Below are 144,179 nucleotides of genomic sequence, written 5' to 3' on the forward strand. Positions count from 1 at the left end.
TGGAATCTGTGGGGGGCGGCCTTCCCGTAATGCAGAGCTTTCTGGATAACAGGTTTCCAGGTAACAGATCCCATACCTGTACTGTGCACAAACTCCAGTCTGCCCTTTGAGGCATCAGGATTCAACAGGACCAGCCTGAATTTGGGATTCTGGCAAATCTTGCAGTGCTCTGGGAATAAATCACTCCAGTGTGGGAAATATATAGTTAAAAATAAAAAGTTTCACAAATTAGCCCCATAGTAAGAAGGAAAATAGGTTTTTCTTTTATTTGGCTAATAACACAGATACAACCATTAGCTGAGTTAGTTTAACTAGAGCTAGTGAGTTCTGTATAAACAATCCCCTGCCTTCTGCCTGTGTTGTGATTGTTTTGGCTAAGACCATTATGCAGGGGGGATTATTGGAGCCCTGGGATTCTAATTACCTGCCTCAAAAGGAACAAACATGGATTGCCTTCAATTTCCCTGTTTAGCTAAAAATATTAAAAAAAAACCACTGAATAAAATACAAGGCAAACTGTATATTCAGCCCTAAGCATTGAAGGGATATGGGACAATGGGGTGTACTGTTTCTTTAAAATGCACCGATGATTCGGGGGGACCACCTAGGCATGCAATTAATATTCCTGCATTAGAATTCCCACAGTTGGGTTTCCGGCAGAAAATCCCTGATTCTGAGAGTGGTATGGGGCTGAGGATTCTACTGCGATTAAAATAATCTGGTGCATCTCAGAAGCATTTCAGCTTTACAGAAATCTCTATGGGATTTTGGACACTTTGGCACTGAAAAACTTTGAGCCAAGCAACCAAAATTGTTGCCATAGGCCAACATTTAAACTGTTTCCAGAGGTTTAAAGTGGAACTCCACAACAAAATTTTTTTTTTGCAAAATGAAAGAAAATATCAATTATCAAAATTAGGGCTCTTACAGACAAGCGTTTTTACCTGCGCTCCCCTGCGTTCCGTTTTCCTGCGTTCAGCCGCAGGGGAGCGCAGGGATAGTCGCATTACATTTTTTCCAATGGGGCTGTACTCACACAGGCGTGTGTAGGCGCCGAACGCAGGAAAAATGTTGCGTCTCAAACTGCGTTCGGCGCCTACACGCGCCTGTGTGAGTACAGCCCCATTGGAAAAAATGTAATGCGACTATCCCTGCACTCCCCTGCGGCTGAACGCAGGAAAACGGAACGCAGGGGAGTGCAGGTAAAAACGCTAGTCTGTAAGAACCCTAAGTGTCTTCTTGTTTATATTCTCTGCACTGCTGGTGCCGACTGCTAAAAAAATGTAGCAGAAGCGGATTACCAGATCATGGATGACAGCCTGGCTTCTGCTACATGGATGTACGAGTCAGAACCAGGAGAACAGAAAGGTATTAACAAAAACCGCGTTCAATAGCAATTACATTATATATAAACTTTAGGGGGCAAATTTATCAAAGGTCGAAGTGAAAATTCAAATGGAAGAATTTCGAGATAATTTTTGTGTACTTCAACAAAGGAATAGTCCAAATTTGATTTGAATTTGAAAAAAATTCAAAAATTTGAATTTGAAAGAAATTCGAAAATTCGAATTTTGAAATGTATCATGTATTGTCTCTTTAAAAATTCGACTTTGACCGTTTGCCATCTAAAACCTGCCGAATTGCTGTTTTAACTTATGGGGGACCTCCTAGAGCCAATTTGGAGTCAATTGGTGGACTTTGAAAAATCAAAGGTTTTTTTGGGAAAAACTTAGAATCGTACGATTCAAATGCGCTTTTACTTTGATTCATACCATACAAATTTGATTGAAACCTATTCAGCCCCAAAAAAAATTTTGATTTCATTTCGGTTGGTCTTTTTGAATTCATATTTCGAAGTTTTTCAAATTCGACCCTTGATAAATCTGCCCCTAAATGTGAATGATCACATTTAATGTATTTTAAAGTAAAATACAAAGAAAACAGTTATTGGGTGGAGTTTCTCTTTAATACAGCCAGGTTTTGGGAGCCCTAACTGGAACGGCAGTACATACTGGGCAGGGGGATTGAAAGGGTTAATTCGGGGCACAAATCTGCAGCATTCCATTCCATAGGAAGGAGCCGGACTTGTGACCCACCGCTGGGCTCTCATGAAATCAAAGGCTCCAGTCTTTTCCAGACCCCTGAGCTCTGCACTTGTTACATACTTTGCCTGCAACTAATCTCATTAAATGGGAATAAAAGCACAGGCATGGGCTGTACCACAACACCGTGCCAAGGGGTGACTAAGACTCGGCCAAAAGTGAATTCCACTGCACAATAAATATTTTCCATCCCCCAAATCCAATAAATAGAACTACATTTATAGAATATTTTAAAAGTTCATTATATCGACCAATTATAGAATACAGATATAACGCACACCCTATATGGCTCTTCTTACTTGGTGCAACTGGGGTGCTCCTACGAATGAACATTCAAACAACAAATATTTAAAAACCTCATGTGACCTATCACCTGCATCCTGGGTAAAATTACTCCGAGTTAACCATTCAGTGTCTATATTAAAGTGCATCGTGAAGCAAAGGATTTGCAGTTTATCGAATATTGTAAACTGCATAGTGATAACGTGACCAACAATTTTATCATGAGGTCCTTAAAGGGATCCTGTCATCGGAAAACATGTTTTTTTTTAAACATTTTTTTTCAAAACGCATCAGTTAATAGTGCTACTCCAGCAGAATTCTGCACTGAATCCATTTCTCAAAAGAGCAAACAGATTTTTTTTTGTATTCAATTTTGAAATCTGACATGGGGCTAGACATTTTGTCAATTTCCCAGCTGCCCCTGGTCATGTGACTTGTGCCTGCACTTTAGGAGAGAAATGCTTTCTGGCAGGCTGCTGTTTTTCCTTCTCAATGTAACTGAATGTGTCTCAGTGGGACATGGGTTTTTACTATTGAGTGTTGTTCTTAGATCTACCAGGCAGCTGTTATCTTGTGTTAGGGAGCTGTTATCTGGTTACCTTCCCATTGTTCTTTTGTTTGGCTGCTGGGGGGGAAGGGAGGGGGTGATATCACTCTAACTTGCAGTACAGCAGTAAAGAGTGATTGAAGTTTATCAGAGAACAAGTCACATGACTTGGGGCAGCTGAGAAATTGACAATATGTCTAGCCCCATGTCAGATTTCAAAATTGAATATAAAAAAATCTGTTTGCTCTTTTGAGAAATAGATTTCAGTGCAGAATTCTGCTGGAGCAGCACTATTACCTGATTCATTTTGAAATTTTTTTTCCCATGACAGTATCCCTTTAAAATTTGGCATCAGGTCTAACATTTTTACATATTATATTCATATTTAAAACCTGATAGTGAAGACAAGAAAATTCATTGTTAACCACCAATATAGAATAAATAGTCCATAAAATCCAGTCTCTGGGAAAAGGTGCTAATAACCGAATAAAAATCCATATAAATTCATATACATTCAATTAAAATCCAGGTAACTGCTTGAATCGCCTAACCTGTAATAAAAATAAGGAAACTGCAATGAAGCCTATCCAGTCACTTGCTTCTTGTAACTGTTGTAGAATTGATAACATTAAGTTAGTATTTGTTCTCTTTTAGGCAATAATGTTGCAATAGTTTTATATATTGAAAGCAAGCAGCTAACACTAAATATTTATTCTCTTGTTAAGTTGGACTCACCCATACATGATTCTTGCAGGAGATCCAGGACAATTAGGGATGCACCGAATGCAGGATTCAGTTCGGGATTCGGCCTTTTTCAGCAGGATTCGGCCAAATCCTTCTGCCTGGCCCAACCGAATTCTAATATGCATTTGCAAATTAGGGGCGGGATGGAAATCGCGTGACTTTTTGTCACAAAACAAGAAAGTAAAAAATGTTTTCCCCTTCCCATCCCTAATTTGCCTATGCAAATTAGGGTACGGATTTGGTTCGGTATTCGGCCGAATCTTTCACGGGGTTCGGCCGAATCCAAATAGTGGATTCAGTGCATCCCTAATGACAATACTGCTAGCTCACTAGTTATATATCCTAGGGACGAAAACACAAGATATTACTTCTCAACATACGTTATAGGAAACATGATAAGTTATACTGTTCATTTAGCCCTTTTGGATCGGTACTGTCTAACCGCCTAATCCATCTGGCTTCTCTCTGTAACAATATGGTATGATGATCCCCTCCTCTGGTTGGTTTAGGTACTGTCTCTAACACTTTCCACCTAAACTGCCCAGACCACACTGAGCATGTGCACAGTCTTAGTCTTGCAAAGATGTATAACAAAGTTACAAGATGGTGACCCCTGTGACCAACTTTGAAAGCATTAATTATTTGTTTGATTAGGCTTGTGGTGCAGTAAGTTCATGTTTATATTTAGTGTACAAAATACAGCATTTCTAGCCTTATTCTATTTTAGACTTTACATGCCCTTTAATCCTAACATTCACAGGTCTAATCGTTTTGCCCACATACAACATCCCACATGGGCATTTTAGGACATATATTACACAACATGTTTTACATGTGCTCAACTTAATTTCCTGCCCTGATATTGGGTGATTTATTTTAGGCCCTTTTATAATTGAACTGCAGCAGTTGCAACCCATGCAGGGAAAGGTACCAATTTTCGAGCTGCCTTTAAAAGGTGTTCATTTATTCTCTGATCCTGAAATAGAACATAATGTGTCTCGTATTGATCTACCTCTCTTATATGCAAAGCGGGGGAGATAAGAAAATATTACCGAAGGTGGCATTGGTTTGAAGTACTGGCCAATATTGTTTTACAATTTTTTCCACCGCCTTACTTCTTTTGTCATATTTCCTGACAAAGGAATAATTAAAAAATATATAAATAATGAAGACCAATTGAAATGTTCTTTGAACTGGTCATTCTATAACAAACTAAAAATGTAACTAAAGGGGTGGTTCCACCTTTAAGTTAACTTTCAGTATGTAATAGAATGGCTTATTCTAAGCCACTTTTTAATTGGTCTTCATTATTTATTTGTTATAGTTTTTTAATTATTTGCCATCTTCTTCTGACTCTTTCCAGCTTTTAAATGGGGGGCCACTGACCTCTATCTAAACAACTAATGTTGTGTAAAACTACAAATGTATTGTTACTGCTACTCTTTTATTACTTTTTCTATTCAGCCCCTCCTATTCATATTCCAGTCTCTTATTCAAAGCAATGCATGGTTGCTAGGGTCATTTGCCCCCTAGCAACCAGATTGCTGAAATTACAAACTGGAGCTCTACTGAATAAAAAGCTAAACTCAAAAACCTTCAATAATAAAAAAATGAAAACCAATTGCAAATGGTCTCAGAATTTCACTCTCTACATCATACTATCAGTTAATTTAAAGGTGAACAACCACGTTAATGGCAAAGAAGGGGAGGCTGCTGGGTCCACCTACAAAGTCAAAATTCAACCCAGATGTGCAGGTTTCAAAGCAAGTCCATGCACCGGCTTCAGACTTGAGTTTTTATTGACGCGTCGCCCCTTTTGTGATGTCATCGGTGGGCCGGGTCTATAAAAGAGACCCAGAAGTCTGGCTTGGGTGTGGGTCGGGAAAAGCCCAACCCCCACATCACTAATAGCCACCCTCTTCACATTCTAAAAATAATAAAGAAAAAGGACAGAATCGTTGTTACGAGAACTGTTCAAGTAGATTTTAATAGAGTGCACCGAAGAGTGAATATCTTGCATCAAAATGTCATTAAGTACATGAAATAAAGTGGCGGTGGGGGGGGCTAAACTCTCTTATCACCCTTTTTTTTTTTCTAAGGCAACAATATATGTCTGTTTTAGAAAGAAAAAACATTATGAAAATCAAACAAAAGTAAAGCTACGCCACGTGGTACAGTACATTTATGTACGGATTTTGTCTCTTTCGAAGTCAAATCTCGGGAAGCCTTCGTAATAAAAACGAAGAAAAGTCATGGCAACAATAACATTTAAATAATAAGAAACAGATCAGGATGGGAGATAAAACAAGTGGATCACAGCTTTTAGTGGAGAATTTCGGAACCAATTAACCCCTCGTGGACAGGAGCTTCTCAAGGAGCAGGGGGCCCGGCCACAAACAATGCTTTGTACAATCATTACAACATTAAATAACATTGCACCATCAAACCTGTAAAAGGTTCATTTCAGAAAAAAAAAAAGAAAGTAGTAAAATGTACCAGCACTAGTGGTTTTCTCTCTGGCTCTTTTTTTTTTTTTTAAGTTTTTACACTAATTAAAAAAAATTATATATTTATATATATATTTTGTGTGTGTTTGAGGCAGTCGCCTTATTACAAAGCTGCACAGTACAAAGCATAATGAACTGGAATAAATACACGGGAAGTGGGGGATCTGGTAAAAATATTAAAGCACCGGCAACACAAGAACAAAATGATACAACCACGTCAGCAGAGGTCACTGTAATACGTTACCAAATCCTGAAGCAGCGGGGAAGGGCAGGCGGCAGTTAAGAGCAGGCGGCAGTTAGAGAAGGCTCCCAGGCCCTGCCTGGGGGGCAATAGATGAAGCAGAAGCAATGGACTGTAACGGGTTGCGAGCGTGCAAATAAATAGTGATTTTATTATCAGTTATAGGAGATCAAGGTCTATGGAGGAACCAGAACCATCTCTTTTAGGTTCTCTTTAGAAGAAACTCTTATTTATGCCTGAAAACCTTGAATTGCTGAAGGCAATGTTGGTTGAAAACTATAAAAAAAGGTCACTTTCTGCTTGCATAGAGATGTTTGTCGTCTGCTTGAATTCACAGTCTACTTCCTGCCGCCTCTTAAAGGAATTTTTTAGTTTAAAAATAAAACTGGGTAAAAAGATAGGCTGTGCAAAATAAAAAATGTTTCTAATATAGTTAGTAAGCCAAAAATGTAATGTATAAAGGCTGGAGTTACTGGATGTCTAACATAATAGCCAGAACACTATTTCCTGCTTAGCAGCTCTCTTGGTTTCCACTTACAGGCAGTAACCAATCAGTGACTTGAGGGCAAACATGGGTCATAACTGTTGCTTTTGAATCTGAGCTGAATGCTGAGGATCAATTACAAGCTCACTGAACAGTTATAACTAACGACTAACGCAGAGTTAGAGAGCTGAAAAGCAGGAAGTAGTGTTCTGCCTATTATGTTACACATCCAGTCACTCCAGCCTTTATACATTACATTTTTGACTAACCATATTAGAAACATTTTTTATTTTGCACATAAAGGGGCAAATTCATCAAGGGTTGAATATCGAGGGTTAATTAACCCTCGATATTCAACTGGGAATGAAAATCCTTCGACTTCGAATATCGAAGTCGAAGGATTTTGCGCAAACACTGCGATCGAACCATCGAAGGAATAATCGTTCGATCGAACGTTTAAATCCTTCTAATCGAACGATTCGAAGGATTTCTATCCAACGATCAAAGGACCTTCCCCATAGGCTAACATTGGGTTCGGTAGCTTTTAGGTGGCGAACTAGGGGGTCGAAGTTTTTTCTTAAAGAGACAGTACTTGGACTATTGAATGGTCGAACGAATTTTACTTCGAATCATTCGATTCGAAGTCGTAGTCGAAGTAGCCCATTCGATGGTCGAAGTAGCCAAAAAAACTTCGAAATTTTAAGTTTTTTTACTTCAAATCCTTCAATCGAAGTTAATGAATTGGCCCCCAAATCTATTTACCCCGTTTTTATTTGTACACTGAACTGTTCCTTCAGAAACAGAAGTTTGTAGCAGTTTCCTAGTGGGCATTAAAAAATTGGCATTCTGGTAGCAAATGGCACATAATTTAGTGGACGCTAACGGAGTGATCATTTTACCCTTTTTGGAACAAGAGCGCCTCAACTGCCATTCTACCACCATCATTAATTAAAATCTATCTGTCTGAGTCAGAAAGACTTGAAAATACATAATATCTCCATATATGTTAGTGGGCACACATGCTGATCAGTCTGAGGATAAACTACACAATTGCCCTCGCTGATCCAAAAAATGATCCAAAGCCTGGAACGATCACCCAAATTTGCAAATGGACCAAATTGAGCAATTTGATCATTAGCCAAACTGTATTGGTCATCCGGCCATTTACATATGTGGCCAATTATTGGACAAATATTTTTTATAATTGGCCCTATGATATACTGTATCACAGCCTGTAACTGTCACTGTAACTACACCCTGGGCTTAACTATGTACCTCTGTATTCACACGCACGTAAAATGTGTTTTGATGCGGGTAAATTAATTTTGGAAGAAATTTTGCTAACTGCATTATTTTTGATTGATATAAGCTCTGGGTAAGCACAAGTGAAATATAGGATGCCGGGATGAGGATGAATAAACTCTTCTGGTACATCAGGGAAATTACATTCGTACATGCAATGGCTATTGCTAAATGAGTGCCCTTTGGCTCATCTTGAACTGGATAACCCCATCCTTGTATACCATTCAGTGGCTGAACTAACGGGGGAGCAGGAGGTGTGAGCGGGACAGGGCCCGCACCCCCTCAGGGCCCCCCGCACACCATTGAAATGCGGGCAGTACGGAGGGGGGCGGGGGCCCAGCTGCACGTCACGCACCATAGTTAAGGTACTGATACCATTGGTTATCAGATTGGATTTGCAGTGAAGCAAATAGACCCCCAAAATCACCCTAAATAACCCAGATAATAGCCCAGAGCCAGTGTTCTATGTCCTCCAACCAGATAGTCTGGCAAGCACTGGTAAATGTTGCTCAAGATATTCCAGTTACAATAATAATTAGGAAAATATATATTTGCTCCATTGTAACTGTTTTAATTTATGGGGGTTCTTACCAAAGGTTGGACCTAGAATGTAAGCTGGAAGTGAAAAAGTCCACCACAGGCATAGAATAGAATAATGAAGATTTAGGGACAGTGAACCTTCCCAAAAAGAGATCAACCACAATATATTCATATATAAGTAGAAGTTATGCAGTAAAAAGCCTTTCGCTTGTAGCCTCCACAAACAAAAGTGTCACCTTCCTCTACTGCCGACTACTGCTGTATATACTGAACCATGTAAAGCCTTTACGCTCTGAACCCTCAAGAGATAAAATATCTGATCAGAGGATATCTGTGAATATCCTTCACTGGTGGACAAGAATAGTCATCAGTTCTCCCAGAACTTAAAGGAGAACATGCAGATAATAAAGCAGAGGGAACCTGTATGTAAAATGTAAGACTGTTGTACTACTTTGTTGTATTTTAGACCATTCCCCCCTTCATGGCGGGGATTCCTTGTGTTCATTTCCAGCGCCCCTCTATTAATAGTAGTAGTCCCTGCCATAAGTGTTACTAGCCGACTGGCTGACTCCTTCAACCCATGGTGTCCTGGCTGGCAATGGAGATATCTTGCAAACATACCTCCCAACATTTTGGAAATAAAAAGATTTGCCAAGTGCAGCTTGGGGAAGTTTTTTTGACCACGCCTGTTTTTGTGGCCACACCCTTAATTACCATGTCCATATTACAACATTAGACAGGTAATGAAAGTTTTAACACATTTCTGTGGTTTTTATGCGTTATTAGAGTTTTGCTAATGAAAGTAAAATTGCTCTTTATAGTTTCCCTAAGAGACCTGCTTATCTTAAATTGTTTCTTTTCTTATCTTAAATTGTTACAAAAGTAGCCAAGTGCACCTGCCATTTATTCCGGGCTCTCTGCCAGAAGCCAATTAAGTTTTAGAAACTTTGTATCTTTTTCTGGCTGTTCAGGGCAGGAGATCAAAGAGAAAGTCGGGACATTTCAGTAACAGTCTGGGACTGTGGGATGAGCTGTCAAAATCGGGACTGTCCCGCGAAAAACGGCACAGTTGGAAGGTATGTGTAAGTGCTGCCATACTTGTTTGACTAGTGTTCAACGTTCTCCTTCTCATTATGAAAGCAGAAAGGTGACTATATTTAAGCATGTTTTTTATGCTGCTTTTAGGTTTTCCAAGGTTTTCAGGAACAAATAAAAGCTTTTGTTTAGAAGTGTACCTGTAAGGAGACCGCTCTTTTAGGAGTATAGGGCGACTGGTAAAAAATAATAGTAACAGTAAAGGCTTTTCTGACCATCTCACACAGTTGAGCCCATGCAATGTTAGACATTATACCATAAACAATGAAGGCCCTGTAGCATTAACACCGCATGACCTTTCCCTTAACACTGAATAAATGCTTACGTTAGCCTTCTCTGATGATGTATCGGAGCTTGGGATCTGCATATTGAAGATGCTACAGTTGGCAGCTGTGCCCTTTCTTCACATTTTTGTTTTCTTTTTAAAATAATGTATACAATAGGTTATGAAGCCATGCCAAGAGCTAGAGGTCTCCTATTAATTGCTCTGTGGTGCTCAGTTAGGACAAGCCACTCCTTTCAGTAATGTAAACCAGGTGCAGGTATGGGATCGGTTATCTGGAAACACGTTATCCCGAAAGCCCGTCTCTCATAAACTCCGTTTTATCCAAATTTTTAAAAATGATTTGCCTTTTCTCTGTAATAATAAAACATTTTCGTATATTTATCAAAAAGGGACGTTAGAGATCGCCACAGTCCCCTAGAGTGAAATTCCGCCATTCTCCATTCATTTCTATGGGATTTTGAAAGGCGTATTTATCAAAGGATGAACTTTCACTCATTGATAAATACTCTTTTATAAATCCCATAGAAATGGAGAGTGGCGGAATTTCACTCCAGAGGACTGTGGCGATCACTTTTTGATAAATAAACCCCAAGACCTTGTACTTGATCCAAACTAAGATATAATTCATCCTTATTGGAAACAAAACCAGCCTATTGGGTTTCTTCAATGTTTACATGATTTTCGAGTAGACCAAGGTATGAAGATCAAAATTACTAAAAGATCCTTTATCTGGAAAATCCCAGGTCCCGAGCATTTTGGATAACAGGTCCCACACCTGTTACCAACCTACAGTGATAGTGCAGGGAAACTCCCAGCCACTTATCTGGAGAAGAATTCAGAGAGATGTCCCAGACAACTACCAGAGGTTAGCTAATTGGCATCCTAAGCCATTCCTAAGCACTGTGTGGAACAAGTAGCACAACAAGCAAAAGATTATCTTCATTAAAGGCTCATCACACGTTCCACAGGTTCTCTGTGCTCTGGTACAGTGGATAGATCTCCAAAATCTAAAACAGTCGTGGTTTGGTTATACAAACCCTTAGGTGGGTTTTTTTTGGATAGCTGTGGATTTTTTGTTAAATAACGGCCATATTGAAACGTTACAAAACTGAAAAAAAAAAAGTAAAAATAAATCATCATTATCTCGTTAAACGATAAGGAAGAACGCCATCATCCAGAATGAAAACACTGAACATAGATCTCTGTACAGTAAAACTAAAGCCAGCTATACAAGATCTGCTTTGTCTGAGCAATTCATCGTCTATTATACAATTCTATGCACATCGACTGAGGAGAGAATGCTCTAGATCAGTGATCCCCAACCAGTAGCTCGTGAGCAACATGTTGCTCCCCAACCCCTTGGATGTTGCTCTCAGTGGCCTCAGAGCAGGTGCTTATTTTTGAATTCCAGGCTTGGAGGCAAATTTTGGTTGCATAAAAACCAAGTGTCCTACCAAATAGATGCTCCTGTAGGCTGCCAGTCCACATAGGGGCTACCAATAGTCAATCACAACCCTTATTTGGCACTAACTAGGAAAAATTTTCATGCTTGTGTTGCTCCCCAACTCTTTTTACATCTGAATGTTGCTCACGGGTGGAAAAAGGTTGGGGATCCCTGCTCTAGATCATCAGACGGTTGACTAATGCAGAAGTGGTACTTGATTTCAAGATTGTACAATTCATCATAGCTATGTATAAGCTTATTGCAGTAAGGACATTTGTGTGTGCCCGGAGTAATAATGCCCTTTACTGGTTCACACGCCCAAAATGTGCCACATTGACGGCCTACAGGGCTCAGCAGATCACTCAGACAGTGGACTTCACTCTGACCATTACCCGTTGAGGGAACAAATTCACAGTTTCAGCTCATTCGCAATCTTGGATGCAATGTTCTTGAAGGCGATAGATGTCCCCGATATCCTCTTAAAACGCACCCCATTAAGGGACAGGCGAGGCAGCTTGCACACCTCCATTTCCCACTGTACAAGGCTGTCTTGTCGGGCGTCCCCATGGACACAAAAGAGAAGGAAGCGTTCCTTCTGCTCGTAGTCACAATTGTTGGCATCCAGCACTTTGCGGATCTCCCTCATCATATCGTTGGGGTCCATGGAGCTGGTGGTCTTCATGCTCCAGGTGAAGCGTAAAGATCGTGGCTTTGAGTCCTTTGCATCTTCCCTTTCCCGCTCCTTTGGCTCACCGGAGGTGCTCCTGGAAAGGAAAGCCAAAAGAATTACAAAAATATAACCTCCTTTTTATGAACACTTTGCTAATTACGTTAATGAGATACTGCCACCAAGCTGAGAAGAAGGCATGCGACACTGATTTCAGCTCCCGCTACTGCAAAGCAGGCCTCAAGTTAATCATTGGTCTTGCCTAAACTGAAAGACAACGGTATTTGGTTTTTTTCTACGATCCACGGTGCCCTGACAAATGCTGAATAGGAAAGTGGGATGAGTGACAAATGGAAAGTGTGATGAAGAGAATGATAAGCATCACAGAGAAGAACTGTTGTCTCTTTATATAACTGATGAAGGAATTTCAATGCAAGTGGTCACAATGAGATGGACTTGGGGAAAAGTTGTGGAAAGGTGTATACCAGTGTTAATTGCTCATAATAGAAAACCATTTTGGTCAATGACCGCTATTTGCAAATGCATGGGTTTGCCGGCCAACTCCAAAAAGGTTGGGGACACGTCCGTGTATATGGCCAGATTATACAATATCTTCACATCACCTGACGAAGGGGCCAGCCCCCGAAACGTTGTGCTGTTTGACACAATAAATTCATAGGGGTCTTTCCCCTTTTGCATTCATTTCTGTGTGCCGTTTCCTCAATTGCTTGTTTCCAGTTTATACAATACCCCACCATCGCCCATTGTGTTGCCACCCTAAGATCATGGTATAAAAGTCTGCTCCGAATCCAAAGCCCCAAACTAAAGTCCTGCATTGGGTTGGGCACCCGCGGAATACCCGCAAAGTGGTCGGGCGGTCCACGGGTAACCCAGATGGGTACCCATCAAAGGTGCTGCCTTAATCCCACCCACCCTTGCGGCTCTATCAGTTTTACATTTATTTTGGGAAGATTCGGAACCGGAGTGACATCATTTTCGGGCAAATGCAACAGTTTCACATGTCCCCCGGGTCGTAAGGTTAGATGACTTATTGCGGGTCGGGGAAACATGCGGGTTTGGGTTGTGGATATAGGTTTCAAAAACTGGACCTGCGCAGGACTCTACCCAAAAGCCTACCCGACAAGTCGTTAGTTTTGTCGACACATCAAGATTCATGCAAATCGCGAGCTAATATGTACACAGCGCGATTTGAGATCGCCTGTAGCTTCAAAACGCGCAGAGACCCTTTTTGGAGTGATAGCTGAGAAATAGCATGTACATAGAGAAGCACAGAAATGTCCCACAAACAAACACACACAAAGAATAGTAGCCGCAATAATATGGAAATTTTTGCGCTGACATCAAGACGCTACGTTATAACGCTACGGGAGGCCGCACCAGTACAGACAAACAGCGTATGGACGTAGCGCACAGCACTATGGGATGATAATCGCTTCCTGGTAAAAGTCGCTCTAAACTTTCCTTCTGCACAAATGCGATCGCCTTGTCGCCCGCAACTTTCTTTTAAAAAAACGCGGGTGACTTATCGCCCAGTGTGACCTTTGCCTTAGCTGACAATCTTCAGAAAAAACCTCAGCTGACTTTTTTTTTTTTATATAGTTGTTGCGTTATTTGCCTTCTTCTTCTGACTATTTCCGGCTTTCAAATGGGGGTCATTGATCCTATCTAACAACAACTGCTCTGCAAGGGTACACGTGTATTTATTGCTACTTTTTAATACTCTTCTTTCTGTTTAGTTCTCTCCTATTTATATTCCTGTCTCTTGCGGAAATTAATGCATGGTTGCCAGGCTAATTTGGACTCTAGCAACCAGATTGCTGAAATGGCAAATGGGAGAGCTGATGAATAAAAAGCTAAGCAACTCAAAAACCCACAAATAATAAAAAATGAAAAACAATTGCAAATTGTAGCAGAATATCCCTTTCTACATCATACTAAAAGTTAATTCAAAGGCCAAAAACCCCTTTTATCTTTGTAGTGGGAGTTAAATAGTTCCATAGTGAATGGACATAAGCGTTAGGGAACTGCAGGTGATAAGATCAAGTAGAAGCAGCTACAGAATAGTTGGTGCAAAACAGCACCAAAAAGCAGGCGGCTAGCGGAACATGTGACATTTCTTAAAACCCCTGTACCTCTCCATGGGAAAGTTATCAGTTATCATCCTAAATGGAACATAAAGACTTCTGAAAACAGAAGGTATTTAAATATAGCACAGTCTTCATAACTCTCACATGAGGCATTATGGGGAGACATGCAAATCACTCTGGCTAACAATGCATCCAGAACCGCTGGTTTTATAGCACAGATACGGCCTATTAGTATAGAGCCTGGCATGACTCCTTTTAGCCCGTCTCACCCTAACCAGACTAGGTTCTCTGCATCCTAAATGGAGGGAATGGACCACAGCTTTGTGTTCTATACTGTTAGACTTTGGAGATTTGGATATTATCTTTATCAATAAGAATTTTGTACCTTACCAACTAGTGATGTGCGGTTTGGGATTTCCCCCGACCCACACCCCCTCCACCCGAGCCCGACTTCTGGGTTCCTTTTATAGACCCGCGCTGCCCCGCTGATGACGTCACAAAAAGGGCAGGACGAGCAGGCACAGCAACTATAAAAGAAGAACCCGGAAGTCGGAAGCCGCACCCGCGAAAAAGTGTGCAAGGTCAGCCCAAGCCCGCAATAACCAGAGCGTATCAGGCCGGCCCGCAAATCACTATTACCAACCATGGGGCTACACTCCTCCTCTAACACACCATTCCAGGGCAGTACCATAATTAACCAGCATTAGAAAACATGCCAAAGGCAGGCACCTACACAGAGGGCTCAAAGCATGCATGCATCATCAGAAGCGGGTGTACCCACTGATGAAAGCAATGAAAATGGTCTTGTGATAACCCCAGCCCCCATAGAACAAACACTCAATAAGTCATTATATATATATATATATATATACATACACACACACACACACACAGATATACAGTATAAGCAGATCACAGTATAGAAAGCATAGGAAGCACATTAGGCATGACATTGCAGAGAGGAAATGGAAGAGAAGTGTGATGTTGATATGGTGCCAATAGCTTTTGCTAACAGCATCCAAACTGGAAATGTATCCTCGTCCTGACTCCATTAAATAATGCAGGATGGAAATCTGCCCAATAGCCGCTCTTAGTTTTTATAGAGTTTTTATTATTCACGTGGTAGTTCAGCCAATAAAACAGTTTGTCTCAGTGCATTATCTAACAGGGAGAATAAAAGCAAACAGAATATCTGCCTCTCGCTTTGCATGACCCGATGCAATTATGACGCTGGGCAATGTTCCACTAACAAGACTGTGATGGATCAACTCGGGGAGCAAGCAACACAAACATTAGTTATTAAAGGGGAAAGCTGCTAGCTACATGCCACCACATACACCCTGGTATTTTCCCTAGTACCTCATCAGGTTGGCATTACTATTGCCATCTTGTCCTACTTTATCTCCTCTACCCGGCTCCTCCTATACCTACCCAACCTGGGTTCAGGCCACGAGGTTAGGGATTTGCTTAACTGGGCGATGACCAACATATTGGCACCCCAACTGTTTTAACCTTTAGTTCGCCTTTAATATAAATGCTGTGCAATATCCAGTCTGTCCTCTGTTCTTAAAGGGATCCTGTCATGATTTTTACGATTTATTTTTAATTTCTAAGTTACACAATTACAAGTGTATTTTTATTTAGTTGTAATATTGGTGTGTAGGTGCATCTCAGGTCATTTTGCCTGGTCATGTGCTTTCAGAAAGAGCCATCACTTTAGGATGGAACTGCTTTCTTGCAGGCTGTTGTTTCTCCTTCTCAATGTAACTGAATGTGTCTCAGTGGGACCTGGATTTTACTACTGAGTGCTCTTCTTAGATCTACCAGGCAGCTGTTATTTTGTGTTAGGGAGCTGCTTTTTGGTTACCTTCCCTTCGCCCAAAGTTGCCTCACGATGAAACTTCAGGCGACTTCAGAAAACGAATCACTCCAAGTGCCATCCCGCAGGCGATTTTCATTCTAGCCAGCGGGAAGGCAGTTTGAGGAGATCGGTCGCCCGGAAGAAGACAAGATTTTTTTGCTGGGCAACTAATCTCCTCAAATGGCAGCGTGTGTCTCTGCGCTTAAGGGGGTGGCACGCGGGTAGATCAGTCGCCCAGAGACAAATCTTTTCTAATGCGGGTGACTAATCTACCCATACTGCCTTACTAAAAGCAAGAATACGGATCTCCGGTGGGATGGCAATCGCTTTGGATTTCTGAAGTTGCCGCACAAGGAAACTTCGGGCAACTTCGGAAATCCTAAGATATTCATATGCCGTCCCGCATTCTTGCCGGCGGGAACGAATTTCAGGGAGCCGCAAGCAGTAGAGAAGATTTGTCGCTGAGTGACTAATTTCCCCTGTGAGGATGTATGCAGAAAATTTTTCTAGAATTTTTTACAGTTGGGTGTGGAAATAAAAGCATCAAACAAGAAGAAAAGCCAAAGCAAAGCTGACGCGTAAAAGAAGCGATTGCACAGAGTCGTAAATCAGATACAACAGCGCCTCACCTGGATGGGTCCGTTCTCCCACTTGCTTCCCCTTCGCTTGGGTCCCTCAAAACAAAGTTTAGGTTCAGATTCAATGACAAGTGACAAATACCAGTATTTTATGTACACAGTTTCAGAGAAAGAAAGAAAAATAAAAAAAGTAATGTATGGCAAGTGCTTGAATGGCTGCCCCCATGGCTACACAGCAGCTTGTTTATATAAACTATAGTAGTACTTATCTGTTATCTACTGTGTATCCTGTGCTTGAATGGCTGCCCCCATGGCTACACAGCAGCTTGTTTATATAAACTATAGTAGTACTTATCTGTTATCTACTGTGTAGCCTGTGCTTGAATGGCTGCCCCCATGGCTACACAGCAGCTTGTTTATATAAACTATAGTAGTACTTATCTGTTATCTATTGTGTATCCTGTGCTTGAATGGCTGCCCCCATGGCTACACAGAAGATTGTTTATATAAACTATAGTAGTACTTATCTGTTATCTACTGTGTATCCTGTGCTTGACTGGCTGCCCCCATACACAGCAGCTTCTTTATACAAACTATAGTAGTACTTATCTGTTATCTACTGTGTATCTTGTGCTTGAATGGCTGCCCCCATGGCTACACAGAAGATTGTTTAAATAAACTATAGTAGTCTTCCTGAAGCAAACACATCAGTTTTACCAGTGTAGGGCAAGACCAGATTATACTGTCATTCCATTAAAACACATTAATTTTTTGGCGTTACTGTTCCTTTAAAGGACGTGTAAACCTCCTCCACAAAAATGTCATCAGTGAACAGCCTCTTTGAAATCTTTAGATATCTGCCACTCTGGTTGTTAAAAGGTTAACAGTAAGGCTGCAGCATCTTCTTAATCACTTAGAAATCCTTCTCCTCCTCTAACCCACTCTGCCCCCTCCCTCAGGAATTTGCTTTGGCTGTTGGCTCATGAGCATGCTCAGTTCTTCTCAGCTCAGATTACTAAACACACCCTCCAGTCGAACAGCCAATGAAGAGATAGCATTGCTGGTTCCATAGAAACTCTAACTGTCTAATCCTATTTTTTATTTTTTTCTCCTAGCCACCTCTCCTGGGCTCATCTTAACTATTACAGTGCTCAGTCCCAGCAAAACTTTTTATCAAAGTATATTGTGCCTTTGTAAACCTGCATTCTGTATTGCATGAACATTACAGCATACATGTCCTGTTTGCAGATGTCAGTGATGACGTGTCAGAGGGAAAATGACCACCGGGTGAAAGCTGCTAATGTCTTGACGCTGGCAAATGGAGGGGGTATATAGTGAGTGGTATTACATGTATGAGTGAGTGGGATTATACATATAACTGAGATTATACATATGAGAGTGGGATTACATGTATGAGTAACTGGATTGGCATTATGCACGCATGAGTGGGATTATACATGTAGGGGTGAGTGGGATTACATGTATGAGTGGGATTATATATATTATAATATACATGCATGAGTGAGTGGGATTACATGTATGAGTGAGTGGATTGGGATTAAACACATATGAGTGGGATTATACATATGAGTGAGATTATACATATGATAGTGGGATTGCATGTATGAGTAAATGGATTGGGATTATGCACATATGAGTGGGATTATACATGTAGGGGTGAGTGGGATTACATGTATGAGTGGGATTATATGTATGGGTGGGATTATATATAATATACAAGTATGAGTGAGTGGGACTACACATGTATTAGTGGGATTACATATATGAGTGGGTGGGATTATACATGTAGGAATGAGTAGGATTACACATATTTGCTAATAAAGTTACATTACAAAAAACACTTCTGAGCTCATCAGGTGTGTCTGGATATGCAAATATAAATGATGATGAAGCCGATAGAAAATGGCCGTCTGGATAAAGCAGATCTTGCATTTAGGAAAACACTACGGGTGCAGGCTGAGGGGAAAAATACACAGATAATGATGAATTTAGTGTGAGAAATATGTGCCTAACCAAAAGACATGGTAAGAGTTTATAGGGTTTACATGTCTACAAGTAGGGATGCACAGAATCCAGGATTCGGTTTGGGATTCGGCCTTTTTCTGCAGAATTTGGCCGATTCCTTCTGCCTGGCAAATCCAAATCCTAATTTGCATATGCAAATTAGGGGCAGGGAGGGAAATATCTTGACTTTTTGTCACAAAACAAGGAAGTAAACATGTTTTCCCCTTCCCACCCCTAATTTGCATATGCAAATTAGGATTTCATTCGGTACTCGGTCAAATCTTTCATTTAGGATTCGGGGGTTCAACCAAATACAAAATAGTGGATTCGGTGCAGGTAGAGACTGGGCACCCCTGAATGAGAGCCACAAGGTTATTTATGAATGAAAATATGGATGTAATGTATCGATTCCTCAATAGGATGAGTATTTATGAAATGGCAGCAGGAGGGAGCAAAGATGCGTGATTGTACAAATACAGAAAAGGACAGAATACAATGGAGACAAGGAAAGGGCCAATAAAAAATAAGTCAACTATGCTCAAGTCACTTCTTGTACATTTATCTATCTATTTCTAGCTATCTAATGTATGGGATCCCTTATTCAGAAATCTCCGAATTACAGAATGTCCATCTCCCATAGACTCCATTTTATCCAAATAATCAAATTTGTTTTAAAATTATTTCCTTTTTCTCTGTGATAATAAAACAGTAACTTGTACTTGATACAAACTAAGATATCATTAATCCTTATTGGAAGCAAAACCAGTCTATTAGGTTTGTTTAATGTTTACATGATTTTCTAGTAAGATATGAAGATTCAAATTATGGAAAGATCTTTTATCTGGAAAACCCCAGGTCCCGAGCATTCTGGATAACAGGTCCCCTACCCATACACACACAATAAAGTTATATACGTAGGTCTGTATCCCAAGCTGCATCTAAAGGTTCTTTAGAATTAAAGAACATCAGAGCAGCCTCTTTCTTTCTCCTGACAATTTCCTTGACTACTTGGTGGTCAGACTGGTCGGAGAATGATCAGCAGGTGGCGATGTTGTAACAAAACTAATTTATATTAACAGTACATGTATCCCTTAATATCTTGGAATGAAAAAAGAATAAATAATGAAAGTACATTGCAAAAGTACTTGGAATAGCTCATCATTTTTACATTCATTTATTTTATAGGTTTACTTATCCTTTAATAATAATAAAGTTTAACAAACCTGTTTTTACAGTATATCCTGCCGTTAAACAGCATGTACAGGTATAGGATCCGTTATCTGAAAACTCATTATCCACGGGAAGGCCGTCTCTCATTGACTCCATTTTAATCGAATTATTAAAATTTTTAAAAATGATTTCCTTTTTCGCTTCATTTATAAAACAGTATCTTGTACTTTATCCCACCTATGATATAATGAATCCTTATTGGAGGCAAAACAATCCTACTAGGTTTTAATAATATTTGTATGATATTTCAGTTGACATAAGGTAAGGAGATCCAAATTACGATAAGACTCCTTATAGAGAAAACCCCAGGTACCAAGAATTCTGAATAACAGGTCCCATACCTGTACTAGTTCCTTTTAGCCCTTCTTTACACAATGCCATACTTGTTGCTGACTTGACGTTTTCACTTACCTGCGTACAAACTTGGAGGTGATCTTGCTGATAATTCCGGTGGAGGTTCCTCTCCGACTGTGAGAGAACTGGGAGGTCTCGTGGGCCGGCGATGCCGGGGGGCCATTGTAAGTGGCTGTGCGTCGATCCCTGAGCTGCTCTCCATGGAAAGTGCTCCGGCTGGTACTTCCACGAGGGAAGCGCGTCCGATCCGGTGTAGTGGCGCTAATACTGTGAGCGGATGGGGACGTGGCTGGCACCCTCTGAGTTCCAGTACTGTTTTAATCAAACACATACAAAGGTAAACTCCAGTATTCTTCCATCATTTCATTTTTTCAATTTTACTACATTTGTTGTTTGAACAAAGGGACAGCAATTTCTGATACTTGTGATTTCGTTTATCTAATCATTAGGGATGCACCGAATCCAAGATTTGGCCTTTTTCAGCAGGATTCGGAATGGCCCGTATCCTTCTGACAGGCCAAACAAAATCCAAATCCTAATTTGAACATGTAAATTAGGGGCGGGGAAGGAAATCAAGTGACTTTTTGTTACAAAACAAGGAAGAAAAAATGTTTTCCCCTTCCCACCCCTAATTTGCATATGCAAATTAAGATTCGGTATTCAGCCGAATCTTCCGCAAAGGATTTGGTCGAATCCAAAAATAGTGGGTTCGGTGCATCCCTACTAATCGCTGCATTTTAGCAATTGCTAGGGAAACTTGTATTTATCAGCCCCTAAGAAGTCTACATCTAGTCCAGATCTACTTTAATATTGCCCCCCACCTGTGCTATAAAACTCCCAGTATCCCCAGCCAGCCAATATCATATCACAAATGCCAGCAGCCATATAGTTTAAAGGGATACTGTCAAGAGAAAACATGTTTTTTCCCCCCAAAACGCATAAGATAATAGTGCTGCTCCAACAGACTTCTGAACTGAAATCCATTTTTTAAAAGAGCAAACAATTTTTTATATTTAGATTTGAAATCTGACATGGGGCTAGACCAGGGGTCCCCAACCTTTTTTTTTTTTTTAACCGTGAGCCACATTCAAACATAAAAAGAGTTGGGGAGCAACACGAGCATGAAAAAGTCCCATGCAGTGCCAAATATGGGCTGTGATTGGCCATTTGGTAGCCCCTATGTGGACTGGCAGCCTACAGGAGACTCTACTTGGCACTATACTTAGTTTTTATGCAATTAAAATTCCAAGCCCGGAATTCAAAAATAAGCACCTCTTTTGAGGCCACTGGGAGCAACATCCAAGGGGTTGGTGAGTAACATGTTGCTCACAAGCTACTGGTTGGGGATCACTGGGCTAGACATGTCAGTTTCCCAGGAGCCCCCAGTAATGTGACTTGTGAACTGATGAACTTCAATCACTCTTTACTGCTGTACTGCAAATTTGAGTGATATCACCCCATCCCTTTCCCGCCCCAGCAGCCTAACAACAGAACAATGGGAAGATAACCAGATAGCAGCTCCCTAAAGCTGGCCATAGATGTAAAGATCTTTAAAAGATCTTTTCGTTATCGTGAGACCACGATTATCTCGAATCGATAGTTTAAATGTACGATTTGTCCATCAACTAAAAAGACAATTTCAAGCGATATTGCCCGGAAAACGGAGGGTAGCTGCCTGCTTGGCCCTGCAAACATAGATAGATTGCACTGGGGCCAATACATTTTTTTTTAACCTGGCTGATAAATTTTCTGACAGATGTCGGACGAAAAATCGTAAGATGTACGACCGCTCGATTCCCACTAACCTCGCAGTTCCATCCTAACGTGCTGGTGAAACCACATGACCAGCCAAAATGACCTGAGATGGAGCCTACGCACCAATATTACAACTAAAATAATACACTTATTGGTCCAGGAATTACATTTATATGGTAGAGTTATTTGCAGTGTAAACAGTGTAATAAAAACGACAACACCAAAATCGTGACAGAATCCCTTTAACATTAATTGGATTTGGATCAGAAGTAAAGTGGACAACAAAAAAGGATTTGGACAATATTGCCTGCTGCATGAGCAGGTCTCCATCTAGTGGTCAAAATGTGCTTTCTTACATATAGTTCTGTCCCACTGATAATTTTAAAACGATCTTAAAACGATCTTTACAAAAAGCTCTGGCTTCCAGAGTTATTTACTCGGTACCTTGGCTGGAAACCTTCAGTACCGTCTTTGATTGTAGGCAAAGTGACTTTAATGGGGTGGCCTGAGGCAGACATGGACTTTTGGTGGCGAGGTCGGGCTGAGGGTACCGCAGACGCTGTAGAAGTCGTGCTCCCCGCAGACATTTCAGTTAGACTGGAAAACAGCAATATGACAATGTTGTTCAATGTGCCATTTATGTTTGAAAAAAAGGCAAATTACAGTTTCTGATATCAGTCAGAACTGCTAATGTGGCTCAAGATCACATAACAGGCCTAAACACAGACAGCCAGTGGAAAGTTTGTCTCCATTAGATTCGCTTACTGCCAAAATTCTATCCTTATGAAACCATCTGTGCTAAGTGCAGTTGATTCCATCACCAGATATTCAAGGAAGCAGCTGTGCTTTATGCAGAAAGTTCCATTGCCAGATAGCCAGGTGTAGTAATCCCTCCACCAGATTGTCAGCTTTGCTAGCTGCAGAATGTTCTATCGCCATATACTGTAAATATGGAACCAGATGTTCTTACTGCAGCAAGTCCTATCCTAGATAAGTTAATGGAACCAACTACGCTAAGGGGCCTGTGTGAAAAAAACGAACAAAATTTGACACAAATTGAGGCTTAGTGGGTGATCACTAGTGATGTGCAGGTCGGGTAAAATCCGAACCGCAACCGACCCCAACTCTCAGCCCGCGCCCAACTTCCAGGTTCCTTTTATAGACCCACGCCTGCCCATGATGTCACAAAAGGGGCAGAGCAAGCAGGTGCGCGTCTATAAAAAAACGAAGACGGAAATCGGAAGCCGGCAGTGCAAGATGGCGGTGGGGAGAGCTCAACCCGGAACCACCCGCAAATGGGGGTGTGAGGTCATCCTGAACATCCCTGAACCCGCACATCACTAGTGATCACCCGCTGGCGTTTACATTTTCCCCATTTATTTTAAAGTTAAAATTGACGAGGGTGTTGTTCTAAGCACTTTTGGAATGTACATTCATTATTTTTTTAATTAAAAGACCAGTAACATAATCGAACACATCGAGAAAAAAAACCCACTGAGAATAAACTTTCAAATTCTTTATTAAGAAACAACCGCTTGCGCTCCTCTTCAGAATAGGCGATGATTCCTCACGCGGCGCTCAATTTCTCCTCCCTGGCTATCTCCTATAAGGAAGGCAGGGAGGAGAAATCGAGAGCTGCACGATGGATCACTCAATTGCTTTCTGAAGAGGAGAGCAAGCAGAGTTTCGGTAAGTTATTTCTTAATAAAGACTTTGCGATTTGAAAGTTTCATTTGTCTTAGTGTTTTTTCCCCCCGATGTATTCTAGTGAATTTAACATGTACTGTTAACATGAATTAATTTTTGCACCACCTGTTGGTCATTTTGCGACCATTCTGACCACCAAGTAGTCAAGGAAGTTGTCAGGAGAAAGAAAGAGGCTGCTCTGATGTTCTTCTGCTTAGGAAAAAAAATAGAAACCTTTCTCACATCTTTCCTAAGCAGAAGAACATCAGAGCAGCCTCTTTCTTTCTCCTGACAATTTCCTTGACTACTTGGTGGTCAGAATGGTGGGAAAATGACCAGCAGGTGGCGCTGTTGTAACAGAATTCATTCATATTAACAAAACATGTATCCTTTAATATCTTGGAATTAAAAAAAAATAAGTAAATAACGACTGTACATTGCAAAAGTGCTTAGAATAGGACCCTTGTCAATTTTAAGTTCCTATGCTGTGGACTAGAACCTGCAAACCAATAAACTGCAGAAAGCACCTTCCTCAGGTAGCAACAGAACCAGCAGCACGATCTCTGCCCCATCAAACGCTTCAGTGTCCAGAACTGAAGTGTTTTTGTACAAAAGATCATTTAAAAGTGTTAAATAATTACTCTCTGCAACAGAAATCTTCCTTGTTAATGTACATTACAGAAGCAAAAATCTTTTATACAAATTAAATTTGATTTCAGGGTTCTTATTAAACAAACCTATTATTAACCTGCACAAAAGATGTATTATTACATCTGACTCATCGGGCAATTAGTGCTATTTTCAGATGCAATTTATGCTATGATTGTATCAATTTTTTTTTTTAAAATGACAGCTCAGTCCCTCCATTTAAAAGCATAAAAAAAAATTGTATTGTCAAACTCAAAGAGAGAATTATAAGAAAATCAGCAAATAAATGTTGCACAGCGTGTTGGTGTGCAGGTGAGGGAAGGGGTTAATAAACAGCCCATAAAGTTAGAGTGTTTGGAAAGTGAATTGCAGTTTGACATCATTGGATAGTGTGTGCTTGATGGTCTTTTGAAGAGGATCTAAAACTTTGCTCCAAGTGATTCACAGAACCCCAAATTTAAAAAAAAAAAAAGCCAAGCCAAGACAAGCAATTAAACAACTAGGGATGCACCGAATCCAGGATTTGGCCTTTTTCAGCAGGATTCATATTCGGCCAAATCCTTCTGCCCGGCCGAACCAAATCCTAATTTGCAAATGGAGTTTAGGGATGGGGAGGGAAATCGCATGACTTTTTGTAACAAAACAAGGAAGTTAAAAATGTTTTCCCCTTCCCACCCCTAATTTGCATATGCAAATTAAGATTCAGTTTTGGTTCGGCCAAATCTATCACAAAGGATTCGGGGGGTTTCAGACGAATCCAAAATAGTGGATTCGGTGCATCCCTATATAAAAAAAAAACTCCTACTTTTCAATGCAATCGGTCAAATTACCACTGTAGTATGTTTGGGGGCAAGATTATACAGGTTTGGGACCCCGGAAACCCGTTATCCAGAAAGCTTCGAATTACTGAAGGGCTGTCTCCCATAGACTCCATTTTATCCAAATAATCAACATTTTTTAAAATGATTTTCTTATCCTCTATAATAATATAACACTACCTTCCTTGTACATGATCCAAACTAAGATATAAATAATCCATATGGACGCAAAACCAGCCTATTGGGTTTATTTAATGTTTACATGGTTTTTTAATAAATGTAAGGAAAGATCCCTTATCAGGAATACCCCAGGTCCCGATCATTCTGGATAACAGGTCCCATACCTGTAATAAAATAAATAATAACAAAAAGATGACTATGGAGCTTGGATCAAAGACCATAAAACTTTTGGAGGGCTACTACAGTGGACCTTTATTTGGCCTGCACAAAGAACTTGTTCCATATTCTACTTTTGTTCTGCTAAACGGCACAGGTTCAGTCTCAGCTCCGAGAAGCGAACAAATACCTGCTGTCCTTTCCATTTTGTACAGCAGTCAGTCTATCAGTAGTGCGTTCACATACGTAAGTGTTTCTTCTGGTCATCCCACTGCCTGGAAACAAGCTATTCTGAAAACAAAAAAAGAGAAAGTCAAAAAATGAATATTGTTTTGTTCATGGTTCATATTGTCATTCTATATTAAAGGAGAACTAAAGCTTAATTAAGAAGTAGGCTAGAAATGTTGTAAATTATGGTTTGGTCTTCTGTACCAGCCCAAGGCAACCACAGCCCTTTAGCAGTAAAGATCTGTGTCTCCAAAGATGCCCCAGTAGCTCCCCATCTTCTTTTGACTGATTCACTGCACATGCTCTGTGCTGCTGTCACTTACTGAGCTTAGGGACCCACTCATGATATACAGTACACATAGAATAGAAAGGTTGATTAATTACTAATCAACACTTGCCACAATAACAGATGCAGTTTAACTTACACTTGTCCCAGCTGAAGACTTTTTCCTCTCTGGCCCTGCCAGGGGACTGGCTACCACTTCTCCTTTGGAGTTGACCATAGTGCTGCTAAGTTTACGTGACCCGTTTTTGTCCCAGTCTTCTTTCTGCTCGCTTTCAACACTGTTTGCTTGCCCTCGTTTTGTATACGAAACAGAAGGAGGGATTGATGGTCCGGCTGTTTAATAAAGAAAATAGATCTTGGCACATTGTGAGGTTAGAGGGGAAAAAAGGCAATCTCCATAGACACAGCAAATTACATCTCACTATGGCTTTCAAATGGTGTTGTTTTCTTAAAAGAGAATTCAACCCGTAATTAAAAAAAAACTCCCCTGGGTAGACCCCCCCTCCCTCCAAGCCTACCTGCCCCCCCCCCCCACGGGCAAATGCCCCTAAGTTTTTTACTCATCCCTCCGTGCAGATTCTGGCCTCAGAGTTCACAGGCGCCATCTTCATTCTTCAGAAGTTTCGGCGCATGCGCAGTTGGAGTAAATTTCCAGTCCAGAACCACTGTGCATGCGCTGAAAGTCACGAAAATTTCCGAAAATTCTTCTGAAATTTCCGTGACTTTCGGCGCATGCGCAGTTGTTCGGGACCGGAAATGTACACCAACTGCGCATGCCCCAAAAATGGCTTCAATACACAAAGATTACCGGAGAAGAAGATGGCTGCCGTGAACTCAGAGACCAGAATCTGCACGGAGGGGCGAGTAAAAAACTTAGGGGCATTTGCCCAGAGGAAGGGGGGCAGGTAGGCTGGGGAGGAGGAGTAACCCATAGCAACCAATCACCAGGCAGAATTTACTGGTCACTATGCCAACACCCGTACCGTGATCACTGAACCGTCTTTGCTTCTGATTTGCAGAAATGCTCCTCTGCACCTTCATGTGCGCAGGTGATGGCACCGAGCTATTGTTTAAGTCGCTGCTCGGCCGAGACCTTTGACAGAGGTTGCTACTGGATAGAGACTCGCTTCCCTCAAACTGCAAGAGAGAAATTCATGGTAAGGAATTGACTGCAAGAGACAAAGCTGACTATGCCTACGTATTGTTGATACGAAACGCGTCAGGACTCTGATGTAAAGTCGTCTTGTATACGAGTGGCGTACAGAGTGTTTGTACAGATTTCTTCTTCAATTGCACTTCACCTCCTGCTACGGGTTCGGAGTGATGCCCCCGGGCCACTGGACTAATTCAGGGAGTGCATTTTCCCTTCAAGATTAATGCAGTATTAAGGAGCTTGTAAACCTTTGAGGGCAGGACCTGGAGTATTTACACTCAGGTCAGAGAATTCACAGGGTGAGCGCCTAAAGCTTAGGTGTTTTATCGCTACTTAAGTCTATAGATAAAAACCTACAAGATTGTATTGAATTGCCAAAGGTTAGGCACCCCCAAGTGATTGTAGTTACTTACCTGGAACTCCGGGTCGGTGCTCCTATCAGCAGAAAACTGCACCGGCTCGGGGTTATACCTGTGAGTACCACGGATCGATCCTCTTCCGGCTTCCGGAATAGAATCGCTCCGTGGTGCTCGTTGGAAGAACCCCGGGCCGGTGCAGTTTTCTGCTGATAGGAGCACCGACCCTGGGTTTCAGGTAAGTAACTACAATCATTTTGGGGTGCCTAACATTTGGCACCCCCAAGTGCAAGAAGACTTTCCATCTCCTTTAAGACATACATAGTAACATAGTAAATTAGGTTAAAAAAAAAAAAAGACACACGTTCATCAAGTTCAACTGCTAGTTGATCCAGAGCAGCACCATCCAACCCCTTCTTAAAGCTATCTAATTTATCAGCCTGTACAACTGATTCAGGGAGAGAATTCCACATCTTCACAGCTCTCACTGTAACAAACCCTTCCGAATATTTAGGCGGAACCTCTTTTGGGTGACCTTGTGTCAGTTGGAAGACGAGTCAGACTAGTCATAAACAATATTAAATATATCCAATATACGTATACAATATCTAATTGTATCAAACATAATCCAATTAGATATATCTATATGCAATTAAGTATATTCAATATACAGATAATTAGTAATTTTGGGCCCCAACGAACAAGGCAGAGATTTGGTACGGTAATGAAAAAACAAGTTGTTGGTTAAAACAACAAGGAGCAGATGGAGAGAAATATAAACAGAAGGAGACAAACTAATGGGAAAGACAAAAAAGGAAACGAGAGGAAGGACAACAGAGGAATGTAACAGAAAGGGATATATATATAAGGGAGGGCCCTGGGTCTATGGTTTCACTATTGCCAATAGATGCTGTAAAAAGGGCAGAATTAAATCACGTTATCCCTGTAAATGCAGTGTTTTCAATGGACAGTCATAACGCAGTATATGGAGACACACATTTATCTGTCTAAGGCGCAAAAGCCCATCAAGAATGGTCAGTTCAGTTGTGGCTGCAAATCCCACATCCTTAAAGGGGGTTGTTCACCTTTGGGGTAAAGTTTAGTATGATGTAGAAAAGGATATTCTGAGATAATTTACAATTGGTCTTCATTTTTTATTACTTGCCATTTTTGAGTTATTTAGCATTTTATTCAGCAGCTCCCCAGTTTGTGGTTTCTGCAATCTGGTTGCTACGGTCCAAATTCCCCTAGGAACCATGCATTGATTTGAATAAGACACTGGAATATGAATAGGAGAGGGTCTGGATAAAAATATGAGTAATAAAAAGTAGCAATGACAATACATTTGCAGAGTATTTGTTTTTAGATGGGGTCAGTGAAAAGCTGGAAAGAGTCAGAAGAAAAATTTAAATAATTAAAAAACTATGAATAATGAAGACCAATTGAAAAGTTGCTTAGAAGTGGCCATTCTTTAACATACTAAAAGTTAACTTAAAGGTGAACCACCCCTTTAACAAGCAGAGAGCCTGACAAGCTAATAAGCACTGGATGTTTCTTAAAACATACACAGAAGACACACACAAAAGCCAGTCCCATACCTCAGGAGGCTTTCGACCCAGAAGTAGGTAGGTGGCCATGATTTCATCGTACTTCTGATTTACTACGGCGTTGTTAATCTCTTCTCTTGAGAACCCCATTGTCACCATGATATCTAGGGAGAGTAAACACAGCTGCAAACACAAGACATCTCACTCAAGGCACCGCTGAATAGATCAGCAGTATAAAGGCAAAGCTTGACTGTGCTTGTTAACAGATACATTAAATCTGTCTGCAAAAAAACCAAACGCGTGGATTACCTATCCGCTTGGTGTCATTAAAATCTGGTTCGGGTTCAGTATACGGCTTCAGCTCTTCCTCGTCATAGCCAACGTTCATCCAACGGTCCTTCATGATTTGCTGCGGAATTCCATTAAAAAAATAAGAAACGTGGTATTTGTCTGCACTGTTGGTTCTGACTTACACACACAAGTGTATCGGTAGTCAGCTTCTCAACAGCCAACACTTCAGTTCTCATAAGGCCTTGCACATTTAGGACGCAGTAAACTTCTACCCAAGAGGTTTTCTTTGTAAGCACGCTCACTTGCAATTCTTGCTCTATATTTAGATGCATGGTATTATGGCAGCATAGGTATAAGCACAATTCAGCAGGAACAACCCCCTAAATGTGCTCATACAGAGAGAGCCCATAAGGTTATGCTTATTTACACATTCACCTGTACTAGGCACAACTCAGCAGGACAATGGTCCTTTAACCACAATGTCAGAGAGAAATACAGGCAGTCCCCATGTTAAGTGCCGCCACCTTACACTGCCGGCTTCCGACTTCTGGTTTTATATCCGCGGTCCTGCTTGCCCCGTCCCTTTTGTGACGTCATCAGCGGGTTGGGGCGGGTCTATAAAAGGAACCCGGAAGTCGGGCGCAGGCACGCACAGGTGGAGGGAGGGCGAGTTCGGGTAAAACCTGACCGCTTATCACTAGTCTGTAGGTTTGTTCTTAAAGTGATACTGACTCTAAAAAAAATTATTATTCAAAATATTAACGTACATTAAAAGTTACCTATAGCTCATGTTGATCATGTTTCCCTCATTGGGCTGCTTTTGTAAGTAATTGTTACTTGAAGTTCCTAAACCTGACTGTTTTGCCAACCTGATTGTCAGTTTTCAACATGTCAGTTAGAGTTTCTAATGCGAACAGACTGCTGAAGCTCAAATATGGCAGCCCCCTCATAGACAAACATGGGTAATGTAAAATAGGGATGCACCGAATCTACTATTTCGTCCTTCTTTAAAGATTCGCCCGAATACCAAATCCAAATCCTAATTTGCATATGCAAATTAGGGGTGGGAAGGGGAAAAATGTTTACTTCCTTGTTTTGAGACAAAAAAGTTACGCTATTTTCCTGCCCACCCTTAATTTGCATATGCAAACTAGGATCCGAATCCTGCTGAAAAAGGCAGAATCCTGGCCAAATCCTGAATTCGGTGCATCCCTAATGTAAAAGCATCTGTAAATACTTTTATGGCAAAATTATAGATAGCATACAAGGACAATATTATGAAGGATGAAAAAAAAGTTTAATTTCTGGTGTCAGTATCTCTTTAAGATGAATTTGTATGTAAGTTGAAACATATACATTTACTTATTAAATGCAACAAGACAGATGTTTGGCTTAACATAGTATTTATTTTTACCTTTCTGTGCTCTGCAGTAGAGGGGATTGGGGTAGGTGGTTTATTAAAGGGCAACTAAAGTCTAAAATAGAATAAGGCTAGAAATGCTGTATTGTGTATACTAAACATAAACATGAACTTACTGCACCACAAGCCTAATCAAACAAATAATTTATGCTTTCAAATTTGGCCTACAGGGGGTCACCATCTTGTAACTTTGTTAAACATCTTTGCAAGACCAAGACTGTGCACATGCTCGGTGTGGTCTGGGCTGCTTAGGGATCATCATAAATTATCAAAACAGCACAAGTCAAATAATACCTGCCAGAAGCCGATACTGCAAGACTGATTAATAATCAGAATACACAGACTGCACTGGGTCCTGTGTTGTCATGTAATCTAAAGTGGATTTTATAGTTTTTATATTGTTTAATACAATCTTTCTCCAACTCTGCAGAACCAGTGGCTGCAGCAAAATAATCCTTCAAATAGAATCCTAGTTTATCTGTTTAAATCTGGCTCCATGATCTTTGTCCCTGGAGTTGGAAACAGTAAAGGGGATGTAAAGACAAAAATAAAATCCACTACAAATCTCTACACAGTCGCCGACTGCTCTACAGGAAAACAAACAAAGCTGCTTGAGTTCTGCATGGCTGGGAAGTAAGGCGGGGGCTCCCCCTTCTGATCATAAGTATGATTGTTTCCCTGCAGGGCAGTTTGGGACCATCTGACAATTCCTATCCACAGCAGTAAATGAAAAGAGAATTTCACTGCATTAAGTCAGGTTTCTTATAACAACTGTACACATTTTTTTAATTAATGTATATTGGAGATAGGTTTCTTTTTCATTAAAGAAAGTAAAAATGGGATTTTATTTTTTTACCTTTACATGCCCTTTAAAGGGATACTGTCATGGGGAAAAAACATTTTTTAAAAATGCATCAGTTAATAGTGCTGCTCCAGCAGAATTCTGCACTGAAATCCATTTCTCAAAAGAGCAAACAGATTTTTTTATATTCAATTTTGAAATCTGACATGGGGCTAGACATATTGTCAATTTCCCAGCTGCTCTAAGTCATGTGACTTGTGCTCTGATAAACTTTAATCACTCTTTACTGCTGTACTGCAAGTTGGAGTGATATCACCCCCTCCCTTTTCCCCCCAGCAGCCAAACAGAACAATGGGAAGGTAACCAGATAACAGCTCCCTAACCCTAACACAAGATAACAGCTGCCTGGTAGATCTAAGAACAACACTCAATAGTAAAAACCCATGTCCCACTGAGACACATTCAGTTACATTGAGAAGGAAAAACAGCAGCCTGCCAGAAAGCATTCCTCTCCTAAAGTGCAGGCACAAGTCACATGACCAGGGGCACCTGGGAAATTGACAAAATGTCTAGCCCCATGTCAGATTTCAAAATTGAATATAAAAAAATCAGTTTGCTCTTTTGAGAAATGGATTTCAGTGCAGAATTCTGCTGGAGTAGCACTATTAACTGATGCGTTTTGAAAAAAACTTGTTTTCCGATGACAGGATCCCTTTAAAGATAAATGCTAATAAAAGTCAAGCAAATCACAGTATGTTACTGTAATAGCTTCTGTCTGTAAGTGTGAGTTGTATGTAAGTCGGGTGTATGTAACTCGAGGACTCCCTGTACTGGATTGCTTCATGGGGAATAAAGAGAGCACTTACATCCAAGCTGCCACGTTTGATGGGGTTCAGTACAAGCAACTTTTTTAGTAGGTTTTCACAGTCTGTGGACATATAGAAAGGAATTCGGTATTTTCCTCTTAATACTCTCTCCCGTAATTCCTGTGCAAAAAAATGAAAGATCTTATTGCACCAGTATCAACATAGATGCACATACTCGCAAAGCCAAGCAAGCACTTTGCCATTGAGGCTAACTGCCCACACAACAGAGTGAACACACCCCATTTATTGTCCACCCTAAACAAACATGTTGATCCTGTGTTTGGCATAGAAAATCGGTTAACTGTGACCATGAATTACCATCTGTGTGCAGTCCCTTTGTATGGAAATATACAGGTGCCTTTCAATGAAAAACTATAGCAGCTCCGACTAATATAAAGACGTCTAACTACTCTGCATGCTATCTCTTATTATGCTATCATATAAAGCAACTGGCATTTGAGCACGTTAATTGATTTTCACACCCCTTTAATAAGATTAAAGGAAGAGATAAACCTTCTAGGGAGAGTACTTAAAGGGGAACTATATATATCTTATAGGGGGCTCCTTTTGCCTAGAAAATGTATTAGAGCTCACTCTATTAAAATCACCAGCAATCCTGTCTCTCTACATGCAGGATTTGTGCAAAAGGCAGTTATTTTGTTAGATTTTGTTTGTACTGGAATCAGTTATTTGAGCGAGCTCTAATACATCTTCTAGGAATGGAAGCCCCCTATAAAATATATTGGAGTACTTAAAGGGGAACTATATATATATCTTATAGTGGAGATCCTAGGAGTATTAGAGCTTACTTAATATCACCAGAAATCCTGTCTCTCTACATGCAGGATTTGTGCAGGATTTTGTTAGATTTTGTTCGTACTGGAATCAGTTATTTGAGGATGCTCTAATTCATCTGCTAGGAATGGAAGCCCCCTCTATAAGATATATTGTATCGAACGGTCTAATATCTGACACCCAACTGCTGCATGAAGACAAAATGAAGAAAAACGGATGCGGAGAGAGGAATAGTGAAGATAAACTTGATTATTTCAGAAACAATACAGAATATTTAACAGATTATATTTAGAAAGTTTCTTATTTCAGTATGATGAAGCTTATATTAAATTTTATGTTCGTGATAGCGCCCCTTTAAAATATCATATTTAAAAGGAATGGCTAGTGTTGAACCAGGCTTTGCACCTAACTGTATTCCTTACCTTTAAGTTCTGACCATCGAAAGGTAAAGAGCCACTCACTAGCGTGTAGAGAATGACCCCAAGACTCCAGACATCTACCTCTGGCCCGTCGTACTTCTTCCCCTGAAATAACTCAGGAGCAGCATAGGGTGGGCTCCCGCAGAATGTGTCCAGCTTGTTCCCGATGGTGAACTCATTGCTGAAGCCAAAGTCTGCTATCTTAATATTCATGTCAGCATCCAACAACAGGTTTTCTGCCTGCATCCAGTAACAAGAAATGGGAGATGTTAGAGAACACCCATCCTAAAGAAAAAGCAGTTTTTTTTTATTATAAAGACCCTTTATTGTCAGTACTCGCCCCTTTTTCAATAATATGGGTCAATGATCAATTATGTTCTTTTAAGGAAAGTACTTGTCAGATTAGGGCACGCAGACCTATGACACCATATGGCAAATTAGGGTGATGGCAAGGGCAAAAGCATAAACGTTTTCTCCAAAAACACCCAAACGCTGCTTATTTTGAGTATTTTAAAAGGGGGGTAAATGTAGCCATCTTGTTGTCAGCACTAGGTATATAAAACAACACGGACACCGACTTTTCCATCACTCCTTGAGATACATCTGTGCTATAAAAACAATTACAGGCAATTCTCGAAATTGGCATTTAAAAGAATGCAGATATTTTTAATATCTAGGGATGCACCGAATCCACTATTTTGGATTCGGTGGAACCCCCCCAATCCTTTGCAAAAGATTCGGCCAAATACTGAATCCTGGATTCGGTGTATCCCTATTAATAACAGAGAGTGATCATCCCTTCCCCTTTGTAGTTGTACAGAAATAATTACCTTTAAATCTCGATGCACAATGCATTTCTGATGGCAGTACTGAACGGCAGACACAATCTGAAAAGCAGATAGAGAGAGAGAGAGGGGAATGAAGTGCTGTAGTAATCATGGCATTTACAGAAGAATGATTATTATTCCTTCTTGTTATGCAGCAAGACACTGAACTGAGCGCTCGCAGAGGAATTTCCATTTGCCCTTCATTGTTTCTTATGGGAAAAGATGGGTCTGCAAATTATCTCCGTACTTAAGCAAATACTAGTCCCAGAAAACTCTTAAAAGAAAACTTTACCCCCAAAATGAATATTTAAAGGAGACGTTTTGCGTAAAAAATAAGAACGTACCAGTGCATTATACTCATTTAGATATAGAAGAATTGTGCTTAAAAAAGTAGTGTTTCAGGTTGATTTATTGATTATTTCTGCAAAAACCCTACTAATCCATCCCTTCCACTTCCTGCAAATCCTAATAATCCCTCCCTTCCACTTCCTGCTCCCTGAATTCCCAGGCTGTGCAGGGGAGCCGATGGCTCTCAGCTCTGTAGGACAGTAACCAATCAGCAGCTAGGAGGACCTGATAGGGAACTGGAGCCTGTCTGTGTTTGTGTGACTACAGGGCTGTGATTGGCTGTCCCCCTCCTACTGTGCTTCTGGCAGGGACAGTTAGGACACAGCCATCCCTCATTTGAAGCAGAAACAGGGACCAGAGAACATCTATAGGGAGCTTTAATGAAAAGGCTATTTTTAAAGATAATAATTTTTAGCACATTGTAAAAGCAACACCATATATTACTTATAACTGCCTACAAAATTAAGGGTTTTTCGTTTATCCTATATGTCTCCTTTACGTAACCGATAGTTTATATCATATTAAGTGGCATATTAAAGAATCTTACCAAACTGGTATATACATACCTCCCAACATAAAAAGATGGACAAAAAAGTTGCCGGGCTGCAGAACCACGATTTTCTTAACAGTTTTGCTAGTGAAGGTGAATTGCCCTTTAGGGCTAGTCCACACGGGGAGATAGCGACGCGTTTGCGGTCGCGGCGACAAAGCGCGGCGACAGTCGCCGCAACCGGCGCAGGCGACAGTTTTGTATGGGCGCCTATGTAAAAACGCCTGTGCTAACCACACGAGGCGATGCGCTTTTCAACAGTCGCCTGAAAAAGCCTGGCGAGGCATTTTCAGGCGACTGTTGAAAAGCGCATCGCCTCGTGTGGTTAGCACAGGCGTTTTTACATAGGCGCCCATACAAAACTGTCGCCTGCGCCGGTCGCGGCGCTTTGTCGCCGCGACCACAAACGCGTCGCTATCTCCCCGTGTGGAATAGCCCTTAAGCTGTAAATCTAACTTTTCCCAAGGGACCTGTTATCTTATATTGTTACAATTACTTATTTGCTTATCTCAAAATTGTGATAAAAGTATCTTATCTGCAGCTGTGGCTGTTCTGGCCAAAAGAACAGCCACAGCTGCAGTTCCCTCCTAAAGTGCTGGCTCTTTCTGAAAGCACATGACCAGGCAAAATGAGATGCAGCTACACACCAATATTACAACTAAAAAATACACTTGCTGGTTCAGGAATGAAATTGTATATGGTAGAGTGAATTATTGTAAACAGTGTAATTTAGAAATAAAAAATACAGCATAAAAATCATGACAGAGTCTCTTTAAAGAGACAAATGAAAGATGCCCAGATCAGGAGTTTACAAGTATACAATCAATGGAGGGCACACCAATAAAGCTAATGAGATAATGTATGAGGTGCAACACAATCCCAAATAACCCCCAAACTGAGTAACAAAATTAACACTTTTTAGTTCCCGGACACACATGCAGCATTTTCTGGGTGATTCACGCCGCGAGCTGACCACCGCGTCAATACAATAGCGTAGTGTGCCATTTCCGAAGGTTGAAACCGTTAGGGCACTCAAATAAAATACGACGACATAATAGTCAATGAGAATTCCCTTTGACAAAGGCTATTGTGCCGAAACATTGGGGTTAGTCTCATTTTTGACATTTGCCACCTTTTATTTTTTTGCTTCATAAACACAACTTGGTGGTATGTATTCGTATTTAACCTGATTGATTCATGCAGTATATATGCCTATGGCTAATCAGATTAAAGAGGACCTGTCACCCCAAAAATAAAATTAGAAATCCTATTTTATCACATTAGTCAAGCAAAATAAACAAACGGGTGCGGGGGTGGGGGTTTGCGCCAACTAGGTTTCCTTCCCCTTTAAGGCATAGAGGAGGGGCAGACAATATTTGATTGACAGCTGAGATGTTTAAATGAGTTTACAACAGCTATGAATACTTTAATAAAAAATAGAAATTTTATTTCATGTCTAATTTGAAAAGGACTTTTATTATACAGGTTTTTGCGTCTGGGTGACAGGTCCCCTTTAATGGTTTTATATTTTTATCTATAAAGATTTTTTTGAGATACCACCTTGTGCGTGTATTTTATTTGAGTGTGCAAACCACGGTCTACTGAAAACATTAAAATAACTTCGAACAACTCCAATTTTAATTTTTTCAGAAAGGGCTTTGCAATTCTATGTAAGAGAGCAGGGCTTAGCAGGGTTTAGAATTGTGTAGAGCCATAAGTCAGGGTACTGTCAGCAGTGTATGGATGGATGGGGTGCAGCTGTTTGCAGGGTGTAGGGAGTAAGGAGCACCCGTTGAACAGTGCAGTGTATCACGCTTACAGCCGTGACAGGCAGGCAAGGCACAGGGCCAGTACGGGATGGGGTTACGTCAGTTCAGGAGCCCTTTCTGAAAGGAACCAGCTGTGTTTGGTGTAAGAAAAGGCAAAACTGATCAGCGTTTAAATGTAACTAAATATGAGGAGTGAAACCGTAAGATCCCTGTGAGACTGCTGCCGACTTCAAACCGAACAGTAGAACTATTCTCCACCTACAACGCTCGGGAGCATGGACAATATGGTCAGTGTCTGTGTGCGGCTGAAATACAGTTATTTTGCAGGGGAGCGGCAAGAGTGAAGGGACAGTAATTACAGGTGCATAGTTTACTTCTAGTAACCCAAAGCAACAAGTCAGCAGGCAGCATTTATTGGTCAGCTGCTTGAATGCAAAAATCTTACTGGTCACTATGGGTTATCTAACTAAGGCAAGTATTAAAGGAACAGTAACACCAAAAAATGAAAGCGTTTTAAAGTAATGTAAATATAATGTAGTGTTACACTTCACTGGTAAAACTGGTGTGTTTGCTTCAGGTAGACTGCTATAGTTTATACAAACAAGCTGCTGTGTAGCCATGGGGGCAGCCATTCAAGCACAGGATACACAGTAGATAACAGATAAGTACTACTATAGTTTATATAAACAAGCTGCTGTGTAGCCATGGAGGCAGCCATTCAAGCACAGGATACACAGTAGATAACAGATTAGTACTACTATAGTTTATATAAACAAGCTGCTGTGTAGCCATGGGGGCAGCCATTCAAGCACAGGATACACAGTAGATAACAGATAATCACTACTATAGTTTATATAAACAAGCTGCTGTGTAGCCATGGGGGCAGCCATTCAAGCACAGGATACACAGTAGATAACAGATAAGTACTACTATAGTTTATATAAACAAGCTTCTGTGTAGCCATGGGGCAGCCATTCAAGCTCAGGATACACAGTAGATAACAGATAAATACTACTATAGTTTATATAAACAAGCTGCTGTGTAGCCATGGAGGCAGCCATTCAAGCACAGGATACACAGTAGATAACAGATTAGTACTACTATAGTTTATATAAACAAGCTGCTGTGTAGCCATGGGGGCAGCCATTCAAGCACAGGATACACAGTAGATAACAGATAATCACTACTATAGTTTATATAAACAAGCTTCTGTGTAGCCATGGGGGCAGCCATTCAAGCACAGGATACACAGTAGATAACAGATAATCACTACTATAGTTTATATAAACAAGCTTCTGTGTAGCCATGGGGCAGCCATTCAAAGGAGAAAAGGTTTAGGTTACACAGCAGATAAGCTTTGTAGGATATAATGGTGTTATCTGTTATCCACTATTTAACCACAAAGCAGCTTGTTTATATGAACTATAGTAATATTTCTGAAGCAAAGACATCAGTTTTACCAGTGCAGGGCAACACTGCATTATATTTTCATTACTTTAAAACACTTATTTTTATTGTGTTACTTTTCCTTTAAAGGGCACTTTGAGGGCTACAGCTATGCACAGTAGTTCCTAAAGTTAGGTTTTAGATTTCCATGGCAAAGTTATTATCTAGGTCAGGGAACACACACACACATACAAATATGACAAATATATATATATAGTCGTCATAAGAAGTCGCACTCACAGGTCTTAAAGGAAAACTATACCCCCAAAATGAATACTTAAGCAACAGATAGTTTATATCAAATTGAATGACATATTAAAGAATCTTACCAAACTGGAATATATATTTACATAAATATTGCCCTTTTACATCTCTTGCCTTGAACCACCATTTCGTGACTCTATCTGTGCTGCACGAAGAAAACAGGTACCGGCACACAGGTGCAATTCAAGTAGGGGACTTAACCCTTACGTGTTTATTAAGTCAACACAACGTTTCGGGGGCAAATCCCCCTTCGTCAGGTGATACAGCCATGCAAGTGAAACAGGTTTAAATACCCAAAAGAAACTCCCCCCCCAGGATCCCGTTGTCCAATGTCCACAAGGGAATTCAAAATGATCCAATCCTGGGGAACTCCCAATTAGAATGTACAGCACCGTATGTGAAAAATCCTAGTTCCCAAACGAAAAAACCTATTTCCCAAACAAAAAACAGAGTACAAAAAATAAAAATTAAAATATAAGCAGAACAAAAATTTCCAAAAAACAGTTATAAATGTATCAAAAAAAAATTGAATCTAACGAATAAGGAGGATAACTTTCCCTAATAAATAGAAAAATAGAAAAATGATTTTGCCTCACCCTGGAAGTAAATTTCGTACTTTTCATTCTAATATCTGAAAAAAGTAAAAAGAAAATAGTTAAACATACGGAACGGACTGCAAATTGGAGTACAGAAAAAAGCAGGTTATCCAGGAGCAAAAGTTATAGAAAACACATTAGGCTGAATTCCTCGTTCAAACCTTTAGGGGTCTGAGTTTGTAAGGTCCATATCCAGTAACTTTCACGTTGTAATAATTTTTGTTTGAAATCCTGTCCATGTTTTTTGTTCACTTTTTCTAGGATTTGCCAACGCAACTGTGAGACACCATGTTTATACTCATAAAAATGTTTTGCCAAAGTGGTTTCTTGTTTTTTCTTATTTTGTGTGTTCCCCACCTCTGGCTGATAATTGCGGATTACAGATTTGTGTTCATTCAGGCGCACCTTTAAAGATCTTTGTGTTTGGCCCACATATGCCATGCCACATGGACACTTAATACAATATACAATCCCCTGTGTGTTGCACGTATGTATCCCTGTGATTTTATGGGGAGTACCTTTCAGGGGATGCATTACCTTATCGCCCTTAATGATCCCATTACAGTGGCCACAATTTTGGCATGGATAAGTGCCAGAAGGGATTTGCCTAACAGTTGGAGGGGCCTTTTTTCGCTTAATTAAATCCCCAATATTTCTCCCTCGTTTGTAGGAGAAGATGGGTGGTGCCTGGAAAAAGTTACCAATTTTTGGGTCGTTCTTAAGAACCCCCCAATATCTTAAGATGGTTTGTTTAACAAAATTAGAGTTTTTGTCGTAGGTTGACACAAATGGAATTCTCTTAAATGTTTCTTTTTTCTTTTGTTGCAACAATGTTTCCCTGGGGATTTTTGCTATTTCCTCTCTCATTTTTTTAAGTGGCTCCTGTTTGTAACCCCTTGCAATGAATTTGTCCATCATATTGTCAGATTCTTGTATGAATAATTCCTCTGTCGAGGTTATTCTTTTAACACGCATCAGCTGGCTTTTAGGTAACCCCTTAAACAGACCTGGCGCATGGAAGCTCGTAGGTCTTAACAAATTGTTTCTGTCGGTGGGCTTAGTATATAAGCTTGTATAAAAGATTCCCTCTTTCCATTCTACACTTACATCCAAAAAATGAATATTCGTAGCATTACTTTCAAGCGTGAATTTGATTGTGGAATGGACTGAATTCAAATAAAGCAAAAAGGAATTAAGCTGATCATTAGTGCCTTTCCAAATAAAAAAGGTGTCATCCATGTAGCGCATATAGGAATCAATAAATTGGACAAATTCATTGTTAGAAAGAATAAATGTCTGTTCAAAAGAATCCATAAAAATATTTGCATAAGCTGGTGCCATGTTGGCACCCATTGCACAGCCCTGTACCTGTAAATAGAAATCCTTGTTAAAGGTAAAAAAATTATTCATTAGGACCATTTCAAGTAATGTACATACAAAGTTCACTTTATATGTGGGCATTTCCGTATAGCTTAAGTACCTCCGAATGCATTCCACCCCCTCCTCATGTGGAATTGAAGTATATAAATCACGAACATCCAAGGAGCATAGAATAAACTCCGTCTGAGGAGCTTTAATGCTTCCCAACCTTGAGAGAAAATCCGTGGTATCACGTAAGCATGGTTTAAGCGTTGGAATGATTTCCTGTAAAGCTAAATCCACAAAAATTGCTAATGGTTGGAGAAGTGATCCCACATTGGATACAATGGGTCTTCCCGGTGGATTTACCAATGATTTATGTATTTTCGGTAGAAAATATATGTGTGGAATCTGAGCATTTTTGCACATAAGTAAATTTGACATGCTTTCTGTAATTATTCCTTCCATCACAGTTGAGTTTAAGTATACATTAATCTGGTCCCTCAATTTAATCATAGGGTTACTTTCGAGGGACCAGATTAATGTATACTTAAACTCAACTGTGATGGAAGGAATAATTACAGAAAGCATGTCAAATTTACTTATGTGCAAAAATGCTCAGATTCCACACATATATTTTCTACCGAAAATACATAAATCATTGGTAAATCCACCGGGAAGACCCATTGTATCCAATGTGGGATCACTTCTCCAACCATTAGCAATTTTTGTGGATTTAGCTTTACAGGAAATCATTCCAACGCTTAAACCATGCTTACGTGATACCACGGATTTTCTCTCAAGGTTGGGAAGCATTAAAGCTCCTCAGACGGAGTTTATTCTATGCTCCTTGGATGTTCGTGATTTATATACTTCAATTCCACATGAGGAGGGGGTGGAATGCATTCGGAGGTACTTAAGCTATACGGAAATGCCCACATATAAAGTGAACTTTGTATGTACATTACTTGAAATGGTCCTAATGAATAATTTTTTTACCTTTAACAAGGATTTCTATTTACAGGTACAGGGCTGTGCAATGGGTGCCAACATGGCACCAGCTTATGCAAATATTTTTATGGATTCTTTTGAACAGACATTTATTCTTTCTAACAATGAATTTGTCCAATTTATTGATTCCTATATGCGCTACATGGATGACACCTTTTTTATTTGGAAAGGCACTAATGATCAGCTTAATTCCTTTTTGCTTTATTTGAATTCAGTCCATTCCACAATCAAATTCACGCTTGAAAGTAATGCTACGAATATTCATTTTTTGGATGTAAGTGTAGAATGGAAAGAGGGAATCTTTTATACAAGCTTATATACTAAGCCCACCGACAGAAACAATTTGTTAAGACCTACGAGCTTCCATGCGCCAGGTCTGTTTAAGGGGTTACCTAAAAGCCAGCTGATGCGTGTTAAAAGAATAACCTCGACAGAGGAATTATTCATACAAGAATCTGACAATATGATGGACAAATTCATTGCAAGGGGTTACAAACAGGAGCCACTTAAAAAAATGAGAGAGGAAATAGCAAAAATCCCCAGGGAAACATTGTTGCAACAAAAGAAAAAAGAAACATTTAAGAGAATTCCATTTGTGTCAACCTACGACAAAAACTCTAATTTTGTTAAACAAACCATCTTAAGATATTGGGGGGTTCTTAAGAACGACCCAAAAATTGGTAACTTTTTCCAGGCACCACCCATCTTCTCCTACAAACGAGGGAGAAATATTGGGGATTTAATTAAGCGAAAAAAGGCCCCTCCAACTGTTAGGCAAATCCCTTCTGGCACTTATCCATGCCAAAATTGTGGCCACTGTAATGGGATCATTAAGGGCGATAAGGTAATGCATCCCCTGAAAGGTACTCCCCATAAAATCACAGGGATACATACGTGCAACACACAGGGGATTGTATATTGTATTAAGTGTCCATGTGGCATGGCATATGTGGGCCAAACACAAAGATCTTTAAAGGTGCGCCTGAATGAACACAAATCTGTAATCCGCAATTATCAGCCAGAGGTGGGGAACACACAAAATAAGAAAAAACAAGAAACCACTTTGGCAAAACATTTTTATGAGTATAAACATGGTGTCTCACAGTTGCGTTGGCAAATCCTAGAAAAAGTGAACAAAAAACATGGACAGGATTTCAAACAAAAATTATTACAACGTGAAAGTTACTGGATATGGACCTTACAAACTCAGACCCCTAAAGGTTTGAACGAGGAATTCAGCCTAATGTGTTTTCTATAACTTTTGCTCCTGGATAACCTGCTTTTTTCTGTACTCCAATTTGCAGTCCGTTCCGTATGTTTAACTATTTTCTTTTTACTTTTTTCAGATATTAGAATGAAAAGTACGAAATTTACTTCCAGGGTGAGGCAAAATCATTTTTCTATTTTTCTATTTATTAGGGAAAGTTATCCTCCTTATTCGTTAGATTCAATTTTTTTTTTTGATACATTTATAACTGTTTTTTGGAAATTTTTGTTCTGCTTATATTTTAATTTTTATTTTTTGTACTCTGTTTTTTGTTTGGGAAATAGGTTTTTTCGTTTGGGAACTAGGATTTTTCACATACGGTGCTGTACATTCTAATTGGGAGTTCCCCAGGATTGGATCATTTTGAATTCCCTTGTGGACATTGGACAACGGGATCCTGGGGGGGGAGTTTCTTTTGGGTATTTAAACCTGTTTCACTTGCATGGCTGTATCACCTGACGAAGGGGGATTTGCCCCCGAAACGTTGTGTTGACTTAATAAACACGTAAGGGTTAAGTCCCCTACTTGAATTGCACCTGTGTGCCGGTACCTGTTTTCTTCGTTCCTGTCGTATTGTGGAAGTGCCGACTTCCTAGGGTCCGAGCACCGGGTCTACCACTTCATAGGGCTCGGGTGTGCACGTGAGTGTGTTTCTCTATCTGTGCTGCCTCAGAGATCACCTGACCAGAAATACTACAACACTAACTGTAACAGAAAGAAGTGAGGAAGCAAAAGGCAGAACTCTGTCTGTTAATTGGCTCATGTGACCTTACATGTGGTTTGTATGTGTGCACAGTGAATCTTACGATCTCAGGGGGCGGCCCTTATTTTTTTAAAATGGCAATTTTCTATTTATGATTACCCAATGGCACATACTACTAAAAAAGTATATTATTATGATAATGGTTCATTTACATGAAGCAGGGTTTTACACATGAGCTGTTTTACTCAGTATCTTTTAGGGCTATTCCACACGGGGAGATAGCCACGCGTTTGCGGTCGCGGCGACAAAGCGCCGCGCCAGTCGCCGCGACCGGCGCAGGCGACAGTTTTGTATGGGCGCCTATGTAAAAACGCCTGTGCTAACCACACGAGGCGATGCGCTTTTCAACAGTCGCCTGAAAAAGCCTGGCGAGGCATTTTCAGGCGACTGTTGAAAAGCGCATCGCCTCGTGTGGTTAGCACAGGCGTTTTTACATAGGCGCCCATACAAAACTGTCGCCTGTGCCGGTCGCGGCGACTGGCGCGGCGCTTTGTCGCCGCGACCGCAAACGCGTGGCTATCTCCCCGTGTGGACTAGCCCTTAATAGAGACCTACATTGTTTGGGGGGTATAGTTTTCCTTTAAGGTGAATAAAGTGAAATAATTTTATTAACTACGCCCTCAGAGGCGCAACATAGCTCGGCCTGACGCTACAAACCATCTCTGGGCGAGTCCGATTTCAGGCTCGGCGTCAGACAGCAACCATCAGAATTAAATAAAAAAAACAAATGTAGCAGCTGAATCCCAGCCTCACTAGAAAGTCTCCCTGCACATATAAAGAAGATGGCAGCACAACATGGATAAAGGTTAGTCTCTCCCGTACCTGCCTAAATTTCGCCCGTGCCTCCTTCTCCTTCATTCTTCCGTGAGCCACTAAGTAATCGAACACCTCTCCTGCAACAGAATGAACAATTTAGCAGATGCAGAGGGCAGCTTTTCAAGTAAACATTTCATCCAGATTCTCACATTTCATGCACTATCATACATATTGGTTTTATTATTAGTATGCACGCTGTCACACGCACTACTTCCCTTTGTAAATAAAACTGCAGTCGAAGGAAGTAGCCGCCTGTCTCTTGCTGTTCTATGCACTGGCGGTTCTGACTTGTGAAGCAATGTAGCAAGAGCCAGCTGATTAACAGACCTGGCCTTTTGTCAATAGCCACTACACCAGCCCTACATCATATCAAACAGAACTCCCCAAGTGCCTGTACTATCTGGGTACAAAGTCCAGCACGGTGTGTTGGCTCAGGGAAGGTGGTACAAAAACACATGGGGCAAGATTTATCAAGGGTCGGATTGAAAACTCGAATTTTTGAGTTTTTTTATGGCCTAAACTGTCAAATTCGACTAGGGAATTGTTAAAATTCGATTGGCGTTTTATAAAACCATTCAAATTCGATTTTCGAGACATCATACTCTGGCCCTTTAAAAACTCACATTCGACTATTCGCCACCTAAAACCTGACGAATTGCTGTTTTAGTCAATGGGAGACTTCCTGGGATCTATTTGAAGTTGTTTGCACCCTTCCTGGCATTTGAGATTGTTTGGAGAAAAAATTCAAATTGAGTTTTTAAAACTCGTATCGAATTCAATTCAAATACGTTTTTGAGTCGATCCTATTCACTCGAGTTTAGAAAATTCGTTTTTTTTTTAATAAATTTTGATCGAATTTCAAGTTCATGGGAATTTTAAAAACTCCCGTGAATTCAAAATTCGACCCTTGATAAATCTGCCCCTAAAATCCTCTAGCATCTTGCATTGGACTCCACAGGGATGTAGAACCGGGTGCAAGATTGTCTTCAGGTTCACTATGCGATGCAAAGGAACTAATGAAGCAAGCCACCGCACAATTTAGGAGTCTCGCTTGCACCTGCCTTTTAAAGGAACAGTTCAGTGTAAATATAAAAACTGGGTAAACAGTGCAAAATAAAAAATGTATCTAATATAGTTAGCCAAAAATGTAACGTATAAAGTATAAAGACTGGAGTGACTGGATGTGTAACATAATAGCCAGAACACTACTTCCTGCTTTTCAGCTCTCTAACTCTGAGCTTTGCAGCTCTCTTGGCTTCCACTGATTGGTTACCAAGCAGTAACCAATCAGTGACTTTAAGTGGGGCCACATGGGACATAATTGTTCAGTGAGTTTAAAATTGATTCTCAGCATTCAGCTCAGATTCAAAAGCAACAGTTATGACCCATGTGCCCCCCCCCTCTAACTAACTATATAAGAAACATTTCATCTATCTATTTACCCAGTTTTTATTTTTACACTGAACAATGCCTGTAACCCCCTGCTCTATATAGTTGAACAGGAAGATCATGGGGGTGTTGTATCACTACTGAGGATCACCTGGGACTGTGGATTGTTGGATGGGAGCACTGGTCTGAAAACTGCTGTACTAAATACTCCACTAGAACAAATATCTCCCCAATGTCCAACATAAAAATAAGTAGGTTTGAATAATTTACAGAAGTAACTGTGCCTGCCAGTTTGGATATTCTTGGCAGTATTGATCAGACAGGCATATTTAATCACTGCGTTGGGAGAACAAAACGCAAAGTGCACAGTGTCTTTTCTGCAGATATCATCAGATTACTGGAGCCTAAACGATGACCTTCGATCCACCAAGAACAGGTTTTGGACATCAGTACAGAAAATATGTCTTTAGCCAGAGAACTGGAGAGGTCGGGTAGTGACACTGGAAGCATGCAAGAGCAGATCCAGCAAGATTTAGTCTATTTGGCTTCGTGGCACACTTAGAAAGATGGGTTAAAGGAAAATTATACCCCCAAAATGAATAATTGAGCAACAGATAATTTGACATAAACTAAGTGGCATATTAAAGAATGTTATCAAACTTGAATATATATTTAAGTAAATATTGCCCTTTTACATCTCTTGCCTTGAACCACCATTTTGTGATGGTCTGTGTGCTGCCTCAGAGATCACCTGACCAGAAATACTACAACTCTAACTGTAACAGGAAGAAGTGTGGAAGCAAAAGACTCTGCCTGTTAATTGGCTCATGTGACCTAACAGGTAAAGTTTGTTTGGTATGTCTGTGTGCATCGTGAATCCTACGATCCCAGGGGGTGGCCCTTATTTTTTAAAATGGCAATTTTCTATTTAGGATTTCCCAATGACACATACTACTAAAAAAAGTATATTATTATGAAAATTGTTTATTTACATGAAGAAGGATTTTACATATAAGCTGTTTTATGCAATATTGTTTGAGGGGTATAGTCTTCCTTTAAGTAAAAGTAACATCCTTTACTGGGACGTAACATCCTTTACTGGGAACTAAAATCCTTTACTGGGACGTAACATCCTTTACTGGGAACTAAAATCCTTTACTGGGACGTAACAACCGTTACTGGGACGTAACAACCGTTACTGGGACCTAACAACCGTTACTGGGACCTAACAACCGTTACTGGGACCTAACAACCGTTACTGGGACCTAACAACCGTTACTGGGACCTAACAACCGTTACTGGGACCTAACAACCGTTACTGGGACCTAACAACCGTTACTGGGACCTAACAACCGTTACTGGGACCTAACAACCGTTACTGGGACCTAACAACCGTTTCTGGGACCTAACAACCGTTTCTGGGACCTAACAACCGTTTCTGGGACCTAACAACCGTTTCTGGGACGTAACGTCCTTAACGGGGACGTAACGTCCTTAACGGGGACGTAACGTCCTTAACGGGGACGTAACGTCCTTAACGGGGACGTAACCTCCTTAACGGGGACGTAACCTCCTTAACGGGGACGTAACCTCCTTAACGGGGACGTAACCTCCTTAACGGGGACGTAACCTCCTTTACTGGGACGTAACCTCCTTTACTGGGACGTAACCTCCTTTACTGGGACGTAACCTCCTTTACTGGGACGTAACATCCTTTACTAGGACGTTACAAACTTTACTGGGATGTCCGTCCCACCCCCATCCCCCCATTAAAATGCCTTCTAAAAAAAGAAAAAAAAGAGAGAAAAAAAAAGGCTACATTGTTTTAACATCGGAACGCTGCTTAGACAGCTATATCTAAATGCCCAAATCTCACCGTAACAAATCTACAGCTTGGCCCGGAGGCGCATCTAGTAAAGAACTTGCCTTCAGTCTAAGCACCCCCTGTCACTGCTCCATGCCCCCCAACAGCTGTAAAGTTTGGAACCACCACCCTGAAACTGTCTATAAAGGGGATATGCTGAGGTTAACTTTGATATTGATGGCAACATAAGAGTCAGTAAGGACCTATTTCTTTTACTGGGAAATAGAAATTTGCAAATACTGCAAAGTGCTTTTTTTCTCTCTTAGCTTTTTTTCTTTGATCAATATAAATATAGTAAAGTAAAGAGTCAGTGGAACAGCCACTATAATAATTAATGGTCTATAATATTGTAATGCTATACACTGCAGGCTGAGCAAAATAGGCTCAAACTGTTTTTTTTTTCCAGCATTTTGCTGGGTTGAGGGACCATCTGGAGGCAGCCATTCTTGCTTTTATGTTACCCCACTGATATGAATGAGAGGGGCACTTAAAATAAATTACACTCAACACATAGGACAATATTGCTATTCAAGGATGTGTTCAGAAAATGTTTTGCTCATATGAAGAAATTGTAGCCAAATATTGGCATTGGCTGCCCTTCAGCCTTTAAAACAAGGAATGGTTTACAGGTGTATGCTAATTGGCTGGAGCTTAAAGTGGACCAGTCACACAGACATAAAAAGCTGTATAATAAAAGTCCTTTTCAAATTAAACATGAAATCCAAATTCTTTTTTTTTATTAAAGCGTTTATAGCTGTTGTAAACTCTATTAAAAATCTCAGCTGTCAATTAAATATCACCTGCCCCTCCTCTATGCCTTAGGCAAGCAATTACTTTCACTTTCCATTCGGCACTTACACCTAGATGTCACTGCTCTCCCCACATTCCCCCGTTTTCTTTACCATTTAATTGTGTAACCAGGGCATGGGGATGGACATTGGGTCCCCCATTCTGGTGCACAAACAAGATTCTGAGATGATACAAGGCTTGTCTTAATAACAGTGTCCACAAAATGGCTCCTGCCTGTTATAATTATGAATTCCCAGACTGAAGGAAACAAGATTCAAATAATTTATACAGTGTAGTTAAAGTTCATTTTGCTTGACTAACGTAATAAAATAGGATTAGGAATCATTTTTTTGGGTGACGGGTCCCCTTTAAAAGTTCCCTACTTTCTCACTAGAGCTTTTGAGTGTGGTCGTTGTTGCTGCTGCTGCTGCTGCTACTACTACTACTACTACTACTAGCTGGCAATCTTTCTCCATCTTTTTGCTCAAAAGTTATATCATGCATATTGTCATTTAATATCCAGAGTGCAAGGTTGCAGCAACTCACAAACCATTTGTGCCTGCAAAGACCCAACATCAGTGTATTGTGGTGCTTTTAGTGCCAAATTCATTATATATAAGGATGCAGAGTTTCCATCCTATGAGTTCCTGGATGTGCTATAATTTGTTTGTCTGGCTATTGACTCCTGGCAAATTCCTGTCTTTCCTTATGCTGCCTGCCCTAAACTGTGCCTACAAATCTGCTTAACCCTTTGAAAACCTCACTGCAGTGTTCTGCCTGTTCCCTGGCACTTGTTTCCTCCTCGGCCCCTGATGCTGAAGGTCTTATGTCCCAGGTTTTAAACGGGGGTCACTGACCCCATCTATAAAAAAGGTTGTTTTTTTTATCGCTCATCTTGCTATTCAGGCCTGTCCTATTCATATTGCAGTCACTAATTGAAATCGGTGCATGGTTGCTAGGATAATATGGACCCTAGCAACCAGATTGCTGAAATAGCAAACTGAATAAAAAAATAATAAACAAAATAATGCAACAACCACAAATAAAAAATAAATTAAAGGCAACTGCACTCTCTACATCATACTAAATTAATGTAAAGGTGAACAACCCCTTTGATTGTAAAGTTTTCATATCTAGAATCCCTGCTGTGCACCTATATTTAGGGGTGCTTATTTTTCCTCTGCAGATTCACTTTTCAATACCAGCATGGGGATAAAGGTACTTACCTCCACTAGCGTACTCCATTATTAAATACAAGGTCTTCTCTGTTTCAATGACTTCAAAAAGTTTTACTGAAAAATATAAAACCATGTTTTTGTTTTTAATAAGTCAAAGATGCTTGAAATATGAATAGAGCTTTGTAACCCCATAAGAGCTCTGTAAATATCGAATGCTGGTGGAATCACTAAAAAAGGGATACTGCTAACAAAATGGGGGGGGGGGGACATGATAGGACTGTTTTGCAATCAACATGGATTTCTTTTCTAAGTTAACAGAATGGATGAGTTTAAAGCATTTTTGAGCTTTCTGGATAAATAACAGGTTCCCATAATTACACCATAAGGGTCGGTAACTTTAGCATCAGACTGGGGGCCAGAGGCCCAACAGGGCCACTGCTACTTGGGTTCCAACCCCCCCCCCCCCCCCAAAAGTAACCTTGACCCAAAGAAACATGACTGTTTGACTGTATGCTCACCTATATTTGGATGATTCAAGATCTTCATTATTCTTACTTCTCGGAACAACTGTCAAAAACAGAAAGAAAAAAAATTTGTTGCATGATAATAAATACTTTGAGTATGGGATCTGCTAAATTGCTTAATAAAGAGGGATATTCTATATAGCCTGAGGGTACAGTAACGCAGTCTTGTGTCCCTGCCACTGCATAGTAAGCTTTATGGGGGGTTCTACTTGGGAATGTTATCTGGCCCCTTAGAACAGGGGTCCTCAAACTTTTTTTTTTTTTTACCAGTGAGCCATTTTCAAATGTAAAAAAAGTTGGGGAGCAACCTAATCCTCATTCTTTAAATAAAACAGTTGTATTATTTTTATTACATGCCTTGGGAGAAATTTAAAGGGGACCCGTCACCAGAAAAAAATATTCAAAATCCTATTTTATCACGTTAGTCAAGCAAAATGAACTTTAATTACACTATATAAATTATTTGTATCTTGTTTCCTATGGTGTGGGAATTCATAATTATAACAAGCAGGCAGGAGCCATTTTGTGGACACTGTTATTAAGGCAAGTCTTGTATCATCTCAGAATCTTGTTTGTGCACCAGAATGGGGGACCTGATGTCCATTCCCATGCCCTGGCTACACAATTAAATGGTAAAGAGAGAGGGGGAATGTGGGGAGAGCAGTGACATCTAGGAAGTGCTGAATGGAAAGTGAAAGTAATTGCCTGCCCTGCCTTTATGCCTAAGGCAGTGATCCCCAACCAGTAGCTCGTGAGCAACATGTTGCTCTCAAACCCCTTGGTTGTTGCTCCCAGTGGCCTCAAAGCAGGAGCTTATTTTTGAATTCCAGGCTTGGAGGCAAGTTTTGGCTGAACAAAAACCAGGTGCACTGCCAAACAGAGGCTCAATATAGGTTGACAATCCACATGGGGGTACTAAATGGGCAATCACATCCATTATTTTGGCACCCAGGAACATTTTTCATGCTTGTGTTGCTCCCCAACTCTTTTTACTTCGGAATGTTGCTCACGGGTTCTAAAGGTTGGGGATCCCTGGCCTAAGGCATACAGGAGGGGCAGGTAATAGTTGATTGACAGATAAGAATTTTAATTACGTTTGCAACAGCTGTGAATGCTGAAATATAAAAAAAAATTGGAATTTATGTTTAATTTTAAAAGGACTTTTATTATACAGCTTTTTATGTATGGGTGACAGGTCCACTTTAAGGACACATTCAAAAATCTTATGTCACTAGGGGTGTTTCAGAACAATAAGCAATATTATTTGTGCAGGAGGACCTATCCTAAAGCAGTTAAGATGTTAAAACTTAACATCTCATTGAGTCTTATTTTGGACCCTACTTTCCTAAACAAGAGTGAGAATGGGTTGATCAGCACCTGATTCCACTAATGTTCCCTCTACAGTCCTGAGCTCAATGAGCGTGTCTCACTGACCTAATGGGGTCAACCAAGATCAGGTGGTTATGACGCTGTTGGGAACTGATTTTTGTGGTCACCGAGTTGAACTTATAGAGAAAAAGCCACATACAAAAAAGTATTCTACATCTGGCCAACTCTTGTTTTACTGGTTAGACCTTAATCAGTGCTCTAATCCAGTAATCACGGCAGCAACATTCGCTTTTCTAGAGAACTCCTACACCTCAACACCTGTGGCTCAACATCTCCATCATAGAAGATATTGTAACACCTCAACTCTACTCAAAACGCCTTCCTAGATAACAGAAGCAGTTATACACCCAAAGCCAATCCATAGATTTAGCATTTACACAACTCTGGATTAAGTCAACAGCTCTCATGGCCAATGACTACCTGACAATACAGTGGGAGATATACAATGGCAACAAAGCTCATCATTCTGACATTTCAGAACCATGTGAGTGCAAAAGTTATCCCACAGATTCCCTGGACACCGCTCACACTCATTGTCACGTGGCAATTAACTTCAACAGCCTATCTGGTTAATAATGAAGTGCTTTCTTCAAGTGGAAGGCTTGGAGAGCCATATGATAAATACAGGCAATTCCTATAGGAAAGCACTTCATCACACAAGGATGGTGTCTTTATTTTCTTTGTGCCGTCAAAATGAATAACTCGCAAATCTGACAGTACATTCTAAAATGCTAGTGATGAAAGACCAACTGATGTGAGCCTATGGAAAAAAGGCATCTTATCTGCCCATGTATGGGGCCCTCCAATCGGCCACCCTGACTGATATCTGAACAAAATTTGACCAGACTTGATTTTTCTGTCTGAACAAGGACAACATCAGCTCACTGATGCAGTCCTCACTCCGAATTTTCATATCCTAGGGCCAAACTATCACATTGCCACAAGAACGCCCAACTTAAAGGAGAACTAAAGCCTGACTATAGAAGTAGCTAGAAATGCAGTACATTATGTTTTGAGGTTCTGTACCAGCCCAAGGCAACCACAGCCCTTTAGCAGTAAAGATCTGTGTCTCCAAAGATGCCCCAGTAGCTCCCCATCATCTTTTCTGCTGATTCACTGCACATGCTCTGTGCTGCTGTCACTTACTGAGCTTAGGGACCCACTCACAATATACAGTACACATAGAATAGAAATGTCACAATATAAGGTTGATTAGTAATTAATACAGATAATTACTACATGGCAGCACAGAAACCAGTGCAATTAGCATCAGAATTTAATAATCAGCCCTGTAGCATCTGCTTATATTACAGGGGAAGCTCATTTTCTGCTGGATAATTAGTGACGAGCCCTAAGCTTAGCTTCTCAACAGCCAATCAGAGCCCACTGAGCATGTGAGTGTCACAGACACTTTCCAAGATGGTGACTTCAAGGTGACAAGTTTGTAGTCCTGGATCATTACTGCTTTTGAGAAGTAGGGACTTTAGGATGGTGCAATAAATTCAGCATATAAAATATGGTATTTTTAGCCATATTTTAGGGTTTAGTTCTCCTTTAGACACCAGCCTATTGCACTGCCAGGGAAAGAAAATTTCTTGCCAGCAATTCCGCTGTAAAGGTTGAACTTGATGGACGTGTGTCTTTTCTCAACCTCGCTTTCTATTTTCTGTTATGTCCAGAACACTTTCTTCTTAGAGATATCATCCTCCAGGGATAGTAAAGTCGGAAAACTGTCCATTATGAGATTACAAATTGATCGTCTGACAATTTCCCCCACGGAACATCAAAGATCAGTTCCACTTATTGCCCTCGTAGTGAGATAAACGGACACAAGAGAGACGATGGGCTTGGCAATGACGAGTCAGTTAAAAGCCGGTCAGGTCAGCTAAACCAAAGTCATCCTGTTTCGAGAAACTGCCCGCGCAACAGTTTATTAATGACTTATTGATTGGTCGGGTAGGATATTTCCAGACATTGCAGCAAAGATTCCCCTAGAAGCGATATGGAAGTGAATTTCTACAGAAAGCAATATTTGATTTATCTTTTTCTGTTCCCTTGAAACAATGTAGCTAGAGAGAGTTCTCCTCCAGGTCTGGTTCCGCTACATTGTTTCAGGATCCAGAACCCCCAGTGCAGGGTTGAGATCCCTGTAAGAAAAGCATTTTTCCTCTCTGGCATGTTATTTTTATAGATGCAAAAATTGCCATTTATAACCGGGCATGTCTGAATCATCGTTGCGTGATGTGCTCATTAATTGCCGATGAATGTTAAAGAATCTCTGATGGAAGGTTACAGCTTGCGGTGACATCTCCTTGTTTGTTATTAGGCACAGCGGCCCTGCTGTCTAATTACCAACTCTTTAACCCTGACAGAATGAGACGTTCAAATGCCGGCCCCCAGGCCCCGGTAATAATAAAGATATACATTCCTTGCTTTCTGCAGCTGCACTTAACCAAATATTAGTAGAGCCAACGAGTTACCAGGTTTTTTTTTTAGCAAAAAGCTTATTTGGGGGGATAGAGAGGTCAGACGACAATGGATTTGACTGCTCAGAATGAATGGAGAGAGAGTGCTCTATGGACTAAAATTAGACGCATGAATCAACAGCCGGGAGAGCGATCGGTTTGGAGTCTCCTTGAGTGCACAGAAGGTGCCGAACATTTACATTGTTCTCATAAAAAACAGCAACACACCTACAGAAAATCCAATTTTAGAAATAGTTGCGCTGTATTGTGTGGCCCTCTCCGGAGCCCACGGATCATGCTATTGGCAGCTGTTCATTTTGGGAATCATACTATACTGGGTCGGGAGGAAATCTGCAGAATGGGAGACTTTATCTGCCACTACAATCTGCTGGAAAACAGCCATGGACAAAAGTGCCCTGTGGACCCATCACCGAGGGCCCTTCATCAGATACTTGTTGGCAGGCCTGGGAGTCAAAATAGGCCCTGCCATTCCAAGTACACAGAGGCCCAAACAGCCCCCTTCCAGCCCACTATATGGTAACTTTCTATGGAACAATACAGCAGCCCCTCTGGCATTTGCCAGAACCCACAGATTGCCAATCCGGGCCTGCTTGTTGGTACATCCGGCAGCAGGGATGAGGGTGGGGTACTGTACTACTTAAGAACTAATCACTAATTGGCAGGTCAGCTAGAGGTCTGATGCCCAGGGCAGGACTGCCGCTAAATACAGCACTGCTCACCACCACCCCTGATATTATAACATAGAAAGCAACCTACCCGATGCACCCAGTGGTGTGACATGGCTTTATGGTGGAAAAAAGTAATTAAATGTCTTAGTGGCATTTGCTAGGTCCTGAACCCACTGGTCAATATCCTGGTCTTCCGGAAGGTCATTTTGGCCCTGATTCAAAGCTATTACATATACTGATGTGATCTTATTGTGCATACAAGGCACACTAGTCCACTCACAGACAGGGGTCCATTTTTTGGAACCCGTACCCGACCAGAACCCGCAGCCAGCAATCCGCAACCCTCCCGCAACCCACAATTGTTACTCCCTTGGACCCACTACCCGACCAGTAGCTCTCGAGCAACATGTTACTCTCCAACCCCTTGGATTTTGCTCTCAGTGGCCTCAAAGCAGGTGCTTATTTTTGAATTCCAGGCTTGGAGGCAAGATTTGGTTGTATAAAAACCACATGTACTGCCAAACAGAGTCTCCTGTAGGCTGCTAGTCCACATATGGGCTACCAATAGCCAATCACAAGAACAAAAAAGGGGCGGTCCGTGATGTAAAAGGGGGAGGAGTCACACACACACAGTGCTGCAAAAGGGGGCAGAGCAACACGCGCGATGGACAGAAACCTAAGGAAAAAGAAGTTAAGTACTGAGCGAATTGGGAGCGGGGCAATGTATTGTAATACCGGCCCCGGCCGTTGCAGGTGTTTTACCGGCTAGGCCGGTAGAATACCGGCCGGATGGCAACCCTACATATAGCAACGGACTGGGCCAGTGGGACACCGGGGAAAAAACTCGGTGGGCCCCACCGGTCCAGATCCTCTCTAAACGGCCGGTGCTCCTGATGCCCCCTGCCCGATCGCATAAAGAATTGCGAGTATGGCAGGTACGCGCTGGCGAAATGGAAGGGGGGGATTTGCGGCTGGGAGGGGTACCATTGGGGGGTGCAGAGGCCTGTTGTGGCGCAGCCCCGGTGGGCCCAGAACCCTCCAGTAGAACCCTGGTACCATATCTGTATTTCTACTGCCACTATCATATAGAAATTGTTAAAATTACCTTGAAAACCTGTCACCACTCGAAACAGCATAAACCCAAAAAATAAAATATCAGTCAGGACATAAGTGACTGCACCACCTACATAGTCAGTGAGCCCTATGGTTGCTGGTGCCAGGGCTGAAAGTTGAGGTCGAGAAATGAGCAGCCTGTCTCAGGAACAACTGGGGAGGGGCAGATAGTTAGGGGGGGCATGGATACAGCAGCAGGTATAGGAGCAAGCAACGAGTGGCAGGGAAAACAAGCAGCAGGGGGGGCTTAAAGACTGAGTTTCAGATGACACGAGGGGTGTGGGGATGTGCAGCCTGGCACTGAATAAAGCTGTGCTGAGAACTTGTTATTAGGAGTCTAAACGTGCTAAAATCTCAGAAAACTAAAAAAAAAAATTATTTAAATAGCACAAAGTGCTCAGAGAAACACTCACATACATCAGATTAAGAAACCCTTTAATGGCAATTAGAGGAAAGGACTCGGCATCGAAACCCAGAAGGTTAAAACAACATAAATTTTCAGTGGTTTTGAATTTATTTGTAAATGTAGTTGCTAGTGAAAGCAGTGTCTGTCTCTTAAAGGATAAGTAAACCTTAAAGGGATACTGTCATGGGAAAAAAAATTTTTTTCCAAAATGAATCAGTTAATAGTGCTGCTCCAGCAGAATTCTGCACTGAAATCCATTTCTCAAAAGAGCAAACAGATTTTTTTATATTCAATTTTGAAATCTGACATGGGGCTAGACGTATTGTCAATTTCCCAGCTGCCCCTGGTCATGTGACTTGTGCTCTGATAAACTTCAATCACTCTTTACTGCTGTACTGCAAGTTGGAGTGATATCACCCCCTCCCTTTTCCCCCCCAGCAGCCAAACAAAAGAACAATGGGAAGGTAACCAGATAACAGCTCACTAACACAAGATAACAGCTGCCTGGTAGATCTAAGAACAACACTCAATAGTAAAAACCCATGTCCCACTGGGACACATTCAGTTGCATTGAGAAGGAAAAACAGCAGCCTGCCAGAAAGCATTTCTCTCCTGAAGTGCAGGCACAAGTCACATGACATGGGGCAGCTGGGAAATGGACAAAATGTCTAGCCCCATGTCAGATTTCAAAATTGAATATAAAAAAATCTGTTTGCTCTTTTGAGAAATGGATTTCAATGCAGAATTCTGCTGGAGCAGCACTATTAACTGATTCATTTTGAAAAAAATTTTTTTTCCCATGACAGTATCCCTTTAAGTGAAAGTAAAATTGACAAGGGTCCTATTCTAAGCACTTCTGCAGTGTACAGTCATTATTATTATTTTTTTTTTACTTCCAAGATATTAAAGGATACACAATGTGCTGTTAATATTAATGAATTCTGTTACAACAGCGCCACCTGCTGGTCATTTTCCCACCAGTCTGACCACCAAGTAGTCAAGGATGTAGCCATGAGAAAGAAAGAGGCTGCTCTGATGTTCTTCTGCTTAGGAAAGGTTTCTATTTTTTTTTTCCTAAGCAGAAGAACATCAGAGCAGCCTCTTTCTCCTGACAATTTCCTTGACTACTTGATGGTCAGACTGGTCAGAAAATGACCAGCAGGTGGCGCAAAAATTCATTCAAGTTAACAGTACATGTATCCCTTAATATCTTGGAATTAAAAAAAATAAAATAATGAATGTACATTGCAAAAGTGCTTAGAATAGCCCCCTCGTCAATTTTACATTTATTTTTAAGGTTTACTTACCCTTTAAAGTGATACCGACACGAATAACTGCTCTTCAAAATATTAACGCACATTAGAAGTTGAACTTGGCTGCTTTAGTTAGTTGGAAGTTCCTAAACCTGACTGTCCCTTCACAGCCTGTTAAGAGTTAAGGACTCCTGCTGCACAAATATGGCTGTCCCCTCATAGGGGACACAAGAATCAGATGAGTAATGTAAAGGTATTGGGCAAATACTTTAAGCACAAATTCACAAAACAAAATGGAAAGACAATGCTGTGATATTTGTAAAAAAAATGGGTTTCATTTCTGGTGTCTGTATCGCTTTAATTTAGGCTGCAAATAGACATTCAATAGATATTTTGTAGACTCCTCCGGCACCTGGAAAAAGAGGTGTGACACTTGCAATCTAATTGACGGGCAGGTAAAAGTGAATGTGTTGTACAAGGCTGGGGCAGTCACACAGTTACCATGGCAACCTCAGCTCAAGATTACAAGAGAGATCATACTGAACACTGAAATGTATTTATGTAAGAGGCGAAAATGCTCAGAAATCACCACGGTGTGTGTGCTAGTAAATATACTCCGGAGCTGCAGCAACCCTGACTGTACGTGACCTATGGAAGGCCATTTTGGGCTAGTTGGACAGTAACCCCTTGTTAAAACCAAGTCAGCCAATTCCAGGTAAATATAGAAGGGGCAGATTTATTAAAGGGATACTGTCATGGGAAACATGCTTTTTTCAAAATGAATCAGTTAATAGTGCTGCTCCAGCAGAATTCTGCACTGAAATCCTTTTCTCAAAAGAGCAAACAGATTTTTTTACATTTAATTTTGAAATCTGACATGGGGCTAGACATATTGTCAGTTTCCCATCTGCCCCCAATCATGTGACTTGTGCTCTGATAAACCTCAGTCACTCTTTACTGCAAGTTTGGAGTGATATCACCCCTCCCTTTCCCCCCAGCAGCCTAACAACAGAACAATGGGAAGGTAACCAGATAACAGCTCCCTATCACAAGATAACAGCTGCCTGGTAGATCTAAGAACAACACTCAATAGTAAAATTCAGGTGCCACTGAGACACATTCAGTTACATTGAGTAGGAGAAACAACAGCCTGCCAGAAAGCAGTTCCATCCTAAAGTGCTGGCTCTTACTGAAAGCAACATGACCAGGCAAAATGACCTGAGACGGTTGCCTACACAACCAATATTAAAACTAAAAAATAAAATACACTTACTGGTTCAGGAATAAAATTTTATAGAGTGAAATATTTGCAGTGTAATTTAGAAATAAAAACTACATAATAAAAATCAGGACAGAATCCCATTAAGAATAATATATTTATATTAAGGCTGAAAGTAGTTGTAACACAAGGTTATTTTTCATCCTCAACTTCAAGTCTAGTTTCGAATGGTAAATTCGAATTTTTGTGTCAAAATTCACAAATTCGAATTTAAACGCAGCAACTCGAATGTAAATTTGAATGTGAAAATTATCACAACGTGACCATGGAAACCGTTCTAATTTGAATATTCGCCACCTAAAACCTGAGGTCAGTTGTTGACCCATTTGAAGATGTTAATAGCCTTCCGGATATTAAAGTTTTTTTCGTAGAAAAACTCGGAATTGAGTTTCATTCGAATTTGATTTGAGTTTTCGGGTCAGTAACATTAGTTTGAATTTTAGACGTTCAAGTTAAGATAACATTCGATTTTTTATTACTTTCGAACTCAGCCCAAATCCACCCGACCCATGGGTTTCGGACCAGTTCACACATCACTGGATGTAAAGGTGGCCATACCCCCGCAGATTTTAACTGCTGGTAAAGCCCCAACCAGACAGAGTCGGTAAAAAAAATTTGGCCAAAAATCAGACAGATATCAATCAGGCAGGTTTGAAAATCCTTCAAGCAAAGAGAGCCAATACCTTATTTTGCAGTAAATGGGTGCCGGAAGATGGCGCCCGTGAGCTCTGCTGCGCTGACTCTGCATGTACAGTCAGTGTTTCAAGAGGGGACACAATTCAGGGGTAACACCGTGCAGGGGGGAGGCAGGGAGGGGGGGCAGTGGGACTTTTGCCTAAAGGGGGTTTAGTTCTCCTTTAACAACAAAAGCTGCTGCTGCAGACACACCAGTCCCTGAATGAATGTTAAGAACCTTTTTACAACGTGCTCAATACCAATCCTTCACTAATGGGATCGAGCATTGCTGAATAATTTAGCAGCACCCAGAACATTTCTTTCATTTTATTGGCAGGTTTCCTTTTTTTATATATATATATTAATGCAGCACATGGATATGCATTTTGCAGCCCCATCCGGAAAATATGCACTCGTGATCAAAATGCAACGAGGAGGATATTTTACTGCCAAAGCTGAACGTCAGGCTGTCGTTTTACTTACTGTCACATGCTGGATCATATACACTATAAACTGGCTTTATCATATTCTTATGTCGTTTACCATATACAGTAGAACCCCAATTTTAGGTTTCCCAGTGGTCCAAGAAAAGACATGGCTTGTCTAAATGGGACCTCCGCTAAATGGCACCAATTCCAGGAAAACATAAGATCTGGGTTTTGTTGTAGTAAGACATTTTGTTAAACCCTTTGCCCCTTCAAAAATAAACAATTAGGGTTGCTGCCTTCTCTGAAATAAAGAATTAATGCATAAAGAGTTAAACAGGGAACTCAGCGTTTCACGCATGTATTATAAGGGATAATGTACCCCCTACTATAAATGATAAGGATATTAGAAGTCACTGAGGGGTTCTGTGACCATATAAAGGCACAAGGCTGCAGGCTGAGTTATACAGGGAACTCTGAGTATCACTCATGTATTATAAGGGATAATGTACCCCCTACTGTAAATAATAAGGATATAAGAAGTCACTGAGGGGTTGTTCTGTGACCATATAAAGTCACAAGGCTGCAGGCTGAGTTATACAGGGAACTCTGAGTATCACTCATGTATTATAAGGGATAATGTACCCCCTACTGTAAATGATAAGGATATTAGAAGTCACTGAGGGGTTATGTGACCATATAAAGGCACAAGGCTGCAGGCTGAGTTATACAGGAAACTCTGAGTATCACTCATGTATTATAAGGGATAAATTACCCCCTACTGTAAATTATATAGTAAATAAAGTACCCCTATTGTAAAATATTAGGATATTCTAAGTTACCAAGGAGTTCCAAAACCATATAACGCAAGAGGCTTAAGGCCGAGTGCTTTTATACAGGTCATGGAACTCCGAGGTTATCCTCATATTTCCCAACAAGGGGTACTTTATTATAATACACAAGTTTTAGTGAGTGGTGTGACAAAATGACATCACTAAGAATCATTTATAAGAATATAATTTACAGGATATTCATCGCTTTTGTGTAATATAAAGATAATAGAAATCACTAAGCTCTGCAGTTAAGTGATACAAATGTCACCATTATCTCTTTATGTAGCATGAATTTGCCTATTGCAAGAGACAATATTAATAAAAAGGAGATTATTTTTACACCTAACCTTGGGTCATGAGGGGGACCCCCCCCCCTGGAAAATGCACACAGTCTACACAGATACAATGCCATATCCAGAGTACTTTACTCAGGATCTGAAACGAAGTTCCTGTAACTTTATTCTTGTCGGGGGTTATTTATCAAAATCTGAATTTTTCTGATTATTTAATTTAAAAAAGTCTGACCAAACTAGAATCCACGATTTGACCTTATTTAGTATTACAAAAAAAAAAGCTTGATTTAATTGGATCCGGGAGAAACTTTTAACTTTTTAAAAAGTTTTCCCGAATTGCTCAATTTTGCTGGGCTTCTTTCCCAAAAAAAACTGAATGTTTTGGATTTTTGCCTAAAATAGTCGCATTTTCAGGCTAATTTCAGAGCAAACCACAGAAAATTCCTAATAGGATAGGGACCTCTCCCATTGATTTATAAACAACCTCAGCAGGTCTGAGATGCCGGATTTTTGGATTCTGACTTTTTGCATCCTCGGGGTATAATAAATCTCCAAAAAAAAAAAAAAACTCAAATTTTTCTAGTTTTTAGCATTCGTACTTTAATAAATAACCCTCTAAACGTTGTGGGACATTACAAAGAACCAAATCTAATGACATATTATTTTACAGGTTATTCAAAGCTTTGGTACATAATATACAGTATCTGAGTGCAGTGTATTCCAAGAACAAATACAGAGGAATAAATATTCCAAATCAAATATTTTCACCTCCCAAAAATACAAGTGCTGCCAGTGAGAAGAGACTTAAAGGTAAAATGATCATCCGATTTCTCCCTTCCTCTCCGCATGGCCGATCTCATTCCCATATGACAGTTGCTCTGTCGTGCAACATTGATGAGATTGGAGTGAAGTCACTCCAGCGAGGGATATAACAGTAAAGCTGGCCACAGATGCAAAGATCTGATTGTACAAATCAGGGCAGGGCATACAAAAGCTAGTACTCAGTGTGTCGCTAGCTAATCATTCTGATGTGTGCTCTTATGTGGTTGCACCAAACTGTCAGCCTCAACTGTCACATGACGCGTGAAGTCAGCAGCAACCTGGGATCAAGTGGCATGATTCCTGTGATTTTTAAATTACACATCTTTGTGCTATCCCCATGGCAACGAGCACAGACTGAGAGACAAGCTTGTTTAAACGCATTTATGCTGTCAGCATAAACATTGCTAACTGCCAGAAAATGATAGGCCGTCCTGCTCTGCAGTTAAGTGTCATGTGACACCCAGCAAGGTTCCTTATTCTCCATATGCCGGCACAGGGTACAGATTATATTATCTAACAAGCGTAGGATTCACGTAAGGCAAGGAAAAAAAAAAAAAAAGAAAGAAATAAGAGTTTAGTTCATTCAACCTTACCTTTTGTAAACTGGTGGGATTCAGCTGGGTTTTATCAATGATTTTCACTGCCACCTAGAAAGAAAGAACAAGGAAACTTTCAACAGACGTGAAATTGAACTTGGCACAGGTATGGGATCCTTTATCCAGAACCCCATTATCCAGAAAACTCAGAATTATGGAATGGCTGTCTCCCATAGAGTATATTATAATGAAATAATCCACATTTTTAAAAACTTTTTTCTCTGTAATACTAAATCAGTACCTGGTAATCGATCCAAACTACGATATAATTAATCCTTATAGTTATAATTTAATGTTTATATGATTTTCTAGTAGACTTAAGGTATGAAAGTCCAAACTACGGAAAGATCCGTTATCCGGAAAACCCCAGGTCCCGAGCATTCTGGATAAAAGGTTGCATACCTGTAAAACTATGTAGAAATGCTTATTTCAGATTAGGACTGACCAACATGCGACCCTCCAACTCTTGACTGGAGGAACTTAGGTTAGGTAGTCCTATTTTTAAAAAAAACATCCCCTGTAACTGTGAGCAGTTTGGATCATTTTTGGACACAGATGGTTTATACGGTTGATGGATAACTGCATACCTCCCAACATTTTGGAAATAAAAAGAGGGACAAATAAGTTGCCGCACGAATTGTGGCGATTTTCTGACCACGCACGTTTTTGTGGCCACACCCCCTAATTACCATGTTTATTTTACAAAATTTGGCACATTGTAAGATTGAACATATTTCTGTGTTTTTTTTTCCAGTTATTATAGTTCTGCTAATGAAGGTGAATTGCCCTTTAAGCTGTGAGTCTAACTTCTCCCAAGGGACCGGATATCTTATATTGTTACAATTAATTATTTGCTTATCTTGAAATTGTTACAAAAGTATCTGATCTGCAGCTGTGGCTGTTCTGGGCTTTCTGCCAAAAGCCAATTAAGTTAGAAACATTGCTTCTTTTTCTGGCTGTTCATTGCAGAGAAAATCAGGACTTTCCAGTACAAATGAGGGACTGCGGGTTGAGCTGTCAAAAGGGACTGTCCCTCTAAAAACAGGACAGTTGGGAGGTCTGGATTACTTACCAAGAAAATCCAAACTGGCTGTTCAGAATATCAAGTAAATGGAAGATTTTAAAATGCAAGGGCCCCTGAGTGATCCGACCCCCCCCCCATCAACGGGTCGGTCAGGTATCTGGCTGCACAGGTCGTTTTTTTGCAGCCATCATACTAATACAGTTAAGGTGGTCATGCCTAGACTGATCCCATACTGGGCCGATCTCTCGAGGACAGATACCATAAAATCAATAACCAAGATAAACAAACCTCTCAGCAAAAAATTATTAACATGACCTATAGGTAATTTTTAATGTGCATGTCGTTTTTAAGTGTCAGTATCACTTTAAGTCTACTAGAAAATCATGTAAACATTAAATAAACCCAAAAGGCTGGTTTTGCTTCCAATAAGGATTAATTACATTTTAGTTTGGAATAAGTAGAAGTTACTGCTTTATTATTACAGAGAAAACATTTTAAATATTTGGATAAAATGGAGTCTATGAGAGAAGGCTTTCTGAGCTTTCTGGATAATGGGTTTCCACATAACAGATCCTACACCTGTACTACACATTTGTGATTTTTTTTACTTGCAGATAAATCATACCAGAGGTGAAAAGTCTAGGAAAATTATGAATGGCCGTAAAATACTTATGACATCAAAGAGATATGGGGGTACTCACTTCGTATGCATGGTATGGTGAATATGCCCTTTAAGTCAAGCAGGTGATGATTTGTCTCTCTATGGACAACACTCAACGGCAAGTTACGTGTGTTAATGGATTTACCAATGACGAGTGATACAGAGGATTAGTGTCATTGAAATTGCCTTTATACCAATCTTCACTAACCGCAGCGGGGGGCTGTGGTCCGTGACGTCAGTGGGCAGACCCGTGGTGTCAGTGGGCGGGGCTATGACGCAGCGATCAGCGATTGGCCGATCGCCGTGTCTTTCCTTATTTGGAAAACCGGGCAGGAAGTATAGACCCGGGCAGCCCCACAAAATACCGGTCTGTCCAGATCAAAACCGGATAGGTGGCAACCCTAGTCTTCCCCATGTGTCAGATCAATTCTAAGAAAACTTGCTCTGCTTTGCTTCACCCAATCTTCATTTCACACCTCTTGTAGGTGCCCCATTGGGGAATTATTATCATATTAATAGGGATCAGCATTTTATATTCAGGGCACAAGTTTGTGTCTAACCCTATAGGTGTAAAAGCCTCATTAACAAAACAAGTAAAACACTGATTAAACAAAAAAAAGTGTATTTAATACAATTTGATATGTAAAAAGTGTTTAACTCACTCTTGTATTATTCAACTAGTTTTATCTTAATGAATGAGGCAATATTAGCAATCTGAGTGAACTTATTTTCTAAAGGAACAGTAAAGCCTCCCGGCCATTTTTTTTTAGTTGAAGCAGCAATTAGACACTTGACCTAAGATAATAAAACATATTTCAGATACAAATCCCTATATAATGCAAAATAGCATTTTTTGTATTTAGACCCTAATATCTTGTTACAGAATTTTTATTACACACACATGTAGGCAGATTTAGAAAGCCCAGGTTATCCTGAAAAAAAAAATGATGTATAATTTTCCTAGGTAAAATAAACCCCCTCCCCCAAAAATTCCAATTTGATGGTTGACTGACAGGTGTAGTAAGAGCTAAAGAAAAATTCAGAAAAAAAACTTAAAAATGTTGTGCAAAAAAATCTGAAAAGTGTCTGTTTAAAAGACAGATTCACACAAGTGGAAATAGAGGTTTGTGAATTTGGTGGGAAATCCGACACTTTTATCTCCACTTTTATTTTGTCTCAATATCAGCACTTTGTGAATTCCCCCCGTGGAGTTTTTCCCTGCGGGTAGCAGTATATGAAATATCAATGGGAAAAGGCCTTTCAGTAATGCGGAGCTTTCTGCATAAAGGGTTTCTGGATAATGATCCCATACCTGTATGTGTATTTTATAGTACATATAGTTCTTTAGTCACATATCCTAAGAACAGTCTATAGCCTGGTGTAAAATTTTGCTCTGTTCATACTTTCCTGCATGATTACTAGTCCTGATTTAATACCTTCCTGCATGAATACTAGTCCTGATTTAATACCTTCCTGCATGAATACTAGTCCTGATTTAATACCTTCCTGCATGAATACTAGTCCTGATTTAATACCGTCCTGATTTAATACCGTCCTGCATGAATACTAGTCCTGATTTAATACCTTCCTGCATGAATACTAGTCCTGATTTAATACTTTCCTGCATGAATACTAGTCCTCATTTAATACCTTCCTGCATGAATACTAGTCCTGATTTAATACCTTCCTGCATGAATACTAGTCCTGATTTAATACCGTCCTGATTTAATACCGTCCTGCATGAATACTAGTCCTGATTTAATACTTTCCTGCATGAATACTAGTCCTGATTTAATACCTTCCTGCATGAATACTAGTCCTGATTTAATACCTTCCTGCATGAATACTAGTCCTGATTTAATACCTTCCTGCATGAATACTAGTCCTGATTTAATACCTTCCTGCATGAATACTAGTCCTGATTTAATACCGTCCTGATTTAATACCGTCCTGCATGAATACTAGTCCTGATTTAATACCTTCCTGCATGAATACTAGTCCTGATTAAATACTTTCCTGCATGAATACTAGTCCTGATTTAATACCTTCCTGCATAAATACTAGTCCTGATTTAATACTTTCCTGCATGAATACTAGTCCTGATTTAATACCTTCCTGCATGAATACTAGTCCTGATTTAATACCTTCCTGCATGAATACTAGTCCTGATTTAATACCTTCCTGCATGAATACTAGTCCTGATTTAATACCGTCCTGATTTAATACCGTCCTGCATGAATACTAGTCCTGATTTAATACTTTCCTGCATGAATACTAGTCCTGATTTAATACCTTCCTGCATGAATACTAGTCCTGATTTAATACCTTCCTGCATGAATACTAGTCCTGATTTAATACCTTCCTGCATGAATAATAGTAGTCCTGATTTAATACCTTCCTGCATGATTACTAGTCCTGATTTGATTTAATACCTTCCTGCATGAATACTAGTCCTGATTTAATACCTTCCTGCATGAATACTAGTCCTGATTTAATACCGTCCTGATTTAATACCGTCCTGCATGAATACTAGTCCTGATTAAATTCCATCCTGCATGAATACTAGTCCTGATTTCATACCGTCCAGCATGAATACTAGTCCTGATTTAATACCATCCTGCATGAATACTAGTCCTGATTTCATACCGTCCAGCATGAATACTAGTCCTGATTTAATACCATCCTGCATGAATACTAGTCCTGATTTCATACCTTCCTGCATGAATACTAGTCCTGATTTAATACCGTCCTGATTTAATACCGTCCTGCATGAATACTAGTCCTGATTAAATTCCATCCTGCATGAATACTAGTCCTGATTTCATACCGTCCAGCATGAATACTAGTCCTGATTAAATTCCATCCTGCATGAATACTAGTCCTGATTTAATACCGTCCTGCATGAATACTAGTCCTGATTTATTACTTTACTGCATGAATACTAGTCCTGATTTATTACTTTACTGCATGAATACTAGCCCTGATTTAATACCTTCCTGTCTTAAATACACACAGACAATCCTGTATTCAATTGTTCCGTGACAAATGATTGATTTATTTGGTATACGTTACAGAAAAGTCCAACTCGTATAATATGGGGTAGTGCTGCTGAGCGTACTAAATGCAATAGCTTTTAGCAGATTTCCCTATAGCTTCAATTTGCTACAATGAGTGGCTATTAAGTCTCGCCTGGGTCAAGGATGTCAAACAGATATGGTTTCAAGTTGGGAGCAGCTGTTTAGTCCATTAGACACCCCCCCCCCCCCCACCAACCCAAAATGCCTCCTTCCTGGCTCTGACATACAATCCAGGCGCATAGCAAGGCTGGATACAACATACTAGTAGTGCCATGTGGTCAGCTCTAGCCATTTAACTGATGAATTTATACTGACAGTTGTACAGCGGCCAAGTACAGTTGTACAGTGAAACAAGTACGGGTCAGTTCTGCCACTGAGACAGTCCTACCTACAGAAAATATCCTGTAAATGATAGAGCCACCTACCTCTCTCCCAGTAAGCACGTGCCTAGCCAGTTTCACCTTGGCAAAGTTCCCTTTCCCTATGGTCTTTAGCAGGCGGTAATTTCCAATATGGGGCTGCTCGTCCGTCATGGAAGCAATAGAGTTCCGACATCGGGGAAGGCTCTGCCGGCTGCTGGATTTAGTCGGCGGGACAGGAGGTTCTGGGTATCCATCCAGTGACGTGTGCTGCAGGGGAAAGTACAGCAGCATAAATTCTGTGCTCTATACAGAATACACTATTTGTCAGACATATTCCATTATTTGCATGCCTAATAAATACAATAAGAAAAGATTTAGCTACATGTATGGGATGCCCACTGTCAAGACCTTAACGGTCAGGGCACACAGTCAGATTCGGGGAGATTAGTCAGCCGGCGACAAATCTCCTCTTCTTTGGGCGACTAATCTCCCCAAACTGCCTCCCCGCCTTCCGTCGGCTAAAATGTAAATCACCGGCGGGATGGCACTCGGAACGATTAATTTTCCTCGTCAGGCATCTTCGGAAAACAAATCGCCCCGCTGGGGATTTACATTTTAGCCGGTGGGAAGAGATATTAGTCGCCCCGAAGAAGAGGAGATTTGTCGCCGGGCAACTAGTCTCCCCGAATCTGCCTGTTTGCCCGGAGTCTAAGAGCAGCATTTTGCAGAGCTAGAAATTAGCTGATCAACTGCGTCCTTGGATTAGTCTTTTTACCCCAGTCGTTCACAGATTAGCAATCTGGACTGATAAGAGTGCAGCAATGTGGCGTTCAGGGTAGGGCACACAGGGAGATTAGTCACCCGCGATTTTTAAAAGCGAGTTCTGTCGACAAGTACATTGAGAAGTACTGAAATCTCCTACAAGCACACACACACACAGATTAGTAGCCGCGATAGTATGTAAATTATTGCGCTGGTGTAATGATGTGGAGACAACCCGCCGATGGACTGAACTCTGGGATGACTTCCGGCTCTTGCGTGGGAGAAGAACATAGCGCGAAGCACTCAGATTCTGAGAGATTAGTCGCCCGGCGACAAATCTGCTCTTCTTCGGGTCCACTAATCTCCCCAAACTGCCTCCTGCTGGCTAAAGTTACCACACAAAGAAACTTTGGGCAACTTCGGAAAACGAAGTGCTCAGAGTGCCACTCGGTAGGCGATTTACATTCTAGCCGGTGGGAGGCAGTTCGGGGAGATTAGTCGCCCCAAAGAGATTTGTCGGCAGGCATCTAATCTCCCCGAACCTGATCGTGTGCCCTGAACCTAAAGCAGGCCACTGCAGATAGCTGCTGGGCAAGAGAACAATGGCTGCCAAGTGTTTTCAGCAACAAGGTTACATTTCAACAACAGGCCCCTTTCACACCAACTGTCAAGCTTATCTCGTCGTGTATGGCCCCCTCCTAAAAGATATTGCTCGACAGATAGGGGATTATTTATTAAAGTCTGAATGCTAAAAACTTCAGAAATTCACAAATTTTAAGTGGAAAAACAACTTGAATTTATTATACCACGAGGCTGCAAAAATCTGAATCCAAAAATCCGCCATCTCAGAACTGTCCCTATCCTATTTGGAAGTTGCTGTGGGCTGCGCTGGAATTAGCCTGAAAATTCTAACTTTTTGGGAAAAAGCCAGAAAAAAAAAAGATTTTATTGAGTTTTTCCCCGATCTAATTAAATCATGCTTTTCTAATAATAAATAAGGTCAAATCATGGATTCTATATACTATACAATAGGTTATGCACTCTCAAAAGAATTTTTCAAATATAGACTTGGTTTTTTGCACCTCCAGCGCATATTTTTGCCAAATATCTGATTGTATGGTGTGATCTCCGTTCATCCACATTTTCAAATCATGGATTCTAGTTTGAACAGACTTTTTTATTTTAAAAATCAGGTAAATAACCCCCATATAGACTGTAAGCTCTCCGGCCAGAGACCTCCTTCCCACTGTGTCTCTTGAGCTCTGTGTATATTTATTGTATTTATTGTGTGACTTGTCCTCCCCTATGTGTACTTTTATGTATTGTACTTTCATGTATTGTATGGCGCTGGGGCTCCTTAACAGCGTCTCTCCATATAAAGTTATACAGGTATGGGATCTGTTATCCAGAATCCAGTTACCCAGAAAGCTGCAAATCATGATTTTACGGTGGACTTAAGGTATGAAGATATACTACTAACAAATACATTGGATATGCTCAAACTCCCTGCCTTCTTTTTGAAAAAGCAATTTAAATTAAATTATTCATATAACCGCTCACCCTATTACTGGGTGGGTCAGGAATTACGTAAAGATCCATTATCCGGAAAATCCCAGGTCCCAAACATTCTGGATAACAGGTCCAATACCTGTACATACATTGATGCAGGCATCTTCCAACCAGGCTCCAGTGCAGGGCTGATCATTGGATAAGCTTAATTTGGCCCTTCATGTGTGTGGCAAAATTGGGCCCAGGTCCATTCATTCAACTTGCCATAAAAGCAGATCTGGCTGTCTATGGTCACCTTAAAAGACCAGTAACATAAAAATAATTTTTTAAAAAAGAAATAACTTACCGAACCGCCGCTTGTGCTCCTCTTCAGAAAAGGTGACACGGCTACGATCAATCGTGCGACGCTTGATTTCTCCTCCCTGGCTATCTTCTGTAAGGAAGGCAGGGAAGAGAAATAGAGCGCCGCAAGATGGATCGCCCGATCGCTTTCTGAACAGGAGCGCAAGCGGAGTTTTGGTAAGTTATTTCTCAATAAAGACTTTGTGATTTTAAAGTATAAACTGTCTTGGTGGGTTTTGTTTTTTTTTTATAGATACTAACACCTTTTTTTTAAAAAAAAGTTTTTTAATGTTACTGGTCCTTTAAATATAATTGCTATTAAATCCCTATATACAGTATGCCTGTCTCTTTGTGTTCTTTCCCCTGGTGGCTCGGTCTATTCGAACCATGTAGTGGAAGACCTTTGAAGAAGCATGTGACTTCTGCTGCTGTTTCACGAGTCAGAACTAGCAGTGAATTAGCATTTTTGGGTTTACTTCCTCTTTAAGTCACGCACAGAGTAGTAAACTATACTGTAAGTGGAAGTACTGCGGATCAACACTTTATAGTTTGACCCAAATGTCCCAACTCAGATGCCACAGCCAATTGGATCCACCTCAATTAAGTGGCCATTGAACTGTGCACATTGCTGAACTGTACTCTGTAACCCTGAATTATAGAACCATTAATTATCCTGTCCCTCATATCTCAGCACTTATTTGTATTTAAACACACAGCCTCGGTCCAGGTTAAATAGCAACTGGAGCAGACGCATAACGGGACAATAGAACGGGACAATAAAACGGGACAATAGCCCATAATTTCATGGTATGGGAAAGAACATTCAGTAACATTTCTAATATGGAAGCTGAAGTCTGGAGGTACCTGCTTCCTCTTAGGTCAATTTGAATGTATATCAGATGAAATGTTAACATTTACGACCCCCCTATATGTGCTCGTCTATGGGACCCTATTCTTTCACTAGGAGCACTGCTATGGACACAATTTTATTACACTGGAAAAAGAACCGGCGTCATTTGCTGCATGGCTGTCCTCTTTAAACATCTTTTGCTGAAAAGGGCACCACTTATACAGGTACAGGATCCAATATCCAAAACCCATTATCCAGAAAGCTCCGAATTACAGAAAGGCCATCTCCCGTAGACTCATTATAATCAAATAATCCAAATTTTTAAAAATCATTTCCTATTTCTCTGTAATAATAAAACAGTGCATTATACTTCATCCTAACTAAGATATATATTAAAGGATAAGAAAACCTTTAAAATAAGTGAATATAAAATGGATGAGGGGGCTACTGAAAGTATTTTTGTAATATATATTCATTATTTATTTGTTTTTATGTCAAGACATTAAGGGATATATTTACTGTTAATATGAATGTATTTTGTTTCAACATCGCCACCTGCTGGTCAGTTTCCCACCAGTCTGACCAGCAAGTAGTCAAGGAAATGGTCAGGAGAAAGAAAGAGGCTGCTCTGATGTTCTTCTGATTAGAAATAAAAATAGAAACCTTTCTCACATTTTTCCTAAGCAGAACATCAGAGCAGCCTCTTTCTCTCTCCTGACAACTTCCTTAAAGGGATACTGTCATGGGAAAAAACATTTTTTTCAAAATGAATCAGTTAATAGTGCTGCTCCAGCAGAATTCTGCACTGAAATCAGTTTCTCAAAAGAGCAAACAGATTTTTTTTATATTCAATTTTGAAATCTGACATGGGGCTAGACATTTTGTCAATTTCCCAGCTGCCCCTGGTCATGTGACTTGTGCCTGCACTCTAGGAGAGAAATGCTTTCTGGCAGGCTGCTGTTTTTCCTTCTCAATGTAACTGAATGTGTCTCAGTGGGAGATGGGTGGTCAGACTGGTGGGAAACTGACCAGCAGGTGGCAATGTTAAAACAATATGTTAATTCATATTAACAGTAAATGTATCCCTTAATATCTTGGCATAAAAACTTGGGTAAAGGTACTGTTTTATTATTACAGAGAAAAGGAAAATCATTTTTTTTTTCAATTATTTGATTAAAATTAGGGATGCACCGAATCCAGGATTCGGTTCGGGATTCGGCCTTTTTCAGCAGGATTCGGCTGAATCCTTCTGCCTGGCCGAACCAAATCCGAATTTGCATATGCAAATTAGGGGCGGGAAGTTAATTGTGTGACAAGGAAGTAAAAAATGGTCTCCCCTTCCCACCCCTAATTTGCATATGCAAATTAGGATTCAATTTGGTAAAAAAATGGATTCAGTGCATCCCTAATTAAAATGGAGTCTTTGGGAGACTGTCTTCCCGTAATTGGGAACTTACTAGATAACAGATTTCTGGATAACGGATCCCATCTTCTATTCAATGAAAAACTACAGCTATAATATTTACTCTCCATCATACATAGATACCATAATGTCATACAGCCGGCCACTATTCCAATCCAAACGAGGGACACGTTACAATAGAGTTCCATGCAAGTTTCCCTTCTCTGAATCTCTATTGCTACTAATAAATCAACATACGCCTGCTGGTGAGAACAAGCTCTTGAGCTATGAACACTATGCAATTTCCATGTTTCATGTTACAGAATTCTGGCTCCTGACTGCATACAACTGGATGATACAAATACCCAACACAGGAGCAACATAAGCCTTTAAGGGGATGTCAACAACAGAAGTGTACTTCTGCTGCTGTGTAGCCATGGGGGCAGCCATTCAAGCACAGTATACACAATAGATAACAGATAAGTACTACTATAGATTATATAAACAAGCTGCTGTGTAGCCATGGGAGCAGCCATTCAAGCACAGTATACACAGTAGATAACAGATAAGTACTACTATAGTTTATATAAACAAGCTGCTGTGTAGCCATGGGGGCAGCCATTCAAGCACAGGATACACGGTAGATAACAGAAAGGAACTACTATAGTTTATGTAAACAAGCTGCTGTGTAGCCGTGGGGGCAGCCATTCAAGCACAGGATACACAGTAGATAACAGAAAAGAACTACTATAGTTTATATAAACAAGTTGCTGGGTAGCCATGGGGCAGCCATTCAAGCACAGGATACACAGTAGATAACAGATAAGTACTACTATAGTTTATATAAACAAGCTGCTGTGTAGCCATGGGGGCAGAAATTCAAGCACAGGATACACAGTAGATAACACATAAGTACTACTATAGTTTATATAAACAAGCTGCTGTGTAGCCATGGGGGCAGCCATTCAAGCACAGGATACATAGTAGATAACAGATAAGCACTTCTATAGTTTATATAAACAAGCTGCTGTGTAGCCATGGGGGCGGCCATTCAAGCACAGGATACACAGTAGAGAACAGATAAGTACTACTATAGTTTATATAAACAAGCTGTTGTGTAGCCATGGGGGCAGCCATTCACAGCAGCTTGTTTCAATAAACTATAGTTGTGTTTCCGAAGCAAACACCATTTGCACCAATTAGTACATTATAGTTGAATTACTTTGATGTTTGACTTTGACTAATGTTTTGGTGTTACTGTTCCTTTAAGCTGCAGTTAGATCTACAAATAACTTTAGAACCAGTGGACAAAACACAAAAAGCTCAGGCATCAAGAGTTGTTGCCGTTGACTTTGAAAGCCAGTGACAGAGACTGACTTGGTCAGCAAAGCGGTTTCCAAATTTAAACCTGGATTGATATTTAATTTCATAAGGGTTAAACGATCACATTACAATGAAGGAGATACAAAAAGTCAAAGCAAGAAACGCATGAATGAACCGCCAGAAGAATCAAGCCTGCCCGATTGAGGTCTGTCCGATTTTTGGCCATATATTGATCGAGGAGACCTGCTGGAGGGCCCCATACACAGGCAGATAAGCTGCCGAATCAGTCTAAAGAACAAAAATTGTCATCTTAAGTCTGCCCATGTATGGCCACCTAAGAACCTGTGCATTATATAACAGAAAAAATCAGATGGTACTCACAACAATAATTCTGCAAAATCCTTTTCATGATTTATTGTGCATTATATACTGCAAAACGCATCGCTGACAATGGGAAAACCAAACTGAGCACGGCCACTTTAAGGGAAATACATTTAAATTAAAGGAGCAATCATACCTTCTTTGGGATCTTTGGAATATTAGCAAATATTGTATCAATTCTAACAACTGCCTTTAAGGAGAAGTAAACCCCTTATTGAAAAACCCATACCCCCCTACCCTACATAGACCCCCCCTCCCTCCTCCCCCCTCCCCCCACAGCCTAGCTGCTACCCCGGGCAAATGCCCCTTACTTTTTACTTCAGTGCAGATTCAGGAATCAGAGTTCACAGGCGCCATCTTCTTCTTCTTCTTCTGGCGCTTTGGCAATTTTCGTGACTTTCAACGCATGCGCAGTTGACAAAAACCCGAAGACTGATCCAACTGCGCATGCGCCGATACGGAATTCACTTCCCAATAAAGACCCAAGAGAAGATGGCTGCCGCAAACTCCGATGCCGTGAATCTACACCGAGGGGTAAGTAAAAAGTTAGGGGCATTTGCCTGGGGTAGCAGCTAGGCTGGGGGGAGGAGGGTCCACGTAGGGTAGGATTTACTTCTCCTTTAATGAAACGCAGGGATTCTGCTCTGCAAGGACAAATAACAAATGTATCAAATAAATGTATCAATTTATAACAGTTACTTAGTCAGTGACCCTCTCCCCAAGCTGCTTTAAAGGATAAATAAACCTTAAAAATTTAAAATTTATCAAGGGTGCTATTCTAATGCAATGTACATTCTTTATTTTTTTATTAATTCCAAAATATTAAAGGAATGAATTTTGTTACAGCAGCACCACCTGCTGGTTATTTTCTGACCAGTCTGACCACCAAGTAGGCTGCTTGAAAAAAATTAGAGACCTTTCTCAAATCTTTCCTAACCACAAAAACCATCAGACCAGCCCTCATTCTTTCACCTGAAAACTTCTTTGACTACTTGGTGGTCAGACTGGTCAGAAAGTAACCAGCAGGTGGCGCTGCTGTAACAAGTCATTTATGTTAACAGGACATGTATCCTTTTATATCTTGGAATTAAAAAACAAAAAATTATGAATTGTACATTGCAAAAGTGCGTCGAAAGTGCGTCGAATATCATCCTCATCAATTTTACGTTCACTTATTTTTAAGGTTTACTTACCCTTTAAAAGGAGAAAATTGAAACTTTACACTTCAGCATTAGAAAAACGTTCACAAACAGAAAATAGGGAGTATTTGGAAAACGTCCGTGTCGTCCTACCCTTAAAAATCAAGGGAATCAAACTGCAGCATCTTGTTAACGAAATGTAACGCATAGATTATTTCCAGGTCAATGAAACACTGGAATGCCGTAAAAGTAGTGCGTGGCTAATAAGAGTCGAATCAGTAAGCCAGGGTGAAGCTGCATGAGCCAGCAAGAATGGAGCATTGGAATAATTATTTGAATAAGAGACTGGGATATGAATAGTAGAGGTTATGAATAGAAATGAAAAGTAGTTATAACAATAAATTTGTAGCCTTACAAAGCATTAGTGGTTTCTTTTAGATGGGGTCAGCGACCCCCCATTTGAACATGGAAAGAGTCAGAAGAAGGCAAATAATTGAAAAGCTTCTTAGAATAAGCCATTCTGTATCAAACAAAGTGAACTTAAGGGCAGAGACACACGGGCAAATTCGGGGAGATTACTTGGAGCGCTTCATTTTCCAAAGTCGTCCGAAGTTTCCTTGTAAGACAACTTTGGAAAGTGAAGCGATTCAAGTGGCAGTTCGAATGATTAGTCAGAGAATATTCGCCCCGAAGAAGAGATTTGTCGCCGGGCTAATAATAATCTGCCCGTGTGTCTCTGCCCTAAAGGTGAACCAACCCCTTTAAAGGGGAAGTAAAATCTAAAATAGAATAAGGCTAGAAATGCTGTATTTTGTATACTAAACATAAACGTACTGGACCAGAAGCCTAATAAAACAAATGATTTATGCTTTCAAAGTTGGCCACAGGGGGTCACCATCTTGTAATTTTGTTAAACATCTTTGCAAGACCAAGACTGTGCACATGCTCAGTGTGGTCTGGGCTGCTTAGGGATCATCATAAATTATCAAAACAGCACAAGTCAAATAATATCTGCCAAAAGCTGATACAGCAAGACTGATTAATAATCAGAATATACAGACTGCACTGGGTCCTGTGTTGTCATGTAATCTAATGTGGATTTTATAGTTTTTGTATTGTTTAATACAAACTTTCTCCACCTCTGCAGAACCAGTGGCTGCAGCAAAATAATCTACCAAATAGAATCCCAGTTTATCTGTTTAAATCTGGCTCCGTGATCTTTGTCCCTGCAGCTGGAAACAGTAAAGGGGGTGTAAAGGCAAAAATAAAATCCAATACAAATCTCTACTTTGCACTCATTTGAGTAATCAGGGCCAATGGTATTTTATCACAACTTGAAACAGGGTCAAATTCAAGTACTTAAAAGGGATTCTGACGTGGCAAAACGCATCAGCTGATAGTGTTGCTACAGCAGAATTCTGCACTGAAATACGTTTCTCAAAAGATCAAACAGATCTTTTTATATTTAATTTTGAAATCTGACATGGGGCTAGACATATGGTCAGTTTCCTAGCTGCCCCCAGTCATGTGACTTGTGCTCTGATAAACTTCAGTCACTCTTTACTGCAAGTTGGAGTTGATGGGCTGATAAAGTTGCCAACTCAGCCCCTCCAGGGGAAGTCAGCAGTTTATTGACCCATGTTTTGGGTGCTCAGGACTGCACAGATAGGGTCTAAAATGTGATCAGATATTCATCAGGCAGGTTTGAAAATCCCATTGGGCCGGGTGAGTTGATTATGTGTATCCAGCAGTGCAGATAATCGTGCAATCCAAATATTTCCAAATCCATGTAAAATATGGGGTCAGAATACCAGTGCGAAACAGTAAAGGGGGTCACTCATGCCCCCCCCTGGCTGGAATCGGCTACACTTGCAAGTTTCGAAGGTGATCCTATGGGGAAAAGAAGAATTTAAGTCCATGTTCTCAGAACACGACGGGGTTCACGTGAACACCCAGAGAATAAAAATACATATTTTTAAAGAACCTGTCATTCTAAGCAACTTTTGAATAAGCATCAATAAAAAAAAAGATGTTTGTTAAAGTTATTTATAAAAGTAATTGCTATTAGAAAGCCATTTTTGTCCCTTGCAGTCTGTGGTCCTTCAGCCAATACAGCAAAGGAGAGGCTGGAGAAGATCTGGCTTCTGCTACAATGTTTCAAGAACCCATATACAGTGAACCAATCTTGAGAATTACACTTTTTTTTTTAGACTGTACATTAGAGTCCTGCAGTGGGTCAGGTACCCGCAGGTTACCCGCAAAAAAAGTGGGTACCCTGCGAAACGAGGGTAGGCTTTTCAGGTGCGGGTATAGATGCGGGCCTGAAGGGTTGCGGGTCTTCTTGCTGCAGTTCTCTCCTTTGTGCTTCTGTCCCTCTCAGCTATCAAGAACTTTTGATGATGTCACTTCTGGTTTGCAGCAACATCACTTCCAGATTGATGGTAGTCGGCGGGTTGTGGATAAGGCAGTTGCGGGTCCGGTAGCGGATCAAAGTGGGTAAATGTGCGGGTTGTGGTTCGGGCCTTAGAAATTGGTTCCGCGAAGGACTCTACTGTAAAGGCCCATAAATTCTATCTCATGACGTTTTCAACTAGAATAAGCATAAAAGTCATGTTGCCACTTTTCCCAGTGTATAATATCAAGGGGGAGGGGGCAATGAGATTGGGGGAGCAGGGACTGGGCAGGTTGAGAGCCCCAGAACTTTGAAACAAGAAATGACAAGCCCAAGGAAAAAGCTGGGTTTGGATCCCATACCTGTATAAATAACCTAAAATGTTCTAGCTAATAGTAAGGGAAAATATTGTTATGCTGTGGACTGCGACAGTTTCCAAATGGACTTTATTTTTTCAATTTTGGTGTTTAAAAATTATTTAGCTCTGCAATTATCAGCTCTCCAGTTTGGTATTCCAACCACTACCTGGTTTTTAGGGCCTAATTCACCCTAGCAGAAGTGAAGGAGAGACTAGGACAGGGCCTGAAGAGAAAGAGTAGTAAAAACAAATAAAATGTAAACTGTTATTGGTTATAGGGATCAGTGATCCCCTCACTAATGATTTATAAAAGCATGCTGGAAAGAGGCAGAAGCGTGGAGAGAATCATTCAAAAACTTAAATTAAAAAAAGTGAAACACAACTTTAACTGCAATCTTCAAGACCTTGAGATTTCAAGTTCCGACGTAGACAGAGCAGCACTCAAAGACACTGGGGATAAAGATTTATCAATGGTCGAATTGAAAATTTGAGATTGAATTTGGAATTTTCGAGTTTGTTTATAGTCATATTCGACTAGGGAAATATTCAAATTCAATTCAAGTTTTGTTTTAAAAAAAAACGTAATTAGATTTTCGAGATTTATTCTCTGGCCCTTTAAGAACTGTAATTCGACAATTCACTGCTTTATTTGAGTTTTTTATCTGAGAAAATAAAAATTCGAATCGAATTGTATTCAATTCGAATCAAGTTTTCGGGTCGATTCCATTCATTCGAGTTTAAAGATATATTTTTTTATTTTAATAAATTTCGATTGGCCCAATTTCAAATTTATGGGAGTTTAGTGGAGTTTTTAAAAACTCAATGAATTCGAAATTCAATCTTTGGTAAATGTGCCTCTAAATCTTAGTCTTTTCTTGAAACGGATTTAGAGCCTCGGTGTCACTAAAGCTTGTAGTTTGGATTCCCGGTTCTACAAGCAGCTACCATGGTTACCTCAACTCCCCGCAACAGGCCTGCAAGCACCCCTCTGTTGCCTTCTAACAGGCAGAGCAGCTTTCCAGGGGGAAGCTGGCACCATCTCAGCAATGTTTACAGTGTGTTTTACAGCTAGTTAGCTCTGTGCCAAGCTCCAACTTGTGTCTACCTACCCCAACAACTCCCCGCTGCAGAGAGGTGGTTGACATCTTGCCAGGCAAGAACGTCATGCAGGGGGAAAGCAGAAAACCATAATTTAGACCTTCCTTAAAGGGATAGTAATTGTGGGAAAAATGTTTTTTTTTTTCCCCAAAATGCATCAGTTAATAGTGCTGCTCCAGCAGAATTCTGCACTAAAATCCGTTTCTCAAAAGAGCAAACAGATTTTTTTTTATATTTAATTTTGAAATCTGATATGGGGCTAGACATATTGTCAGTTTCCCAGCTACCCCCAGTCATGTGATTTGTGCTCTGATAAACTTCAGTCACTCTTTACTGCTGTACTGCAAGTTGGAGTGATATCTCCCCTTCCCTTTCCCCCCAGCAGCCTAACAACAGAACAATGGGAAGGTAACCAGATATCAGCTCCCTAACATAATATAACAGCTGCCTGGTAGATCTAAGAACAGCACTCAATAGTAAAATCCAGGTCCCACTGAGACACATTCAGTTACATTGAGTAGGAGAAAAAACAGCCTGCCAGAAAGCAGTTCCATCCTAAAGTGCTGGCTCTTTCTGAAAGCACATGACCAGGCAAAATGACCTGAGATGCACCTACACACCAATATTACATCTAAAAAAAAATACATTTGATGGTTCAGGAATAACATTTTATATTGTAGAGTGAATTATTTGCAGTGTAAACAGTGGAATTTAGAAATAAAAACAACATCATAAAAAAACACAATCCCTTTAACTCCATCTAATAGCAGCCTGGGCTCATTTGGTGGGAAAGGATCTGCACCGTGTGACCGGACTCATCTTAATAAATCACAATAAATATTTTATTATGCACCTATAAACAGAGAACTTCCCTACTGCTTGTCATGCCATAAAAATATATTCCGTTCTCCTTAGTGTGACCCCAGAGGGATGGTTTTAATGCTAATCTTCTTCCCGCAGCAAAGGGGAAGGGGGAGTGAGGAGCTAACGGGATTGGCTTGCAAGCTCTGCACGTACAGACAATAGGCTCCGGCTGTACATTGGCTGGGGAGCAGCACACGGACGCTATAGGGAAAAAAATATATCCTCTAGGAATCACTCTGTTCCATAGTAACACAACATTAAACCCTAGACTACCTAGTAGCGAAAGATGGAAAACGACACAAAGTTCTTGGGTCAACATAATTCCTGCCTAGCTGCTAGTAGAGGATACAAGTTAAAGCTCCCACAACCAGTGAGCACCCACCCAAGCTTTTGCTAAATTACAACTAACAGTGTAGTGTAGTGCATTTGGTGGAAGGGAGGAATGAGAGGTAAAGCTCAAAAACCTGAGGATGGCAGCCATGTGTCACTGTTCACCAGTTTTTATTTTCCTTTATATATACAACTTAAAGGGATACTGTCATGGGAAAACATGTTTTTTTTTCAAAATGAATCCGTTAATAGTGCTACTCCAGCAGACTTTTGCACTGAAATCCGTTTCTCAGACTTTTTTTATATTTAATTTTGAAATCTGACATGGGGCTAGACATGTCGGTTTCCCAGGTGCCCCCAATCATGTGACTTGTGCTCTGATAACCGTCAGTCACACTTTACTGCTGTACTTGCAAGTGGATTGATATCACCTCACCTAGAAGCCTAAAGCTGGCCATAGACGCCAAGATCCGATCGTACGAATTGAGAATTCATATGATTTTCTTTGCATCTATGGCCAGCTTAACAACAGAACAATGGGAAGATAACCAGATAACAGCTCCCTAACACAAGATAGCAGCTGCCTGGTAGATATAAGAACAGCACTCAATAGTAAAATCCAGGTCCCACTGCGACACATTCATTTACATTGAGTAGGAGAAACAACAGCCTGCCAGAAAGCAGTTCCATCCTAAAGTGCTGGCTCTTTCTGAAAGCACATGACCATTGAAAATGTTGGGTAAGGAATGACATTATATATTTTAAAGCAAATTATTTGCTGTGTAAAAAGTGTAATTTAGAAAATAAAAACTACACCATAAAAATCATCACAGAATATTACACATCATTCCCATCAGTCCCTGCCCCAGTGGAGTTTACAATCTAAGGTCCCTACCACATTCACTACAGTCAATTTAATCAGGGGACAATTTACTTTTAGGGTCAGTCCACACAAGCAGATTCGTGAAGATTAGTCGCCCCAGTGACAAATCGCCTCTTCTTCGGGGCGACAATCTCCCCGAACTGCCTTCCCCCTGCCCTGGCTGGAACCGAATCTTGGGCAACTAGGGGGCACTGGTACTCTCACAAAACGCATCTCACAAAACACAGATGTCACGGACAGTCAAAGGCATCCCTTGTTTCAATAGATAAACCACTGACCCATTCAATTCTAAAAAAAGGTCTGAAAATACAGGTATGAATGCGATATATCTACATTTATACACAAACTAACTGTCACACAGCTTGCCATGGTACCAGTGGCCACGTAAACCAGCGGAGCTAGTGAATGACCCTGAATTCAGGATACAGCGCACGGATTAAGCCTCTGCCTGGGAATTATCATACGGCTTACTAACCTACTTTAATATTAAAACCAAACAGTCACAGCCTGGGGGGAATCTAAGGGCAAGTACACCTGCTTTACATGCTATCCATCTTGGCCTGCTTAACTGATGCCAGTCATCTATTAAATAAATGATCTCCCCCCTCCCCCCATAACACCTACAAATAAAAATTGAGAATAAAGCCCCCACATAATAAAGAAGCACAGAGCAGATTGAGCCTTTGTATCTATAAAGACGGCTCTTAGAGAGTGAATTCCTTATGATCTTAAAGGGGTGGTTCACCTTTTAGATAACTTTTAGTATGATGTAGAAAGTGATATTCAGAGACAATTTGCAATCGGTTCTCATTTATTATTATTTAAGGTTTTTGAGTTATTTAGCTTTTTATTCAGCAGCTCTTCAGCTTGCATTTTAAGAAATCTGGTAGCTAGGGTCCAAATGAACCTAGCTACTATGCATTGATTTGAATAAGAGACTGGAATATGAATAGGAGAGACCCGAATAGAAATATGAGTAATAAAAAGTAACAATACATTTGTAGCCTTACAGAGCATTTGCTTTTTATTTTTTATTTTTTTACAGGGGTCACCCATTTGAAAGCTGCAAAGAGAGTTTTATAAAACTAAAAAAAACAAAAAAAAAACAATGAAAACCAATTGGAAAGTTGCTTAGAAATGGCTGTTCTATAACATACTAAATGTTACCTTAAATGTGAATTCATTCTCTAAGATCCCTCTTTACAGATACTAAGGCGTAAATTCACTAACCTTGGGAAATTCGCCAGCGACGGCTTCGCTCACATCGCCACACTTTGCCAGGCAAAAATTCGCCAGGACAACGCTAATTCACTAAAATGTGAATTTGCGTCAAGGGAGCCGAACGATGGTGAGGTTTCACTAGCGTTAATCCGGCAAGTAAAGCGAAGTTGCGCTAGCACTGACTAATTTGCATACGGTGCAAAGTTATAGTTGAATGGACGTATATGTTGCAGCAAGTACATTACACTACACAAGGCCAGGGAACCTTAATAAAATAAAGTTGTTATATTGCCCTACACATGAGCCCAGTGTATAGTTTATGTCCCATATGTTAGGAAGTATAGGGGGGAAGCCGTGTACACTAAAAAAAAATTAAGATTTTTTGCAGCCTGTCACCTTGAATAACTGAAAAGTCGCCAACGTTTTTTGGGAATTATCAATTTTTTTTTTGAGGAACTCCTATCTACTCTATTGCACTTCACCTGGTCTGAGGTGGCGAAGGCAAGTCTGGCGCAAGAGGTAACGTTCAGTAAAATCCACATCTTCGTGAATTTGCGTAGTTACAGTACGTCCATTTGCCAGAGCGAAAATTCGGCTGGCGTTAGACTGCGAAGTTAAGCAGGCCAAAGGTGAACAACCCCTTTAAAGTCAATGGGTGTTTTTTCTTATGTCGACTTTTTTGTCTCAAAGTCAATTTTGTGGCGGCAAATTTTTTCCGCAGTTATACGAAAAAACTTGAAGGTGGCAAAGTACAAAATTTCACAAGCGAATCCATCGCTCTTCACTACTGATAACTGATGCCATTGTCCAGTTCTCAGCTACAGCTAGTAAATAAGTATAGGGACTACAACAGAATGGAAATCTATTATACTGGACACTGGCCAGGCCTAAGGACTCACAACCAGCCTCACACACTGCCCAATTTCTATCTGTCTTAGTGCCAGGACCCTGTCTCTATGCCAAATGTGCTCTTCCACGTAATGAACTGAAGCAGAAATCCGCCGCTCCCATTAATATATCTAATTAGAATCATAGTGGAGGTCTGGGCAATTTCATATTAATTACAGTTCTGGAAAACCCCACTAAGGCCTTCAGAAAATAAACTGCACTTAAGAGGAGTTTAATAATCGAGCAGCAACCGCCCGGCATGGCTCAGATAATGAGAGTATAATTCTAATTGCAGTTCAAAGGGCACAACCCAAGCAGCAGCATTTTCACACACAATCACCCATCTGTACCACTGTCGCAGCAGAGAAAGGAACCAAAAAATAAAATAAAAAATGTTGTGAGAATTGGACGGACCCTTTCTGTGGTCCGAGTGCTCCAGATAGAACTATCCAGCGTAGTTGAAGATACCACAGTGGGAAAACACTGGCTATAATACAAGGATGATACAAGTTTGATATTTAGTATTATTACTCTGTCATACTGTACAGAAGAGAGTACATACAGGTATGGCATCCAGTTAAGAGTCCTGTGTGGAACCAATTTCTAAGACCCGGACCCGACCCACAGCCCGAACCGCAACACGCATATTTACCCACTCTGAACCGCTACCCAACCCGCAACTCGCCGACCATCATCAAACGGGAAGTGATGTTACTGCAAACGGGAAGTGACATCATCAAACGTGCCCGATAGTCGAGAGGGACAGAACGAGCAGTGTGATGTAATAGAGCCGTGCTGGAAGTCAGATGGGAGGGCGAGATGAGTGCAGGGAAAGAGCTGCAACAGGAAGAGACCCGCAACCCGACCCAAGACCCCGCATCTATACCCGCACCTATACCCACACCTGAAAAGCCTACCCTCATTCCACAGGGTACCCGTTTTGGGTTTTTTTTTTGCGGGTAACCCGTGGGTACCCGACCTGCTAGAGGACTCTAGATCCAGTATCTGGAAACCAAATATCCAGAAAGCTCAGAAGAAGTAAATTTATCAAAGAGTGTAGTAAGAGATCACCAGAGTCCACTAGAATGAAATTCTGCCTCTCTCCATTCATTTCTATGGCATTTTGAAAGGCATATTTATCCAAGGATGAACTTTTCCTTTCACCCATTGATAAATACTCTTTTAAATATCCCATAGAAATAAATGGAGAGTGGGGGAATTTTGCTTTAGAGGACTGTGGTGAACTCCAATTAAACTCTTTGATAAATATACCCCATTTTATCCAAAGAATAAAACAGTAGCCTGTACTTGATCCAAATGAAGATACAGGTATGATGAGACCTATTATCAAGAATGCTCAGGACCTGGGCTTTTTCAGATAAGGGATCTATCCGTAATTTGGATCTTCATACCATAAGTCGACTAGATAATCATGTAAACATTAAAGGGGTTGTTCACCTTTGAGTTAACGTTTAGTAATGTATATAAAGTGATATTAAGTGACAAATTGCAATTGTGTTAATTTTTCATTATTTGTGTTTTTTTTTATTTATTTAGCTTTATACTCAGCAGCTCTCCAGTTTTCAGCAATCTGGTTGCTAGGGCCCAAATTATGGGTCTGAATAAAAAGATGAGTAATAAAAAGTAGTAATAACAATACTTGTGTAGCCTTACAGGGCATTTGTTTTTAGATGGGGTCAGTGACCCCCTTGTAAAAGCTGGAACGAGTCAGAAGGAAAAGGCAAATAACTCAAAAACAAAATTTATATTAACAATATTAAAAACTGCTTAGTTGCTTAGAATTGGTCATTCTATAACATACTAAAAATTATCGTAAAGCTAAAACACCCCTTTAAATAAACCCAATAGGCTGATTTTGCTTCCAATAGGATTAATTATATCTTAGTTGGGATCAAGTACAAGGTGCTGTTTTATCAACATGGAGAAAAAGGAAATCGTTTTTAAAAATTTGGATTATTTGGATAAAATGGAGTCTATGCGAGACAGCCTTTCTGTATTTCGGAGCTTTCTGGATAATGGGTTTCTGGATAACAGATCCCATAACTGTATAATTAATTCTTATTGGAGTCAAAACAGCCTATTGGGTTTAATGTTAACATCAGTTTCTATTAGGTGTAAGGTATGTAGATCCCACTTACGCCATTCTTGATGACAAGTTTCATACCTGTATAACATACCATACAAGAATAAAAGGCATGGGGCGTATTTATTTATAGGCCCCCGAGGGCGGCACAGTTTTGGGGGTGGTTTATAGGAAATTACGGAGCCGAGGAAGAATTTGGAAGTGACTAGGCTTGGGCGAATTTGACCCGTTTCGTTAAAAATTAGCCGCCGACAAAGTGTCGCCGATGCCCATTAAAGTCTATGGGCGTCAAATTTTTTGACACGCAGCAAATTTTTTTTTGCCGCGACACCATACGTCTATAGGCGTCATTTCCGCAGTGAAACAAGCCAAAAAATGTGCCCATCCCTAGAAGTGACGTCACGCACATGCTGCACTGCCGTCACTTCCACTGAATACGTCGCATGACGTCAACGCGCACGACGCAAGATGTACGGGCGCGTTTAGGTCTTTGGACCTAAATACAGCCCCGTAAAATGCCAGAAAGAAAATTTACAACGGGGATAGAAAGAAAGGAGGAAGGTAAGCGCACACGGCTTTGCTTGCCTTGTGTAAGACACAATATATCTTGGCAGAGACAGCCGAGTGCAGTTGATTCCGTTCCCGTAAAGAAGCCATTAACAGCGCAACCCGGTAAGCTGCTTTCACCATTCGGCTGACTGGGGACAGATTTACAGAGCAAAGTTTGGCAATAAGCATTCACATAAAAATGACACATGACGTGGGTTCTCGACATGTCGTATCAGTTCCTCGCTGCGTGCTTTGTCACCTTCATGCCGGAGCTGGAGACTATCCCGTAGCAAGATATATAGTGAATAAAGTACCCCCTGTTGTAAAATATAAGGATATTAGAAGTCACGAGGTGTTCCATGACCATATAAAAACATGAGGCCGAAGGGCGAGTGCTTTTATACAGCTCATGGAACTCCGAGGTAACTTATAATATCCTCATATTTTCCAACATGGGGTACTTCATTTATTATAACACAAGTTTTAGTGAGTCATGTGACAGAAATGACATCACAACTCACCGTTTATAACTAATGACATCACTAGTCACCATTTATAAGGATATAATTTACAAGAAACTCATGGCTTCTGTGTTAATTCAAAGCTCTAGGTATGGATATGTTTGTTATAAGCAACACATTTACTGCTCTCCCACACCTACTCAACAGCAACTTTGTATTTGCCTGTACTTTGCCAATTTTTTAATAGATGTTAAAACATGACCAACATGAAAAGTCCCTTTTATTTCAAGGGAACAAATAAAGGAAGAGATATTAGTTAAAAGGGAAAGTACGCCCTATTCATAAGCGAGATCTACCTTCTATGTACTTTCCTTAAGTATGAGTCAGTAGCCTGTAGTGTGCACAGGACTTTCCCTCCTGGAATATTTACATTAAATTGTGTCGTATTGCCATTTAAATGGGAAGTTTTCATTCATAATAACTTTTATAACTAGCAATTGTCCCCAATTACTTGTGACTACTTGTCTGTCTAATTTAGCTCAGGATTTAAAGGGATTCTGTCATGATTTTCATGATGTCGTTTTTATTTCTAAATGACACTGTTTACACTGCAAATAATTCACTCTACAATATAAAATTTAATTCCTGAACCAGCAAGTGTATTTTTTTAGTTGTAATTTGGTGTGTCGGTGGTCATTTTGCCTGGTCATGTGATTTCAGAAAGAGCCAGCACTTCAGGATGGAACTGCTTTCTGGCAGGCTGTTGTTTCTCCTACTCAATGTAGCTGAATGTGTCCCAATGGGACCTGGATTTTACTATTGAGAGCTGTTCTTAGATCTACCAGGCAGCTGTTATCTTGTGTTACGGAGCTGCTATCTGGTTACCTTCCCATTGTTCTGTTTTTAGTCTGCTGGGGGGAAAGGGAAGGGGAGATATCACAACAACTTGCAGGACAGCAGTAAAGATTGACTGAAGTTTATCAGAGCACAAGTCATATGACTGGGGGCAGCTGGGAAACCGATATGTCTAGCCCTTTGTCAGGTTTTAAAATTAAATATAAAAAAATCAATTTACTCTTTTGAGAAACGGATTTTAGTGCAGAATTCTGCTGTAGCAGCACTATTAAATAAATGTGTTTTTAAAAAAAGTTTTTTTCCCATGACAGTATTCCTTTAACATTTTAATTGGATGCGATGGTCAATGTAGCAAGCAGAATGAATATTGGAAAGTTGCTTAGGTATGGTATTTACTTAAATTTGCAACATATGCAGTTCCCCATTAAGATCTTTATAAAGCAAAATACAGGTATGAGTCTGGCAGAATGCTCTGGACATGGGGGTTTCCGGATAATGGATCTTTCCGTAACTTGGATCTTCATGCTTTAAGTCTACTAAAAGATCATGTGAACATTAAATAAACCCAATAGACTGGTTCTGCTTCCATTAAGGATTAATTAGATCTTAGTTTGGATTAAGTACAAGGTACTGTTTTATCATTACAGAGAAAAAGGAAATCATTTTTGTAAATTTGGGTTATTTGGATAAAATGGAGACTATGGGAGACAACCTTTCCATAATTTGTAGCTTTCTGGATAATGGGTTTCCAGGTAATGGATCACATACACGTATACATATACAGGTATGGTGCCTGTTATCCAGAATGATCAGGACCTGGGGTTTTCCGAATAACAGATCTTTCTGTAAATTGGATCTTCATACCTTAAGTCTACTAGACAATCATGTAAACATTACATAAACCCAAAAGGCTGGTTTTGCTTCCAAAAAGGAATAATTATCTAAGTTGGGATCAAGTGCAAGGTAATGTTTTTATATTAAAGAGAAAAAGGAAATCATTTATAAAAATTAGGATTATTCGGATAAAATGGAGTCTATTGGAGACGGCCTTTCCATAATTCGGAGCTTTCTGGATAACAGGTTTCTGGATAACAGATCCCATACCTGTATCACCGTTTTTGTGTATTGCATTTATCAGCATATTGCTGCTGGGTACTGCTCTTCTTTTGGTGACGTCAGCCGGGACCCTCGCCAGCTCTACAGACTCAGCTGTATTATCGTATCCGGTTACAGAACCCAAACGTGACCTTGAAATCCTTTCGGCGTTTTAGCTTTCTCTTTTTTGACCATCTTTATGCTCTCTCCTAAAGCTATTACTCTTCCCAGCACTGAAGTCAATTAACAAAGGGAAAGGGGGGGGATGTTATTTTTCTCCATCAGACTAAATACAGGGGCAAAGGACAGGCGAGCCTTTCAAGGAAATAAATGTGCTTGAAAATGGGATATTTTGGTGAATAAGCAGCTTCTATGTGTGGGTGGCCTGACCTTGGCACAAGGAGCTAATCCTGTTCAGGATATAAATGTTTTGAGTTATTTTGGGTATTTTCGGTGGTTATACCTGCTGCTTATTTCAAGGAGATTTAAGCTGGCCATATACGTGCAGATTTACCTGCAATAACGGACGTCTCCATCTCCCGATCTGCAACTAACCTTCAGTTTAAATAAAGTAGTAAAAGAACAGATCAGACGATGTTCTGCCCTGACAGCCATAGTACGAAAGTTTATGTCCGACAAAAGCTGATGACAGTCTCCCACTGAAAATCGTCCGATCAGCAACACATACAGAGATATTATCGACAGCCGACAGAAATCTTTTTACCTGGCCGATCATCCAAACGACGATCTCCATGGGAAGAAAAATTGAGAATTCGTACGATCGGATCTTTGCGTCTATGGCCAGCTTTAGGCTACACTATCTGCAGCAGCTCCAATCTATATAACAGGGATGCAGGGAAACCAAAGCCCCAAATTCAGGGGTACAGATTCAACCTACCAAACAGAGTCTAAACCCTTCTTCTGCACTTGAAAAGCTGGTGCACATGCAGAAACACCCAATGTGCATGTGTCCATTTTTTTTGGTTATGTAGGGTTCAGATTAGTTTTAGCTAGGATCTTTGATGAAGCCTAATCCAAATTCTGATAAAAAAAAAATAGCTTGGATCCAGGATTCGGTGCATCTCTACTATATAAAGCATTGTATATTAAGCTGGAACCCTATATGCACAATGTAACCTTTGTCGCCCGGCGACGAATCTCCTCTTCTTGAAGGCGACTAATCTCCCCAAACTGCTTCCCCCCCACAATGACACTTGGATCAATTCTTTTTCTGAAGTCGCCTCACAAAGAAACTTCGGCGACTTTGGAAAACGGGGGGGGGGGGGGGAGGTTTACTTTCACTCGTGTCTACATCATGGGGAAGAAATGCAGAGAGCACAGAGGACCAAACCAGAATATAACGTTGAAGATGCAACAGAAAAGAGACACTGCTAATGTTTCTTTCCCAGTGTTAACAGTTTATTCACTATACTACATTATGATAAAGTGGTAATGTAATACAAAGTTAGTGGAGCAGGCCTGTAGGGGACATAATACCCACTAATATTAATAGCATAGGAAGCAGCTTGCAGCATTTTCAGCACCACTTTTTCCCTCCACTCAAAATGCAACAGCTTCCCATGCCACCACCTCCCACTGAAGTCAATGACCATTGCTTGAACGGGATGGCGGCCAATTCATGGGATCCATAGTGAACAACCCATGTTGTGACTGGCAGTTAGTTGCAATATAAATGGCAGCTAGCCTATAGCTTCCCCAAAGAAAAATAACAGGAGGCCTGGACACAGTGAGCACATCCTTTAGCCAAGTGCCTTAAACCACGTCACATTTGGGTTGAGTTGCCCTGGTCTCATTCCTGCTGCAGTCACCTGCATGACGTTAGCCTTGTAGAAGCAAGATTAGCCAACAAATGTCACAGAAGCCGTTGCTCAGCTAATATGTTGAAGGCTGCCCCAGGATACAGGGGGTTGTAATACAGTGACAGATGGAGAGCAACAGGGACCAGTCGTTCCAACAGACAAAAAAACATTCCACAAAAGCTGGACATACTCTGTAAGATGCACGCGTCAACCAAGTTAGAGTTCTGCACAATCTGACCAGTCACACACTGGCCAAATGAGGCTGATAATGTTGTTGGTCCAAGAAGCAATGATCTGGTCATTACAGAGACCCATCATACAAGGACCTTATTGACTAGTCAATTGAGCAGATCTGGGCCCACCACATACTGGGTCAAATCAGGCTGATACAATTATTTGCTCGACAGCCACCAATCGATTCATACATAGTACAACTGGGAATGCATCATCACGTTGATGAGGTCATCACTGAATGGCAAAATTAAACTTGCCTGATTTATTTCTGGCTAAATATTGGCCAGATATCGGTCTGTGAGTCAATACAATGGCCAATAAGCTGCCAACTCAGTCTGGAAGGAGTCGGTAGCTTTCATTAGCCTGTGTATGGCCATCTTTATGCAGAGCAGTAACTCTACCGGGCCTCAGTCACCAAGTTTTATTATTCCATATAAATGGACGGCTTAGGACACTTCAATTATTAGTGGTAAACTCAGCATCTAAAGCTAGCCATAGAATATTTCAGCCCCTTCAGACCAAGTCAGCAGCTTATCTGCCAGTGTATGGGACCTACCCAACTGCCGTCTGACATATATCTGGACGTCAATTAGGCGTTTATCTATAAGGCTTGTGTTTGTAAATCCCGCTGGCCAAGGATCGCACTGGCCACTGCATGAAAGGTATAGCATGCATAGGTGCCCGTAATAATCCAATTGTTGGCCCAGGTGCCAAATGATCAGATTGGTCAGATTTTACAAAGCATGTAGCTGGCCAAATTAGGATCTAAGATCTGCTCATTTAGTGATCTGCTCATTCAGCTTAAAGGGGAAGGAAAGGTTAAAACTAAGTAAGCCTTATAAGAAAGGTCCATCTAAATACACCAGTAAGCCTCCAAAGTAATGTTGCTCTGAGTCCCCTGTCAAAAGAAACACTGCATTTCTTTCCTTCTATTGTGTACACATGGACTTCTGTATCAGACTTCCTGCCTTCAGCTTAAACCTCATTGCCCTGGGCAAGAGCATGCTCAGTTTGCTTCTCTCCCCCCACCCCCCTCCCTTCTCTACTGTAATCTGAGCCCAGAGCAGGGAGAGACTCAGGCAGGAAGTGATGTCACACCATGTTAATACTGCAGCTCCTATCCTAAACAAACAGAGAGTTTCTAGAGCTTTTTACTCGGGTATGGTAAAACATTCTACAGAATAAATATAGCATTCTAGCTTGCACTGTTGCAGCTAATCTATTGGCAATAAAATGCCTCCGTAGCTTTCCTTCTCCTTTAAGCGGGTAGTATAGGGGAAAGTTGGAGGTGCCTTAACCTCGACACATGTAAATCTGACACTTAACACCAACTAATTATAACTCTGTTCAATCTGCTTTATATTAACAGAGAATGCCTTTCTGGAGGAGGGGGAGCACATCTATGCATATAAATGAAAATATGCAGAGAAAAGTGTATAACAATCAGACCAGCAAGGAAAATGCTAATATCATAATTTTGGCACCCTAATAGATTTTGTTGTGCGGTCCAGTAACTTCTAGTTAAGCTGCTGCAGGGAACCGCACAGAACTGCAGGGCTACTGTTGGGAAGTCCTTGAGGTTTATCTTTGGCTATTTTGTCTGTTCTACAATCCGGCCACGGTCGTCACATGAAGTGAAGTAAATACGGAAGTTTACAATTTCAAGAGTTATGCATTGTGACTGAGCCAGACAGTCTGGTTCAGCTGGTCACAACTCTTTCAACCCATGAGCTTGGATAGGAGGAAAGGCAATTGGTCAGACACCTGTGCATATTTATATTAGTCATGACATGGTATATTGGTGACAATATAGGTGGGCTTGCTAAATAACCATTACATAAGTACCTGGAGTCAGTTTGAAATTATTTGACCCCTGCATGTGAGTAAAACTGGCCAAAGATCACTTTGTTAGGTGATTCAATCTTCACCTGATTTGGCCACATCAGGTTGAATTGAGGTGTTGCCCCTCTCCCCCCGGTCATAATATCTACAGATTGGTACATCCGGAGAAAGAAAAAACACTGGTGAACTCAGCAACGCAAAAAGACCTGGACGTCCATGGAAGACAACAGTGGTGGATAATCGCAGAATCATTTCCATGGTGAAGAGAAACCCCTTCACAACAGCCAAACAAGTGAACAACACTCTCCTGGAGGTACTGTAGATGTATCCATATCCAAGTCTACCATAAAGAGAAGACTGCATGAAAGTAAATACAGAGGGTGCACTGCAAGGTACAAGCCACTCATAAGCATCACGAATAGAAAGGCTAGATTGGACTTTGCTAAAAAAGAAAAAAAAGAACTAAAAAAGCCAGAACAGTTCTGGAAAAACATTCTTTGGACAGATTAAACCAAGATTAACCTCTAGCAGAATGATGGCAAGAAAAAAGTATGGAGAAGGTGTGGAACAGCTCATGATCCAAAGCATAGCACAGTTCTGTATAAAACATTTGGGAGGCAGTGGGATGGCTTGGGTGTGCATGGCTGCCAGTGGCACTGGGACACTAGTGTTTATCCATCATGTGACACAGGACAGAAGCACAAGAATGAATTCTGAGCTGTTCAGAGACACTGTCTGCTCAAATCCAGCTAAATGCAGTCACATTGATCGGGAGACTTTTCATAATGACCCAAAACATACAGCCAAAGCTACCCAGGAGTTTATTAAAGCAAAGAAGTGGAATATTCTTGAATGGCCAAGTCAGTCACCTGATCTGAACCCAATTGAGCTGCGTTTCACTTGTTGAAGACTAAACTTCGGACAGAAATGGCCCACAAACAAACAGCAACTGAAAGTCGCTGCAGTAAAGGCCTGGCAGAGCAATAAAAAGGAGGAAACCCAGAATCTGGTGATGTTCATGAGTTCAAGACTTCAGGCTGTCATTGCCAGCAAAGAGTTTTCAACCAATATTAGAAATGAACATTTTATTTTCAGTTTTTTAATTTGTCCAGTTACTTTTGAGTCCCTGGAATTAAATGATTGTGTTAAAAAAGGCTTTAGTTCCTCACATTTTTATGCAATCTTTTTGTTCAACCCACCGAATTAAAGCTGAAAGTCTGCAGATCAACTGCATCTGAGTTGTTTCATTTAAAATTCATTGTGGTAATGCACAGCACCAAAATGAGAAAAGGTGGCCTCTGTCCAAATATTTATGGACCTAACTGTAAATGGGCTGATGTGGTCCTGGCCCAATTGGATTTTTTTTCACCCAGGAATTAGGCAGTCAAAAGGCCCCATACATGGGCCAAAAAGCCTCAGCCTGAAGGGTCCAGGTCAGAAGCTTTTGTCGCCCAGTGAATGGCATCCTTAAGGCTGCAAATGAGACAGAGGAGGCACTTAGTACTTATGGATAGGGTTCCCATGTACTGATGCGCAGGTCAGAAAAACAACCCAAACACATCTTTGAAAAACCTACACCTGTCCTAGCCAAAATCTTTTATCTGCAAGCTGAACCTACTGGGGACGTCACACTGGGAGAAGTGCCTCACCACTGGTGTCACCTTTCTAACAGAACCAATAAACAAATTTTATGACTCAAACCCAATCAACACCCTCAGGCCCTGTGGTTCTTGGCTGTACCCTTGAATCCCCATTGCCCTTGAATAGATAAAAACGAAGATTTTTAAATACATTTAAAGGGGAACTCCACACAAACATAACTTAAGCTTTTGAAAAAGTGTTCAAGCAACTTTGCAATACATATTAATAAATTTGCAGACTTTTCATGATTTTTAATGGTTTGGAACAGTTCCGTAAGCCTAGCCCCCTGCTCTCCTGCTGATCTGTCTGACTACTTTGCTGAGCTGGCTGACTACTTCTGTTACGTTGTATCAACAGACATATGTCCTTAGCCTGCATCCTCCAAACCCCAATGGATCAATCAGGTGTAGGTAAAAGACTCTCTTTTTGTCCTCACTGTGTCAGGTTCATCAAACAGAGCATAGGAGCCGCCAAACCTCCTTGTCTTCATAAATCCAAATCAACCACTCTGGAGAACCAGTATCATCAAACAAGTGATCATTTATTTGGTAGCACTACATGTTTCGGATCTATCTGATCCTTCCTCAGGTGCCAGTGTTCACCTCCTCCAAACCCCACAATTCCCTGCACACGTGATTTCAATAAGGAAAGGAACATCACAGTGCAATGCATTGTGGGTTATGTAGTTCCTGCATGCTGTCTGTAAGCTGTGGAGAAGTCCCTCCTTTACCTGCCAGGATTTCAAATGATGCAGAAAGAGAAGAACTATTAACCAGCTGGATTTCAGCATAGAAAATGGCATTTATTCATACTTTTTGAAGAATCGGGTAACTGTGATGGATACTGTATATTAGGGGTTTCTGTGTTATGAGGGCCTCTTTATAAAATTTTGGTTTGGAAGCTGGAGTTCCCCTTTAAAGTGGACCCATCACCGAAAAAAATTATTCAAAATCTTATTTTATCACATTAGTCAAGCAAAATGAACTTTAATTACACTATATAAATTATTTGAATCTTGTTTCCATCAGTCTGGGAAGTCATAATTATAACAAACAGGCAGGAGCCATTTTGTGGACACTGTTATTAAGACAAGTCTTGTATCAACTCAGAATCTTGTTTGTGCACCAGAATGGGGGACCTGATGTCCATCCCCATGCCCTGGCTACACAATTAAATGGTGAAGAGAACGGGGGAATGTGGGGAGAGCAGTGACATGTAGGAAGTGCTGAATGGAAAGTGAAAGTAATTGTCTGCCCTGCCTCTATGCCTAGGCATAAAGGTGGGGCAGACAATATTTGATTGACAGCTGAGATTTTTAAATGGGTTTACAACAGCTATGAATGCTTTAATAAAAAATAGAAATTGTATTCCATGTTTAATTTTTAAAGGACTTTTATTATACAGATTTTTGTGTCTGGGTGACGGGTCCACTTTAACACTGATATGAAAAAAAATCTACAACTAAACAGTACAAAAAAAGTTCCCTTTAAATAACCAATAATAATGACCTTCCAATGTTAAAAATAACCCTCCAATGTGATAACTGCCACCATGCAGAATACAACGTAGGTGCTATAACAGAGGCAGCAAACATTCCCTCAACATAATATAATACTGGGTTTCCTCCTCAGAGCATGAAGATGCTGTTGGTATTAGCAACAATTATATGGTTAATGAACCCATAACGATCACTGACGCAGGGTTGGCTCCCCAGGGGGGCAAGAAGGCCGGCATTTCATTAACCACCCACCTTGTGTTACAACCAATCATTATACAGATTACAGTTAAGTTATAGCGAAGGAGTAAATAAGCATTGACTTGGCCTTGAGTAATTCTCCAGGTGAACCCGCCATCTCTTTATACACAGTACATTGCAATCTGGGGCAAGCCAGTTTCTCTTTCAGCTAAAACAAAAGGAAGAATTTGAGATTTTTTCCTAATAATGGTTTTAAAAAATATAAAAAAAACAAAAAAACACTATTTAAGGACCATGTAAAAACATTTCCACTATCAAGCCCTCTGCCTTGTTTCTATCTGTAGAACTCCTCTGACCCGTATATATCAATATATTGATTTTTGGGAAACAAGACAAAAATACGGTGACGTTCTTGATGCCAATAATGTACATAGGCATATATTTGCTTACATAGCCCATAAACACCAAGGTAACAGTGCAAAAGAAAATATACACTAACAAAAATTAAACATTAAAGGAGAGCTAAACCCTAAACATAAATATGGCTATAAAAGCTGGATTTTATATACTAAACTTAGTGTAGCAGGCTAAGGGTTTAGCATCTCTTTAATAGTAATTATCAGGTCCTTTAAAGCTCTGCACAGAAGCTCCCCATCTTGGATGTGGTTAGAAAAGTCAGTGGCACTGCACATGCTCAATGTGCTCTGAGCAGCTGCTGAGAATCTAAGCATAGGGGTTGTTGTATTAAAAAATGAGGTTTGCTGGTCACTGAAGTGGATACTACAGTACAAGACTGTAAAAAGTATCCAAATTACTTACTAATCAGCCTTAACTTTTATATTGTATATATACAGTATGTTTTGACACAGTCCCTCAGTTCAGGTAATTGACAATAGCACAGAGAATCAGCATAAGAGAAGATAGGGAGCTACTTGGGGTATGTTTGATGCACAGATCTTCCCTGCTAAAGAAATTTTATTATATGGGCTGGTACAGGAGCCCATATAATAAACAGCATTGCCAGGATAATTCTTTAGATCTCCTTTTAAGAGCCATGATTTAATCCCGTACAACTGGGCTCTGTTCCAGACATCCAAAGAGAACCATATGTTTGTGGCAAAACGGCTTTATTTCAACACACTCAGTGGTGCCGATATGTGCAGTGGGTGCTTCCTGATTTATGTGTTTCTTGCCTGAAAACAGCACTTCGTCTGCACCACTAAGTGTTTCTTCTCCTTTTAAGAGACATTGGACTGGGAAGAAGGGGTTTGCTGTGCTATAGAGCTTACAGTTTAAGGGGGTGGGTTACTTACAAGAACAAAGTGTCCAGTAATAATGGTAGTCATGCACACTGGCTGGGGTATCGGTCCAGAATTGCCAAGATTGGACCGGATACAACAGGGCAGCTTATCTGAACGTATGTGGGGGCTTCTGATGGGGTCCCCTATCGATATCAGGCCAAAAATTGGCCAGATATCGATCGGGCAAGTTTGATTTTTTTGTTTTCATCGGATGCGGTCCGGTGACCCGTCGGCACCCATTCACAGCCTAGTAATCCGATCGTTCGAATTAACACGATATAGCCCAGCCGTTAGTGGGCATACTGGGTTAAGAGTCGCCAAACGAGCGGATCGAATAGCGTATGGTCACCTTTAGATTTGGCCGACGATGGGCCTGAACATTAACTCCAAGCTCAACGGATGGAACAAAGACTCCTGTGGATATGTGCCGAATTCCTAAGATGTAAACACATAGATGATCTATGGGCAAGGCAAAAACAATTATTTACATATTTATACAATATAAATGACTGCCAACTGCAGCCCTCCAGCAATCTCTCAACCATGTGTAAATAAACATACAAGGAGTTGGAATTCACGAAGGAGCCACAGGGTGCTATTAAACACGTTAAGCCTCACAGCGTTGCTTGTTTAAAAACAAACCTCACAAAACTCCCCAAAGGTAAGAGCACAGGGGACGTCTTCTTCACCTGTTTTTTACTTTAACGGCTACTGTCAGTAGTAGCTGGACCCATTAAGTTTTCAATTAACATTAAAATGGACAGCAAAAAAAGCGGTTTTGATTAAAGGCATTGACACAGGCAGTTTCAGGTACGTCCCTGAGAGCTGAAACTCATCAGGGGGAGAATACGGACCCTTTGTCATATCAATAAGGACTGTATTTATAGCGCTCTACTTGTTCCCTGTAAAGGTTGGTGCAATACAATGCCATATGTTTGTGAACGACATTACATTAAAGGACAAGGATAGTGAAATTCACTGGACTGGAGGTGCAAATTTGTTAGGTGGCCTCCAATATAGAAATACTAACCTTTATTCATTTCTATTAGGGATGCACCAAATCCACTATTTTGGATTCGGCTGAACCCCTGAATCCTTTGCGAAAGATTTGGCCGAATATCGAACCGAATCCTAATTTGCATATGCGAATTAGGGGTGGGAAGGGGGAAAACCTTTTTTACTTCCTTGTTTTGTGGCAAAAAGTCATGTGATTTCCCTCCCTGCCCCTATTTTGCATATGCAAATTAGGATCCGTATTCAGTTCGGCTGGGCAGAAGGATTCAGTCGAATCAGAATCCTGCTGAAAAAGGCTGAATCATAGCTAGCAATCGTCAAGGATCACCCGTGAGCAGTAACGTAACTAGCCACGCCTAGATGCAGGTCGTACAGCTTGGAAACCCGGGCCCTGCTCCCCCTCTAGAAGCGATCTTCTGCCCGACTATCGGGCGCACAAACTGCCACAGGTCCTGAGGGGGTGCGGACCCTTGTGCAATTACATCCCCTGCTCCCCCAGTAGTTCTGCCACTGCCCCTCAGGTTCTCTGAGCAGCCACAAGGGAACTCCGGGAAACCCTAGATAAATGATTCATGTTTGCTCCACAACACGGCACCTTTAACTTCACCTTTAAAATTTGAAAACAATATTACACTGGAGCCCTAAAATATATGAATTTAGAAAGGTTAAAAGCAATGGAGCAATAGGGATATTCTGTTCAGAACAGAGGGTTCTGTGTGCGATACATTCCCAACCAAAGAGCTTTGTATAATTAAAAAAAGATAGCAAGAACAGATTTGCAACAAGGACTCCGTCCTATTCACATTTGTGCTTAATGCATACAAACAGTACACTCCTGGGTCCCCTGGAACTATAGCAGGGTGACTATTACCCCAATGTTTCTATATATCTGTAACCTTGTTATGAGCTAAGGGGACCCAGTCTGAAGATCAGTTAGGGTGAGATTTGGGGTGAGTGTTTATTTGGGCTCTGGGTGCCACTGGAACTATAGCAGGGCAAACAGGCTTCTGCATTCTAATTCAGATGCTTGTGATCTGATCCATTCAAAGTCTGTAGCCGCCCTAAACGAGTTCCAAATTGCGAAGAATAATTCTCCTTGGTACCCACTGAGATACAGCAGAAAGCCTACACCTAGTAAAGGACTCAGAAACATCAGGGGATGAGACGTGTTCGTTATTTGCCAAATTGTTCCAACTACAATTAATGTAATTAATAGTGGAACACTTAGCAGGGCTCCATACGAGAAGACTGACACCTGTAAAAGCGATTTGATTCCTGCCAAACAGCACAAAATTGCACTGTAACAAAGAGCTGTGCTAAAATAAGGTTATAGTCCAATTGCCCTCAGCCAGTGCTGTGTTACATGGGACAAGGGATGCCACTTTTTCTGGAAAAAATAATCCAATGAAATTAGAACTCAATGGAACCGTCTAATACACATTCATTTTCTGCAACTTTAAATGCAAAGGACCAGTAACATCAATTTTTTTTTTAAATTTATTTGTTAGTATAGAACGAAAAAAAACAGACAAATTTAATTTTTAAATCGCCAAGTCTTTATTAAGAAATAACTTACTGAAACTTCGCTTGCTCTCCTCTAGCAAGGGAGGAGAAATCGAGCGCCGCACGATGGATGGTCGATGTGTTGCCTTTTCTGTAGAGGAGCGCAGTTATCTTGTGTTAGGGAGCCGTTATCTGGTTACCTTCCAATTGTTTAGTTGTTAAGGTCAGTCCACACAAGCAGATTCGGAGAGATTGCTGCTCCAGCGACAAATCGCCTCTTCTTCAGGGCGACACCCTCCCCGAACTGCCTCCCCCCTGCCGTCCGCCAGGTAAAATGAAAAACGCCTGCGGCAATGCACACGCAGCGCTTCGTTTTCCGAAGTCGCACGAAATTTCCTCGTGAGACAACTTTGGGCCCTCGGAAATCGAAGCGCCGTGTGCATTGCCACAGGCGATTTTCATTTTAGCCGACGGAGGCAGGTGGAACGCAGTTCGGGGAGAATGTCGCCCTGAAGAAGAGGCGATTTGTCGATGGGGCGACTAATCTCCCTGAATCTGCTCGTGTGGACTGACCCTGGAGCTGGAGGAGAAGAGAGGGAGTTGATTTCACTCCAACTTGTAGTAAAGAGTGACGGAAGTTTATCAGAGCACAAGTCACATGACTGGGGGCAGATGGGAAACTGACAATATGTCTACCCCCATGTTAGATTTTTTGAAAAACAAATTTCAGTGCAGAAGTCTGCTGGAGCAGCACTAACCGACGTGTTTTGAAAAAAAAAAAACACATGCTTTCCCATGACAGTATCCCTTTAAGTACCTTTTCTAGGCCAATTTTGTATTTAGTTTACATGCAGGTTTGTCTATAAATACTCTGCAGCTGTTACTGCCTATGGAAAGTCAGGCATGTGCGAGGGTTCCCCCACTGCTTTGACCTCATGCACATTTTCTGTACTGGCACCAGCCCTCGTCCACAGCTGCCTGCAGCCTTTCAGCACTCAGACGCCAGCCAACATATCACTGGAATCAACTATAAAGAAGATAAAAACATTACTGGGCAGAAGGCCCATATAGAGCAGAGAGTTCTACAAAATGCCCTGAATTTGCAACAACCCTGTAAGACAAGTATTTTTTAACCTGTGCCAGGGCCCAAAAATGGATCCCCCATTCTGTTTAGGGTGGGCCTCAATAATCCCAGAGATTTCCTTCTAGTAGTAGTTGAAGTTGGTCTTTATTTTTATAGCTTTTAATTCGTTGTGTTTTTCTAGCTTTCAAATGTGGACGGTCACTGAGGCTAAACCTTAACTCTAATTTAGGGATGTCCTGTACCCACTATTTTAGGAAAGTCCTGTACCCACTATTTTAGGATTCGGCCGAATCCTGAATACTTTGTGAAAAATTCGGCTGAATACCGAACCTAATCCGAGCCCAAAGTTTGCAAATGTAAATCAGGGAAATAAGGGTGAAGAGAAATGTGTGCGCAGTTAAAAAAAAATTTGGGGCGTGTAATTCTTTGGATTTGGTTCAGACAGGAAACTTGGATTCAGTCGAATTCTGCAGCAAAAGGCCTAATCTTGGCTGAAACCCAAACCAAATCCTGGATTCAGTGCATCTTTAAGGTGGCCATACACGGAGAGATCCGCTCGATCTCTCTCCGGTGGGCAATATCGGGCTGATCCGATTGTGGGCCCTAGGGCCCAACGATCGGATCCTAACGAATGGCAACGGGCGGTTGGATCGCAGGACCGCATCAACGAACAGATGCGGCCGCGATCCGACGGGATTTTTAGTCCCATCCGATCGAGATCTGGCTGAGATCGGGGACGCCCGTCGGGGGGGCCCCATACACGGGCCAATAAACTGCCAACTCGGTCTGTCGGCAGCTTTTATCGGCCCGTGTATGGCCACCTTTACTTGTAGGGGGTTATTTATCAAAGTCCAAATGTTTCTCATTGGCCTTCTAAATGGGTAAAAAAACATTTTTCATGGGAAAAAGCTTGAATTAATTATTAAACCTGAGGGTGCGAATAAAAAGTGCTCCAACTCAAGTTCATGTAGAAGCCAATGGGAGAAGTCCAGATGATATCCTGTTCTGTGCTGGGTTTCCTGCAATAATCTGAAGATTTCCTGGTTTTCGGGCATCAAATCCGAAAAAGGTTGCAGTTTTCGGCGACAAATCAGAAAAAGGCACGGTATTTGGATTTTTTCATGATTTTATCAAGTTTTTTCCCCAAACAAGAAATTTTTGGGAAAATTTATTGATACATAAGGAGCAAACATCAGCGCAGTGCAACGCTCCTTTAAAATAAAGTACATGATTATTAAGAAGGTGTTGCTCAAATTTCCTTCTAGATCCCCTAAGGAGAAGACCAAGACCCCCTCTCGTAAGACAAATGGCACACGACATTGTACACAATCAGTTGCAGCCCTAGCGGCGGTGCCAAGGCAAACACACAATTGCCCCAGGGCACACAAATCCTCCGGCGCCCATTCCTGTGGCTCACACATTGCTACTGATCACAGATTTTTATTTAGCCTAGCCTGGGGATACAGCGACACTCTTTTAAATACGACAAACCAGTTTATCAAGGACTTTCCGTGTTTACGCTGCACCTTTTCCAGGAAGCGCTTGCCACTTGTTAGTGTCAGGATACCGAACCATTGAAAACACAATAAAAACATCACATGAAAACATTCGGCCAAAAATATGGAAAGCCTGGCTACCAAATGATTATTATGATCTATATGTGTTTAATTATACACAGAAAGGATATAGAATTTGGGAAAGGTTTTTTTAAAAAATTGTGCATTTAAAGGGGTAGTTTCCCTTTACACCACAATATATAGTGAATAAAGTACCCCCTCTTGTAAAATATAAGGATATTATAAGTTACCGAGGAGTTTCATGACCATATAAAACACAAGTGTTTTTATACAGGTCATGGAACTCCGAAGTAACTTCTAATATCCTTATATTTTGCAACTGGGGGTACTTTATTTATTATAATACACAAATTTAAGTGAGTCATGTGACAGAAATGACATCAGAACTCACCGTTTATAACTGATGACATCAGAACTCACCGTTTATAAGGATATAATTTACAGGATATTCATGGCTTTTGTGTATTATAATGACTATTCATTTGCTTTCTATTCATCTTTATTTAAAGGGCATCTAATGATAAAGTTTATTTCTAGGGCACTTGCTTACAGGTGGCCATAGACGTTAAGTATTTTTTGTCATGAATGGCCATTTCCATCTATAAAAAATAAAAATAAAGGCCAATTGAAAAGTTTGTTAGAATTAGCCATTCTATAACATACTAAAAGGTAACTTAAAGGTAAACCACCCATGTAAGAAGGGTTTCATTCTTCTTTTAATGCCAAAGAAATTGTCTAGGGGAATACCTATGCTGCCATAGTTTTATGGGATCTCTCTGTACAGACTATGAGCAAACTTAGGGGACTGTTCCTGCTGAATTGTGCTTAGTACAGGGGAATACCTATGCTGCCATAGTTTTATGGGATCTCTCTGTACAGACTATGAGCAAACTTAAGGGGCTGTCCCTGCTGAATTGTGCTTAGTACAGAGGAATACCTATGCTGCCATAGTTTTATGGGATCTCTCTGTACAGACTATGAGCAAACTTAGGGGGCTGTTCCTGCTGAATTGTGCTTAGTACAGGGGAATACCTATGCTGCCATAGTTTTATGGTATATCTCTGTACAGACTATGAGCAAACTTAGGGGACTGTTTCTGCTGAATTGTGCTTAGTACAGAGGAATACCCATGCTGCCATAGTTTTATGGGATCTCTCTGTACAGACTATGAGCAAACTTAGGGGACTGTTTCTGCTGAATTGTGCTTAGTACAGAGGAATACCCATGCTGCCATAGTTTTATTGTATCTCTCTGTACAGGCTATGAGCAAACTTAGGGGGCTGTTCCTGCTGAATTCTGCTCAGTAAAGGGGAATACCTATGCCGCCATAGTTTTATGGGATCTCTCTGTACAGACTATGAGCAAACTTAGGGGGCTGTTCCTGCTGAATTGTTCTTAGTACAGGGGAATACCTATGCTGCCATAGTTTTGTGGTATCTCTCTGTACAGACTATGAGCAAACTTAGGGGTCTGTTCCTGCTGAATTGTGCTTAGTACAGGGGAATGAATACACAAACCGGCATGGTACCTCTTTTACAGGCCACACAGGGAGTTACCTATGGTAAATGCATTTACAGTATTGTAACGCGACAATTGCGGTTGCAATGAAAGCTTCTTATCCCCAGCAAGGTCAATAGGTTAGAGGCAATGGTTGGTTGGATATCTTTGCCCAGGGCCATATGAGGTGATTGAAAGTTCCATCCCTCAGTATTCCATATACAAGGTGCGCGTTTAGTTTTAAAATACCAAATTAGAGAAGGAACTGTCTGACAGCAGGGGGGAGGCAAACATGTCCCATTCATTAAATGAACAGTAACACCAAAAAAATCAAAGCCTTTTAAAGTAATGAAAATATCATGTAGTGTTGCCCTGCAGAAATACTACTATAATTCATATAAACAAGCTGCTGTGTAGCAATGGCGGAAATTGAAAGAACGGCTATATGGCACAGGTTAAATAGTGGATAACAGATAACACCATTATGTTCTACAGAGCTTATCTGCTATCTACTGTGTAACCTGAGCCTTTCTCCTTTGAATGGCTGCCCCCATTGCTACACAGCAGTTATTTATATAAATAATAGTAGTGTTTCTGAAAACAGCAGTTTTACCAGTGCAGGGTAACACTGCATTATATTTGTATTACTTAAAAACAATTTCATTTTTTGATGTTTCTGTTCCTTTAATAGGGGCTCTCAGAGGGGAAAAAAGAGCCCAGACAGTTTTCACAGGCACAAGTGACTGATAATCTTACATGAAACAGATTATTGGCAGACATAATAAATGGGAATGGGGGGGGGGGAAAAAGAACTTCAGCTTTGTATATAACAAATGCCTCATTGTTCCTTTGCTTTAGCGTAACACATACAAAACTTCCAACTGGATAAACCCAGGCAATCCTTTTCCTTTATTTCTTGGCTGAAAGGTTTGTAGTTCAGTGACAACCAAAGACCTGCAGTTTAACTCTTATTAAAGGAAGACTGATCGCCTTTTTTAACCCTTAAGATACACTTCTATTTCATTTCTTAAAGGACATGTCAACCTAAAAAATAACGTTTTGCCTAAAACATAATTCTAAGCAACGTTGCAATATACATTTATTACAAATTTTCTATAGTTTTTAAGTTATTTGTACATACATTGCTAATGAAAACAGTGTCAGTCTGTCCATTTGAGTGAGTATATATGTATATGTATTTGTGTGTATACTATACATATATATATATACATATATATACACATATATACATATATATACACATAATATATATATACATATATATATATATTATATATATATATATATATATATATATATATATATATACACACACACACACACACATATTTATATATATTCCTTGTGAGGTAACTTCGGGCGGCTTTGGAAAGCGAACTGCCGCGTGTGATTAGCGCCGGAGTTTTTTCATTTTAGCCGATGCAGAGTGAGGGAAGGCGTTCGGGGAGATTGGTTGCCGCAAAGACGAGACGATTAGTCGCCAGGCGACCAAATCTCCCCAAAACTCCCAGTGTGGCCTTACCCTAACAGAAAGAAGTGTGGAAGCAAAAGACGGAACTCTGTCTGTTAATTGGCTCATGTGACCTAACATGTATAGTTTGTTTTTGTTTGTTTGTGTGCACCGTGAATCCTACGATCCCAGGGGGCGGCACTTATATTTTAAAATGGCAATTTTCTATTTATGATTACCCAATGGCACATACTACGAAAAAAGTATATTATTATGAAAATGGTTCATTTACATGAAGCGGGGTTTTACATATGAGCAATATCTTTTTATAGATGTTCAGGGGTATAGTTTTCCTTTAAACCTGCCAGAAATGTATCAGGCGGGTTAGAAAAACCCAACAAGCAAAAATCACTTTGGTGCAACATGGTGTCTTCTAATGGGTATACCTTGGTTACGCAATAAGGAGAAACACTCACTTTTCTCATCCCAGGAAAGCTTCCAGGAACCGGTCCCACAATGTCATGTGCAAAGTTTGCACCAAGTCTAGTGACCTACAGCAGCCATATCAACAGGTACCACTTACTGGTCATGTGTTTATAAACAAACATTTGCTTTGGTTGCTATGGGTTTCTAGACCTTAGGCAAACCTTGTGACCCTGACAGGGAACTCAGTGACTGCTGACAAAACACATCCACCTGCAACTGTCACAACTAACTATGTGTAACTGGCAGTAGAAAAAGGAGCCCCGATCCAAAGATTTAGCTACTTTAACCTGGCTTGGCCTTAATGTCACAGTAAGTTTGATATTTCTGCTCCAAGCAGGACCAAATCAGAATTGAAGGTGATGAGCACCTATGTCCAAGTGCTGCACTGGCCCAGGGGGGTGAGACCAGGGGGCATTAAACATGGGAATTCAAGGAACTTAGGGAATTGGCTGTAAACTTACGCAGAGCACTAACACAGCAAAAACACATATTAAAGGAGAACTAAAGCTTATTTAAAGAAGTAAGCTAGAAATGTTGTACATTATGTTTTGGGCTTCTGTACCAGCCCAAAGCAATCACCACCCTTTAGCAGTAAAAATCTGTGTCTCCAAAGATGCCCCAGTAGCTCACCATCTTCTATTCTTCTGATTCACTGCACATGCTCTGTGCTGCTGTCACGTACTGAGCTTAGGGACCCACTCACTATATAGAGTACACATAAAATATAAATGTCAATATATGGTTGATTAGTTATTAATACAGATACTGTAATTACAAAATGGCAGCAAAGGAACCAGTGCAATTATCAAAATTTAATATTAAACCCTGTAGCATCAGCTTATATTACAGACCCCTAAGTTTAGCTTCTCAACAGCTGCTCAGAGCCCACTGAGCATGTGAGTGTCACAGACACTTTCCAAGATGGTGACCCCCTGTGACAAGTTTGAAGTCCCGGATCATTGCTGCTATTGAGATGCTGAAACTTTAGGCTGGTGCAATAAATGCAGTACATAAAATATGGCATTTTAGGCCATATTTATTTTTATAGTTTAGTTCTCCTTTAAGGGCAGAGTGCTTATACGTGCAAAGGCAGAGGTCGCAGGAACCAGACCAGACTGCACAAGAAGCATTTTTAAAAGTGCAAAATCCGTGGCAGACCTTGACTTTCCTGGGTCGGAATAGCAGCATGATGCCTTGAATGGAGCAAAGCAAAACAGATCATCAATCTCTATCCCCAAAGCGCCTCCTCCTTGCTGGATCCCCTCCAAATCCCAGATTCTAATAAACATAAGGACGACTGCTGTTTAACCACGGCAGGATAATGATGCAGCGCAGGGTAACATTTATCCGGTTCTGAATGGGTCAAATGGATTCAAGCTGATAAAACTGTAGGAGGCAAAGTGATGTCATTTCCGGTGAATCATAAAGAAAGGAGAACATGTGGATTTCTGCAACTGCCCCTCATCCTGGCAACAACAGCTTTTTAATGTGGTGGGGGCAAAGGTGTTCTACTACTTGGCTTAACAGGAACCTCCCCATCATTATTCATAGCTGTCGGCTGCATTTCTCCTCCGCGATACTGTAAGTGAGAAAATTCCACTGGCTCCTGCGGATGTATCTATCAATCAGCCTTATGGTGTCGCAATTATATAAATACCTGTATATGCATTACATACATATATATTATATACACACACAGCCGCACGCTTGTGACAGTAATGAATATCAAAGCACAAATAAGGCACCTCCCTACAGACTAAACCAAATCTTAAAAAGCATAAGCAAAAACGCAATCAGAACGACAAACAGTTCCTGCTGGCGTCTGTATTCATCTGAATGTCATTAGGTGGGACAGTATAATGTATGACCCCCCCCGCACTGCAGTGTGAAAGTCACAGCTCTGGATATCAAGAACATTTCTAGTGAATACGGTCGAACAGCGACTTGTGGGTTCAAAGGCAGCCTGCGCCATTTACAGATTAGTTCAACAGCAACTGCCACATTTAGCCACTGGGTCTACTGTAGAGGTGAATGGCACTTTAGTCCTCCCAAGTCACCGAAAGTCATTGTCACCAAAAAGCCTGAAATCTTGCTGTGTGCCATTAGGCTTCAATGGGAACCCTTCTGCGAGATACAACAGTTTTTAATTAGCCTCCTGCCAGTGCTTGGTCTCCGCACCAGGAGAACTCCCGCCATAGGCTGCAATCTTGAATAGAGCGCATGCGCATAATAAGTCTCAAAGGCTGATATCATGCGCACATGCATAATGAGAGAGTTGCAGTAATAGCTCATTACGTGAATGCGAGTGCCTCAACATGGCCACCCACACCGAGAACTCCATCCTGATGCGGGTGGCCTAGTGATAGCAGAGGCAACGTTTTTGCCTAAACCAAAGTGTGGTTTCTATAAGCCCACACCTATTGTGGGGTAAAAAAAAAAAAATCAGGGTGACTGGTTCCCTTTAATCTATGGGAAACAAGGAAATGTCCATACGAGACTATAGGCTATAAGTGCATGGCAGGGTGCCCCATTGCCCTAGGTAATTCTACCCCAAAATGGAACACACACAAGATGCTGATGGCGGAACTTGCACTTCATTCATATAGTTACACAGTTAAATATGGTTGAAAAAAGACACAGTTCATCAAGTTCAACCACCCCAAATGCAACCCAGCATCCATACACTCACATAGGGGTATAAACTTAAACCCCTGCAGGTAACAAGCCTGGGGAAGGGGCAAAGTGGGAAGGCAGGTCAGGGTCAGACTGAGGAGAAACTTGCAGGAGAACTACCTGGGGCTGGTGCAGGAGAACTACCTGGGGCTGGTGCAGGAGAACTACCTGGGGCTGGTGCAGGAGATCCCAGTGCTCTGTGGGTGAGTACCAACAGGGTGGGAACTGGTGAACAACAAATGGAAGCTTTTCGACCACTACCGCTTTCCACACAGACAAAAAGCCGCATGCATCCCCATTAGGCAGGGTTACCAACAGCAAGAGCATGGCAACTCCCACGGGCGCAAGTGCTTCAAGGTTACGTCCAAATGGGTCATTTTCATTACTTGCCTGTGTCCAGATCCTAGAGTCCCTCACAGGTCCAATCGGGCAGACCCGCAAGCCGACCCTCACCCACCAAACACTATCCCCCACCACCCAGACTCACTACCCGACCCAGTCGACAAATAGTTTGCTTACCTCCCAACCCAGCACCCGTGAAAACCAGAAGTGCAGCCCCTTTTTACCCGGAAGCGCAGACCCTTTTTACTCCCGAAGTGACGTCACTTTTTACTCCCAAAGTGACATCACCTGGGACCCTACTCTGCTAGGTAAGGAAAGAAATATTACCAAAAACTCAGGAGTGAGAAGGAGGGAACAGTCCTGCAACATAGCCAAGTACCCAGACAGGTTACCCACACAATTCTGGCCCAAATACCCACAAGGTGGTCCGCAGGTTACCGACCCGATGCAGGACTCTACCAGATCCACCCCTCCTGCAGGGTAGCAATGATTGGCGTAAACCCACCAGCCAATGCTCCTTTAATCAATTCATGATATCAACAGGTCAGTTTCCCTAAATCCCATGACGGCTTAAGAGGATCAGGTTAGATATGAATGGGTTAAATGGTTGGATTATACCCAGACGCAGTCAATGACTTCCCCTAATCTAAACCAAACCAAACAAAAGGAATTTCAAACAAAACATTTACAGGAGCATTTAAAAGGCAACACTCCTCCACCTCAGACAGATTTTCCTCATCCTCCTTCCCTCACATTAAATGGGTTAATTAAAAATAACCGTGTGGGTAGGAACAGTTTAATTAAGGCTCAATCACGTTCCTGCGGGACCAGATTAGAGAACCTCTGGCACACGGTGAATAAGTGATTCCTTCCTCTGACAAACGTGATGATCCTTCTACTGGAACTGGCAAGGTGAGCACACAATCACAGCACACAATCACAGCACATGCAGTTTTTTTGTTTTTTACTTAGGCTGGTTGATTTGCCCTTAAATGTCAGGCATAAAGGAGCTGCGGCCCAGGAATGGATACACAGGGCGCTGAACATTTGCAGTCAATGATGTGGATACAAGATGTTGCATAGTATGAAATATAGGGCAAACGGTGTGCAGAGCTAAATAGAAAGGTTGGTTGAGCCACTGGTGCTCGAGCCGCTGCTTCTGTCTATGAGAGTCGGCACAGTGCCACCTCCACAAGTGATGAAAGAAAACAAACCGGTCTTTTGTCTTTATCCCTCAGGATATAGCGGGCTTGGGCATTCCCAATCGCTGCATTCCATGCTTTCCCAGGATACACTGCACCACCTTGTTGCACTACAACTCCCAGAATCCCCCGATGAACCGATGCTGACTGAACAACTATGGCTTGTGTTGGCACACATAGCTCCATTCTAGATAAATATCAGTTCAGACTCTGTATCCAGGTCGGCAACAGAGAGGTGCATGGCCTATGTTGGTTTCATCGATTTCTTTCTATACATATCACACAGATTGGTGCCACCCAAAATTGTGCAAATGATGTAGGAAGTCAGAGCACAACTATTCTGACAGTTTGGCCCAGACCCGGCTCCAAAGCATTTAGGGGTACCACCTCATGTAGCCTTGCAGTTACAACATTGATCACAAAAAGGCCAAGAACACAACCTTCTAACAATGGGATTCACGGGTTCTGATATGGGGGGGGGGCACAGACAAACAAACTGTGAGAAGCCCAACACAATGTGTGTAAGGCCACATGACAATAGAGGACACAATGGCACCAAGTTACTGGCGATCCCTACCCCAAATTATCCCCTACACACCCCAAATTATCCCCTACACCCCCCCAAATGATCCCCCTCTCCCCCAGCCTGGGAATAAGGTGGCCCTTCGGCCATTGCTGCACAAGCCATTCCTCTATTAGTGCCACAATGGGCAGATCCCTGTACAACTGAATGCCAGCACTACCTGTAGCTCTCCAGCAATAAGGAGAAGAATGGGGCAGCTCATCCACATCTGATGCAAGGGGGGGTCTTCCCCAATGTCCTTCCCTTCCAAGCAATTTCTGACGTCACATTTCCCAGCAGGCCCGGTGGTACCACAGGACAGGCAGAGGGGGTAGTGCCAGCCACCAGAGGTTAATCTCACTTGGCATCGAATGGGTTAATTAGACAGCTTCCCCTTCCCCCACGCAGTGCAGCGTTCCGGGGAAGCGAGAGTTCCCTCTCATGGCTTTTCCCAGGCTCCTAGCGAGCTGCGCGACTGTACCAAGTGGCCCGCGCATAATTTGAGGGGTAGCAGATAGCCCCCACTTTTCCTCGCAGTGGTCTGACCCCCCCCCCCCTTCCCATACAGTGTTCTCGCCCCTGATAGATCTACATTACAAGGCTGTTCTAAGTGATCCCCGTGCGGGGGTTACTCACATTCTCCGTGTCCCGCTCGTTGACTGTGGGCAGTGGCGTCCTGGCCGACATCTTGTTCGGCTCCAGCGATACAGAGACGAGTCGCTCCTGCCCGGGCTTTCCTTCCGGCCTCACCCCCCGCCGCGGGTTCAGTGCAGTAATAGCGATAACCGAGTGAGCGAGAGAGATGGAGGGATTGTCACACGGGCCGCCCCTCAGCCTTCATGTCAGTGCCACAAATCACAGCAGCATCTTTCTTTCTACTCCGCCTCAGCAGAGCGGGGCACTGAGGGACCCCCGGGCCTCCCTTAGACTCATTCCCGGCCGCAGGTGCCGCCCCAGTAAATCCAGTGAAGAGAGAGATGGTGGGAGCGGGTCTCTCTGAGGCTCTGGCAGCCTGAGCCCTTCCTCCTGCTACTGCCCCCCTCAGGCCGGCCGGGAACTCACTGCTGCTGCTTCTTCCACTGGGAACATCCCGGGGAATGGGTGGGATCAGCTGACACATCGCCGGGGAGGGGGCGGAAGACGAGGCAGCTGCTGACATGGGATGCTGGGAGTTGTAGTTTCATCCCAACTAGTCTTCCTTACAGGGATAATGTTTATTGACTGGGCTGGAGATGTAACTTCTGAGCTAGGAGGGTGCTGGGAGTTGTATCAGAGCTCTAACAGGCTACAGTAATTCAATCTCTCCCATTTCTGAACTTGGGCTAATAACTGCCTCCACCTTTATTATGTGTAACCCAGGGCCAGAGCTACACAAACGGGGACCCTTGGCAATGACGGAAGAGTCTGACCCTGAATAAAACACTAAAGGGGTTATTTATCAAGCTCCGAATTTATCTCCAGTATTTCAAATATCCAACTCTGAATGGACCTTATTTATGAAGAAAAAAAGCCTGAAAAAATAGGGTCGGGCAAAACAACGTTGTTTTTTTTTTTTTTGGAGGTTTTTGTGCCAAAACCCTGAAATCATTGGATATCGGTCCGGACAGTGTCGGACTGGGATGCCAGGGGCCCACCAGAAACCCTTAGGCTGGGGCCCACTTTTCAAACTTTTATACTTCTTCTCCTCACTCAACCCCATTATTCTCCTAGTCTTTTTTCTCTACATACTATAGTCTATTCTTCCATTATTAAACCTCTTTGTTCCCATAAAGAAATAGGGAATGACCATGAAATAGGCCAAATTATTAGAAGCAAGAGGCCCAGTCCGACACTGGGTCCGGACATTTGCGCAGACACTGGTACCTTCCCCATTGACTTATACGGGACCTCGAGAGCTTTTAGATGCCAGGGTCATGGATTTGGAGTTTTTAGACCATCGGACTTTAATAAATCTGTAAAAATTAATCTTTTTTTTTTTTGCTCCGAAAACTACGAATTATTTGAGGTTCAGATATTCAGAGCTTGATAAATAATCCCCTAAGGGTAAGGGCACACGGGCAGATTTGGGGAGATTAGTCACCCCATCGACAAATCGCCTCTTCTTCGGGGCAACAATCTCCCCGAAATGCCTTCCTGCCGGCTATAATGACAGAAAGCCAGCAGGATGGCACACACGGCGCTTCTTTTTCTGAAGTTGCCTCACAAAGTTGCTGCAACCCGACTGCCAGCAACTCCCCCAGATGCCAAAAGGTGCCTGTTTGGGTGGGAAATAACAGCATGCATTGTAATCGCTGCAGATAATAGGCACACCTTTCTTTTTTCATGCTTAGAGCCTGGTCAGATACCCAGGAAATGCCTGCAAAGTCTATCAGTGGACCTCCTGCTGCCCAAGTAGACCTTATTGCCACCCAACCTCTCCTGTGCTAGATTGTCAGCATAAAAAAGGGCAATTGCACTCTCTGTATTGTAAAACAACAGCTGAATTTCTGGCTCTTGCCTCAGCCCTGCTTTCTCCCCATTCTCTTTTTTGCCCCACCACCTGGCTCCATTCCAGCCCTGCTCCATCCAAACATTGTGCAGCAAAGATACATTTTCATGCAGAAGCTCTGTATTTGCTGAAACTCGCATTCCTATTGGCTTCTGTAAAAACTATTGTGGAAGGGGTGGAGGCACATATTTTAATATATTTTGCATCCCAGCCCTTCCTGTACACCTTTTGGGGTGTTGATACTTTTGTGTTATAATGATGTTATTTCTGGGTTCTGTCTCCTGCGGAATGGCCAAAATTGTGATCCCAGGTTGGGCTGCAGGTCTGTCTAAACAGACCTGCGCAAGTTGTTAACACCACTCTAGAGCTGGGCTAAAGGCGGCCATACACAGGCCAATCTAGTATGGTGTCTGACCAGGACCTAGGGTGGCCCCAGACCTCAGCTCTCGTACACGCCCTCCTCCTCAGCTCCCCTGCTGGATTTAGCTATGAAATATCTGGGCACCCGAGGATGGCCCTCTTAAAGATACATCCAGTGGCATAACTACTAATGTGGAATATTTTTTTCCCCAGAGAAATTGCAGATGACCTACGATGTGTGTAAAAAAGAATCTTCATGCATTGCACTGCGGGCAGCCAATGGAGTAAGTACATCGGATTGCCGCCCTAGGCGCTGGTCATTGAGCGCCTATTTGGTAAATACGGCCTGCCACACATTGATTGGCCCACAGAGATAGGGTGAGTACATATAGGTCATATATATATATATGTCTTTATTAGAGATGTTCTTGCAAATTCTTGAAGTGGCCACTTATTTTGACAAATGTCCAAGGAACCAAAATCTAGATCTAATGTCCTAGCCATGAGCCCACCCTAAAACAAATGTGGCATGCCCCTCAAATGGTTAAAAAAAAATGTAAACATAAAAATCTTTAACAATTAGGACTTTTGAAGACAACCCTGCCTTAAAAAATGTAAAGACAACAGCGTTTTTTTTACAACTTTTATGACTTTCCAGCATACAGGATATGATGTCACTGACATAAGATTGAGGAGGATGAAGCTTCATCTTATCCATTCGCCAGGTATAAGGTGGTGAAGGAAACTCTGGTGAAAGTGGTAACGTTCTGTAAAATTCTCACTTTAGTGAATTTAACGATCGTTCGCCTGCGATAGGGTGTGAAACTGCGCTAGCGATGGTCTCTTTCGCTAGTGAATTGTCCTCTACACCTGTTCGTAAATTGGCGATGTCCCTGCGGATGGGATTCTGCCGAATTTTCACTAGCGACGGCCACTTCAACTTTTAGTGAATCTGCCCCTTTAACTTATTGAAGCCAATGCAGCAAACTGAGTTAGGAAAGAAATTCTGTAGTGTAAAAAAGCAGTAGCAGATTTGAAATGGCTTCACCAATAACTTGCACGTCTTTATCAGTACGGTGGAGTTACTGGAGATTTTGCTCGGAGACAGTTCTAAACATGGCTCAAAAAGTCTTTGCTTGTGCCACTTCCTGTTAAGTTGGTCATACTCATACCAACATTTCTGCTATGCAGGGCTGATCCTATCAAATGTGGGGCCCAATTGGGACCATGTTGGCAGGGCCCCTAGACAAAGTGTTGCTGGCTACTGACACACCAAGTATTTAGGAAAATAAGGGCATACAGGCACAAAATAGAAAGGAAAGGGGTAGACAAGGTAAGAGAGTGAGAGGGATGAAATAGGGGCACACAGGGTAAGAGAGAGAGGGAGGAAATAGGAGAGTGGACTGGGCCAATTAGTTTGGGGCAGGCTGGGCCGATTCAACTTGGGAGCAGGCTTGGTTGGATTGGGGGCAGGCAGGGCCTATCAAGGTTGGAGGAAAGCTGGGCCTATGAGAGTTGGGGAATTGGCTGGCTTATCAGAGTTGGGGGTGGGCTGGACCTATGGATTTGGGGATGGGCTGGACTCTCAAAGTTGGGGGCAGGCCAGGCAGCATCATGTGCTGAGGGAAATATTATCTGTGGTGCGGGGCCCCCAGAGGTGCGGGGCCCTATTGGGTCCAATAGGCCTAAGGCCCTGCTGCTATGTGTCTATTGGACACACAATCCAGACCAATATTCTTACGCTTTTTTCATCTTGGACACTGGTCAATTTGTTGTTTGAACGTTTATCGTTTAACACTATGTAGGCCAGTGCTCCTCTTCGTTTCTTGCTGTTCCGATCCTTGAGGCTATCAGGCCCAATGTACCAATAGAAAGGGGCCAAACTGTTTACTACTGTGTCTGCTGTATTGTGTCGATAGAAATAAAACAAGTGAGTCTCATCTTGTCCATCAAGACACAAAATCCGAATCCCCGGTGCCTCTATACCAGTGTTATTTGCCACCAAGCAATAGAGATCAGTGAATTAATTAACTGGTTTAGAATAGGGCTTGGCCACTAATGTATCAGGGCGTGACTTGTAAAGTAGTAGCTTCTGTTGAGATGTGATTCTGCAGAGACAGATCTACGCAGATTTGCAGCTTCAGTTCAAATGCTATAGATGGCATCCCAGTAACGGCCCCTAGTGACTAACTATTGCAAAGACAATGACAGTGAAAAACTAGAAGGAATGCCATTCACTTCTGACTGACAGCGGCACTAGGAGGGGTAAGAACAGCTGAATCTAATAGTCACTGTAGGAGCCAACAGTTGTGCATATAAATAGATCTCTATTGATTATTATTAGTGCACCAACATATTGAACAGCACTGTAAAATTAATGTTTATTCAAAGAAATCACATGAATGACATACATAGAACATACAGAGTTACTTACATAACGACCAGTACCAGTACAAAAGTGGAGGAAGGACCTGTGCAAAAGAGCTTACAAACTAAAAGGACAAGGTAATGAGACACAAGGTGTGGGAATGGGCAAGATCAAAAATAAGCAGGTGAGAGATGTAGCATATGACATAGTGAGGGTAGGCTTCTTTAAATCGTGTGTTTTAAGAGATCTTTTTAAAGCAGCAAGGTTGGGAGAAAGTTGGAGGAAAGTTGAGAGGCTTAAATTTCTATACCTTTGTGACTTTTTGGAGGAAGAAAAAATGTTTTAGGAAGCATGAAAGTGCAAAGAGGAGAAATACAGGAAAAAACATTTTGAAGTAACAAACCTGTTTTCTTGTTATCCAAGGTGGTTCAGCGTTGATTGAAGAGAGAGAGCCTTGTCAATACCTTGTCCAACTGCCTTGTTTAACTGCCATTTCTAAGCACTTGTGAAATATTAGCACTAGTGCCATGCCCCTGACGATATCTCCTATGTGTGTCGGTTGGGGAATTTTTTGGCATGAATCATCTTGATTCACTTTCCCAGAGTACAGGCATTCTTTAGTTTGTGTTAGCTCTGTATTATCAGTAATAAATATGATTAAAAAGACAATTAATTAGCAAATAAGGGCAAAATAAAGTATGAAATTAAAGAAAAAACATAGATTTGATTGGGCTGTTTGGGAGAGTCTGACCATGGTGCTGATCGCCGGGCATGTATGCCAGTTTAGGCATCAGTGATAACAGTCCATTCAGCAGTTCTGTCAAATCTCAGTGGATCAGTCCAAACTGATCCACTACATGTCAACATGTGTAAGGCCCACCACGGGTAAATAAGGAAGTGAGAGGTTCATCTATCTGTCAGATATCTGCATGTAATAGTGCAATATGGCCATCACAGGGTGTGGCTGATATACAAGCTGAGCTGGTTGCCCAGTGTGAGTTTGCACCATCATCAGGACATGAAAGTTAAAAACAAAATGATAAAAACAGGTCGTGTTCAGTGTAGATCTGTCTGGAACATTTTCTTTCACATACCTTTAATCTTTAATGGACCTCTCATAAACAATGCGAGAAGAAATTTCTCTTTGACGATTGCTGTAAGATTTAGGTCTTTATGTGTATACTTAATTGGTTATTAATCTGAAGATTCAACTGTACAATCATTGGCCAGCATGAGGTTTTAGCTCTCAAACTCGTAAAGAAAAACTAAAGCATAACTATAGAAGTAGCTAGAAATGTTGTACATGATGTTTTGGGCTTCTGTACCAGCCCAAGGCAACCACAGCCTTTTAGCAGTAAAGATCTGTGTCTCCAAAGATGCCCCAGTAGCTCACCATCTTCTTTTCTGCTGATTCACTGCACATGCTCTGTACTGCTGTCACTTACTGAGCTTAGGGACCCAATCACAATATACAGTACACATAGAATAGAAATGTCACAAAATAAGGCTGATTAGTAATTAATACAGATAATTACTACATGGCAGCACAGAAACCAGTGCAATTAGCATCAGAATTTAATAATCAGCCCTGTAGCATCAGCTTATATTACAGGGGAAGCTCATTTTCTGCTGGATAATTAGTGACGAGCCCTAAGCTTAGCTTCTCAACAGCCAATCAGAGCCCACTGAGCATGTGAGTGTCACAGACACTTTCCAAGATGGTGACCCCCTGTGACAAGTTTGAAGTCCTGGATCATTGCTGCTATTGACAAGCTGAAACCTTAGGCTGGTGCAATAAGATCACTATATAAAATATGCAATTTTTAGCCACATTAATTTAGATGTTTTAGTTCTCCTTTAATGCAAAATCCTGCTTATGTTTAGCATATTGAAAATGTGGTGTAATGTATTTTTTTGTTTTTTGAGCTGAAAAACCGCATATATAAAAAAGTGATAGTAGAACCAGCACTCACTGTAGGTTTGGTTTATTTCTTTTTATTCGGGATGCACCGAATCCAGGATTCGGTTCGGGATTCGGGCAGTATTGGGTCTTTTTCAGCAGGATTCGGATTCTGCCAAATCCTTCTGCCCAGCCGAACCGAACTGTCACAATATAAGGCTGATTAGTAAAGTGCTGACTCTTTCTGAAAGCACATGACCAGGCAAAATGACCTGAGATGCACCTACACACCAATATTACCACTTAAAAAAAAATACACTTACTGGTTCAGGAATGCAATTTTATATTGTAGAGTGAATTATTTACAGTGTCATTTAGAAAAAAAATATAGATCTTAAAAATCATGACAGAATCCTTTTAAGGAAGAGGCTGTGTTTGGGCCTGCACGTCCCTGCGGTTTAAAGCTTGGCAAAACCATCCATGAGGAAGAGCCTTCACTTACACTCAAGATATGGGTTCACCAGCCAGCGCCGATTCTGGGGCTGCTGCCGCCCCCCTCCTCTCCCGCTCCGCGCTTAAAAATTAGCGTCGGAGCGGGTTTAAGGGGGCAGTATTGCTAGTGCATTGAGCGCAATAGTGCTCTTTGCACTAGCGGAGCCGCATTTCCGGGTTAAAACCCGGAAGTTCGGCTCTTAAAGTTACAAGAGGCGGCTTTTTGCCGCCCCTTGTAACTGGCTGCTCGCTGCCGCCTGAGGCAAGGGTTTCACTTTGCCTCATGGCAGAAGCGGCCCTGTCACCAGTGCACATTTTACAGGGAACATTGAAAAGGGGTGTATGTCTCAAGGGGGGCCCTTGAGGTCTGAGTCCCGTGGGCCCTGTAACCCCAGTCAACTGAGCTCACATATTAGCCAACTGATTCCATTATATTCTGCTGGTTGTACACGGAGCGTTCAGACTTGTGTTGCCTTTGCGTTTCAGTACTTTCTTTTAAAAGGAAAAAGCTTAATTTTCTTGTGCTTAAAGCACCTTCGGAAGAGCTAAAGAGCTGTGCACATGTGTCACTCAAGGGGGAAAATTCACTAAAAGGCAAATTTTTGCCTGCGAAGGCTTCACCATACTTTGCTCCACTTCGTCAGGCACTAATTTGCTATCTCTACTCTAATTGACTAAAGTTACATGTTGCGTCTCGGCAACCAAATGCTGGTAAAGTTTGTGAGCATTTTATAATAAACTTTCACTAACATTCATTTTGGCCTAGCGAATCTTTGTTAATACACTTACGCTTGGGTCAATTTGAATATAGCGGGTACATATAGGTCATATACAGTATACAGTATATCCTTATTAGTGATTGGGAAATTGCTTATTATTTAAAATGTCCAAGGAAGCAAAATAAAGACAAAAGAGATCCTCTAATGCCCTAGACATGAACCTACCCTAAAACAAATGTGGCATGCCCCCGAAATGGTAAAAAAAATGTTAAAACAAAAACTTTTCACCGTTACAACTTTTAAATACAATCCCACTTTAAAATATGAAAAAACCAAAGGGTTTTTTTTTTAATACATTTTCTGGATCCAGGATATGATGTTACTGACATAAGATTGAGGAGGATGTATCTTATCAGTTCACCAGGTCTAAGCTGGCGAAGGAAACTCTGGAAAATTCGCACTTTAGTGAATTTGTGAAGTAATGATCGTTCACCTGAGCGAAAATGTGCCTGGAGAAACTTAGTTACCGATGTACTCTTTCGTTAGTGAATTGTCCTCTACGCCTGTTCGTAAACTGCTGATCTGCCTCCGGATTGGATTTGTGGCGAATTTTTACCATTTAGTAAATCTGCGGCAAGGTGTGCACTCAGTTCTGTGACTCGCTGCCTTATCTCTGCTTGAAATAATTGTTTCAGAGTGACTGTGGCTAAATGTAACCTGCAGTTTGAGTTCCCTTTGCTGGAAAGGGGAGTGACTCCTTAACATTGATGAGGAAGGCAATGTAATTAATGCTTAATGAGAGCCCATTTGTTTCAAGCAAACCACGAGTGTTGGATGATCATTACAAAAATCAATGCTTAGCCCTAGACTTAATTTGGATAAGGCCATCATTTGCTCTGTAGATTATTGGACAAAGAAAGCTGTAATTATGTGCAGGGCTACCATCAGTATCCCACTTATCTCGCTAGTGTCATGTATAAGTAAAACATTTGGGCCCCCAGAGGTTTATTGAACAGTGCTGATTATGTTTATCTAGTGCCCTGTGTACTGTATAATGGGTCCAAGTACAGTAAGACACCTGATTGCTGCGCAGGTTGGGGGCTAAGTCTACCATGGTTAAAGGAGAACTAAAGCGTAACTAAAGAAGTAGCTAGAAATGTTGTACATTATGTTTTGTGCTTCTGTACCAGCCCAAGGCAACCACAGCCCTTTAGCAGTAAAGATCTGTGTCTCCAAAGATGCCCCAGTAGCTCCCCATCTTCTTTTCTGCTGATTCACTGCACATGCTCTGTGCTGCTGTCACTTACTGAGCTTAGGGACCCACTCACAATATACAGTACACATAGAATAGAAATGTCACAATATAAGGCTGATTAGTAATTAATACAGATAATTACTACATGGCAGCACAGAAACCAGTGCAATTAGCATCAGAATTTAATAATCAGCAAACCTGTAGCATCAGCTTATATTACAGACCAACCTCATTTTCTGCTGGATAATTAGTGACGAGCCCTAAGCTTAGCTTCTCAACAGCTGCTCAGAGCCCACTGAGCATGTGAGTGTCACAGACACTTTCCAAGATGGTGACCCCCCTGTGACAAGTTTGAAGTCCTGGATCATTGCTGCTATTGACAAGCTGAAACTTTAGGCTGGTGCAATAAGTTCACTATATAAAATATGGCATTTTTAGCCACATTAATTTTGATGGTTTAGTTCTCCTTTAATGCAAAATCTTGCTTATGTTTAGCATATTGAACATGTGGTCAAATGTGGTGTGAGGTATTTTTTTTGTTTTTTGAGCTGAAAAACAGCATATATAAAAAAGTGATAGTAGAACCAGCACTCACTGTAGGTTTGGTTTATTTCTTTTTATTCGGGATGCACCGAATCCAGGATTCGGTTCGGGATTAGGCCTTTTTCAGCAGGATTCGGATTCTGCCAAATCCTTCTGCCCAGCCGAACCGAATCTGAATTTGCATATGCAAATTAGGGGCGGGAGTGAAATCACGTGACTTTTTGTTACAAAACAAGAAAGTAAAAATGTTTTCCACTTCCCATCCTTAATTTGCATATGCAAATTAACACATTGTACCAAAAATGTCTGCCATTACTGTCCTTATTGGATTTTTATCCTTGACCGTTTTTTTAAATCACTTTTTGATACACATACCCCAGGTGTTACCATGCACCTGGAAGAAAATTGGTAAGGGAATCCCAGATTTGGAGATTTAGTTCGGGATTCAGCCAATTCTGAGCTATTTTTAGCAGGATTCAGATTCTGAATCCAAGAGCCTGCCGAACCATATCAGAACCCTATACAACTGAAAAAGTGGTTTCATCCATGCACAGGATATTTCTTCTGGTGCGCCTTCTTTTCCGGAGCAGAAGAAGGGTTTGAATTTGGTTCGGTATTCGTCCCTCCTCCCTTAAAGGAGAAGGAAAGCTACGGAGGCATTTTATTGCCAATAGATTAGTTGCAATAGTGCAAGCTAGAATGCTATATTTATTCTGTAGAATGTTTTACCATACCTGAGAAAAAAGCTCTATAAACTCTGTTTGTTTAGGATAGGAGCTGCAGTATTAACATGGTGTGACATCACTTCCTGCCTGAGTCTCTCCCTGCTCTGGGCTCAGATTACAGTAGAGAAGGGAGGGGGAGGGGAAAGAGGAACAAACTGAGCATGCTCTTGCCCAGGGCAATGAGGTTTAAGCTGAAGGCAGGAAGTCTGATACAGAAGCCCATGTGTACACAATAGAAGGAAAGAAATGCTGTGTTTCTTTTGACAGGGGACTCAGAGCAGCACTACTTTGGGGGTTTACTGGTATATTTTGATGGACCTTTCTGATAAGGCTTACTTAGTTTTAACCTTTCCTTCTCCTTTAAAGGGGTTGTTCACCTTCTAAACACTTTTTCAGTTCAACTGTTTTTCAATCACATTTTTATTTTTTAACGTTTTTCCAAAAAAAAGTTTAAAGTTGAATGTCCCTGTCTCTGGCGTTTCAGTCTGGCAGCTCAGTAATTCAGGTGCAGACTCTAAACTGTTACAATTTTGCAATATTTAGTTGATACATTTCTCAGCAGCATCTCTGGAGTATTAGCAACTATTGTATCAATTCTAACAACTGCCTGTAATGAAACTCAGGGATTCTGCTCAGCAGGAATAAAGATAAGAAATGTATCAACTAAATGTATCCATTTAGATCAGTTTAGAGGGTCGACGACCCCCCTCTCAGCGACCCCCTTTTCCAGAGCTGCTTTGGATGGTGAAAAATTTGACTTTTCAATATTAGAAGAACAGCCACACATAGAAAATAGTAATTGCAAAAAGTCTTTATTTTTGGTGAAATGTCTGAAACCAACTGAACAGAAAAAAGTGTTGAAAGGCGAACAACCCCTTTAAAAACAGCAGACCATGCGGTTACAGTGGGCCCAGGAGTGTAAGAGGCCCAGTAAAGCCATAATTAATGAACAATTTCAAAATAACTTTGTAGAATGGGGCAATAATGTAGAATAGGCCCTAAATTGAAATTGCTGTGGGGCCCAGTAACATATAGTTATGCCACTGATTCGGTGCATCTCTAACATATGTAAATATTTATATATATATATATATATATATATATATATATATATATATATATATATATATATATATATATATAGTCCTCCAAAGCAGAGACCGCACTCTCAGGGCTTATGAGAATATAAATTATTTTATTAGAAAAAACTAACGTTTCGGCTGCGAACCAGGCTGGTACGCAGCCGAAACGTTAGTTTTTTCTAATAAAATAATTTATATTCTCATAAGCCCTGAGAGTGCGGTCTCTGCTTTGGAGGACTACAGTTTACATTGGACACACGCACCCAGGCCAAGAAGAGATCCTTAAACGTGAGTGCTGTGATTGTGGGGGAATATATATATATATATATATATATATATATATATATATATATATATATATATATATATATATACAGTATACAGTATATATATATCTATACAGTATATATGCAGGTATGGAATCTGTATGTTCTAGAATGCTTGGGTTTTTTCAGATAACGGATCTTTCTGTAATTTTGTTCTTCATACCTTAAAGGAGAAAGAAAGCTATGGAGGCATTTTATTGCCAATAGATTAGCTGCAATAGTGCAAGCTAGAATTCTATATTTATTCTGTAGAATGTTTTCCCATACCTGAGTAAAAAGCTGTAGAAGCTCTCTGTTTGTTTAGGATAGCAGCTGCAGTATTAGCTTGGTGTGACATGACTTCCTGCCTGAGTCTCTCCCTGTACACAATAGAAGGAAAGAAATGCTGTGTTTCTTTTGACAGAGGACTCAGAGCAGCATTACTTTGAGGGTTAACTGTTATATTTAGGTGGAACTTTCTGATAAGGTTTACTTGGTTTTAACCTTTCCTTCTCCTTTAAGTTTACTACAAAATCATGTAAACATTACATGAACTCAATAGGCCGGTTTTCCTTCCAATAAGGATTAATAATATCTTAGTTTGGATCAAGTACGAGGTACTGTTTTATTATTACAGAGAAAAAGGAAATCATTTTTTAAAAATTGGATTATTTGGATAAAATGGAGTCTATGGGAGACTTTCTGTAATTCAGAACCTTCTGGATAACTGGTTTCCAAATAACAGATCTCATACCTGTATATATTTATAATTTAGACTCGTCCTGCATGGTTAGTGACTAGAGTAGAAAGGAGAAACATCTTTAAATATGGTCCTGACTCCTAAAAACATTAGCTCTAAATAAGAGGGTTAACAATGGTATATATTGAGGAGAGCACACAGAGTCTTCTGGTTGTGTCAATTTAAAAGGGCACTTAGCCTCCCACAGACAGCAGCTAGGAGCTATTGACCTGAAATGTTATTCCTGAGAGCGCAATATGATCTGTGTGTGCTATTCAAGAGGCTAGAAATGCACAGCTCATGAAAAAAATATTGCAGCAATGTAATGCAAAGTTAACCCCTTCAATCTTGGACCAGCTCAATTTTTTTTAAGGTCTTTTATCACTTCCCCAATTGCTGAAGATGCTTACCCAATGCATTTTCTGTGAGTTGCTTCTGCGAATAAAAAAAAAATATTGTGTGCAAATTAAAGGGGATCCCCCCCAACATTACTTAAAATTGCTTGAATGATCTGTTTTAATTTTTTTTTTTAGATATTAGTTTCTAGGGATGCACTGAACCCGGGATTCCGTTCGGGTTCGGCCAGGATCCTTCTGAACCGAATCCTAATCCTGATTTGCATATGCAAATTAGGGGCAGGGAGGGAAATCGAGTGACTTTTTGTCACAAAACAAGGAAATAACCCCTAATTTGCATATGTAAAAACGGATTCGGTATTTGGCCAAATCTTTCGCAAAGGATTCAGGGGTTCGGCCGAATCCAAAAAAGTGGATTCGGAGCATCCCTAGAGGTTTCAGACTGCCCATATTATGCTTTTGCCAAAGCTCTGAGCTGTTCTGCAAGCTTCCCAGCCACCAGAATTCTCAATGATTTCATCATTAGATGCCAACCTGCACAGCTTTCTTCCTCCTTATCAACTGTCAGCTTTAAAATATAAACAAGGAGGGAGAGAACTGTGCAGAATGGAAAGCCATAAAGCAGGGCAGGAGTGCTGCTTACTATGGGTATGTATGAAGCACCTGGGTAACAGACAACATTCAATTCTGACTTCTGCTCCAGAGTACAATGCAAATAACAATGTCTCATAAATGGATATAGGAAAGTTGCTTAGAATTACATTTTCTTTAATTGGGCTTTGTGGGTTTACATCCCCTTTTAAAAAAGTGGAAAGGAAAACAACCCTCAGAAAAAAAGAAAGGACTGTCTTGAAAGAAGATCAATGTAATTTCAAATCCTTAAGGGTTAGGGCACACAGGCAGATTCGGGGGGAGAAATCGCCTTTTCTTCGGGGCGACATTCTCCCCAAACTGCCCGTATAATGAAAAATTGCCAGCGGGGTGGCACTCGCGGCACTCGAGAAAACGATGCACCGCGAGTGCCATACCGCTGGCGATTTTTCATTATGGCCGGCAGGAAGGTAGGGGAAGGCAGCTCGGGGAGATTGATGCCCTGAAGAAGTGATTTGTCGCCAGGGTGACTAATCTCCCTGAATCTGCTTGTGTGTCCTTACCCTAAACCCGCTGGCAATAAAAAGCCAAAATGGATGATTAAAAATTTCTCTTAGTATGGATCTTTCCATTCAGGCCCCCTTCTGTTTTTATTTCAGTATGTCTTTCAAGCTGCTTGGTTGCTAGGGTCAGTGCCCAGAAAATTTAATCTGCTACTGGGTTGCTATGTGTTACTAATGCTGGAGTAAACCATGGTCCTTTCATGGTCCTTTAGCTTCCACTGCCATTTGACTTCCAATATAAAATCAAATACCGTAGTTACTGCATTTAGCTAGCCACATAGAGTCGGCACTCTCACTACAAGACCCAAGAATCAGCAAACAGAGATCAGCCACTTCTGCAACAAAAAATATAAAAATGTACTATGTGTACAGCCCCTGCCAATCTTAAAGAAACAGTAACATCAAAAAATTAAAGTTTTAAAGTATTAAAAATATAATGCAGTGTTTGCTTCAGAAACACTACTATTGTTTATATAAATAAGCTGTTGTGTAGCCATGGGGGCAGCCATTCAAAGGAGAAAAGGCTCCGGTTACACAGCAGACAAGCTCTGTAGAACATAATGGTGTTATCTGTTATCCATTAGTTAACCTGTGCCAAATAGCCTTTTTTCGATTTCAGCCATTGCTACACAGCAGCTTGTTTATATGAACTATAGTAGAGTTTCTGAAGCAAACACACCAGTTTTACCAGTGCAGAGCAACACTACATGATATTTTCATTATTTTATTACACTTTCATTTTTTGGTGTTACTGTTCCTTTTAATGGCATTTCACTAATATACCTGCACTTTGGAACATATTGACTGATTTTCCAGCTTCTAAACATAAAGGCACTACAAGATGCAAGGCAGCACTCCTCTCCATTAACCTCAAGGGATACATTTGTGTATTCTGGAGAGATGTACTGGTAATTTATATCCCCCTTAACAGCTTCTCCTCCCATGTGAATAACTCTGGTAGGGAGAATGTGATCCAGGGCTCTTGAGCACCGAGCCCATGTCCTGCCTCATCCTACTTTACCTGCCCACAGCTGTGACAATATTGCCAACAGGCCTGGACTTGTGGGAAGGCCACAAGGGCTCAGGTCTAGGTGGCAGGAATTAGCCTCGTGCAATAAGTTCACTATATAAAATATGGTATTTTTAGCCATTTTCATATTTAGGGTTTAGTTCCCTTAAAACAATGAATACAATTACAATTTGCTTTATATTTTGATGTAGGCTGTTGTTACTGGAGGCTAGGGTTGCCACCTTTTTTAGAAAAAAATACCGGCCTTCCTGTATATTTAGATTTTTTCCCTATTAATAACATTGGGGTCAAGCATCATTTTTACTGGTCAGGCCGGTAAAATACTGGCCAGGTGGCAACCCTACTGGAGGCTGAAAAATGCAATTGGAGTATGAATATTTAAAATCTGCTAATTTTATACATTTAGGTGGAAGGTGTTGGGACCACGGGTCAACACACTGGATTCCCTGTTCCTGGCTCACTTCCCATTCTGGAATTACACAAATACTATTGAGAAAACAACTGGACCTGATGGAGTACACCCATGTGCGTTCAAGCAGCTACAGTTAAGCCAGATCCCCGAATATTTATAAACACCTCTATATAAACACCAGCAATGTTCTCCGGCACCATTGGCAGTCACTTACAACATACATGCACACTGCAAACGTTGCCATATTGATGCCATGACACATCATCATGCTCAAGCTATAATCCATTCCACTGAGGATATTGATGGCTTAGAACATGCCCAGTGGTTTCATCAGGTTGAACTACAGACACTTGTTTCATGGAAAGAGGCCTTTAAATGTAACCCCGGCAAAATCACTCCCCTCTCTTTTTGCTTTGCCAGGTATACGAAGGAGAAAGGAACATAAACCTTGAGTTTTCACAGCCAAAACAGCAGGTGCTCCTACTAAAAGGTAATGTTTTGTTCCTTAGAAATGGCACCCAACGTTTTCCTTCCCATTCAGTTTTTAAAAGCATTGTGTGCTCAACAGAAAATCCTTAAACTCTTGTACATAAAGATAAGTCCTCCTGATAAAAAAAGCTTGCAATTACATTTTGTAAGTAGGACAGTGCCCCAAGGCACAGATAAAGAAATGTCTCGAGCCTGATGTTTCTCTTAGCAGCTGTTTATTTTAAATTCTCATTTACACCTGGACTGAAATTGGCTGCAGAGATTGCGCAGAGTTATTATGGATAAAAGCCTTTTAAACTGAACAATTTGTTAGTGCCGTGCCACAAAGCTGCAGTAATAGACGCTTTCTATCTAATTAAAAGAAAACCAAAAACGAAAACTAAATTTATCTGGATATTTACCTTGAATCCAAAACAGCAACACAAGAAAACACATGGCTTTGGCTTGGAATATTATTATTAACATGTATTTATATAGTGCCAACATATTGCGTAGCACTGTGCAAGGGGACAATGGAAACACTCTGCTATTTAAGGGGGGAATATTTCCCAAACCAAGACATAATATAAAAAGCATAAGTCTAACATTAAAGGGGCAACTATGGCCCTGATACGCTATATTTTAGTGACTTGGAGCAAAGAAAATATACTCTGATACCCATGATCTGCAATTGTCAGCCTGAACAACCTGGACAGCACTTGTATATTTAGCCTTGGAGCACCCACACAAGGTGGAGTCATTCTGCAGATGTGTAAAATGCAACAAAACCCAAAACATTCATTAAAGGTGCTTGCACCTAATGCTGAACCTGGCACTTTAGCACCCGTTCATTAGTTCCAAAAATCTTGCACCTCAACACAGGGGAACGTTCATGAATGGAGGTAGCTGCAGGATTCCCACAGCGCCCTATATTGATTGAATTTACACCTAAGGGCAAAGCAAGACGTGGCGTTTTTACGTTTGCATTTTTAAAAAAACTCAGTCGGGCATAAATACGCCACTGAAACCACACGCGACCGTCAACATGCGTTTTTCAGAATGTAGGTTTCTTTTCCCAACATGCACTTCTCATTGTTCTCGTTGCCCATAATTCCGCTGGCTTTGAAAGGAAGACATCTCTGAAGAATTTAAGCCAAGTCGAAAAGCTATTTACATGCAATATGGAGTCAGAATGATCGTCAACACGCAACGTAATTACGTCACTGGCCTAATACGCAGTAAAAACATAAAAGTGTCATTTATCTCGCAAGAATTTGGATGCCATATTTAAAATATGATGTGTATTTACGTAAAGTGTGGTTTCAAATGTGCAGATCCCATAGAGTGTATTGATTTGGTAGTTTCTTGACATATTGGCGTTTCTGCTGAAAAACACTAATACTGGCGTCCCGTGGCGGATTTTTGGCTTGCAAGCTCTCTGTGAGAATTAGGACATTTATCTTTTAACATGATGGAATAAAGCTTCAAGTTTTTACCTCAACCGCCTTGGCTGCAGGAGTGTGTGCACAATTATTTCTTATGACTCTGTGAGAATTGCCATAGTTTGTTTTCCATTAGTTTCAGTGGTAGTGCAGTTTATGTGTATTGATGCCTGACTGAGCTTTTTTTAAAAAAGCAATGAAAAAAAACCACATCTGGCCTTGCCCTAAAGAATCGGGTGCAGATATCAATTTGACACTGAAAGTGATGCCAATAGAACTTTGAGAAACTTTCACTATCTGCTCCTTTATTTCAGTTTTTCTTTAAGGTTCGGTACAGTGTCAGACTAAGGTGTCCAGGGTCCAGGGCTGTCACCTGGGGGTCCCCCGCCCAAACTGCATGCTCCAGTATCTCTCAATGCCACCCCCTGCCACACAATGTGTACTGCACTACTGTTGCCACCTTTTCTTGAAAAAAATACCGGCTTTTCTATATAATTATCTTTTTTCCCTATTAATAACATTGGTATCTGTCCCTAGAGCAGACTTAATCTGGCCATAGACGCAAACATCCGTTAGTTCTTCTGTTATATCTTCCTTACATGAATAGGCTCCAGATCCAACAGTGCCTCTGAGGGCCCAATAAATTTACCTACGATACCGGTTTAAAATACCTAGTGCACATTTTGTTGCCCTATAATGTGTGCATTCCACAATCTCTTGCCAGGGCCCCTGGCACAAATACAGTTCCTTCATAGCTCGATAAACTCCTGGTCTGTTTACAGCCTCTTGGCCACATGTTCCTACCTCCCAAATGTCCAATTTTCTGCAGGACAGTCCTGATTTTGACAGCTCAGCCCGCAATCCCAGATTTTTATTAAAATGTTCCGAGTTTCTCCTTGATCTCCTGCACTGACGCCAGAAAATGATACAAGGTTTCTGAAACTTAAAATAAGATTTTTGGCAGAGAGCTTTGAATACTCAGCACCTGTATTTTGATACAACTGTTACTAATAAGAGTTTCTGAATAAACAGCTTTTGGTAGAGAGTGCAGTATATACTTGAACCTTTATAAAGTATATACTTTAAAAAACAATCTATTTTGAAACTAATTTACAACGCATGGGGAAGTGCAAAAGTAAGGTGCAAACTGGCCTGTTTTTCACACGCTGCACTGTGCTTAGTGCCATAGGAGTGCAATCAGGAGTATCCATGAAGGTGGGCTGGGGGTGTCCCCCTATTATGCCCCCTAACTTGTGCATCATTCAGATGTGCAAGTGAAGGATTTCGGGTATGCACAGGACCCCAATACTTATTGTCTACCCTATGGCAGGCATTGAAGTTGAGTAGGGTTAAATCCAGCACAAGGTGCACGGCACAGGCTGCAAAATGCTCTGCAAGTGATTGTGGCCTCTAGTAGTGCTCTAGTACTTCCAGCAGGGGATGTCATAAATAACCCCTTGTGCCCCAGGGCAAATGCCTTTACTGTCCAACAGAAAAATGGCCTTTTCTGTGTAACCAAATCAAAGGGACCAATCAGATGTTCACTTTCATTCTTACTACAGTAGACCTGTAAATAAAACTGCTATTGGTTGCCATGGGCTACTGCATGGGGGTAAAACTAAGACTAAGTTACTTTATAATCGTCTTTTTGTGCCTAACTGCTAATAATACTGCCAAGCAATAAAAAGAGACAAAGAGAGCCATATATAATGTAAAGAGGGGGCGCATTCCATTGGAACAGATCTCATTTCTAGGCTGAATAGCCAGGGGTTCCAGTAATGAAGCAGACAAAAGAAGCCGGAGTCCATCGATACAATGGCCGCCGCTTGCCTGCCCTCCTCTTGTCACCCTTGTGAAATTGCTGTGACAAGCATATTGTGTTTCGCTTGATGCCGGAGCTAATGCAGCCATTTCTAACCTTTATCCAGTCTGAAAGTGAGAGCTTCCTGCGGGTTTCATTAAAATGATAAAGAGCGAGACTATTAGATTTATTCTGTGGTATACAGAGAAAAAGAAAGCCCTTCCCCTCCCTAGATAACTAGTAAAGAAAATCTATCACCCTGGCTTATGCCAATCTTGGTAAGGAATCAGAAGCCAACCTGTGGCCTTGTATGACAATATCGGTGGGCCACTGTTTAAACTGTCTATATGCATAAAAAAAGCTCCTTAGCCTTGTTGGGTGTTAATGACAGGGATTTGTGGCAAGGTCACATAGGCCCAGGCCTAGGGTGACACAAATTATAAGGGATTGTGTCATGCTTTTAATATTGTAGTTTTTATTTCTAAATTACACTGTTTATACTGCAAATAATTCACTCTAAAATATAAAATTTAATTCCTGAACCAGCAAGTGTATTTTATTTAGTTGTAACATTGGTGTGTAGGTGCATCTCAGGTCATTTTGCCTGGTTATGTGCTTTCAGAAAGAGTCAGCACTTTCGGATGGAACTGCTTTCTGGCAGGCTGTTGTTTCTCCTACTCAATGTAACTGAATGTGTCGCAGTGGGACCTGGATTTTTACTATTAAGTGCTGTTCTTAAATCTACCCAGGAGGAGCTGTTATCTGGTTACCTTCCCATTGTTCATTTGTTAGGCTGCTGGGGGGGGGAGAAGGGTGATATCACTCCAACTTTCAGGACAGCAGTAAAGAGTGACTGAAGTTTATCAGAGCACAAATCACATGATTAGGGGCACCTGGAAAACTGACAATATATCTAGCCCCATGTCAGATTTCAAAATTAAATTTAAAAAAATTAATTTGCTCTTTTGAAAAATGGATTTCAGAGCAGAATTCTGCTGAATCAACACTATTAACTGATGCATTTTGAAAAAGCATGTTTTCCCATGACAGAAGAACTAAACCCCTACTGTGATAAGTCCCCACTGGCCCCCCTCCCTGCTAAGTGTTATCCCAGAATTGTGTCCCCTGTAGAATTACTGACCGTACATGCAGAGTGAGTGCAGCGGAGCTCACGGGCGCCATCATTGGCACTTCGGTAATCCTCGTAAAGTGAGTGGCGTATTGGCGCATGTGCAGTTGGAGCAGTTTTCTGGTTCGTTACATGCGCCGGAAGTGAAGTGTGTGTGTTTGTTTGTTACTGGTTCACATATTTGAACAGTATGTTATCCAGAATGCTCTGGATCTGGGGTTTCCCAGATACCTGGTCTTTTCATTATTTCTATCTCTATACCTTAAGTCTACTAAAAAAAACATTAATTAAACCCCATGGTTTAAATGGCAGGATTTTCATAAAGGTTCAGTGTAGTTCACATTAGGGATGCACCGAATCCACTATTTTGGATTCGGCCGAACCCCCGATTCCTTTGCGAGAGAACCGAATACCGAATCCCAATCCTAATTTGCATATGCAAATTAGTGGTGGAAAGGGGAAAAAATTATACTTCCTTGTTTTGTGGCAAAAAGTCACTAAATTTCCCTCCCACCCCTAATTTGCATATGCAAAATAGGATTCGGTTTGGCTGGGCAGAAGGATTCGGTCACATCCTGCTGAAAAAGGCAGAATCTTGGACATTTTCTGGAAAAAAAATACCAGCTTTCCTGTATATTTATCCTTTTTTCCAAATAATAACATTGGCATCAACCATCATTTTTACTGGCCGGTAAAATACAGGCCAGGTGACAACCCTATGTATGAACCAACCTTGAATCGACTGAGCTATGTGCATGGGTGCCTTGTATTTAGGGATGGACTGGGCTAATGGGACCCCGGGAAAAAAACCAGATGGGCCCCACCAGCCCAAACCCACTTGCCATGGCCATCTGAGCTACTTGCTGAGCTCCACCCCTCTGTTTGCAACTGAATGAAGTGATAAGGTATGTGCTGGCCGGGGGAGGGGTTAGAGGGGGTTGCAACAGGGGCAGGGGGCTCATGGGGGTGTTTGGGCCCCCGATGCTGCTTGTATTCTTGGGAACTGGGAATATTAGGAGGATCCGGTGTTGCAGGATGGGTTGCTGCTGCTCACCTACAATGATATTTTACCCTGAAATTTTGCAAATTGAAAACAGGACTCTGGAAGGGCTAGAGTAGAGTTTTCCGAACTTTGGGACTAGCCCAATTTAAATGCCTCTCTACCTTCTTTTTTATGTTGTACTATTGGATTCTGGGACTTGTAGTCCTTCCACTTTCTATTGTATGATGTATAGAATCATTGAGACAAGCAACAGAGGCAGATGTATCCAGTGCTATACTGGGGTTCCCAAATTAATACCGCATCCGTTAGCCTAACTCTCGGTAAATAATTAATTGTTAACTTATTACCCCGCTCATCATTAGTATATCGTGGCTCGGGTGCACCCAGCCTCGGACCTAGCGCTTCTGTTTTGGAGTGGTTAAATCTCTCCACATGTGTTAAGAAAACTTAATTTATTTAGAGTTCTTACCCAGCCAACGTTGTGACCCAGGTGCAGCCGCCCCTTAGTTGGTCACTAAGAAGAACGTATCCACCAATCGTTGTGGCGGTGCACTCCACAGTATTTTAAGAAGAATCGCTTATTCTTGAGATTTAGGTAAAAAAAAACTCATTTTATTAGCACATCATGAAACACTGGTAATAATATCGCCTGAGGTCTGACGCGTTTCGTGTCACTGCACTTCCTCAACTGATTGGTGTAAGCAACAGAGGCAGCCCTAAGGGGAGGAAAAAAACTTGCAATTGCTACAACTGCAAAAGAAATATCAGAAGGTGTATCAGATATAATAGGTATATATTAATAGTAATAATATAGGTATATATAGGCATAGGGCCTTCCTCACCTTTTTGTACCGGTATTGATTGTGATGTATGTAACTCCATATGTTCTATGTATAGAATTCACGTGATTTAGTTGTATAATCACATTTACTTTACAGTGCTACGCAATATGTTGGCGCTATATAAATACATGTTAATAATAATAATATATAATAGTAGATATAATAGGTATATATTAATAGTAATAATATAGGTATATATAATAGTAGATACAATAGGTATACACATGACGGTTGTCCACTTTTACTGATGCAGAAACTCAACTAGATGGACAGCAGTAAGAGTTAGGCCGAGGGTCACTATGGACAGCTCACTTGTGCCACCTAGGGGCATCCCTGACAATGGCAGGTTATTTGCATCCCTACAAGGTTCAAATGATTATGTGTCACCTCTGTTTCCTTGGAAAAACTTTGACATCTCAAGGTGGCCATACTCCATAAGGTCCACTTGTTTGGCGAGGTTGCCAAATGACTAAGTCTTTCCCCGATATGCCCACGAACAGCAGGGCGATTTTTTTTTTTTTTTTTTAAAGGTTAATTTTTATTGAATTTTAACAACAGAAAAAATTAGAAAGAAGGAAAGCTAGTTAGAAGGAAAGAGAGAGGGGGAAAGTAGAGAAAAGAGGTATGGCTGAAAAAGGGACTATCATTGGTTGGTCGAGGTGGCTGGCGACTCGAGCCAAGGGTTCCAAATATTCTCAAATTTCTTCGGGCATCCGCGTGCTAAGTACGTGAGTTTATACAGTTCCAGTTGCGAATTAATTAGTCCAATCCATCTAGTCAGAGTTGGTGGCGATTAGGGATGTCGCGGACTGTTCTGCGGCGAACTTGTTCGCGCGAACATCGGCTGTTCGCGTCTGCCGCAAGTTCGCGAACTTCGCGCGACGTTCGCCAATAGGCGTTCGCGTCAAAATCGTTCGACCATTCGACCATTCGGTCGCTAAAATCGAACGATTTTCGTTCGGTTCGAACGAAAATCGTTCGATCGAACGATTAAAATCCTTTGATCGTTCGAATCGAACGATTTTCGGATGTTCGAAGTTCGCGAACTGTTCGCGAACTGTTCGCATTTTTTGCCGGTGTTCGCGAACGGCGTTCGCGAACACATTATCGGCGGTTCGCTACATCCCTAGTGGCGATGGGCCCATCCAGTGCAGGGTAGCAGGGCGATTTTGGTTTAATACGAACGTATGGTCCTAGGACCGAATGATTGGATTATAAAGAAGAGAATGGGCACCGATGGGATGGGGACCTCATAAACTAGCTGATGAGGTCCCTGAATGCCAGAAAAATCAAACCTTCCCGATCAATATCTTGGCTAGATATCTATCAGGGAAACCCCCATACACTGGCAGATAAGCTGCCAATTCAGTCTAAAGGACCAATATTGGCAGTTTTAATCTGTCTGTGTATGGCCATCTTAACATTCAGTTAGGTGAATAAAATGGTCAGTGTAAAGCTGGCCATAGACTCAAAGATCCGCTCATTTGGCGACATCACAAATTGAGCGGATCTTTCCCCGATATGCCACTAACGGCATGGCTATATCCGGGGTAATTCAAACATTTGGCCGTATGGTCGAATGATCGAATTACGATACGCCAAGGGACTCCGACGGGTTGATCGGGTAAAAATCAAACCTTCCCGATCTATATTGTGGCCAGATATCGATCGGGAAGACCAGTCAGAAGCCCCCATACATGGGCAGATAAGCTGTCAAATTGGTCGTGTGACATGTCCCCTTTAAGGACTGATCCATCTTAACTTAGTAACTATTTTGCTCTGTTTATTTCTAAAAAAGACTGAAACCAACTTTCCAGGAAGCTTCCATAAGTGGGAGAGATTTCTTGGTAACAAACAGCAGGAGGATATAATCGAGGCCACAGCTGCACATGTTCCTGCCTCAGTCACCGTATAATATTCTTTTCCAAAAATGCCTGTTATTACACTGAGCAAGCACCAGCCATCGATCCTTCCCACATTATTGTAAAGCTTCTTCATATTATTGATTAGCACTTTAGCTTTGGAAAGTAACTTTCAGGTTGATAGAGAAGATCTGGATTGGAACTTATTTCCTAGTAGTGAAAGGATTTCTTATGTGGGGTGAGATGCGCCTGCAACACACCAGTTATGGATAATGTAAATATTAGACATTGGGCAACTTGGCCAATATTAACAGCTGTGATGCGCATGGGTAAAAGACCTGTGCAGTGCCCTGTTAATAATGGGGCTGTATGCACCTATATATACTTTATTCAAAAACAGAACTGGGGCTGAAAATACTTTTAATTTTTTTTAAAAAAAAAAATCATTATTTTCTTTGGTTTTTTTTTCATTATAAAACAGCAACAGAGAATTGCTTTCACATTTAGGAAGTTCTAGGGTAGTAAGGGGCACAAGAGTGCTGGGGGTCAGGACAGGTCTCTGATACAGGTTGTACCTCCTGTTGCTGCCTAAGACAAGGGGGGTAAATTTACTAAGTGGCGAAAATTCACCAGCGGCAACTTTGCAGCCATCGCAACACTTCACCAGGCGAAAATATACTCATACAACACTAATTTACTAAAATGCAACGTTGCGTCCAGGGCACCAAACGTTGGCAAATTTTCGCTAGCGTTACTTCGACAATCAAAGCGAAGATGCGCTAGCGTTCCATTATGCCTAGTGCAGCTTCTTCTTCGCTCAGGCTATTTTGCATATGGTGGGAAATTGTAAAGTTGAATGGACATATACGTTGCAGCAAATATATTACATTACACAATATATTGCCCTACACATGTGCCCACTGTATAGTTTATGTTCCATATGTTAGGAAATGTATGGGGGAACCCAATTATGCAAAAAAAAAAATTTAAGGACTTTTGCAGCCTATCACTCTGAAAATAGGAAAAGACGCCAGTGTTTTTTGGGACTTAGAAACTTTTTCCACAAAAAATATGATGTAAGTAACGGAAGATTTAGGAAGATCTATGTACGCCAGTGCACTTCGCCTGGTCTGAGCTGGCGAAGGCAAGTCTGACGAAAAACGTTCAATAAAATCCGCATCTTAGTGAATTTGCAGAGTAACTTCCATTCGCCAGAGCGAAAATTCGCCTGGCGATAGAGTGCAAATGTCTCTTTCCCTAGCGAAGTTATGCCTGCACCCGTTAAATCGGTGAAGTGCCGGAAAGCAGTAACGCTGGAGAATCGTCGCCAGCGTTAGTCACTTCGCCCTTTAGTCAATCTGCCCCAAGGTAACAGATGGGACACCTAGATTCTACCTAAAATTGTCTGTCCGCCGCTCACCAATACAGTGCTGATTAACACAGTCAGCACCATATTAATGAAGAGAGCTGCAGGTCTCTGCTCTCCAAAACTGAATTTAGTGAGGACAATACCATTTGCTGCCTTTCACTTTGCACACTGCTTTTGGCTTGCCAAATGAGGCCTAATTAACAACCCTCTATTGCGACTGTGACTTATAAATATGAAGAAGTTCATTACACTGGAGGTCTGTGAACCAGGCAGTTAGAATAAGGAAGCTTCAGTTGGTCTGTTTGCTGTGTGTAGAGGACTGATAAATAATGTCCTCATTTATTGTGCAATCCTCGCTAAAGGGCCACTTAATCTATGGATGGAATAATTCTTCTCTCCCTAGGTCAAATCATGACCCTTATCTTTCCCAAGTTTGGCCACTAGGTGGCAGAGTGCTATAGTTAAAAAAAGAAAGCCATGCAGTCTAACCAATTATATGGCAAATTGTCTCCGAAACTACACTTTGTACACTGCGTCTGCACTGTAAACCATAAGTAATATCCCAGAGACAAAAGCAGCAGTTCCTGGGTTCTTCTGATATACATATATATATATATTTCTATAAAATGTTGCCAGTCTTTATTATTTAATGAAGCCTTTAACGAGGTTCCTTCCTTCTGAACAGGAAAAGGTGATATGTCTGTGTCTTTGATCACTCTTCTGGGTCACATTCATTTATTCATGAACTCATGGGGAGGAGATCTGAAAGGCAGAAGACATGGCAGCTACTGTCTCTGCTGCACAAAATGCTGTCTCTCTCTCTATGTCTATCCATTATCTCTCCCTCCCTCTCTCTCTCTCTCTCTCTCTCTCTCTCTCTCGGCTGCCATTAGCTTAAAGGACAAGGATAACTAGGTTAACTTAAAGGGATACTGTCATGGGAAAAAAAAAAAAATTCAAAATGAATCAGTTAATAGTGCTGCTCCAGCAGAATTCTGCACTGAAATCCATTTCTCAAAAGAGCAAACAGACTTTTTTATATTCAATTTCGAAATCTGACATGGGGCTAGACATATTGTGTATTTCCCAGCTGCCCCAAGTCATGTGACTTGTGCTCTGATTAACTTCAATCACTCTTTACTGCTGTACTGCAAGTGGGAGTGATATCAACCCCCTTCCTTTCCCCCCCAGCAGCCAAACAAAAGAACAATGGGAAGGTAACCAGATAACAGCTCCCTAACACAAGATAACAGCTGCCTGGTATATCTAAGAACAGCACTCAATAGTAAAAACCCATGTCCCACTGAGACACATTCAGTTACATTGAGAAGGAAAAACAGCAGCCTGCCAGAAAGTATTTCTCTCCTAAAGTGCAGGCACAAGTCACATGACATGGGGCAGCTGGGAAATTGACAAAATGTCTAGCCCCATGTCAGAGTTCAAAATTGAATATAAAAAAATCTGTTTGCTCTTTTGAGAAATGGATTTCAGCAGCACTATTAACTGATTCATTTTGAAAAAAAAAATTTTTTTCCCATGACAGTATCCCTTTAACCACCACACACCTCCATTGCACCCCAGCCACACTGGAATTAAAGGTAAATTCACAAAATTCCCCCCCGTGATTCTAGTTGCTGATCTCTTATCCCAGGCTGGCACGTCTCTTCTTATAAAAATGTACCGGCACCAAGGACTTTCCTCTAGGCAGTGCAGCACCATCTTCAGCTTTCCCAGACATTCCCTGCATAATACAGCACATATACTAAGTTTTAATAGGCACAGGGAATCCTGAAACAGCACAGAAAAAAATCAGCTCTGTTCCTACTGTAAAGAACCCACATGAATTTTGTTTGAAGAATAGGAGTGCCAGCATGTGGTTGCAGGAGAGCAATTAGAATTTCGGATGATACCGGGGCTCATTGGAGGTACTGCTGCCTTTTAGCCCAGGGGTCCTAGATTCAATTCAAGTGATCCAGAAATCCCATCCGCAGGGACATCGCGAATCAGGCCTGGACTGGGAGTCAAAATAGGCCCTGCCATTCCAAGTACACAGAGGCCCAAACAGCCTCCTACCAGCCCAAACAGCCTCCTACCAGCCCACTATATGGTAACTGTCTATGGAACCATACAGCAGCCCCTCTGGCATTTGCCAGAACCCACAGATTGCCAGTCCCGGCCGGTCACAAATTCACTAACAGGCGTAGAGGACAATTCACTAGCAAACGAGACCGTCACTAGTGTTAGTTCGCACCCTATCGCCAGGCGACTTTTCACTCTGGCGAACGGACGTTACTAAAGTGTGAATTTTACTGAACGTTAACTCTTTTGTCAGCGTTTCCATCACCACCTCAGACCAGGCAAACTGATAAGATGAAACAACATCCTCCTCAATCTTATGTCGCTGACATCATATCCTGTAGGCCGAACATGCATTAAACTTGTTAAAAACACTGGCGACCTTTCTTTTTATTAAACGGGATTGCCTTCAAAAGTCGGAACTATTAAAGGTTCATGTGTGATCAATGTTTTAAACTAATTTGAGGGACATGCCACATTTGTTTCAGGGTGGGCTCATGTCTAGGACATTAGAGGAGTTCTTCTGTCTTTATTATGGCTCATGGGACATGTGTTTCAAAAAGTGGCCACTTCAAACATTTGCATCATCATCACTATTAAAGACATCCATACGACCTATATGTACCCGCCCTATTCAAATTGACCTAAATGTAAAGGTGGCCATACACAGGGAGATCCACTCGTTTGGCGCTAATAAAATGCAAAGTTGCTTCTCAGCAGCCGAACGCTGGCAATGTCCGCTAGTGGTACATCGGCTGGGCCAGCATTTCATAGAGAATTTTCACTAGCGTTCATTTCTGCCTAGTACACTTAAGGCCCCCATACATAGTGTTGCCACCCGGCCGGTATTTTACCCGTGCCTGCCCCCAGCCTGCTCCAAACTCACCTTTTTTCTTGGGGTTCTTGCCAAATATGTTTGTTTGGCTCCGCCCCCTTTGACGTCACGACCCGGCCAGCCAATATCGCGTCACGGCCCAGCCCCCTTTAGCATCACGGCCCCACCCTTTTAACCCCGTCCCCTCCACCTGCCGGTGAAGATTATTTTAAAAGGTGGCAACCCTACCCATACACGCAAGGCAGCCATCAGGGGGGGATAGGGGGGAGAGTTGTAGGGGGCCCCGAGGGTAAGGGGGGCCCTGCCACGCCACACTTACTTGATTAGCCGGGCCCCCCATTAGAGAGTTGCTGCCTTCGGGGAGGCATGGACGTTTTAGGGGCCCTGGCCACCAATTTTCTCATAATGTGTGGTGGGGGGCCCTGGCCACCAATTTTTCTTTTCTCATGTGGGGTCCTAGCCACCAATATTTTTTAATGGGGGGGGCCCCGGCCACAAATGTTTTTTTATGGGGGGCCCTGACCACCAATATCTTTTTATTAACATGTGGGAACCCTAGCCACCAATATTTTTTTGTTTTTTTACTGTGTGGTGGGGGGCAGACCTGTGGGGGTGGGGAGGGCGGAACTGTAGGTGGGGCTTGCGGTGGGTGCAGCCCAGGGGGCCCAGGAAATTTTGTCGTATGGGGCCCTGCGATTTCTGATGGTGGTCCTTCATACACGGGCCGATAAAAGCTGCCGACAGACCGAGTGTGTGGGGCCATCCAAGGTGCACGTCTCCTCCTTTCTTCTGGCTGCAAGAGTGCGTGCTCTCCCTGTCACCCACCAATGATCTCATGGTGATCGCCCACAAGCCGAAAGTAGTATTTTTAGCATGTAAGCACATTATTCCTGAGAAACCTTTTGCGTTGGTACTTTTGGCAGTCAGCTGCCTTTTTTACAACTAATTTTTCATAATTTTCCCCCTCACACACCTATATAAAGGGAGAGGAGCGTATTTATAGCTAGCAGCATGTATGCACAAAGAATATCATGTGCTCTAAGCCTAACCGCACAGTGACTGAAACCTAATTATAACACCTATAAAGGAAATCTTTATGTAACCGGCTTTTCATTTGTCACTCTTGCTTCAAAGGTATTGGCTTCTAATACTACAGCCGGTCACATTATTTTCTTTAACATTATTTCTATTACCAAGCATTTATAAAGCGCAAACATAGTCCGTGGTACTGCATGCAAATAATGACAGATGTAAACATTAAAGAACTAGGCCCGTGACACATTGTAAACGGTGATATGTTCCGTAAGTGATTTCTTGAAGGAGAAGGAAAGCTGCTGAAGCAGTTTATTGCCAATAGATTAGCCACAATAGTGCAAGCTATAACACTATATTTATTCTGCAGAATGCTTTACCATACCTGAGTAAACAGCTCTAGAATCTCTCTCTGTATGTTTAGGATAGCAGCTGCCATATTAGCTTGGTCGGACATCACTTCCTGCCTGAGTCTCTCCCTGCTCACTCATAGCTCTGGGCTCAGATTATAGCAGGGAGGGGGAAAGGGAGGGTTGAGAGGAGCTAACTGAGCATGCTCAAGCGCTAGCCCTGGATGTTTAAGCTAAAAACAGAAGCCCATGTGTACACAAATTTGACAGAGGACTCAGAGCGGCATTACTATGAGGGTTTACTGGTGTATTTACTTAGCTTACTTAGTTTCCTTCTCCTTTAAAATACACAGCAAAATGGAAAGGAAATGGGAAAGGGAAAGAAGAGATGCAGTATGAAGTGGTCTGGAGCGGCTCTTTAAATGCAGATGATGGCTTTTTAACCATAGAAGATAGGTATGTTTGCATGTAGACCTGAAACCTAGATCCCCAGGCAACAAGCTGCCCAGATGTTTTCCTGTGGCCAATGAGAGGAGCTGGGACCATGAAGCGGGTCTTGACTGTGATGTAAAATAGAACCTGGCATTTCAGGGTCCTGAACAGCTCAAACAACCCCCGGAAGGCCAATAAATAGTTTCAGAACAATCTTTCAGCAGACCCTCTGGATGTGTAACATAATAGCCAGAACATTACTTCCTGCTTTTCAGCTCTCTAACTCTGAGTTAGTCAGAGACTTTAAGTGGGGCCACGTGGGACATAACTGTTCAGTGAGTTTGTAATTGATCCTCAGTATTCAGCTCAGATTCAAAAGCAACAGCTATGACCCATGTGCCCCCCCCTCAAGTCACTGATTGGTTACTGCCTGTTAACCAATCAGTGGAAACCAAGAGAGCCGAAAAGCAGGAAGTAATGTTCTGGCTATTATGTTAGACATCCAGTCACTCCAGCCTTTATACATTACATTTTTGGCTAACTAACTATATTAGAAACATTTTTTATTTTGCACAGCCTATCTATTTACATAGTTTTTATTTTTATACTGAACAATTCCTTTAAAGAGACTCCTAAAATAGAGTCTCATAAAACTGTACATTGATATGTAATTTTATTTTCCCATTTTCTTTTCTTTTGTCACTTAACAGTATTTTGTTACATTGTTGCTGTAGCTCTCTGTATCTCCATAATCGATTTTTCTGTCAGTAAGCAGAAAATGCTTTATTAACGTGTAATGAATTTTCCCTCTGCAGACTGAAAATGAATTCTCTGTTAGGTGACAGACACTTCTGCTTTAAAGTAGCATATATTTCAGGCTGAGTGCTTACCTTTTTCTACAGAAGAGAATTATTCTCTAATGGATACTGTCTCCACATAATGACCATCATTTTCATTATACCGAATCTTCTGTCTAATGGTGCAGTTTTATTTTCCAGGGTTAGAATTGACAGAACTGCAATCCATTTACATATACAGCACTACATCATGGAAAAATGTATATGCATACTTAAAGGGCATGTAAAGGCAAAAAAAATAAAATCCCATTATTACTTACTTTAATGAAAAAGAAGAAGATCTCCAATATACTTTAATTAAAAAATGTGTACCATTTTTATAAGAAACCTGACTGTATGCAGTGAAATTCCCCCTTCATTTACTGCTGTGGATAGGAATTGTCAGATGGTCCCTAACTGCTCTGCAGGGAAACAATCATACTTATGAACAGCAGGGGGAGCCCCCGCCTTACTTCCCAGCCATGCAGAACTCAAGCAGCTTTGTTTGTTTCCCTGTAGAGCAGTCGGCGACTGTGTAGAGATTTATATTGGATTTTATTTTTGCCTTTACATCCCTTTTACTGTTTCCAACTCCAGCTGCAGGGACAAAGATCACGGAGCCAGATTTAAACTGATAAACTGGGATTCAATTTGGAGGATTTTTTTGCTGCAGCCACTGCTTCTGCAGAGTTGGAGAAAGTTTGTATTAAACAATACAAAAACTATAAAATCCACATTAGATTACATGACAACACAGGACCCAGTGCAGTCTGTATATTCTGATTATTAATCAGTCTTGCTGTATCGGCTTCTGGCAGATATTATTTGACTTGTGCTGTTTTGATAATTAATGACGATTCCTAAGCAGCAGCCCAGACCACACTGAGCATGTGCACAGTCTTGGTCTTGCAAAGATGTTTAACAAAGTTACAAGATGGTGACCCCCTGTGGCCAACTTTAAAAGCATAAATCGTTTGTTTGATTCGGCTTGTGGTACAGTAAGTTCATGTTTATATTTAGTATACAAAATACAGCATTTCTAGCCTTATTCTATTTTAGACTTTATTTCTCCTTTAAGTATATGCATAATGAATTATGCACTAGACCTTTTGCAGCAGTGCATTCCGGAGAGATCTATGACTAATAAATGAGAAGGGGAGAGAAAATCCTTACCGTGAGTCAGCCACATAAGTACCAAGAAATACACTCTCCCGTGCAAGTAGGAAAATGATCTATAGCTTTGCTGGTGAAAATGTAATAAAAATGTTGCAATAGTAAATTGCTTTACACAGTATAACTGTATCCCTTCAGTGTTATACCATTCCAACGGCATTGCACTTACATGGCGGCAACTTTGCGTGAATCAAGAAACATTAGATTGCGTCAAGTCACGCAGCTGTTTTTATTGTTATATTATTATATTATAATAATATAATTATATATATAATTATATTATATATTGTTATATTATTTGCTAGCGCACCAATGTAATTGAATGATCTTGTCTGATTGTTTGTATTGCAGTGAATTTATCAGCAGTGCATTCCGTTGGCACGCCAAAAAAGGTAATTGATCATTGGCCTATTATTTCAGTCACATGATGCGATCTGCATAAATCTGATAGGGTCTATTAAAAAGCAAATATATGCGCATATGCAAAGTCTCTTCATAATCTCACAATCTGTGTTACTTGGCGTGCAACGCATTTAAGAAATGATATTATTCATGACTGGTTTCCAAAGCCTTTAATAAAATCATAAAACTGCAGCATATCATTCGCTTTACAGGGAAGACAAGGATTTTCCTTGAAGCCAGTAGGTAATTGCATCTAATTGGTTTCCAAGAATTACATAGCACAGAGCTCTGTAATATCATAAACACAATATATCTGAAGGACAATAATGTAAAAGAGGAAAAGGCAACATATATGGATAAATAGGATGGACCTCATGCTTCTTTGGATAAGTGGGAGCTTGTATTTAGGGTCCTGTAGAGCCACTTTGAAGAGCAGATGATAAATAAAGCTTTTGTACTCAAAGGGCCAATGCCCCGTAACAAAACATTGTTTCCCAACATTCCACTGCAAATAATGACTTTT

General features: G+C 41.1%; 1 protein-coding gene across 3 annotated transcripts; it reads right to left on the reverse strand.

The window, feature by feature from the left end:
- Positions 1-11,067: 11,067 nt before the first annotated feature.
- Positions 11,068-111,774, reverse strand: mark1.S (MAP/microtubule affinity-regulating kinase 1 S homeolog). 3 transcript variants are annotated; one of them, XM_041564248.1, is made up of 19 exons: positions 111,313-111,773; positions 67,989-68,192; positions 62,799-62,852; positions 50,558-50,606; positions 50,088-50,153; positions 44,826-44,896; positions 34,634-34,690; positions 33,807-34,043; positions 32,590-32,709; positions 29,520-29,619; positions 29,262-29,374; positions 27,138-27,291; positions 26,294-26,487; positions 25,831-25,931; positions 22,597-22,749; positions 20,455-20,709; positions 16,840-16,884; positions 11,750-12,338; positions 11,068-11,433 (listed from the first exon to the last, which is right to left on the reverse strand). In XM_041564248.1, the coding sequence occupies exons 1-18, from the start codon at positions 111,361-111,363 to the stop codon at positions 11,984-11,986; spliced, it is 2,379 nt and encodes a 792-aa protein (XP_041420182.1). In that variant the 5' UTR covers positions 111,364-111,773; the 3' UTR covers positions 11,068-11,433; positions 11,750-11,983. The 3 variants fall into 3 exon arrangements, with proteins under 3 accessions (XP_041420182.1, XP_041420183.1, XP_018119856.1); XM_041564249.1 differs by lacking the exon at positions 11,068-11,433 and having other exon boundaries at positions 16,840-16,875; positions 111,313-111,774; XM_018264367.2 differs by lacking the exons at positions 11,068-11,433; positions 16,840-16,884.
- Between the last annotated feature and the right edge of the window lie 32,405 nt (positions 111,775-144,179).

The sequence above is a fragment of the Xenopus laevis genome, chromosome 5S (assembly GCF_017654675.1).
Source record: "Xenopus laevis strain J_2021 chromosome 5S, Xenopus_laevis_v10.1, whole genome shotgun sequence".
NCBI classification, from domain to species: Eukaryota; Metazoa; Chordata; class Amphibia; order Anura; family Pipidae; genus Xenopus; species Xenopus laevis.

Coding starts and splice junctions, on each gene's coding strand:
- mark1.S (XM_041564248.1), bottom strand. CDS start 111,363: ATGTCGGCCAGGACGCCACTGCCCACAGTCAACGAGCGGGACACGGAG. Junction 32,710..33,806: donor TCGATGGTCAGAACTTAAAG/GTAAGGAATACA, acceptor TTTTTTGCACAG/GAATTACGGGAGAGAGTATT. Junction 27,292..29,261: donor TGGGTCGAAAGCCTCCTGAG/GTATGGGACTGG, acceptor TCTCTCTTGCAG/TTTGAGGGAAGCGAGTCTCT.